General features: G+C 38.4%; 7 protein-coding genes across 8 annotated transcripts; 3 read left to right on the top strand and 4 right to left on the bottom strand.

Annotated features, from left to right (window-relative positions):
• Nucleotides 1-8973: 8973 nt before the first annotated feature.
• On the bottom strand, nucleotides 8974-9961 carry LOC131298955 (uncharacterized). The gene is made up of 3 exons (XM_058324462.1): nucleotides 9849-9961; nucleotides 9256-9746; nucleotides 8974-9152 (listed from the first exon to the last, which is right to left on the bottom strand). The coding sequence occupies exons 2-3, from the start codon at nucleotides 9737-9739 to the stop codon at nucleotides 8992-8994; spliced, it is 645 nt and encodes a 214-aa protein (XP_058180445.1). The 5' UTR covers nucleotides 9740-9746; nucleotides 9849-9961; the 3' UTR covers nucleotides 8974-8991.
• A 2498-nt stretch (nucleotides 9962-12459) lies between these two features.
• On the bottom strand, nucleotides 12460-16025 carry LOC131297985 (probable inactive receptor kinase At2g26730). The gene is made up of 2 exons (XM_058323228.1): nucleotides 14443-16025; nucleotides 12460-13257 (listed from the first exon to the last, which is right to left on the bottom strand). Exons 1-2 carry the CDS (start codon nucleotides 15794-15796, stop codon nucleotides 12671-12673), a joined length of 1941 nt encoding a protein of 646 aa, XP_058179211.1. The 5' UTR covers nucleotides 15797-16025; the 3' UTR covers nucleotides 12460-12670.
• Nucleotides 16026-30571: 14546 nt separating this feature from the next.
• On the top strand, nucleotides 30572-47724 carry LOC131298118 (WAT1-related protein At3g28050-like). The gene is made up of 7 exons (XM_058323425.1): nucleotides 30572-30784; nucleotides 30852-30914; nucleotides 31193-31309; nucleotides 31529-31796; nucleotides 45953-46114; nucleotides 46206-46357; nucleotides 47507-47724. Exons 1-7 carry the CDS (start codon nucleotides 30594-30596, stop codon nucleotides 47652-47654), a joined length of 1101 nt encoding a protein of 366 aa, XP_058179408.1. The 5' UTR covers nucleotides 30572-30593; the 3' UTR covers nucleotides 47655-47724.
• A 9620-nt stretch (nucleotides 47725-57344) lies between these two features.
• On the top strand, nucleotides 57345-60790 carry LOC131298119 (WAT1-related protein At3g28050-like). The gene is made up of 7 exons (XM_058323426.1): nucleotides 57345-57580; nucleotides 57658-57726; nucleotides 57839-57955; nucleotides 58492-58759; nucleotides 59345-59506; nucleotides 59595-59746; nucleotides 60419-60790. The coding sequence occupies exons 1-7, from the start codon at nucleotides 57396-57398 to the stop codon at nucleotides 60564-60566; spliced, it is 1101 nt and encodes a 366-aa protein (XP_058179409.1). The 5' UTR covers nucleotides 57345-57395; the 3' UTR covers nucleotides 60567-60790.
• Nucleotides 60791-60970: 180 nt separating this feature from the next.
• Nucleotides 60971-71135, bottom strand: LOC131298117 (protease Do-like 9). Its single transcript, XM_058323424.1, has 9 exons — nucleotides 70475-71135; nucleotides 67803-68002; nucleotides 67534-67714; nucleotides 65707-65898; nucleotides 63780-64012; nucleotides 62278-62379; nucleotides 62128-62178; nucleotides 61939-62043; nucleotides 60971-61519 (listed from the first exon to the last, which is right to left on the bottom strand). Exons 1-9 carry the CDS (start codon nucleotides 71022-71024, stop codon nucleotides 61421-61423), a joined length of 1713 nt encoding a protein of 570 aa, XP_058179407.1. The 5' UTR covers nucleotides 71025-71135; the 3' UTR covers nucleotides 60971-61420.
• Nucleotides 71136-84560: 13425 nt separating this feature from the next.
• LOC131298116 (rac-like GTP-binding protein ARAC8) lies at nucleotides 84561-90277 on the top strand. Of its 2 annotated transcripts, XM_058323423.1 has the most exons (9): nucleotides 84563-84815; nucleotides 85309-85396; nucleotides 85541-85650; nucleotides 85732-85795; nucleotides 87577-87641; nucleotides 87725-87790; nucleotides 89109-89206; nucleotides 89935-90012; nucleotides 90045-90277. In XM_058323423.1, the coding sequence occupies exons 1-8, from the start codon at nucleotides 84711-84713 to the stop codon at nucleotides 89972-89974; spliced, it is 636 nt and encodes a 211-aa protein (XP_058179406.1). In that variant the 5' UTR covers nucleotides 84563-84710; the 3' UTR covers nucleotides 89975-90012; nucleotides 90045-90277. The 2 variants fall into 2 exon arrangements, with proteins under 2 accessions (XP_058179405.1, XP_058179406.1); XM_058323422.1 differs by having other exon boundaries at nucleotides 84561-84815; nucleotides 89935-90277.
• Nucleotides 90278-93548: 3271 nt separating this feature from the next.
• On the bottom strand, nucleotides 93549-107557 carry LOC131298115 (uncharacterized). The gene is made up of 5 exons (XM_058323421.1): nucleotides 107076-107557; nucleotides 100041-100412; nucleotides 98788-99895; nucleotides 95319-98660; nucleotides 93549-94007 (listed from the first exon to the last, which is right to left on the bottom strand). The coding sequence occupies exons 1-4, from the start codon at nucleotides 107178-107180 to the stop codon at nucleotides 95368-95370; spliced, it is 4878 nt and encodes a 1625-aa protein (XP_058179404.1). The 5' UTR covers nucleotides 107181-107557; the 3' UTR covers nucleotides 93549-94007; nucleotides 95319-95367.
• Nucleotides 107558-110867: the final 3310 nt, after the last annotated feature.

Genomic DNA, 110867 nt, shown 5'->3' with positions numbered 1-110867 from the left:
CCTGAGTTCCAGTCCTCATATAAGAGGTGCTTGACTTCTGTTGTAACCATTAACTCGTAGCCCTCATAATATCTTATGGTTTGGCAAAAAAAAAAAAAAAAAATCAAAAACATATTACCAAACATATCAATTAAAATTCGACAAACATGATTTTTAACGTGGTCAATGATCTTGACGAATTTTGAAAAGCCAACAATCTTGCTCATTGTATTGGGCCCGAGAAAGGTCCACAATTGGCATGAATGATAGGCGTAAAATTGATTTCAATTTTTATTAGTTGTTTGGTCGGGGGGGGGGGGGGGGGGGCATGAATGAGAAATATAAAGAAGGGAGAATTTTTCATAAGTCCACTATAGCAGTTTCATAACCCACTAAGTCCACTAGCCTACATAAATACTAATATAACTCTGTAGCCCTAATCACTATATATACCCCACTATAGCAGTTTCTTTTTCGTTTCCTTCAAACGGAGGGGGGAGAGAAAGAGAGATCAAAGAGAGAGAGAGGAGGGAGCCGCCGGGACAAGCATCTCGACTCAACCTCCTATCGTCGCCGCCCACCTCCAGTCGCCGTCATATCCCATCCCAGCCTCCCGTTCCCGTCGCCATCATCACCCACCTCTTGTCGCCGTCACATCCCGTCCCAGCCTCGCCGTCGCCATTGCATCTCACCTCCGTGTCACCTTCGTGTTCGACAAAAGTATAGGTCGCTAGCGCGTCACCAAACGAGATCTGCACAAATCTCTACGAGATCGCCGTCCTTTTCCACCATCGGCTTTATTCCCACCACTGCCGTTGTTTCAACACAAAAAGGTAAGTCAAGTTTAATTTAGGGTTGAACATAAAAGGTTATTTGTTACTATTTGTTCAGATTTGGTTTGGTTAGGGTTTTGGATGAACTTATGGGATCATATAATGTTATATATGAGCTTCTGAAATCATTTTCATTACAGTGGAAGAACATATGATGCTATCTGTTTACATTTGAGTCTTTAACATATAATCCTAATTACATACCGACTGCAATATAATTAGGTCAGGTTCTATGGCCAAAATTACACCACAAGGTTTTGAAAATATCGTTTTCGCTACCATTCGGGGTGCTCCTAAAGTCGCACCCCGAACTACGGCACTTTGTGTCGTGGGGGCTCCGCCCCCACACCCCCGGTTGTAAACATATAACATTAGGTTATAATATTGTAATGTTATATGTTATTGCGTAACATTTTATGACGTTATATATTCTCTTGTTGGTTGTTTATAAATATCATTTTGTTCAGTTGTCATTTTGTTGTGTGAATATATATGGTTATATATTCAGGTTTATAAGCCGCTGCGCAGACCTATTCAATATTATAAATTTAGTAGTAATTTATTAATTTTTGTGTATAAATATATGTTATTTTTATTTGTACATATAACCATATTATAAAAAGATATGGTATGATCTCCGTATATGAGACACATATACGGAACATATACCATTAACCCAAATGATGGTTATTTGTGTATCTAACGTTATTGTTTGGTCAGTATTCACGGGGTTTCGTGGAAATATGTGTAAATATAAGGTTATATGGCAATACACTATTGTGTGGTTATATGTGGACTTTTTATTTGTTAATCTGTTTCGATTCTTTATGTCGTCAATTGGTTATTTGGGACAGATTTAGACATATAAGATTAAATGTCAATACACTATTGTGTGATTATATGTGGATTGTTTATGTGTCAATCTCTATGAGTATATATTGTCATATGCCAATTTTTCTGAACATATAATGTTATATGTCTGAATTTGTTTATGGTTATTAGAAGCAAGTCATTGATGCCGCTGCGTGGACCAATTCAATAAAGTTAACCATATAACGTTATATGTGTTTCTGATAATCATATATGTCTATAACAGAGTTCAGTTCTTAAGAGATAACCATAATGACACTATGCTGATGGAGTTAATGATGAATTCCAACCTCAGAAGAGCCTTCCACATCAAATCCTTCTACCAAAGATACATGATGAAATTGAAAAGCCACATCAGGATCGTTGAGCCTGAAAAGACAGCCAATGCCATTAGATTTAGAATTTTAATTTATTTAAAGTCTTTTGGTGTAATTTATTTATCTTGCTTTCATATTACTATTCAGAAGACTTTGAATCCATTTTGTAGATTTGTCGATCAAATTTATAACTATGTAAACCTCATAAATCAATGAAATTAATTTGTTATTCATGTTCTAAATAATACCCATATATAACATATAACATTATATATTTTACTTTATATATTTTACTTTATTGAACTATTCCGCGCAACGGCTTCACTGACTCACTTTTGATAACGTTATATATTCAACCGAACCACTAATCAAATGTCGATTTCACATTTAATATTGTTACATGAGGCCAAGTCAAAATTTCATTTTTTCTCGTGAATCAATTCCTAACGTTAAATGTATGTTTTTGTCATGTGTATCCCTTGAAAAAATGAACATATGACATTATATAAGGTTAAACCTAAACAACCAAAATCATTTTAGGTTTGCATCCTTAATATCGTTATATGTGATCTTCTGTCATGTGTGAATGAGTATATAACGTTAAATGTGAGCTGATGAATTATTATATAACGTAAAATATAAGTATATAACGTTAAATGTGAGCTAATGAATGAGTATATAAACGTTAGATGTGAGCTGAAGAATGAGTATATAACGTAAAATGTAAGTATCTAACGTTAAATGTGAACTGTTGAACGAGTATATAACGTTATATGTGATCTTCTCTCTTTCTCTCTATCTCAAAACTCCCTCTTTCTCTCTGTCGCAAAATTCCAACGTCATTGCCGTGATTGGCGTGATTTCAAAAGTAGAAGGGATAATGGAGGATAATGGACTAAATGGATGAGATTTGAATGGAAAGGTAATTCTGTCAAGCATTATTTTCCTTTTTAAATGTAGTGGACTTTATGCCTTACCAAATACATATTAGTGGACTTAGTGAGTTAGAAACTTGATCAATGGACCTAGTGGGTTAGAAACATGCTATAGTGGACCCTAGACCAATTTTTAATATAAAGAAAAGATAAATTCTTCGTTTTCTAATTCAATTTCTTTTTCCGAAGAGGAAGGGGAAAAAAAAGAAATTTATTCCCTTTTTTTTCCTTCTCTTTTCTTCATTCGTTTCCCTTATTTGGCCAAGTCATTTTCTTCTTTTTTCTTAAGATGAAAACAATCTTAAATATAACCGAAGGCAACTTTTTACTCTCTTTTTTCCTTGATTTTTACTACAGGAATTATCGACAATAATGGGGTATTTTTCAACAACCATTGAGGGATCTATTCTATCGGTCTCAGTCATGACCGTTAGATGCTTAGGGTGTTTCCACCAATAATTAATAAATAAATTGTGGACCATAATTTTTTTATTCTTCTTCATTCAATTTTTTTTTTCGCGTTTGTTAGTTTTACGCCAAATTTTTATGTGATAATATTGATTCGTCTCGACGAGAGGAATCGGAAAATCCTATGACTTGGGTGTATTTTGGGCTTAAATGCTATATTTATCCCTTGTACTTGGGCTTTTTGGCCTTTTTAGGTATTTGGGCGGCATCTCATGTGCGTCGTATTGTTTTTTTATTTGGGCATTAAAGCATTTTAGGTTTGTCCCTTGGGGTTTCTCTTTAGTTGACATCTTGCCAATCAAGTGATTGAGTCTCAGGTGAACACTTGTTACCCTTCTCCCTTCTCTTGTGGTCTCTGTATTCACATTCAAATATTAATAAATTAAAAAACAAGGGAAAATGACGGCTCTGGACGTGCTTTGATAATTAATACCCACCAAGGATATGCTGAGAACATTTGTTAATGCTGAAAATGTCCTTAACGAATATTAATTATCAAAACATATCATTGGCCGTCATTTTCCAAAAAAACAAAAGATCTACATGAGAAGTTGGAATTATTGATATGTAACCATATATCCTTTCTTCCCAACTACTACTTCATGTCCCTTAATATTATTGTTCCACTGCTTCACTTGTTTCCACTAAATGATGGAACAGAAGCAGAACCGGGGAGACCCTTGGTCCGACTCCGCCTCGCTTCTACCGGCTGCTGCCATCTCTCCACTAGCACTACCACTGCCCTTCATCTGGGCCTCCGCTTCTTCAAGGGCTCTCTCTTCCAACCTATTCATGTACTTCTTGTCAGCATCACTCATCCGCTCATAGCGTGCCTCCACCTGCTCATAACACCCCCGAAACCATCAATTTCTACGGCATATATATATACTTCAAAAGGAAATTAATCATCAAAAAAGATGGAGTGTAACGAGCGAAAAAGGAATTAACAAGATGAATCTCTTTGCTCACCGCTGCATCCAGTCTTATCTGGTCCTCCGTTTGCCTGCTAGTTGTTTCTGCGCTCGTATATCCATTTGCTTGCTAATTGCGTTAGAGAAATGAACGTTTGCGCAAGAAATTAAGTGGGGAATTCGAAAAACAGTAAGGAAAAAAAAAAGAGCGAGGGAAAGACGAAGAGACAACCTGTGCAATGGCAAGGCCGTGAGAAGATCGATGAACAGGAAGCTAGGTCGACAACTCTAGCTCTGATATGTACCACTGTAGAATAGAACAAAGAAAGGAGAATTGTGTATTGGATTCAATGGCAAAACTATACGATGAGACAGACCTCTATATATACAAGGGAAGGGAGCACGCCTAAGAATGAAAAAAAAAGGGCCCTAATTAAAACCAAATCGTAATCAATTACAATCAAAACGAAATCAAGCGAATTATATAATATCATAATCATACCAGGATATGATTACGATATTACATGATTACGATGTTCTAACAATAAAAACAAAATTTTCCCCTCGTACCTCCAGACTTTAATTACGTGAGAAACGAATTGCGTTGAAAATCAACCAATGATGCAGGTAAGCGTATTGGAAAAACAAGAACAATCTCACAGCTCACAATCTATTCTAATATCTATCTATTCTAATGTATATAAAAGAAGAGCACCATTTAGATATCTCTCAATTTGTGTCATTGTGTCAACTTTTATAGTTCTTAAACTATCCTATCCTATCAAAAAGAGTAACCGCAAATAACTGTGAGGACAGACTTGGAAAAATACATTTCTTCCAGTATGTATAGCTGCCAACTCCCACCACTATTACATCTTTCAAACCTCTCAGCTGCCAGTTCCAAATGGTCTGGAATTCCAATTTTCCGAAAGAAGCAACAAGACAATCGATTCTCCCTCAATTCTCATTTCCATTGCTTGATTCTTAGTAGGGAAAAATAAATGCAGAGAAGGTGAGTTTTATCGAAGCCACCAAAAGCAGCAAAACCCGTCATTTCCACCACAAATTTCCGTAGAAAGAGAATGAAAATGAACGTTTTTTGGTGCCAAATCTTCCTTCGTCATCGTGCGTTGTTAGAAGCAATCCTCATGGCAAAGTGCGCGTATGGGGTTTCTAAGGGAAACAATGTAAGGTTTGCTTGAGCTTTGGTTCTTTCTCTTGTTTTCGCTCACTGCCTCGATCTTTTAAATTAATTCAATTTCATGTTAATGGATGATCGATCCCCCCGTTTGAATAGCATTCATGTTGATGATGCTGCTAGAGTTATTGAATTTTAGTGGAATACAATTTGTGTTTGTTCTTTTAGTTGCAACCCACGTTCCTCTACGAAATATTCTTGCTTCGAATTGCTTACATTTTAGTTAGAGGTCAAGTCACACACGATGCGTGTACAGGCTTAATTTAGAAATAAGATGCCCAAAACCTTCCTACTTATTGTTTGATCAAAATTTTGGTCACATTTTAAATTTGGTAAAATTTGACTCGCGATGCGTGTTCCCCAACTTGCTCGGTGTGTTCTTCTCCTCTCCTATCATTCACTCCACCATGTGTCACCGTAGAAGCTCCACCCAAAGAAAGTCTCCTATTGTTTTCATCTCCTCTCTTATAAATTTCAATTGTCAAAATTTGAAATTCCTTTTTATTTGTTCATGCATATACAAATCCCTTTGTTGTTCTTAGAGTTCTAAGAAACCAGGTTGTTTCATTTCTCATGATGATTGATGCAGCTCAGCCTCCTTTTACGAAATTATTTGCAAGAAGAGATCACAAACTTACTTATGTTAAAAATTCTCTTTTTGAAACATAAACATAAATGGATATGAATTAGAGGTACTCCCTCTTTGAACACAAGATAATAAGAAAACTCTCAATTTTTCTTTAATTCAATAACAACTCTGTTAGCACGAAAGCTTACAACTTATTATATAGGAAAAAACTCTAACCCTAATTGATTCATTCGAAAAGGAAGCAGAATCAATTAATTAACAAAAATTACCAAAAACAAAAAATTCTATTTTGACTAGGAAATCGAATACTAGAAAGAAATATAAGGTTGCCAAAACAAGAGGCAACTAAAATGGAATTTCCTAACAAAATAATAAACTAAAAATAATGCGTAATTAATTTATATTCTTCATATTTTTGTTCTACATCAATGATTGTACTTGATTGAGAAAATGTGGAGTCCAATGAATTTTATTATTGATAAAATATTGCTAGTTTTGATTATCTAAGAGTATCCACAATGGCATAACCAAAAGTGCTAGATTTTTAAAGTTAACAATGTTTGTGCAAAATATGGCTCACATTGCTATAATCAAACTTAGCAATCTCCTTATAAATAATCAAATTTTGGACTTTGGATAACCAAAATTAACAACTTTTTGCCAATAACTAAATTTAATGAACCTCACATTCTCAATTAAATACACACATCATTACAACAACAAAAAATTGTTCTATCGCTTCCCTTTTCCCCTCTTTTTCTTTTTTAACAATGTTTTCAAAAAAAATATTTTACTTAATTTTTTTTAAAAACTGTTTTCCCCTAAAAATTATTTTTTAACTGTTTTTTAAAAAAAAATTATACAAAAAAATTGTTTTGTATAAGAAAATGATTTTTTCAAAACCTTTTCTTATATAAAAATTATTTTTGAAAAAAAAACCGTAATTACACAAGCTGTTTTTCTTCAACCTGTTTTTGTTTTTTTTTAAATTTTGAAAAAGTTCAAAAATTATTAACTATTTCTAATAAATAGTTTTTATTAGTCTATTATTTTTGGAAAAAACTATTTCTATATATGTTCACAGTTATTAATTTTTTTTGTAATTTAAAAAGGCGATGTGACAACTTTTGGTTATTCAATTTTGATTATGTCATTGTAAACCTCTATATTGCTAACCTTAGCTAACGCTCTTAAATAGATAATCAAAAGCTGATATGACAATTTTTGGTTATCTATTTTTTATTATAGCATTATGGATACCCTGGTCAAAATTTGATGAGTTGCTAATAGATTGCTAAGTTTGGTTATTTCAATGTGAGATCTTTTTTGAGCAAATGTTGTCAAACTTAGCAACCTTTTGATTTTGATTATTTCACTACAAATGCTCTGAGACGGAAACCAAAGTCAATGAGGACAAAGGTGGAATTTGCTTGATATTCAAGCATCTGATGCTTCCAATGAAATGTGTACCCCTTTCCTCTTCATGTAAAATTTTGATCGGCAAAGAACTAATCAAGGGAAATATAATTTCGAAATGCCGAATATCAGTACTGTCACTTGCATGGCTGATTGAATTTTAGCTTGAGCTTTGTTTTGAGTGGGTCCCACATGTTCGTGCGGTCAGATCCAGATACCGTTGTGTTCGTCTTCATTTAGAGATTATCGAAATTCGATATTGTTATTAAGTGTATATATAACATATTTTATGATTTTAAAAACTTTATGTAATACTACAAATTATCGAAATGTATATCAGGAAAAGATTTGCGTGGAAAAAGAATTATAGACGGAGTTTTGATGCAAATTTTTCTTATCCAAAAAAATATTCGATGGGAGTTTTAGTTTATAGTAAAATATGTAATTAAAGATAATTATTAAATATTGTTCTTTTAACATAAATATATTATTGAACACCACGGCTAGTGTGGTTGGATCGTTACTCTCCCTTTTAAGGAAGACCTCCCGAATTTGAGTCCTAATATAAGAAGTGTTTGACTTTTGTTGTAATCATTAACCCCTAACCCTCCTAACATCATATTGTGCCAAGAAAAAATTACGTAAATATTACCAGACATATCAATCAAAATTCGACAAACAATGATCTTGGCCAATTTTGAAAAGCCAACAATCATGCTCATTAAAGTGGGTCCGAGAAAGGTCCACAATATTCATTTTAATTTTTACATAGGGCATGAATGAGAAATATAAAGAAAACATAAATTTTGGGTCCGAGAAAGGTCCACAATTGGCATGAATGATAGGCGTAAAACTCATTTTAATTTTTATTAGTTGTTTGGTACATAGTGCATGAATCAGAAATATAAAGAAAACATAAATTCTTCGTTTTCTAATTCAATTTCTTTTTCGGAAGAGGAAGGGAAAAAAAAGAAGAAATTTATTCTCTCTTTTTTTTTTCCTTATCTTTTCTTCCGTCATTTCCTTTATTTGGTCACGTCATTTTCTTCTTCTTTTTTCTTAAGATGAAAACAATAAAAAGTTTCACCAATTTTTTTTGGGAAATAATATTGGCATTCCAAAAATTGATGCAGGCACTCCAAAATCAGTGTAATTTCAAAGTCATTTTCCTTTATTTTTTGGAGTGCTTGCATCAATTTTTGGAGTGCCAATATCATTTTATTTTTTTCCCCTTTTGGGAAATAAACATTAGAACTATCTTTTTTGTCAAACTTTAAAAACTAGCTGTTCACTTCATGTCAAAGAAAGGAACTGGAAAGAGTAATAAATTAATGAATTAAAACTGAAAAAAAAATTCCACTATCTATAAACCAAAGGCAACTTTTTTTTTTTTCTTGATTTTAATAAAATGATTTTATTAAGAAAACTTGATTGTTCCCAGAGTACTTATTGTCCCTTAAAAAGATTGTTCCACTTCACTTCTTTCCACTGCCGCCTGCTGCCGTCTTTCCAGAACGGGGGAGACCTTTGTCCACCTTCGCCTTGCTTCCACTGCCGCCTGCTGCCGTCTTTCCACTACCAGTACTACCCTTCTTCACCTGCTCCGCCACTGCTTTACGGGCGCTCTCGCCTCCACCTGCATGCTCATAACACCCCCGAAAACATCAATTAGTTTCTACGGCATACATACAATTCGATCAAATGGAAATTATTATTAACCGTAGCTAGCGTGCCTCCACCTTGCGTGCCTTCTCCACTGGCCTGTGCAGCGATTCTTTTATTGAATCGAACAAAGTAGCGATCAATCCCGTCCGAAGTCTGATGGGGCGCATCTTCGAAAAACAGGATCTCATCCTGAGCTTTCAAACCGTTTTCCGTATAAAACTCTCCCAAGCTGCTGCTCCAAATCCTATAATATTTTACAAACTTCCAGAGTACCGTCTTCCAAGTCTTGTCTCGAGGGTCGCGAATGTTAAGAACCTTCTCCTCGTAAGGTTTCTTGGGGGATCCACCAAGGAAATGTTGTTCCGCGACTTTGCCAGGAATTATGATATATCCATCCCTAACATCAGAATCAGTCAAGTACTTGCGAAAGAAAGCTGAGTTTTCTGGATTGGGGTTTTCGACTCGGGAGCTCGGTTTTGCCACGTCTGACGTTATTAAGAGCCTCTTTCCTCTACCACTGCCACTACCGCTAGACGTCGTTTTTTTGCCCGGATCCATTTGCTTGCTAAATGGCATTATGTAGGGAAATGAACGTTTGCGCAAGAAATTAAGTCAGGAATTCGAAAAACGGAAAGGGAAAAAAAAAAAACAAAGGACAAAGAGGCACCTGTACAATGATCGACGAGATCGTGAGAAGATGAACAGGAAGCTAGCTAGGTCGAGAACTCTAGCTCTGATACCACGGTGGAATAAATAAAACAAAGGATGAAGAATTGTGTATCGTTGTATTAATGGATTCAATGACGATACTATACAACGACACCTCTATTTATACGGGGGGGGGGGGGGGGGGGGGGGGGGGCTAACAATGACGAAGAAAACATCCTAATTAAAATCAAATCGTAATCAATTACAAGCAAAACATGCATATAAACATGCAAATAATAATATCGGCAAATAATCGCGATATTCTAACAATAAAAACGAATTTTAATTTCTCTCATACCTCAAGACTTTTAATTACTCGAATCAATGAGGAAGTGTTTGCTATAATCGGGGCGGGAAGGTATGTAGAAGCTAAATATTAAGTCCAAGTTTTTTTTCTGAATTGTGAGCAGCTAGCGAAAACTCTTTCTGTCGGCCAGTTATAACCAACTGGGTACTAGAATCTTGAGTGATTAGGAGTTTCATATATATGCCAATCGGTGTTGCAAAACTGTCTGTATCCCATTAGTGTATCTATCACGCGACACACATCAAAGATTCAGCTAGTTTGTTGAAGTAACTAGATTAATACTTTGTGAAGAAGAACAAGCTAGCAGTACTCATACGGTACCCCTTTTGTGACTCTGGATTGAGACATCACTAGGAGCTAGGCTGAATCCTTCGCTTCTTCGGCGGTGGCTCATCAGCCTCGATCTTCATCAGAAGAATAAGAAAAACAAGAAGACAGCAAATCACTAATTAACGGTTGCTCTACAGTTATAGCTCCAGCAGTTAAAATGGTTCGTTAAGTACTTGGCGGTTTGGTCATGTTTCCCAATGAATCCTAAATATACTAATTCCGAAAATTGTGGCGCTTTATTTACTTATCTACTAGTACTAGTAATTTCTTAAAAAAACCACAAAATCATTGCACTTGACTAGATTAACTTTAAGTTTTTAAAGGTAAAAAGCCTGTTTCACACCTAGTAATGACCAATTAATCCATTGTATGATTAAGGAAATTACTATTACGTACTGATTTAAAAATTTGTTCCAACTCCGTTGCTTAGACGGAATACCCAAGAACAGTGCTAATGCATGCTCAAAGACACCTTTCATCTTTTCTGTATGAAGTTCTTGTTCATTTAAAAGGGGAAGAAAAACTGATAAAATTGGTTAGGAATCACTTACCTATTTGGTCCTGTTTTGTGTAAATTGAAAACACCGATCATGTTTAGAACTTTTCCGTTTCTGTAACTCAGGTGCCCGGCCAACTTACGCACAGCTTGATTAATCCTTGAAGACCAATCAAACCATCCATTACAGGAGGGCTGAATTAAAGCCGGGGCAAAGCTCTGTATGAACTTGTCGCATAAGAGTTGATAACATTGAGATGTTTTGAACCAGAAACCTTAGAAGAGAGCAAACTTGGTAACTAACCGCCTGTTATCCCGGAATGTATAATCGCCGGCCAACGAGTGGCAACGCTAAGTATGGCAAGCTAACTGCTGGGAGAATGGTTAGTGTACCAACCACTGAGGAAGGCGGTCTAGGGGACATAAAAGATGGGCAAGAGAGAGTCTGGGCTTTAGGGCTTCCCTCCATCCCCCGCCGCCCCCTCTCTTCCTTCCTTCCCCCCTCCTCTCTGTCCGCCCTACGATTTTAGACTCTCTCTCTCGCTTGGGAGTTGGGTTGAGATCATCTCTGCCAATGTCCATTGAGTGAGAGAATCTCCAATAGGTCTCCATATCTCCATTTTGGAGACTAATAAATCTTTATATTGAAGGGAGATTTTATAAATTGGTTTTTCTTTTCTTCATCTTTTTGTAGAAAGAATTTTAGAGGGGCCCATTCTTTTTAGAGATTTGGAGCTTTTGGGTCTCCAAATATGAAGATTTGGTCTCTAAAATGGAGATGCTCTGAGAGCTTAATCTCCCCTCTTCCCTCTATTTTTAGGTTGACCAAAACCAATTTGTGGTGAATCTGGAGCTCTGGCATCCAACGGCTTCCTCGAGGCGGAACTCGCCGGTAACGGTGGCACAGCAACAGTAGATAACAGCGGCGGCAAAGGGGTTGGTGCTCTCGCTTGATGCAAATCTGGTTCTTCGAAAACCCCATCTTGGGTGGACCATGGGAGTTTTTACGCCTCTTTTTTATATTTTGTCGCTTTTCTGTTTCTGGCCTACGGGCTGTTTTTATTTCATTTTCTTGTGTTTCTAGGACTGGACCTGTGAATCCTCGTACTAGTTGGTTATATATTCCTAACAACAAATCTGGGAGACCAAGAGAATTAACATTTTATAACACACACAATCGACCCAATGCAACATTGTCGCACAAAGGTACAACATGTATTCATACCTGGAGGAAAAATTCCTCAGGTGGCAAGAACACACCTTATGGCAATTCTACCTCTGTATAGTCACCAAGCGCGACACGTGCATGAAAATACTCGAAAAAGTCAATATAAAACATGAAACAAGGCTATTGACGGCCACGTAAATGTGAGTATGTGTACAAGTGTATATGTGCTCAGACTGGTTGAAACGACGACCCAAGCCAACACATATAAATGGATTTATTTCAAAATTCAAAGAAAACCATGTGTAGGTATCAAGATCCATCATATCCTTGACTAGCAGAACTAACTGTTCCACATAAGTGATTCAGTGAAAGAATTTGTAACGTAACAGACCTGCAAAAATAGAGTTTATAGACATAAAAAAATGAATTCCCATGAACCAATTTTATCTTCTTTCCACATGTTTTGTGGTAAAATTTGTATCATAGTTCAGAGCCCAACGATCTTTCTTCTGCGTCTTTGATAGAGTTGAGGAATGTAGCTATTTGACCAATACTTGGCCTAGCCTCTGGAGATGGATTTATACACTTCAACGCCACCTGCAACAGATTCACCATTCGCTCCTCACTAGCGCCTTCCGAGAGGAGGGCCTTGTCGAAGACCTCAATTGTCCATTCTTCACAAACGACCGAGTGAACCCACTTCCCCAAGTCGAACCCACCGTTCTGGACTATCTTTCCCGTGAGCAACTCAAGCAGAATCACCCCAAAGGCATAAACGTCTACCTTGAAAGCACTGTATCCCCGGGTTGTAGTAGGTGTTTTGTTGCTTCTGATGCTGTCAGCTGAGAACTCGACTGACAGGTCCTCATCATTTTCGACCACCATAAGACCATACTCGCTAATGCAGGGTTCCATGTCCTTATTGAGCAATATGTTGCTTGATTTTAGGTTCCCGTGAGCGATCCCATCGTCGCGAAGCTCCTCGTGCATGAAAGCCAGAGCTTGCGCAACGCTGGCTGCAACGCCTAGTCTGCTTGCCCAGTCGAATAGTTGCCCATTTTGAGATTCTGTAATTAACAAAGACGCGTGGAATTTAGGATTCTTGAGCTCTATTGTCAAAATATGTTTTATAGTCACTGGCTTTGATTTGGGGGCATGGTTCCGCAGCAATACAGGTATAATGGGGTCACTGTTTCAGTAGTATTCTGAGAGCAGTCACTTTGTGCGTATTGTCAAAGGTTAGGTCTGTCTCTAATCCCCCGCCCATACCCCCAATAATTGGGGATTACATGGGTTATGTTGCCATTGTGTATTGTTCTTAATTGCTACAAGGCCTAGGCAAATAAATCAAATATTGCACGGATATACATATTCAAGAGGTCCATAAGGAGGTGCTAATTCCAAGCCTTCTTTCAAATTGACTTTTGTTTCCAGTTTTCTTCTGCCAATCTGGAAACAATTGTGCAGAGTTTTCCAATCCACTTCAAATTAGGGTATGCGAGTTTCCACTAATACTTAAGTTCCTTGCTGTTAGGGATGGAGCCAGGATTTTAACTTAGGGGCGATAGGACTGTCCGAGCAGCTTGTGCCTCAACTCGTTTGGTAATCGAGCTGAACTCGAGATCGAGTTTTAGACTCGTGTTAATGAGCCGAGCTCAACACTCTAAAGCTCGTCTCGATTCATAAAAACTCGGCTCGTTTTATAGGCTCGACTCGTATAATGAGGCTCATTAAGTAAATTAGTCAGGCTCGTTTAACAAAGGAGCGATAGGGCTGGGTGAGCAGCTTGTGGCTCGGCTCGTTTAGTAATTGAGCTGAACTCGAGTTTTAGGCTCGTCTAAACGAACCGAGCTCAACACTCCAAAGTTCGTCTCGACTCGTAAAAGCTCGGCTCGTTTTATAGGCTCAACTCATTTAAAGATACTCGTTAAATAAATTATCTAGGCTCGGCTATTTAAGGGCCTCGAGTTTTAGGCTCGTTTAGGAAATGAGCCGAGCTCGAACATTATAAAACTCGGCTCGGCTTGTTTGCCCTAAGAGGCTATGAACATAGATACTGATTAATAAAGTAAGATGCATATATGGATTACAAAGCCTGGGCATGATCTCCCAAAAAATTTCTCAATCAGGTGTACAAGATGTACACATATTCAAAAGCTCAATTCTCCACCTGTGTGTGTATATAGTTTCTGGTAACCTAGGAAGCAGTTTCTTTGTTTTCCGGTTACGAGAAAGAAGAGTGAAGCTTATACCATGAAGATGCTTGAAGAGGCTGCCATTGTGCTGGAACTCATAAACCAACAGCTTCTCATTCTGGGAACAATAATACGCTATAACCGGCAACACATTCGGATGCTTAACTCCGTCGATCCTCCTCATCTGCCTCTTGAAATCCTCGCGTGGTATCCCGACATTCTTGATCCTTTTCACGGCCATAGTCACCCCGCCGTCGAGCATAACCTTGAAGAGGCTCCCATACTTCCCCCTCCCAACCAACTCGGCCGGGGCTTTGAGCAAGTCGTCAAACTTCAGCTCGTCCACTGATGGAGTGGAGAAGACCACAAGAGACGAATAGTTTTTCGCACTTTCACGGGATGTCATGGAATACTCCGATGTATACCTTCCTACGGCCTTGGTCTTGAACTCGCTCGAATTACCAATAGTCTTGTTGATTGTTGTGCCGCCGCTGTTCTCTTCTTCGGGAGCTTTTTTCCTCTTGAACAACATGTAAGCGATGAGGATGATCACCAAGGCGAGGCCAAGGACACCGTAGCCAGAGTAGATAAGGTAGTCACTTTTGGACGGCCTTTTCGACTTTTTATCAACAGGAAGTGGAGGAGGAGGTGGAGGTGGAGGTGGAGGTGGAGGAGGAGGAGGTGGTGGTGGTGGTGGCGGTGGGGGACATAGATTGGGCAACGGTTCTCCACATAATAGCTTATTGCTCGAAAAGCTGTCTGAACCGAAATGGCTATCGACATCGCCAGGAATCGGACCGCTGAAATTGTTGTTGGAGACGTTGAACTGGACTAGGTTGGAGAAGTCAAAATTCGGTATCCCTCCAGTCAGCTGATTGTTTTGAGCAAGAAAAGTAATCAAACCCGATATCCTCGACAGATTCGGAAGTGGACCGGATAAATCGTTATTCGATATATCAAGCCTTTTCAGATTACCCAGTTGCGGTACACTCGACGGAAGGCCACCAGAGAAACGATTCCCAGCCAGATACAAATGCGTCAAAGCCCGGCAATTCGATATCTCCGATTGTATCCCACCACTCAAGTTGTTGTTGCTCAAGCTCAAGACCCAAATGGAAGTAACGTTACACAAAGAAGCAGCATCAAGAACTCCATTTAGGTTGAGTTTTTCAAGAACAACTTTCCTCACGACAAGTAACGCAGCATCACAGGTGACACCCCTCCAGTTGTCTTTACAAGGGTCCGAAGTCGTGTTCCAACCGAAATCCGGGTCTCTTGTCAAGTTTCCCGGAAAGAGTTCCGCCATGAACTGGATGAGTGCCCGCCGCACTCCTGCGTCCTGCGAACTCGCCATTAGGAAGGCAAGAAACACAGTGACAGAGAATATGCAGGTGGAAACTCGCCGACCCATCGTTCGCAAAAACTTTCCCTCTGAGTCTTGGTTTTCCTTTTTATGAAGCTGGAAAGGGTATAACAAGTAACAACAACATTGAAATCGGCACACAAATCATTTTTCAGATCGATTGCTGGGCTGCCGAATTAACAATGCTGATTTCTTTCATGTGATTGCGATGGCCAAAGAAACGAAAAAGGCCCGGAGGAAAATTTAAATATCAGAGGCCGGCAGGCAGGTGGACATGGTCAAGTTTTTAGATGCAGTTTAGTTCCCAGTTGGATTTTTCTCATATACAGTTGTCATTTTCTTTCATTTTCGAAAATCCAATAACAGAACACGTAGCCTCGTGAAGGTAACGCTGTGATCCTTGCTCAAAAAACAGATTATATTCTGTAACGTTTTATGAAATGAATTTAATAAAAAAAGATTCCAACGAGAAAAGTACGTGGATTTGAGGACCAAACTCAATTTTACTTTAAAAAAACATACTACAAAATTCGAGGGGTACGTACCAGGACCCGCCGGCCCCAAAGCAGCTCTGCCCCTGTATCAATCTTTGTATTTGGCAAGCAGTGGAGGAATGGTCACGACTTGTTGAAACTAAATATTCAAGCAATAGTTGAATATCCAGCACAAAAAATAATCTATTGCATTCTGCCGGAAACCAACGTTTATCCTTAAAAATACATTAGCAGGCCAACAAAAAAAGGAAAAAAAAATAGTACCTAGTACACAAGACTCTCACGTACGGCAATGCCAGCAAGATATGGTGTATATATTCAGCCGAACAATACGAATTTTAACAGATTGGTGCCAGAACCGCGAAGAATTAAGTAATCGTAATCCACTAGTGAAACCATCACTTTCAGAGAACTTTAAGGTAGAGAGCACACGAATTTCTTCAGATATTGGTTTCGACTTTTCCCCGGAACGCGTTCTTTTACTCCTGCTATTTTCTTTATTTCTGCTGAGATTTTTCCAACCTCAGCATAATTCCACATGTTGAAAAACCAGGATGGTATTCAGCAGTTTGGAATCAAACGTTGTCTTCCAAGGACATATTGTCATTTGCACGAAGAAAAGGAAAATATTTGAAGCGTCATAGTCACGGATTGCATAGAGCTTGCTAGGCTGTAACAAGCGCGGCATATGGATAAGTGATTCATTTTTTTAAAAAAATCAAAATTATTTACTCGTACTGTTTAATACTTTTTTTTAATTAGATTGACTAAATTCTTTTTTTTAAATGGTGACTTGATATAATGATATTTAAACTTTACGGTTGAGTTATTTTTTAGGCTCTATTCTAATCTTTCATATTGGACAGAGATTCTCAGCAATTCTACTGAGAACTGTAGGGGCTGAAGTTTGTCGTTTTCCGGCCCTTTGCATAAGTATAGTTTAAAATCACGTTAATTGGATATCAATTCACATGTGATTAGAAATGCAAAAATAACTCAAAACCAACAGTAGTTTCAAGTTATTTTTGTGTTCTTATCACATATCGGTTGATATTCAATAAACATGATTTTGATCCATACTTATGGGTTGCAATAACATTATTACGGAATCAACTATCAAATTAGATCTAGAAAAGAGAAAACTGTAGCCCCTATAATTCTTGGCAAAACTGCCGAGAAGCCATGTTCTTTCATATTAATGTTCATAACCTTTTCTTTGTCAAGATGGCAAAAGTTCTATTAAAAAAAACTGAATCAACCAGTACATCAAAGAGGATTGTTATCTTTCCCAAGACTCAAGAGGAGACAAAGCCAAACAAGAGGTCTAACTTCTCATGTTCGAATACAAGAATCTCACAACCCAGAATTGGCCAACATTCATCTACCTTTAAACAAACCGAAAATTGCAGCCCGCAATCCTAATGGTGCCCCTCGAATATCTTCAACAACTACCCTTTTCCCAGCTGAATTGATCTAGAAGCCACAAAAATGCCATATGAATTCCTTATCCATTTCATGGCATCTTAGAAAGACGGGCATTGAACAAATTTCCACGTACAATCTGCCTACTTAGCAAAGAGAAAAAAGACAAACCAAAGCATTTAAATTCATCGGTTCAAACAATAGATGGTATTAGGTTGCCTCGCGTACATGGGCATCTCGAAAATTCTGTTTTACCAAGCTCACTATTTCCTCATACTACCCTTTTCAAACTAATTAAGGTACCAGACATTTGACTGTGTAAGGTTCCATGTCTCTATGTAACTGAACCATTTCCCAAGAACTCAATTCTATGAATCATTCATCTTTCTTTAGATAACTTCACGAGGTCCACAAGACATTTAGGCACATATTCGAGCTTGACTTGCCCTATGAGGTAGAATGCCATAAGCCCCAAGAAAAAAGTACCCATGGGAAAGAATCATAGAGCTCTAACCATGACTATAGTAATTGCATTACCCAACATGTTGTGACAAATTGCATTTATGCAGAATTCATGGTTAAGTGTTTTTTTTTTTTTTAGGGAGGGCAAGAGGGTAATTTTACCTACCAAAGTCACCTAGGCAATTGCTGACTAGAAAGAGGTAGAGTGAACCCTTTAAACACACACACAAAAACCCAAACTCCCGATGTGGGAGCCAGCCCATCTGACGCAAGCCCAAGAGAAAGTTAGCTAGCCCAAGAGAAAGTTAGCTAGCAAGTTTACTTGTTAAATCATTTGTCATCAAATGAGGACAATTGATTCTGCTATGACCACCAATCAAACCAAACACACACAACTCAAATTGAGAGGAAATATTCCAACTTGTATTTATCATGAAACAAACGCATGGAAAATACCGCCTCTCTATCTCTCTCACTCTGGCACTCTCACTAGGATCTCTCTCATTTTCGTCACAACTTGCCACAGCCTCTTGTCACGACTCAAACATTTTGAAAAATACTTGACATGCTTCCCACCAAGACAATGAGGTTTTTTTTAGAACAGTCTAGAGTTTCCTAGAGCAATGTATAAATCCTAGAGGATTCTAGAGAACTTCTAAAACCATCTCTTCAGAATAATCTAGAAGGTTGTACACAAATCTAGACTTGTGTACATAATTGTAGAGAATTCTAGACTAGAGTAGTTGAGAAGCTTTTAGAGTATGTTCTAGACTTTTCGCTTGATGTATAAATAGATGAGGGCCTCATTTGCCCAAACCACTTGAAAGCTTTGTACTCAAGTTCACAGTGAAAGCTCTTTTTCTCGCTACAAACTTTTCACTTCCTTACTCTTTCATCTTTTGGCTTACTTAGGTGCAAGTCAAGGCGGGCATAACATCTAAGGCTGCACTTGGCTTAGGAAATTTGTGGGGTTGTCAATCAAGATCTGGTCCCCTCTCTTGAGCCATTGGTTCGGTTGCTGGGTTCGCCTAGCCTTCGTTTGACCTGCACAGGGAAAACACAACTAAAGGTCAATCTGACTGACCACCGGAATGACCCTCTAACAAGCAACTCATCAGAAAATGTAGGAGGAGAAGGAAAGTACAAGGATTTGAGTGGAGAAGAGTGTGTAAGATTTTCTTATGGTGTTAGATAATTAACAACCCACCATTATGCCAGGGTCTAGAACACTATCATGATCATTACAATACAAACATTAAACGGAATTCAAAATTCAAGAACGGCGTACTCGGATCCAATAATGCGGAACTTGAGCGATCCAGTGATTAATTGAAGCCACCATAATTTACTAGAGCATTAAGCTCTAGGTGGAAGACGGGTTTCTCTCCCTTGCCTTTCTTTCTAGCCTCTTAGTATATCACGTTAAATTGATGGAATCCTATATGCTCTTTTATAGGCAAAAAGAGGACCGGTTTCCTTATTAAACATTGATACTAACTTCCCATCAAAGTATAGCGTATTTAGGAAACAACTTCTCTATTTGACCAATAGAATAAAATAAGATATGGAGAATCCTATTAAACTCATAATCAATATGTGCCATATAAAATATGTGGGTCACCACAACGACTAAATTAAAATTTAGTACGTGTGTACCTTTTTTTGCTTGGCAAGTGTATGTGTGTACCTCATTATGGTTTTATCCTTCACCAATGTCGGCTTCCCGTTCATGATAAACTGCAATAAATCAATCACAGTGTGTTGTCAACAAAGAGAATCTCGCATCGTTAGGGTCAAAAGTTGCCCCGATGCCAGAATAGCCTTGGCATCATCGTATTTTTTTAGCTTGAGAAGGGCAATCCCCTTACGGAGGAAAGCTCTCGTCAAATGGGGATTTTACTCGAGGTCGAGGGAAGCTTGGGGATTCAACTCGAGGGAAGCATCACAATCAACTATAGAGTCGGAGAATTCCCAATCTAATCTTCGTTAGTGCTATGTCTGCATAAATTTTGCTCAATTCGTAAAGTACCAGTGCCCGGGTGAAGACAAAACCCCATTGGTTCATTTTCTTTGGCATGATGATCTGAGGCCCCGTTTGATAACAGTGATAGATGGATGGGATTCGTAAGGAGATGAGATTAGAAATGAGAAGAGATTGTTAATGAGAAGGGAATGATAATGAGTATGTTTGTTTGGGATGGGATTAGATGATGGGATTATTAATATCATGTTTGTTTGAGATAGGATTAGATGATGGGATTGGATTGATAGAAGGGATTGATAATGAGAAGGAGTTAGGATTTGACTACAAATACCAAGTCCCAAGGGGTATTGCTGGATTGGACATCCCAATGGACTAATAGTCCGGACCCTTTTTTGTTACCAAACAGAGTATTAATACTCCCATGAGATTAGTATTCCAATCCGAAGCCTCAAACCCGTTATCAAATGGGGCCAAAGGCCTAACTATAGCAAAAGGTGAATCCAATTCTCCTTAAGCAACTTTCTCCGCGACCTACTTGAGAAAGCATCTATTTAGGGTCTTTTTGAACTCAAAAATATAATAATAACTAGGAGCGATTAATCACAAAATAAATATGCTAAGGAAAGCAATAAGTTGTATAAAATTAGAAAAATGTGTTTTAGTAAAATACATTATCCCTACTTCATATTGAATGTCAGCATACTTACCAAATCCCTCAACGTTGTGCTTTTTATTGATTCATCTTTACCTCATGTTCCTAATCCTTGTTTTGCAGGTTCTTCGGCATTGAGGGAATGCTTGTACTTATTTTGGTTTTGTGAGGGTGTTTCGTTCGGTCTTGTTAGTTTGTTGGGTCTTTGTTTTGATTGTCGGGTTGTTTTTAGCTAGGGTTGTTATGCGTATGGTCTTGTTTGTATGATCTAGTATGTGTCAAGGACTGAGGTTAGAGCAGCCCATGCTCTGCCTAAATCTGTAATCTGTCAAGTTTAGTAATATTAATATTATGTTTGTGTTTTGGTAAAAATAAAAATAAAGCCACATATTTCGTTGGTAGTTTTGGACTATAGTAATTCCACAACCCTTCATATATAATACCACAAAATGTTATTTACCAAGCCATATTTGTTGATAATCATAGTTAATTCGTTAAGCTTCAAAAACTCATAAACAATAACTAAGCTCAAAAACTCATAAACAATAGCTAAGCCACAAATAGTAATGGAAGATTAGGAATTTCGTGGAATAAGAGAAGTCCTCCTTAAATACCAAAAATATATTCAAGTTTAATTTTTAAATGTTTAAATGATTAATTTGTGGGTTTTTTTTAATATGAATAATTTGAATACAATATATTATAGTTTATTAACTTAAATTAGTAAACACATTATATTAATTGCGTGAGAAATAGAATGTATTTAATTATAATTTTGTAACTTAATCGAATCTTGGCAACTAGAGGTGTCAAATGGGCCGTGCCGGCACGGGCACGGGGTAGCACGGCACGTCACAGGCACGGTATTGGCCTGGCACGGCACGACACAGCACGAAAGTTGGCCTGGCACGACACGGTTGTAGACGGGAACGACACAGGCACGGGCACAAAAAGTGGACAGGAACGGCACGGCACAGCACGGCACGGTTCTAGCAAGGCACGGGCACGGGCATGGGCACGACCCGACACGACATGGGCACGAAAGGGCACGGCACAAGGCACGGGAAAAAAAATTAAATAAGCCAAATGGCTTTTTTTTTTAAATTTTAAAAAAATTAAACAATTTCTATTCGGTAAAAAATATTTGTTTACTTTTTTTTAAAGGTAAACAACTAAGATATTTAATTTTTAAAAAAAACAATTTATTTAAAAATCATGTTTTTAAAAAATTATTTTTTCACTTTTAAAAAACTATCAAATTTTATTCGGTAAAAATATTTGTTTTGTTTTTGTTAGTAAAATTAAATAGGCTTTGGACCTTTGGTTTGCAATACAAGATAACAAGTAAAATTTAAAAAAAACTTATCAAAATATTTATGGTGCAAGAGTAATTTAATATGAAAGGAAACGTACAAACGTCATATATTATTTACCCCAAATCTAACAAGAAATAAAAAAAAAGTGTCAAACAAAAAAGAAAAAAAATACATAGTAGAAATAAGGGAAAAAAACATATAAATAAGGGTTAGCTGAACAGCCTGAACTAGGATAATAGGACTATTTGTAATATGTTATTTTTTTACAAAAAAGCTATGAGTACCGACCATGGGGGAGGGAAAACGTACCGACGGTCATCGGCGGGCCGTCTCCGGCCACCGGACGGCCGATCCGAGCCGTCCAAAAATTTTATAAAAAAAAATCGATGGGCCCTGCATGGGAATCAATGGCATCCGAGGTGTATAGGGTGTTTGATCCGAGCACCCATTTTTCGTGTATATACACGTATATACATATATACACGAAAAATGGGTGATCGGATCAAGCACCCTACACACTTCGGATGCCGTTGATTCTTGCGTGGGCCCCATCGGTTGTTTTTAAAAAAAATTTTGGACGGCTCGGATCGGCTGTTCGGTGGCCGGAGACGGCCCGCCGGCGGCCGGCGGTACATTTTCCCTCCCCCATGGTCGGTACATATAGCAACTCTCATTTTTTTAATTGTTAAATTTTACTTCATTAAGACCAAGAATTTCTTTTTAATTAGGGATTGTAATATGTTATTTTTTTAATTGTTAAATTTTTTTGGCGTGCCATGGTATATGAAAATGCAAAGTTCATTGTTATTTTTCTCCTTTCATTGTGAATTGTCCTCTCCTTTTTCTCTTCTGCAAGTTACAGAGTGATTATGATATTCTAAGACCGAGTGTAGACCTTTTGCCTAACATAATTATCGTGCACTAGTAGGAGCGTAAAACGGTAAAAGCTTTTTTAAGAAAACACCTCAAACTATTCAAATGTGCGACAATAAGAATTGAAAGCGCAACTGCAGATTGATTGAGCCATTTACCAAACTCGCTTGTATACTAACCAAAAAGTAGTCTAAGATTTATTAAGTAGGAAGCTAGAAAAGCGATGAAAAAGAGAGGACATTCAAAGAAAAAAAAGGAAAAAGAAGGAGCAACCGAAGCTGAATAGCAACTTCGCTCTCTCTCTCTCTCTCTCTCTCTCTCTCTCTCTCTCTCTCTCAAACACATACACACTCATCCCTTGTTTTTTATGAGGATGCAGTGAATGCAAGGATCTCTCTATCCTTGCCCAATGTCGCTGAGTTTTCAATATGTCAAAAAATCAAATGCATACAATGGTTACATGTCTGATGCAAGATTAGTTATGCCTTAAGTCAACCCACACATGTTAGGGCAGACTAAAACGACACGACTTAAAACGGCATGGCCCGGCCCAATCCGACACGACACGATTAAGTAAATGTCCGGCACATCTTGACACGATTGAAAACGGCACGGCACGACATGATTTAAGAACACGGGCTGGCACGACACGACGTGATTTAAGAAAACGGACCGGCACGATTGAAAACGGCACGACACGACACGATTTAAAAAAATGGGCCGGCACGACACAACACGATTTCAGAAACGGGCCACGACACAATTGGCAAATGGCACGGCATAGCATGACACGATTTAAGTAAACGGGCCGGCATGGCACGGCACAATTGACAAACGGCACGGCACGACACGACACGATTTAAGTAAATAAAGTAAACGGGTCGGCACGGCACGGCACGAAGCACGGTTAGCACGAAGTTAAACGGGCCGTGCCGGGCCGGCACGTTTGACACCTCTACTGGCAACCACATGATCGAAACACGTATATTCGGTGCTTCCAGAGACATTAAAGTCCTATAGCACAAGACTTTGGTTTAGAATCAAGTAAGTTCTTTTTCCCTTCTGGTTTCTAGCATGCACCTCGTGCTTTGGATCCTTTTAATCTTTGAAATTTGTTTTCAAAGGTTAATAAAAAAAATTTTGCCGTTCAAAAAAAAAGTAAATTCAATGCATGTATAGATTTTAAAGTTAGTCGTCGACTCATTTTTTTTGAATGCTTGATCGATCTAAACCGTTATTAATTCTATCATTCTCGCCCAAGTCGGGTGATATATGGACAAAATATGCTATGGCTATAGCCATACTAGGTTGAATCTACATTTTTTTCTGGATGCTTTTTTGCATTCGAATTCTGGGTATAGGACCTGTGGATCATCTTCTTCTCTCCTCTATTGCTCCACTTTTTAACTTTAATCTGATTAGTCAGTAGAGCTGTTGAACCACAAAAACACCCATCAATACCCAAAAAAAAATTCACGATAAAATCCTCCAAAAAAAAAAAATTCACGATAAAATTCAATAACCATGCAATTCGACACTCAAGCTAATTTGACTCTAGGTTTGAAATAAAACCCTAATATTTGTATTAGAGTTTTTTTTTTCAGGAGTTTTTTTTTTCAGCAACTCAATTTAGGTTTTTTTTTCAACGACTCAGCAACTAGGAGAGAGAGAGAGCTTATCGGAAAAAATTTCAGTGCCGCGTAGGTACCATGTGGTACCCACTCGCTCGGTACATCCGAGCTGTCCATTGTCTTTTTGGACAACTCAGATTTGGAGAGAAAAAAAGGAGAGAGAAAGTGTTGGAGTGAGAAGAGTCCAAAATTGTATTGGACAGCCCGAATATGCCGAGCGGGTACTACATGGGATATACACACTCGACACCGAAAAATTTCTCAAGCTTATCAGATCTCATCACTTATACCGAAGGCAAATTCCTCATCTAGTATCAGAGCAATACGTTGTGTGTATATGCAAACAAGTATCTACAAGTTTTCACAAGTTGCTAACTTTACAAATAGGCGAGGAGATTATTGAAAGAGATCAACAGAGAGAAACTTTCGTGGTTGGGGTAACAGCGTCAGAGTGGTTGGGATAACAGTGTCAGAGTTTCAAAAAGCGGGTGTGTTGGGAATGCCTTGTTTATGCCTTGTATTCTTTAGTCCCACATTGGTTAACTATGTTGCTCCTATTTATGTAGCCTATTATAAATAGGGCTTTTGGGGAACTTCTATTGTATCCTTTTGGGGCTGTCATATTGGTGGCCTTTCTAGACGAGTTACGGATCATAGCCGGCTCTTTGTATCTCTTCTTCACGTTGGTTAGTGAATCCTCTCTCTCCTCGCCCGTGGACGTACCCAATTTGGGGAACCACGTATATCTTGTGTCTTTGTGATTTCTTGTTTAGTTTTCAATTTCTCGTTCTTAGCTTGCATTCATAGCGTTCGTTACAACAAACTGGTATCAGAGCCTTAGGTTGCAAAAAAAAACTAGGGTTTCGTTTCCGATTGTGGCTATGGCGGCTAAATTTGAGATTGCGAAGTTTGATGGGCAGAGCAGCAGTTTCAGTCTTTGGAGAGTAAAGATGAAGGCTCTGCTAACCCAACAAGGATTGCACAAGGTTTTGTTAGGCAAGACTAGTTCTGGAATCAAAGAGGAAGATTGGGATGATACGGATGCCAAAGCTCTGAGTTCTATTCAGTTGAGTCTGGCAGATGACGTTCTTCGCGAGGTGGAAGAAGAAACTTCAGCAGCAGGAATTTGGCTGAAGTTGGAAGGCATATATATGACGAAGTCGCTCACCAACAGGTTATATCTCAAACAACGTCTTTATACGTTTCGTATGCGAGAAGGTATACCTGTTAAAGATCATTTAGACGAGTTCAACCGTATTATTATGGATCTGAAAAATATTGATAGTAAAATTGAGGATGAGGACCAAGCCCTAATTTTGCTATGTTCTTTACCACTTTCGTATGAGCACTTTGTTACAACCCTATTGTATGGCAAAGACACGATATCCATGGAGGATGTTAAGGCCAGCCTATATTCGAAAGAATTGAGGAAAAAAGTGTCAGGTGAGGGTGATGCCCATGCGGAGGGTTTATTTGTTAGGGGAAGAACAACAGAAAGGGTGGAGTCGAGTAATAGGGGAAGATCCAAGTCATCAGGTAAGAAGAAGGGAAAGTGTAATTATTGCAAGAAACCCGGGCACTGGAAAAGTGACTGTTTAAAACTCAAAGAGAAGGAAAAAGAAGACCAGAAAGGGGGTAAAGTAATTGCTGGAATTGCTGAAAGTTCAGATGAGTCAGATAATGTGTTATCAGTTACAGAGGGCGATTCTCGCTCTAATACCGAGTGGATTCTAGATTCTGGATGTTCATACCATATGTGTCCGCATAGAGAGTGGTTTTCTACTTATGAGGCGGTCAATGGTGGTACAGTTTTGATGGGCAACAACATGGCCTGTAAGACTGTTGGTTCAGGAACGATTCAGCTTAGGATGCATGACGGTATTGTTAGGACTTTATCTGAGGTTCGACATGTTCCGGATTTGAAGAAAAATCTTATATCCCTGGGTGCTCTTGATTCTCATGGTTGCAAATTCCTCGGTGAAGGTGGAGTTTTGAAAGTCTCAAGGGGTGCATTAGTACTGATGAAGGGTCAAAAGCGTGGTAACCTTTATACACTCCAGGGCAGTACAGTTTTAGGTGCTGCAGCAACGGTTGCTTCATCCAAGGTTTCAGATTCAGACTTGACTCGTTTGTGGCATATGCGCCTTGGGCATATGAGCGAGAGGGGGATGACGGTTTTGAGCAAACAGGGTTTGCTATGTGGCCAGAAAATTGAGAAGCTGGATTTCTGTGAGCATTGTGTTTACGGCAAGCAGTGCAGGGTAAAATTCAGTACAGCTGTTCATCGCACCAAAGGCACGGTGGATTATTTTCACTCGGATCTTTGGGGTCCCGCAGAGGTAACTTCTAAAGGTGGTTTTCGATATTTTATGAGTATTATAGATGATTTCTCTCGTAAAGTTTGGGTGTATATGTTGAAACATAAGAGTGACGCCTTTAATACATTCAAACAGTTTAAAACTTTGATTGAGAATCAGACTGGTAAGAAAATAAAACGTTTGAGAACTGACAATGGTATGGAGTTTTGTCTTGGTGAGTTTGATAGGTTCTGCAGTGATGAGGGCATTGTGAGGCATCACACAGTGAGAAAAACCCCTCAGCAGAATGGTGTGGCTGAACGAATGAACAGGACTCTTTTGGAGAAGGCACGTTGTATGTTGTCCAATTCCGGATTGGGCAAAGAATTTTGGGCTGAAGCCGTTTCCACAACATGCTATTTGGTGAACAGGTCTCCGTCGACTGCTATTGAGTGTAAGACTCCGTTTGAGGTATGGTCAGGTCATCCAGCTGATTATTCTGTGTTGCGTGTTTTTGGGTGTCCAGCTTACGCTCATGTCAATGAGGGTAAATTGGAGCCACGGGCCAAGAAGTGTATTTTCTTGGGTTATGCAGCAGGTGTCAAAGGGTACAGGTTATGGTGCTCTGATGATTTGAAGTTTTTGATCAGTAGGGATGTGACTTTTGATGAAAATTATCTGATTAAGGGGTCTAAGCAGGTTGATGATACAGTTCAGGAACATAGTGTTCCAAAGCAGGTGGAGTTTATGGGTGAATCTTTCGACTCAGGGAAGAAGCATATTGAGAAGCCAATTGAAGAGGAGTTCAAGAGTTCAGACACAGAGGTTGATGCGTTAGTTGAGCAACCACGCACTATTGCTAAAGATAGGCCAAGGAGGGAGATTCGGCCTCCTGAAAGGTATTCGGCTTATTCTGAGATGGTGGCCTATGCTTTATCAGTTGCTGAGACAGTTGAGTATGAAGAGCCTTCCAGCTATACGGAAGCTATTTCGAGCACTGAGTCTGCACAGTGGTTTGTTGCTATGAATGAGGAGATTGAGTCTCTTCAGAAGAATCAGACATGGGAGTTAGTAGAACCGCTGAAAGGGAAGAGGATTGTTGGATGCAAGTGGATCTTCAAGCGCAAACCAGGTATTCCAGGGGTAGAAGACGCTCGGTTTAAAGCTCGGCTAGTGGCGAAAGGATACAGCCAGAAGGAGGGTGTTGATTACAATGAGGTATTTTCACCAGTTGTAAAACATAGTTCCATTCGCACTATACTTGCTATTGTTGCATGTTATGATCTTGAGTTAGAGCAACTTGATGTCAAAACTGCGTTTTTGCACGGCGAGCTTGAAGAACAGATTTATATGCGTCAGCCTGAGGGATTTGTTGTTTCTGGTAAGGAGGATCACGTTTGTTTACTTCGTAAGTCTTTGTATGGCCTCAAACAATCCCCTAGGCAGTGGTATAAGCGGTTTGATACTTTTATGATAAGCCAGTCATATTCTAGGAGTGAGTATGACAGTTGTGTGTATTTTCGAAAACTTTCAGATGGTTCATTTGTTTATCTACTGTTGTATGTTGATGATATGCTTATTGCTGCCAAGAGTGTATCAGAAATCAACAGGTTGAAACAACAGTTAGGTGGTGAATTTGAGATGAAAGATTTGGGTGCAGCAAAACGTATTTTGGGTATGGAGATTTGCAGAGATCGAGTAGCTGGCAAACTATTTTTGAATCAGAAGTCTTATGTTCTTAAAGTGCTTGAGCGCTTTGCCATGCAGAACTCGAAGCCAGTCAGTACCCCTTTGGCAGCACACTTTCGACTTTCAGCTGAGTTGTCACCACAGTCGGAGGATGAGGAGAAGTATATGTCTCAGGTTCCATATTCGTGCGCAGTTGGGAGCCTTATGTACGCCATGGTATGTACTCGTCCTGATATTTCACATGCAGTTAGTGTCGTTAGTCGTTATATGGGGCGTCCAGGAAAGGCACATTGGGAGGCTGTGAAATGGATACTACGGTATTTGTGCGGAACTGCAGGTGTTGGTCTATTGTTTGGGATTGTCAATTCTGGTGATCATGCTGTTGGTTATGTTGATTCGGATTTTGCCGGTGACCACGATAAGAGGAGGTCTCTGACAGGTTATGTCTTTACTCTGTCCGGAAGTGCCATTAGTTGGAAAGCTACTTTACAGGCTACAGTTGCGCTGTCTACAACAGAAGCGGAGTATATGGCCATTGCTGAAGCTGTGAAGGAGGCATTGTGGATGAGAGGTTTGCTTTGTGAGCTTGGTCTTACACAGGGTGTGAGTTCAGTATTTTGTGATTCGCAGAGTGCTATACATTTGACTAAAAATCTGATGTATCATGAGAGGACCAAGCATATCGATGTCAGGTATCACTTCGTTCGGGATATCATCTCACAGAAGCAAGTTGAGGTGAAGAAAGTGGGTACGGCAGATAACCCAGCAGATATGTTGACTAAACCGGTTCCAGTTGCCAAGTTCAAGCATTGCTTGGGCTTGCTTGGTATTTGCAGTTGATCGCCCCTCGGGGGCGTTTGGCGAGTGAGAGGTTAGAAGGGGATAGCTATATTTGGTGATTTGGTTCGGTGGAATTCAAGTCAAGGTGGAGAATTGTTGGGAATGCCTTGTTTATGCCTTGTATTCTTTAGTCCCACATTGGTTAACTATGTTGCTCCTATTTATGTAGCCTATTATAAATAGGGCTTTTGGGGAACTTCTATTGTATCCTTTTGGGGCTGTCATATTGGTGGCCTTTCTAGACGAGTTACGGATCATAGCCGGCTCTTTGTATCTCTTCTTCACGTTGGTTAGTGAATCCTCTCTCTCCTCGCCCGTGGACGTACCCAATTTGGGGAACCACGTATATCTTGTGTCTTTGTGATTTCTTGTTTAGTTTTCAATTTCTCGTTCTTAGCTTGCATTCATAGCGTTCGTTACAACAGGGTGGTGGCGGCGGTCGCCGGTGAGCGGGGTGGTGGGAGCCCTCCTCTCTCTCGCAAGGGAATTTTTTTAAAAAAAATTAAGCAAAACGACGTCGCCCAAATTACTGACGTCATGATTGGTATATCAAGGGGCCATTTTACCAACATTTCTGTTTTGGCATTTTTGTTCTTACTTCTTAAATTCTTTAAGATTCACTTTAAAGAATAATACTAGAGTATCTCATCTTGTCCGAGGGATACCGTATCTCCTATAATATAATCACTCAAAAGCATAATATTAAAGCAATCGAAGGCATAACGCTTTTTTTAAAAAATGGCATAATAATATTATTATTATTATTATATTAGACTTACTTTTCAAAATGACATAATATAACCACTCGAAGGCATAACAATAAACCATTCGAAGGCATAATTGGAGGACATCCTTAAAGAAATTACGCAGAAAAGTTTTATAAAAAGACAAAAAAATTGAGTGTATTCATTGAAAAGAGAGTGTGAAAATCACTACTCAAAAAGAAAAGGTCGCTTCGGTTTGTTTGTATTTCTCGCTTTTTCTTATGCTTTAAGAGTGAATAAAAAAAATGTTCATGTCAAATAAAATTAAAATATTCAAAAAATGTCAGTTGCCTGTTACTTCCCGCTAGAGTGAATCGAACAATGTCAATGGCCTGTTACTTCCCGCAAGAGTGAATCAAAAAATGTCAATGGCCTGTTAAGGCCCATTACACCAGAGAGAGAGAGAGAGAGAGAGAGAGAGATGGCGTGGAAGGCAAATTTGGTGGGACTGGTCCCATTCGCAGCCATGGTGATGGTAGAATCCTTTGATGCGGGCCTAAGCACTGTGAGCAAAGCAGCTTTCTTGGAAGGAATGAGCCACTTTGTCTTTGTTGTCTACTCAAATGCCATTGCCACTCTCATCCTCCTCCCTTCTTCTTTCCTCTTCCACAGGTGTCTACCCTCCTCCCCTGTTCACCAATTACGCTTCTATCTCATTCGATTTCCTTGTTGCTTGCAGAACAACAAGACCTCCTCTGACTTTCTCTCTCCTCTGCAAATTCTTCCTGCTAAGCCTTATTGGGTATGTATTTGCATCTTCTTCTTCTTTTGGTAATGCGGGGTGTCGGGAGCCATCTTGCACGCTTCTCAAACTATTCCCTACAGCCCTTCCCATAATCGTTTCATACGTTTATGCGTAGAAGTGGGGTGGTCCTGAGGGTTGTGGGCAGAAAGAATCAAACCTGAAACGTCGGGAGGGAGAGAGCTGACTCCAAAGTCAAATTTTGGTTTTGTTCATTTGTAGTGGAAATTAATCATTAATGGTTCTACGTTTGTGGGTATTTTGTGTTTTTTTTACAGGATTACGGTGATGCAAAACTGTGTATTCACAGGGATAAACTATAGCTCACCCACCCTTGGATCTGCCATGAGCAATTTGGTCCCAGCTTTCACTTTCTTGCTTGCTGTTCTCTTCAGGTTTTATTACTCTTTTCCCATTTTCCATTGACAGACAGTAAATCAGAGGATGATGGAGCACACTACAATTGGGTCAGCTAAACTATATGAATCCATTTTTCTCCATTGCGATTTGTCACGTTGCATACACGCTTGCAATTGCTAAACAAAAAGGGGACAAAATCAACTAATATTCAAAGTTCATTTTTTTTTTTCTCCATCAATCTTTTCTCCTCTCAGGATGGAAAAGGTAGATTTTAGAAGCTCAAGAAGTCAGGTAAAGATCATGGGGACCTTGGTTTCAATTTCAGGAGCATTGATAGTAACCCTCTACAAGGGTCCAACAATTGGCTCCTCGCCAGTTCAATCCCCACCAATTTCCTCTGAAGACTCGTTTCCATCACAATCATCTCTCTTCAACATGTTGGCAACTGAAAGTAATTGGATTCTTGGAGGCCTTTTCCTTGCGATTGCTTCTTTATCTCTCGCAATATCTAACGTTTCTCAGGTAAATATTCAAACAACAACGCTGCGTACCCAGAATACACAAAAGATGAATTGGTATCATATACACTTATGGACCTGTTTACATCCATTTTTGGCACCCAGTCCTGTGAAAGCGTTGGAAGGCCATTTAATTATCTTTTAATTAAATTGGGCCAAAAAGTAGAGATATTGGATTAAAATTAATGGGCCAAGACAGTTTTGATTGGGCCCGGTTAATTTTATTTTGTTCCAATTGAAATTCTAAAGTTTTGGGCTTCGGATTGCATTATTTAAACGGGAGCCCAACAAGTATTAAAGATTAGCCTTAAAAAGTGGAGGCCCATAATGGAATTATATGAGCAAAAATAGGAAGCTGTTAGTAGGGGATTCTGCCACATGGCTATTTGACCCAGTCAAATAGCCCATGTTCTTTCAGTTCCACGAAAACAAGAAATGAAGATGACCCATTAAGTGTTCAACTGCCCATGATCAGGAGTAATTTGTGGGTAATTATTTTTTCACTCCCAATAACCTCCCACGATGGAAAAAACACATGATGGGCAATATACTTATAACTCCTCCCAACTGCCCATGATCTCAAGGAGGGGAAATTACATGAGAGAAATGGCATCATGAGATGAAGCCAACAAAGCCTCTTACATGCAAAAAACCGAAGATCCTTGGCTTATAAATACTAGTTCTCAAGGAGAAAAAAAGGTTCACAAACCAATCAAATTCAACGCTTAAAACCAAAGCCTTTCCAGCGAATTAATTATCTCATTTCTATCTCTCTTGTACCCCCAACTTTATTATTACGATATAGTAAAGTTATTCCGTCTTTCTTATATCCCCAACTTTATGATTACGACATAATAAAGTTATTCTACATTGTTACTTCTTTTTCTACACGGTTAGAAAATTATTAAGTCATCGCTCTTAGAGGCAAAACCACGAACCAACACTGCAATCCAGCCCTTAGGTTTGCAGCACTTTCGCCCTCATGGTTAAGAAGTCAGAAAAGGGGCACTCAGTCCTTTACGTTGGACGCGACAAATCCTAGCATGCCCGCTCAGTCCTTGAGCCATCTCGGAGTCGAAACAGTTTTTGGCACGGCCGGTGGGACCCTAATCGTCTAAGGGTTTTATTATGGTAAGGAAGCAACAGCAGCAGCAATGATCGGATCCACCCATCCCGGATCCACCACAGAGTCCTAAGGGAGTGGCAGTCGACGTGCCATTACTAGAAGAGGCTGGTCCTCAGATCAGCGCTCAAGATCTTAGCAACGCTACCGACAGCGTCAAAAATTATATGTTTTTGTCAGGACGTGAGATCTCCCGCAACGTGACACGCTCAATTTCACAATCGTTCTCTCAGTCCTTGGAACCTCTGACCATAGTAGTCCATAAAATGGTCGCTACGCTTACAGAGAGGCTACCGCTCGCTCCTCAGCAGCAGGGCATTCCACAGTTTGGTGTTTATGGCAACGGTCAAGACCAAGCTGGCTTATTGGGGATACCTCCCCCTCCTCAAACATTTTACCATGCTACCTCATCCAATAGCCCTGCACTCAGGGGTCAAAAAGAGAAGGGAGTTGTGATTGGAGGAGCTCAATCGCCTCCAGCAAATAACGATCAAAGGTTTGTTTTGGTTGAAGACTTGAACAAACCTGATAAGACGGACAAAAGGCCTTTGCAAGGAGGTCAGGGCTCTGGAAAGGACAAATGAGTTGCCCATACTCCTCAAAGCTCTGATACTTGGGGGGCAAGTCCAGCCCCGAACCAACAAGCACAAGAGGCACACCCACAGCCGCCTCTTGTGCCAGACTTAGTTATGGGAAGGGATCAAGTCTTGAACTTGCTCCAAGAGCAGTTAGGGCCTGGTTTCAGACCTTTGGGAAGGCCAATGTATGGGAAGCCTCATACCGAGGAGGTGGACAATACACCTTTCCCGAAGGGCTATAGAGTTCTAGAATTTCAGACTTTCAATGGTGAAAGTGCACAGTCAACAGTGGAGCACATTGCCAGGTTTCAAGTTCAATGTGGAGAGGTTGGCACCATTGATGCTCTAAAGTTGAGTCTCTTTCCCAACTCTCTTACTAGGACAGCCTTCACTTGGTACCATAGTTCTGAATACCGTTTCGGACAGGGTACCGGTTTTCCTACCGGTACGGTACGTACCGGTACCGGTCAGGTACCGGGTACCGTTTCAGATTTACCGCAATTACAATATATATAATAATTATATATAATTATAATTCAAAAAAATCCCCCATATCATAGAATTCATCATAAATTATCTCTAGTAGAGATTCTCTAGTCCCACATTGCTTAGTTACAAAACTCTTTTCCACTTTAAATGACTTTGCACACTAGTGAACTTGTGAATGAGAACCCAATAAGAGGTCTCGCGCGCTCAGGAAAATGAGTCGTGGCCAAAGGCAATTTGGAAAAATTGATTCGGAAACCAATTAACAGGGTGCGCGTCACGGGTTATTCGCGCGCAGGGAGGGTGCAAATCCGGAATTTGAGCCTTGCGCACGTACTATGGTTAAGCCCACATTTTGCTAAAATTCTGAAACCGGCAGCTTTTTTTATTATTATAAACGTTCCCAAAAAAAAAATATTAGCAACTTTTTTCTATAAACGTTCCAGAAAAAAACAATATTATAAAATATAAGAAAAAAACGCTCTGCAAAAAAAAAATCTTAAGCGTTCCAGAGAACCAAGAAAAAAAAAAACCAAAAACATTTTTTTAAGCGTTCCAGAAAAAAAAAAAAAAACTGCTGCAAAATTCCAAACGGAATTTCCAATAACTGTTTTCCGGCCGGTATTTCCCGAAACGGCCGGTACCGACCCGTACCGACCGGTATTTGATCCGGAACGGTATTGGGGTGTTAGGGTACCGGTTTTCTTCAAATCCAGTACGTACCGGCCGGTACGGTACGAGATTGACAACTATGCTTGGTACATCAACTTGCCACCTAACTCGGTGTAGACCTGGGCACAGTTGGAGGAGATGTTCCACCAGCAGTTCTACAGGGTAGAACCAGAAGTGACGTTGGCAGACCTGTCATGCTATCGTCAAACCCATTTAAAATATGTGGAGTTCTACCTCTTACGTTTCAAGACGGCTCAATTCAAATGCAAGATAGTCCTTCCAGAGGCCGAATACGTGCGTATAGCATTAAATGGTCTGGGCTTTGAAATGAAGAAGAAGTTCTATGGGACAGAATTCAGAGACTTGTTTGAATTATCCTCTAAGGCTTCTCATTATGAAAAGTTCTTGGCAGAGGAGTACGACAGGAAAACAGCATCCAAAGGAACATATTACTGTGACCCTAATTGTGAGGTTGTTGCAGTGGAAATAGAGGCAGATCTAGACGTGGCAGTGGCTGAAATCATCAACAAAAAGCCATACGCTTGTAAGGCCTTTGTCAAGATGAAGCCCACAAAGTAGCCAGTCCAAAACACTTTTAATAGGCCAACCAGGGCCTATACTTTTGACGTTGGTAGAGCTGAAGCTATTTTTGATCAACTCCTAGCCGACAAGTTGCTCAAACTGCCCTTTGGTCACAAGATTCCAACTCTGAAAGAACTGAATGACAAAGAGTATTGTAAGTACCACAACTCTTGGAGTCATACAACTAATAACTGCATAGTATTTAGAAATGATATCCAGGACAAAATCGACCGGGGGGAATTCAAATTCCTCGAGAAGGACAAGCAGCTCATGGGGGTCGATGGCAATCCTTTTCCCTCAGGGCTGAGTACAAATATAGTCTATGTTGACATGAGAGGCATGCCTAGGAATATTCCTAGGTAGAAGATAAGTTTGGGAGCTCCTTCCAGGGCAGCTTACAAGTCCAACCCAGGTAGGTACTGGGATCCTTATTATGGTGAGGGGGATTTCAGGACTTAAAGGGTCAGAAGGTTTGAAAAGCAAAATTCATGGTGGTCTAGACCTACAGGGGTGAAGAAACCAGAAAGGCCAACATGTTCCATGATATGCACGGAGTGCGGTCATCATGTTAGTCCTAGCAAACCAGCCCTGAAGAGCATTATCGTGGGAAGGACTGAACCAAGGTTTGAGGAGTCACACAGGTCTAAAGGAAGAATGGTTGTAAGTGAATCTGTGTTCAACCGAATCCAGCCAGGGTTGGTTGAAGTTGGTTGGTTGAAGTTGAAGAAGAGCTGGGCAATTTGAGGATTTTTGTTCCTTCCAAGGGCAAGCCAAGGGTTATGAGACCTCCAGTCACTCTTTCAGATGAGTGGCATAGGGTCGAACATCCAAAGTTTCCCTCTGAACCTCCGCCTTTGTCCAAATCTTAGAAGAGACGCCGCCTACGATTCAGACGGGCGGCTAGAAGGGCTGAGGAAGAGACAGACCTACTGGACGACCCCATGAATGAAGATGATCCCAAGTGGAAGACGAAGATGGAAGTCTCAGTTGAAGAACTTATAGTCAAAAAACCTAAGGCTAAAAGAGTATACAAGCCCTTGGAAAGGACTGTGGAAGAGGCTATCGGTGAGCCTTCTCCAAGGCCTTTATCTAAGAAACAAGTCCCTTCGGGGAAGACATACAAGGAAGCTGTTACCCAACTACCTACAAAGCAAACTGCTTTACCCAAGAAGCAACCTCTCTTGGAAGAAACTCTTAAGGAGGCTAGAATTCAGCCTCCACCGAAGCAAGTCACTTTGCTCCAGAGAACAGCTCTTGAATCAAGGAAGCCAGACTCGGGGGTCAAGCCAAAGCTGAATCCACAGGCCAAAGAGTTCAGGCCTGGATAAGGTTCCACTATGCAATGCAACGTGGTTGTGATCCTACCAGTAGATCTGCAAGCCAAAAACAGCACTCCAACAGCCATGGAAGGAGATGTTATGGAGATGGGGCAGACAGATGAAACTCTAAACGAGTCCTTCTCTATAGGACAAAATGGGCCTTCAGTGATTGTGCTGAAGGATGAGACTAAGGGAAAGATTGAGGATCGGGTAGCCAGCGTGATCTTTGAGAGGCCAAGTCCCGCAATGACCAAACACATTAAGCCCCTGTACATCACGGGTTGTCTTGATGGAGTGCCGGTCAATCGTCTTTTGGTTGACAACGGATCAACAACCAATCTCATTCCTAGATTTATGATGCAAAAGCTTGGGAAGACTAATCAAAACCTAGTCTTATGCACTTCAACCTTAACTGATTTCACTGGAAAGAAGACAGCTTGTCAAGGTATTCTGATCATGAACCTAACAGTAGGATCCAAAACCTTAACAACACTTTTGTTTGTTGTTAATTCACACTCTTCTTTCAACGTTCTGTTGGAGAGAGATTGGATTCACTCATGTTTAGCAGTTCCCTCAACCCTTCACCAATATCTTATCTTCTGGAATCAAAACGATGTAGAGGTAATATGGGCTGACCGCAGACCTTTTCAGGCCTTTACAAATCATGCTGAGGCCCATTTATATGATGAAGGGGTTGGTCCAATGAAAGTGGCAGGCCTTGATAAGTATGGTCGCCACAAAATAGCCCATATTCATAATAACAAGTTAGCAGAAGAAGTGAAGGCACTTTTTCAAGAGTTAATCGGTCCAATGATCACAGAGTCAAGTAGGCCGATTACAGCTTCATTCAAATGCCTTTCTCAATGTCACTAAACCCTTTAAAAGAAGAGAAGAGTGTGGCCCTTCACGCCACACTATCAAAGTTTGAAGCCTACTTGCTTGAAAGGAGGTTGATGGGTATTCAAGAATCAGAGGAAGATCATTCGGCCTGTGCAGCCGAAGTAATCATTGAGGATGAAAACCTGATTGAAGATCTGGATGAAATCCGATTGGAAGACCTTGAAGCAGCTCCAACCAAGTTGGATGATCTAAAGGCTGACGTGCAAGATCCCTTGGAAGAAGTTACTCTAGGAGATTCAGAGAATCTCAGACCTGTATATATTAGCCAACTTCTCCCAAAAGATGTCAAGAAAAGGTTCATCCAGCTCTTAAAGGAGTTCAAGTCCTGCTTCGCCTGGACTTACGAGGAGCTTCCATGTCTGTCCAGAGACCTAGTGGAGCACAAGTTGCCTATTCAACCAGAATTCAGACCTTTCAAGCAACCGCCAAGGAGGATGTCCAATGAGGTCTATTTATAGGTCAAAGATGAGATCGAACAACTCTTCAACGCTGGGTTCATACGCACAGTCAGGTATGTTATTTGGCTCTCTAATATTGTGTCAATCCTTAAGAAGAATGGCAAGGTCAGAGTATGTGTGGACTTCAGAAACTTGAATTTGGCATCTCCAAAGGACAAGTACCCACTGCCAGTTGTAAATCAATTAGTGGATGGAGCTTCTGGTTACTAGATTTTGTCCTTCATGGATGGACATTCTGGCTGCAATCAGATCTTCATCGATGAGGCCGAAACGGCTAAAACTGCTTTTAGGTGTCCTAGAGCCCTAGGGACCTTTGAGTAGGTCGTGATGCCCTTCGGACTGAAAAATGCAAGTGCTTTGTTTCAACGAGCAATGAATGTCATATTTCATGATTTCATTGGTCGTTTTATGGAGATCTACATCGATGATATCGTAGTCAAGTCTCAGTCCTATGATGAACATTTGGAACACTTGAGGAAGTCATTCTTGAGAATGCAACAGTTTGATTTGAAAGTAAACCCCTTGAAGTGTGCCTTCGGAGTTTCTGCAAGCAAGTTTCTTGGATTTTTGATCCACAACAGAGGGATTGAGGTTGATAAGAACAAAGCCAAGGCAATCATGGAAGCGAAGCCTCCTACCACCAAGAAGGAGTTGCAAAAGCTCTTGGGTTCATTCAACTTCTTGAGAAGGTTCATCTCAAACCTAGCTGGAAGGGTTCAGGTATTTTCTCAACTCTTGAAGCTGAAGGACCATGATATTTCTATTTGGGAGGCAAGCCATCAAAAGGCCTTTGATGAGATCAAAAGCTACTTAGCAACGGCTCCACTCCTTATGTCCCCCCATTAAGAACAAGCCATTGAAACTCTATATCTTAGCAACTGAAGGCTCTATTGGAGGCCTTTTAGCTCAAGACAACGCTCAAGAAAAGGAACAGGCGGTTTATTATTTAAGTAGGTTGTTGACTCCTTGTGAAAGGAGATACACTCATATTGAAAAGATCTGTCTTGTCTTGTATTTTTCAGCAATAAAGTTGAGGTACTATATGCTCCATGTTTTAGTTTGCATTATGAGTAAAACAGACCTAGTTAAGTACTTGCGCTCTCAGCCAATCATGAGAGGCCGAATTGGCAAATGTTCTTTAGCTCTAATGGAATGCAGTTTTCAATACATCCCCCAAAAGGCTGTGAAGAGCCAGGCCTTAGCAGATTTTCTTGCTGATCATCCATGCGTGGATGTCGACGATGAATCTGAACAACAACTAAGTGCTCTTAAAATTTCACTCACTCCTTGGATGCTCCTTTTTGATGGATCAAGGACTCAAGAGGTCTCAGGCTGTGCAGTAATTATCATCTCTCCTCAAGGCCTGAGGATTGAATTATCTTTCCAATTTGATTTCTCATGTACGAATAATCAAGCCGAATATGAAGCAGTTGTTATAGGTCTTGAGATTCTTAGGGATCTAGAGGGCCAGAGAAGTGCAAGTTATTGGGGATTCAAACCTTATTATCAATCACTTGGCAGGGACGTTCAAATGCTATAGTGAGGACTTAGCTCCTTATTATATGGCAGCCATGAAATTAATTCAAGATTTTGATAATGTCACTGTCAAACACGTCTCAAGGAGTATGAACACTAAAGCCAACAACTTGGCTCAGGCCTCAACAGGCCTGAAGTTAGCTCCAGAAACTATTCATAAGATTATCACAGTCCAAAAGAGATTGTTGCATTCTGTAAGGAGAAGAGGTCTAGGACTGGAGGTGTTCACTTCTAACTTCACGGTGGAAGAATCAGATGATGAGCCTGAGAACGATTGGCATACACCTATCATCTCTTTCCTAAAAAGGCCTTACCATAGGGCCTCTAGGAAGGTGAGGAGAAGAGCTATGAGCTATATCCTCATAGGTGATGAATTATACAAGAAAAGCTCTGAGGACGACTTACTTTTAAGGTGTTTAGGGCACCCTAAGGCCATGAGGGTCATGAGTGAGGTCCATGAAGGAGAGTGGAGCCCATTAGTCTGGGATAAAGATGAGATGGTTAATCAGAAGGTATGGATACTATTAGCCAATCATTTTAGAGGATTGTATTTGTTTTTCCAAAGGATGTCAGCCCTGTCAAGTCCATGGCCCAATTCAGCGTGTTCCTGCAGATGATTATCACGTTGTGGTCAAACCTTGGCCATTTAGAGGTTGGGCCCTTGACGTAATTGGAAAAATTTATCCTCTTTCTTCTGAAAATCAAACTTGCATCTTGGTAGCCACGAATTATTTTACTAAATGGGCAGAAGCAGTACCATTAAAATTTGTGGATCAACAAGAAGTAATCAAAGTGATTAAGGAAAAAATCATCCATAGGTTTGGGCTGCCTGAACACTTGGTTGCTGATAAGGGTACAATATTCATGGGAGAACAAGTGGTCAATTTTGCTGCCCAGCAAAACATCATTATGTCCAACTCTACTCCTTACTATGCACAAGGGAACGGCCAGGCCGAGTCCACCAATAGGACTTTGGTCAATATTATAGAGAAAATGGTGGAAAACAATCCAAGGGCTTGGCACGAGTTGCTTTCTGAGGCCTTATGGGCCTACAGAACTTCAAAGAAGGAAGCTACCAATATAACCCCTTATATGTTGGTATATGGACACAATCCAGTCCTACCAATGGAGGTAGCAGTGAAGGTAGCAGTGAAGTCAGCAATGATAGCATATCAACATGGCCTCACTCCTACAGATTACACTCAAGCCATGCTAATAGAGCTTGAGGATTTGGATGAAGTTAGGCTCACAGCCCTTGACCATATGTTGGTCCAGAAAAGAGTGGCTAGATCTTATGACAAGCGTGTAAGAAGAAAGAGTTTTTCTGAGGGGGATCTGATTTAGAGAGCTGTCTTTCCCTTAGGGGAAAAGAATTCAAGGTATGGCAAGTGGTCTCCGACCTGGGAAGGACCCTACCAGATTGCCAGAGTCCTTAGAGGTAATGTTTATCTTCTTATGGACTTAGATGGTGGTTTACATAAGAATTTAACAAATGGAAAGTACCTAAAGCATCATTATCCTACGATGTGAGAAATGAGAGATTATGGGGAAAATTAACCTAATAAACCATAGAGTCGTGTGTCATCAGAGGCCTGAAACGAGGCCAAGTTGCCTATTACGCAAAAATCATAAAGGCCTCAGGTTTAGGCCACAAGTTACTTAAACCAAACCAGTGCGTCTGGCCATTTGAAGGGAAAGTTCCAGGCCAGGCACAAATAGGGTTGAAAATTAAAACTTATTACGGACCAGTGATCAAAAGATGAAGTTTTAAAGGCCCGGACCTACAGAAGGCCTTTGAGACTACTTTTGAGATTCTCCCAGGAGATGTCGAGGCTAGCAAGCTGGGCTTCAAGTGTTTCCCGCTGCCCTCGAAGATTTGGAACTTCTTCAACCAGGAGATTCAGCTTCATCTTCTAACTTTTTGATCCAGGCTTCAGCTCATCATGATGTTTGGCTAGCTTCTTGGATCCCATCCAAAGTCCTTCCATACGACCTTCAGCCTGCGCCAGTTTAGCCTTGAGGTCCTGGATTTCATCGGAAGTTGCAATGATGTTGGCCTTATTAGTCTTGATGTCCTCCTTCAGCTGGTTCCATTCAGTACTGAACCTGTTTATCTCCATATCATTTACATCCAATTCGGCCAGCTTAGCATTTATCTTATTGAGCTCATGGGTAGAAGAGTCATAGGACTTGATCATGTTGGGGAATTCCTTTTGAAAATACTGGAGGGAGGTCTCCTCTGTTTCCAAGGCCTGAGCCTTCACCAGCACGTCCATGGCCTTCTTGATGTTTGAGGCTCTGGCGGGATGCACGACTGCAGTAAAGCTCTGAAGGAGGGCCATCCTGAGGACTATCTTGGCCTCATTAACTTCTTTTGGAGCAAACTCAGTCTGAGAGGTTGAGCTAAGACCACTACCTGAGGTACCGGAGGTAGCTGCCTTCAACAAATCCTGAGCAGATTTGAACAAAGAATCCAGGTCTTCGTTTTCCTCTCCTTGCACATTGACAAATTCAGGCTCAATGAGGGGATCAATTGGCGGAATGGATTGGATGATTGGAGATCCAGGCTTCTTTGGAGTCCTCGAGGATGCTTCATGTTTGGGCTCTTAATCGGGCAAGTCTACTCCTTTCTCTTCTGTTTCTATCTCTTCTTCAAAGTAATCGTCAAGTTCCTGGGGATCGAAAACAAGGGAAAGTTGATAATGATATGGAGCCATAAATGCTATGAATTGTGTGTCACAATACATCCTTACGATAGGATTATGTTCGGTGGCAGACACGGTGTTTTCAGAATCAGCAGGTGCGGAGGTTTTCTTCCTCAACCTCTTCTTTTTAGATGGAGCATATTCAACTTGCCCTTCTTTGGCCTTGGAGTCGACCTGTAAGAAGGAAGATTAGTAAAGCATTCAAATAGAGCATAAGGGGCAAAGCCAAGAAAAGCAACCACTTTCTCAGAGGCCTACAGAGGAGATAAAGGCATTATTACCTTATTTTGAAGGATTGAGCAAAATACTAAAGAGTTTATACCTTTGGCCATTGCCTTTTGGCAATTGACTTCAACCTCTTTGATCTTTGAGGAGCCGAAGGGGCTGCAGGATTGTCTTTTGGCACATCTTCCAAACCTGCCGTTACAGAGAAAATTTTAGTCCAAGCTTAAGAGTTTTAAAAGGAGAATAAAGCAATAAAGAGCCTTCGAGTCACCTTTTCTTTTTGTACTCAAGATTGGGCAAAAGTATGGTCAAAACCTCCAGGTATGGATTGAAGAAATGCATTCTTGTATAGCCTCTCCACTAGCTATCAAACTTGGCGCCCTTATCGGTACGCTCAACGTAGGAGTGAAGGTTGAAGCTCTTTCTGAGCTCTGTTTGTGGGACTAAAAGCCATGCCATACATGAGATCACGAGAAATCGAGAAACTTGTCCAAATTGCGAAGTGATCATCAAAGTCATCACCTGGATCTGATGCCCCATGCTTCAACCACCAAGGTACTGTATCTCTAGCAAATGGCATCCAGTTCTTTCCCATTCCCGTGAGTTCATGATAGAAAAACTTGAAGTAAATCCCAAATGCATATCTTGGACCACGAGCATCAACGTAATGAAGACCATAGCAGATGTGTTCTAGATTTTTGTTCATAGGGGGAGCAAACTTAGGGAAGTAGGACCAGAGCCATAGGATAATGATCCACAGTGGACCAGGGGCAAATATAAACTTGTTGTTTACCAACTCTTTCATACCTCGGTAAAGGTGTGCCAAGACCAGGGGGCCTAGTGCCAGCTTCTGCCCAGAGGCTAAGGCACAGGCCAAATCAATAAAATCTTTGGTAACCCTATTTGCAGAAACGCAGAAGATGAATTTGTTCAACCAATATAGGAGGAAGGCTACGTGTTCATCCTCCTCGACAAGACCTTTCTTGGTGTAATGGGTTATGAAAGGGTTGAAGGACAAGGGCTCTTTGTATTCAAAATAGGGAGTTTTTTGGGATAAAAAATAATTGGCCTCTATCCCATGGGGACGGAGGCCCGTCAGAAAAGCAAGATCTTGCAGAGTGGGGCTCATGAGGCCTACCTTGAAATGGAATGAATTCGTGGTGACAGACCAGAATTGAGAAGCGGCAAGGAAGAGATGCTTATCCATATCGATCAAGGATCTGCTGAGTAGGATAGCATCCCTGATGCCGATCTGCCTCCACAAATCTCCTTTGGCTTCCATCATTCGATCGAGCCATTCAACGTATTTGGCGTCAGGCCTGTGCCAAAGTATGTTGGGTATGTCTATGGTGAAGTGACTCCAGTCGAGGCTTGGAGATTCAAAGGGAAGGACTTCTTCAGCCAGTGGATACATAGGGGTGAGTTGAGATGGGAACCCTAATTGGAAGGCAGGGCTGAGCCCGACCCTGTCAGCGTTGGCTACCACCAAGATGTCATTTGTAATCGTTATTTTCTCCTCAGCCAGAATCTTTCGAATCTGTACTGCATCACTGTTAGGGTTTAAGGGAGGAGCATTGGCTTTGTGGGTAGCCATCTTTGTTGCAGACCAAAGGCCCGGACAGAGACAATGGTGAGTTAGGGTTTCGGCTGGGTTTGCTTCGTGCAAGAAAAGAAGAAGCGGAGAGGATGTAAAGAGAGAATGAAATGGGATTTTTATGAAGGACGGTACAAGATTCAAAAGGTGTCGTTGTTTCCTTATCTCTCCTTAATCAGAATCGAAGAGTTAACCTAGAAGTTGGATTTTTGATTGACTCAAAAGAAGTCCTGACGGCTAAAAAGACTACATGCAAGCCAATGCAGGGCTTGGGGTGTTGACACGTGTCCCCTAGGCCTAGGGAGGTGATAATTATTGTTGTTGATAGGACTCTTCAGTGGGGTTTTTATCTTGGATATTGTTTGTTCAGAATGTGGGGGTGTCCAAATCTAATTAGGGGGAGTTTTTGGAGATTTGAAAAGTTGTTAGGCTTCATTAAAGCCTGATCATCTTTCAAAATTTGAACGTTCGAAAGGATTTTTAGGCTAAGTTAGGCCTAATGATCTTTATATTTTTCAAACCCGGTGATAAGGACTCGTTTGGTTTTGCCAAAAACTGTACTTTGTCCTAATTTACATGCCTAGATCTTGAACAAGATCAAGGCATGGGGGCATTGTTTACACCCATTTTTGGCACCCAGTCCTGAGGAAGCGTTGGAAGACCATTTAATTTTTTTTTTTAATTAAATTGGGCCAAAAAGTAGAGATGTATTGGACTAAAATTAATGGGCCAAGACAGTTTGATTGGGCCCGGTTAATTTTATTTTGTTCCAATTGAAATTCTAAAGTTTTGGGCTTCGGGTTGCGTTATTTAAACGGGAGCACAGCAAGTATTAAAGATTGGTCTTAAAAAATGGAGGCCCACGATGGAATTATATGAGCAAAAATAGGAAGCTGTTAGTAGGGGATTTTGCCACATGGCTATTTGACCCAGTCAAATAGCCCATGTTCTTTCAATTCCACGAAAACAAGAAATGGAGATGACCCACTAAATGTTCAACTGCCCATGATCAGGAGTAATTTGTGGGTAATTATTTTTTCACTCTCAGTAACCTCCCACGATGGAAAAAACACATGGGCAATATACTTACAACTCCTCCCAACTGCCCATGATCTCAAGGAGGGGAAATTACATGGGACACATGGCGCCATGAGATGAAGCCAACAAAGCCTCTTACATGCAAAAAACCGAAGACCCTTGGCCTATAAATACTAGTTCTCAAAGAGAAAAAAAAGTTCACACACCAATCAAGCTCAACGCTTAAAACCAAAGTCTTCCCAGCGAATCAATTATCTCATTTCTATCTCTCTTGTACCCCCAACTTTATTATTATAATATAGTAAAGTTATTCCGTCTCTCTTATATCCCCTACTTTATTATTACGACATAATAAAGTTATTCTACATTGTTACTTCTTTTCCTACACGGTTAAAAAATTATTAAGTCATCGCTCTTAGAGGCAAAATCACGAACCAACACTGCAATCCAGCCCTTAGGTTTGCAGCACTTTCACCCTCACGGTTAAGAAGTCAAAAAAGGGGCATTCAGTCCTTTACGTTGGACGCGACAAGTCTTGGCACGCCCGCTTAGTCCTTGAGTCATCTCGGAGCCGAAACAGGACCAGATTCATTCTGGGTGTGAGCCACACTTCATTAATGACGAGTCAATAGATTTCGCACCACACACTTTGAATTACGGTTAGCTTTCGGGGAAACTTTTTGGGTAAATTGCATTTCTATTATTCAAAAGGCCAGGGTCCTCTGTTCCCAAAACGTTTTTTTGGCGGTAGTCCGAATGCCCCATACATCGCGGTCAAATCTCATATAAGAGAATTTGGACATGATCGGGCAACTTATAGTGCGTTAAGATAGGGAGATTGAGAATCCTGTGCATGCATATTCAGACACAAACATACATTCGAAGATAAACATTATGCTTCTTAGTTAGGAGAGGATTGATCTATCTCGAGATTTATTTAACAGGCAGCAATACTCAAAGGGTACCCATCAGAATTGACAATAGTGGCATTCTTTAACTTGTTTGGGACAATTCAGTGCACGGCTCTTTCATTATTTGCAGAAAGAAACAACGCAGATGCCTGGAAATTAAGCCCTGATATCGAGCTCATCTCAGTTATCTACTCAGTAAGTCAGTTGTCCACTTGTAAATTCTGATCTGCCAAGGATTGTGGCACCTAATCAGTATCGATTTCACGTTTTCCACCTTCGTGCGTAGGCTGTGTTTGGCGGTGTCGTAAGTTATTCCGTCCAGATATGGTGCATACGCAAGAAAGGTCCTGTGTTTGTGGCCATGTTCAAGCCAATAAGTATTGTTATTGCTGCATTATTCAGTGTCATTTTCCTTGGGGACACACTTCATGTTGGAAGGTAAGAAATTCCTCTCTCAAACTACTAGTCTAATACCCTTTTCTGTGCCGGGGGGGGGAGGGGGGAGACTGATCCAGAAAATTAATCAAGGGTAAATTTCACGAATGATTATTCAATAGTTCTGGACTACCATGTGGCATGTCCACGTGGTGCTCCCAACCAATCACGTAACCGGAAATTTTACGGTTGACACATAGTCATCTTCTTTTGTTGGGTGGTTGAAGAACAAGGGTTGACCCACTTAGTGTAGGTAGCGATAAATTATTTGCCGGGAGCACCATGTAGGACATGCCACATAGTACTCCGGGAGTATTAAATAATTTTTCAAATTTCACTATGAGGTTTCTAACAAATACAGCTACATCCCTTGTGGTTTTTGAAAATGCACTGACATCCCTTACTTTACAAAATGATTCCTAGATTCCCCCTTCATCAGAATGATGAAGATGCCGTCACTTTTGATGGCTAAAAGACTAAAATGCCCTCATTATATAATGATAGTAAAATACTTCTTCCCACATAAAAAAAAATTCCATACTCCCTCCGTCCCGCAAAGTTTGGCACTTTTGTGCTTTTACTTGTCCCATAATATTTGGCTAGTTTGAAAAGTCAATAGAAAAATTAGGTAAACTTCCCACTTTACCCTTTTCTTTTGCACACTAGACAACAATCAGTTCAAACAAACAAATCAATTTTGAATTTGGCAGCAACAAATCAGCGCCAAAACTTTTGGCATCTGACACCCAATTTGGAAAATAGTTGTGAAAGTATTTTTTTTATGACAAAAGTTGTGAAAGTACAGATGGGTAACATTGGAAAGTTTGCTCAATAATTGTACATCAAATTTTTTCTCTTAAAAGTTGGATTTTCCAAAAGTGCCAAACATTGCGGGACGGAGGGAGTAAAATTTAGCGGAACAAAGCCTAATTGAACACACTTTTTTATCTTTTTTCTACAAACAAATGCCTATTCTTTATAAATAAAAAAGAAAGGTTACTTATTAAGTATTGAAGAAAGAAATTTACTATTGTACAATTAAAATGAACTCACGTCATTTTTCCTGAAAATACGTTTCTCATGCAATATTCCTGGCAACTAAATCGCACCTAACTAACAAATTAATGTTTTTCGGTTTATATTTTTTTGCAGTGTGATCGGAGCAATTGTAATTGTGGTGGGTTTCTACGGAGTGATTTGGGCACAATCAACAGAAGAGGAAAACGAAAGCCATGGAGTTGATCGGCTGCCTTCATCCTCAGACACGACTCCCCTGTTGCAGACTCACATGGTTGCATAAAAGAAAGAACTTTTTAGTCACATAATCAATCAGTTGCACCATCCATTGCCGCTTCCGATTCTCGCGTTGTGCTCACGCTATGAATTCTCGCTCTCGAGACTTTTTTGATATTTTTAAAAATGCTTTCACACTGACGCATCTGCACTCACACATGCACATTATGTGACATAAAGAAAGAATTGTATCATTGTATGTTGTGGCAAAATATATTCCGAAGCACTGATAAAGGTATAATCTATGCAATTGATTAATAAAATCTTTTTTTTCGCCATTTAAAATAAAGACAAATGTTATTTTAGTGTTGACCAAGCACCCAAAAATTGGCTCAATGATTCTTTTTTTTTTTTTTTGCAAGATAAAAAAATTTATTAATCTCTATAAAAGATTACAAAGATTAAAAGGCACAATGATTCTTCAAACACTATATCCTGGAAAGCACCATATTCTTCATAAGAAAACATTAGAAGACATTTTAATTACTCGAAAAATGATGAAGCTTATGTTTTTCAGATGCAGTTAATGAAACAACTATAAACTTCAAGACAATTTTTTTTTTATCTCAGGTTTGCCCCTGCCTTCCTATTTTCCTTTCACACTTTTGGATGAACACAATGGCGACTCTAGAATTTTGAAACTATAGGATCATTTATAAGCATAAATTCTCTTGCCAAATCTAATTTTGTGATACAGATTATGGATCTTGAAATTGAATTTTACTGTGCAGAAATTATACTCTTACCGAATTAAATTCAAAATGGCTCAAATTAAGGCACGTTAAATGAAAAACAAATATTATAGGAAAGTTTAGGGGATGGCAAATGCTAACCAATGCCCCGACCACAAGTTAAGGTGCAATAAATATTGAATATTCTCTAATATTTAATACCATTTTTTAAAAGAAGGCCTCAGATCTTCTGTCTCCCTTTGTCGTTTCTAATTCTGAAACTTTCCAAAAACTCAACGGTAAATATTCCTAATGTATACCGCCTTTTATGATGTTCTAGGACATGACATTCTCATAGATTTTTTAGGGGGGAAAAAAGTAGAAGATGAAGGAACGATTCCCGCCCTGATGAATTCGTAACTATGTAGAAGAGTGCTTTACACATACAAAAGGCACGTTTGCAGTCATTCCAGTTGAACCAATTGAGATCAACATTTATGCTTTATGTAAGTCACCACGACCACCGCGAAAAGATAGGACAAAAATGAAACTGAAAACCAATTACTAGTTTCATAATAATCTCAAAAGCAGTCTGGTAAATCAAAGAACTTGTGCTTTCAATTCCAAAAGCAAGAAACTTGAACTCAAAAAAAGCTGCAAATAAATGCTGTCAAAGATCCTAAAAGTTGAATTCAACTACTGTTTTTTTGAGAGGCAAATCTTCATTAAGAAATCCAAACGGAAGAGAGATACATGGAAAAAAAAAAACAGGATTACGAGGAAACGACATGAAAGCCCTCCTAAGTCTACTACAACGGGATATCTTTGGAAAGTTAAGGAACAAATTAAAGAAATTTTAACTGTGTCCAATCAATATAGAAGTAAAAACGAAAGCTTAAAGAAGTAATAATTAATGATACCATAAACACGGGGAAAAGAAAATAGACATTAGACAAACAAAGAACGAAAGAAAGACTTTCCATAGCGATCACCCATTTTTATTAGATGTTAGGAGAATATTTCATATTCATTGCACCTTAACTTGTGTCCCAGGGTACTTGTTAGCGAAATCGTTAATAGGCTTTAGCCACTAAAAATCTTTGGGCCGGCCCTGTATGTGGGATTCATTTCGGATCCCACAAAAATCCAGAAAAATACTTATAAATTTTAAAATATTGTTTTATGGGGTCCTGTAAAAAAATTAGCTCCAACGAATATCGGTAAGTATTACTTGTGGATTCGTAGGAGTGAAACTACTCAACTGCACAGTTTTATCCCTATAAATCAAGAAATAATACAGAATTTCTTAATTTTATGATTACTTTCTATTTGAAGTATATGCCGTAAAAATTAATGGTTTCGGGGGTGTTATGGACAGGCGAGGAGATGCGATGAGGAGCGTATAACGCCCCGATATTTTAAACAAATATCGGCAGCATAAATTATTATTCTTCAAAAAAAAAATTTCTTTAACATAGGGATTTCTTTATTTCAACTCAAATTAAAAAAATACTGAGCTTCTATTCAAAGGCAGACCTTGGTTTGATAAGCATTGAGCCGACTTCTCTTGGAAGATACTGACTTGATAAAAAAAAAATACTTATTTAGCCTTTATAAAATCTAGCATTTTATTGAAATAACTTCAGAGCGACTCTAGTCTTGATATAGATCCCAAGCATACTCGGTTTTTGCCCTTAGTATTCCTCTAGCATTGAGCCGACTTCTCTTGGAAGATACTGACTTGATAAAAAAAAATACTTATTTAGCCTTAATAAAATCTAGCATTTTATTGAAATAACTTCAGAGCGACTCTAGTCTTGATACAGATCCCAAGCATACTCGGTCTTTGCCCTTAGTATTCCTCCTGTGTCAAACTGCTCCACCATTGAATCCTGCACATTCTGGCAAATTGATCGCCGAAACAACTGATTTACCAGGATACAAACGTATCCGTGAGTGATAATTCACTCAGTAAAATAAGCCTAACCTTACCAACCCCTTACTTTACAACTAAGCAGCTATATCACAATTCATATGAAAATTTCATAATAGAACGACAAGCATTAAATAAATAAATCCATTAGCAAGCCTTTAAATTAATTTCTTTTGAATCTCACATTTCATAATCATACCTGCACCATAGTATCCATCCCTTTTTCAAACTCAAAAATCCATTGAACATATTTCAAACGTTCTGCTACCTTCAATATCACGGGGTATAAGTAGACTATCCACACAATTCTTGGTCCATCAGGCTGCCCTCAAGGTCCTGCTAGGCTACCCTCAATACCTGAGGTCCTGTCAGGCTACCCTTGAGGTCCTGCTTGGCCACCCTCACAATTCTAGGTCCATCAGGCTACCCTCAATACTTGAGGTCCTGCCAAGCTACTTGGCCACCCTAGCTACACCGGTTCTTTCATGCTACCCTCAAGGTCCTGCCAAGCTACCCTCAATATCTGAGGTCCTGCTAAGCCCACAACTTTCATCTATTTTTCCTTTTTCATTAACCATAACAACGTCGACATAATTTCTCATTGAAATCACCAAACGAATCTGAGTCCGACCCAACAATACAACAATCATGAATCCATAATAACATAATCAGTAAACATGATATATTTTAATGGGAAAGCAAACATAGCAATTGGTACTATGCGAGTAAGTAAAGCACGTAGAGTTTCATAATTGGGCCAATGCCCTTAATTTATTAAATAAATGAGAAATTTTATCAAACAAATAATTTAACTAGTAATCCTTCATCATTCTATTTATTTATTATAAGAATCATATTCAATTAACACTAAACCAAGGCAACTCAATTATTTTCATTATCGTTCATATATAACATGTAAGTTAAAACCACCCAAACGCATCTCTTGGGGCAAAAATTATAAATTCAAGAAGTCCAAGGGGATAACTGTAATTGTTGTGCCATTTGTTTTAAAACTTCCAACTGGTGAACAGTTCCAAAAACGTGATTAGCAATCACGGTTAATAACAGAGCAGTGTCTTCTCGGAAAAATCTGGGTTTCGTTCGTTCAATTTCAATTTCGAATCTTTTCGATTCTAATAATAAAAACTAACCTCTTAGTACATTAATATACTTAGGGAAAGGTAGGAGAAGGATTATAATACCTTTAATCCGGAAAAAACGATTTGGTGGAGTCCGGTGGGTTTCGTTTGACGGCAAAAGATCGGTATTCTAGCAGCAACTTTGGACTTGAATAACTTGACCAAACCTCTGCCGTTTTGGACGATTCTTGTATCTAACGCGAAGATCTTGAAACGTTCTACAACTTTTGTGAAGAAGTCAAAGCCCGAAAACCATTCGAACTACGAGAAAAGTGGGGGTTTTCATAAGTCTTGTTTGCTGTCTGGAAACAGAAATCCGAAAATTTCACTGATCTTTGGACAGCGATAACTCTATCAATCTTTGACCATTTTGGGTGATTCTTAGGTCGAAATCGAAGCTCTCGACGCCCTCTACAACATTCGTGAAAAAACTTAGGCCTAAAAACGACAGCAACTAGGAAGAAACAGGCCGTGAACAGAGAGACGTGATATGGACGAAAATTGAAAGGGTGTGATCCCTCTTTTTTTGTTTCTGTTTTTGCAATGGACTAGGAGTAATATAGAGGGAGTAGTGGAGGAAAGTAAGAGAGTGTGATGTTATAGAGATTAGAGAGATGTACTCCCTCCGTCCTATAATGTTTGGCACTTTCACTATTTCAGCCTTATGAAAAAATTAACTATATCTTTTAGTCCATAATTTTTTTTATAAGCAATATGAATCTTGTTTGATAGAGTTTAATTTGTTTTATTAAACAAAGTTCAAAAAATCGCCTAAAATATTATGGATTGAAAGATATATGCAATTTAAAAATAGCATGCATTCCTGAAAATGCCAAACATTATGGGACGGAGGGAGTATAATTTAGGAAGAATTTGAAGGGAAGTGGATAAGTGAAAAGATAGAGATAGAGGGAGAGATAGGTGGGGGATGGGTATCCAAATCCCATAAATTGTGGGATGATTACTAATATCTATTTTATAGATATATAGACACACTTATACATAGTTACAAGCTAATTAATAATGTATATGCTAAACTAATTTTAAATATCAAAAATTAATCTAGATTCTAGTTTAATCAAATTACACTTTTAAATAATTAATCGATTACTATAGACTATTTGATTAAAAATAATTTCTTTATTCGAAAAAAAAAATAAAGCAAAAATCCGGGTCGTTACAGTATCGGAGCTCAAAACAATTACTTGGCTACGATGATAGATAGTACTACTGGAAAGAGCCTAGAGGTGAGCAAATTAAAGAGATTAATCTTGTTTATTTCTTTTTGCTCAGTTATTTCTTTTATGATTAATTTCCATTTGAAGTATACGCCGTAGAAATTAATGGTTCGGGCCGGGGTGTTATGGTCAGAAGGAGCGGATTGAAGCTCTTAATAAAAGGAGGAAGAAAGGAAAGGCTGTTGCAGTTGCTGGATCAGTTACTCAAACAAAGTGAAGTACAATCCTTTTAGCGACAATAAGTTCTTCGGAACGGTGACGACTCTAGGAATGTAACGGAGTCGTTTATTTATTTACGCATTGTGGGCTTCCCGACCGGCGCGCGCTCGAGAGAGTCGTCATTCGGATTTTTGAGATGGATGATCCGAGAAACCGAGGACTCGTTTGAAAAAGGCTTTTTGGTCTAGCGAAAAACGTCGAGACTTTGGTTCCAGGAGCCATGTTACAAATGGAAAAGGTTTTGTCGAAAAGCATCTCACTCGCTCGGTGAAACCGGTCTCTACTAAACATTTTCAAAAGGGAAAATTTTTATGAATCTTTTGAAAAATAAAGCTCTTTAATAAGCAAATAAGAGGGAAAGTGACATGAGAAGTATATCACGTTGACGTGTACGTGGTGCTATCTGTACAGATGTGATAAAGATAATGCAGTGCATAAAAGAAAAGGGAAGCTTCTGGACAAACTGTCTGGACCACTGTCATCTCCTTCGCGGTATATTGTAATGTCACGCACGGCTTTACAATATGCCATGCAGGGTATCTGTTCTGTTATCAGACTATCATCAGCTCTCAGAATATTACTTTCAACATTTTTGACAGACATCCGAAGATGCTCAGTCGTTGGATCACTTTAAGACAGTACCATTTCATCAAGCCATGAACATAAAACAACTTTTAGTATGTTTAATCACTTGAGATGATCAAGAAAACCTTGTTTATAAACAGAACATGGCTTGTAGATATGGTCTCATTCTGAGAACACTAATAACTAGTTTCTTAACAACAGAAACAGGCCTTATGAAAAGATAATTTTGATGCAAGCAGTTTAAACAAGAAAACAGTAGCTGATGAAAGGCCGTGCATCTGAACACACTACGCCGTGCAACGTTTTGAAATGCCACATGGCGTGGTGCCTTCAGGACCTTAGCTGTTATATCTTCTGAAAATAATTTTTAGGTCAAAACTTAACCAAAGGGAGTTAAGCCTGACAGTAGAAAAGCTCCCTCAGGGTCAAGACTAAGCCTAACCCAAGGAAACTTGGTTTTTACCTTCGATCTCGAGCTTGGATGAGGACGGATGACGGTAGATAAGCATTGGTAAGATCAGTTAAGAAAAGAGAGGTGTGGATGTGTGTAATAAATGGGTATATTGAGTAATTGGGATCTTAAAGTGTGTAAAAGGACTCACTTTAATGGTGAGGAGAAAAAATGGAGGACTTTTAAAAAGAAAAAGCCCAGAGAATATTTTTAAAACAAACTTTCTCAAGACTTGGAAGTGAGGAGTGGGTGTGAAAGCATGATGAGAGAGAAAGAGGGTTCAAGACCCATTTCCCTTGAGTGGAGGGGTGTCTTTATAGGCAAGAGCTAAGGATTTTAAATTCAAATGGTGGAGGTATTTTCTGAGCCGGCCAGAAGTGTCTTTTCAACTTAGCCAATTTGTAGCTGTGGCTCAAGTGGGCGTGGCCGACAGCTAGCTAAGCCAGTCAGAACTTTACCCGAAATGTCGTGCGGTTAACCTCATAACCTCATGCGGCATAATGAATTCTTTTATGCCGTGCGGTGTAAAAGTGTTCCGCGCGGTATTATAGATCCAGTCCAGGACTTTTAGTTTGGGCTATGGGGTTTGGGCTGAAGAAGTCATTTATCCAAGCTCTCGAAGGTATTGTTTCCTTTATTTCATTATCAGGATATTCAAAGACCCTCTGAGATTCGGATTGAGGTGTCTACACATATGAATTGTTATTTAAGAGAATAATATTCACTCTATTTACTAATTTCAGTCTTTTATTTTCAACACATGCGTAGAGATCAACTAAACTTGTCAACTAATATCAAAGAAAACTCTCTATGCTCAGTTTTCACGTAAAATATTTAAATAATCTCAACTTCGATAATAGTAACAATAACCTGCATATATGTACTGTATTTGTATCGAATTCCAATTCTGATGACATTTGTCCTAATTTTTTAGAAATTATGGTTGTTTCCACCAGTGGCGGATCTAGAAATTTAATGCAGATGGGTTACCTTTCGAGCATAAAGTTGATAAAAATTCTCACAATCTAATATAACAGGAACATGAATTCAAAAATATATATATATATATAACGAGAACAGAAAATGTTCAAATGTTCAAGCATTCTTTATAGAGAACAAAACTTTGATTTTTTTTTTTTTGTGAAAGAGCAAGAAATCCATTAAAAATGATATGAAAAGTACAACTGTGCTGTCGCCATTACATAATAAAGACACGCTAGTGACAGACGAAGACTAAACATATAGTAAACTTTTTAAAAAATGAGTGAATTAGTGTTTCATATTTTAATATTTTTATTTGATGGGTATGTCAAATTGTCTCTAATGGCATTGTGGTAGTGCTTCAGCCTAAGCATTTGTTAGGTGGGGTTCGACTCTCATTGGTCACACGCTTTGAATAATTTTTTAATTTCAATTTCAACGTTTCAGCATCAAAATGAAAGAAAAAACAATTAAGACCATGCGGGGTTTTGAACTCGCGACCGCGTGTGTAGTAGGGCCAGCCTTTACACCTGGAACAAGGTGCCCAACCTAATATGTTCTCAGTAATTTTATATACATTACTTAACTTCTTCGGTTCACAAAAAAATTTCTGATAAAATCAGGTGGGTCACGTGACCCGCCTGTGCCTTAATTGAATCCGCCCCTGGTTTCCACTAAACTTTAAGCTGTGGACTACAACTTTTTTTGTGTTTCGTCATTGTTCAAAAAAATTAAAATTTGTGTTTTTTAGTTTTGCACCAAAATTTTTGAATTATTAGTTCGTCTCGACAAGAGTAATTGGAAAAGTAATGATTATGACATTTACACAATTTATTTTGGAAATATGACTTTTTCTTTGATATTTTTCGATTTTTATCTTCAATATGAACCAATAATCCATAAAAGCTAGTGTAAAATTATATATAACAAACACGAATTTTTATTTGAATAAAGACAAAACAAAAAAATTTGGGTTTAGCTTACTGAGAAAAAAAAAATTCAGCAACGGGAATTCCATCAACTTTCACTCTTTCAGACGAGGGCACTATCAAATTTATTAAGCATGGGTGACTAATGAAAAGTAAGCCCAAAAATCAGAGAAATTTTTGGGTGTCAGGTGGGCACCACGTGGTGCTCGAGCAACCCATCCGCGCTATCTAACAGTGTATTGGACGACCCAGATTGAAACCCTCTCTCTCCTCTCACCCCACCACTCTCTTTCCAAATCCGAGCCTTCCAAAATCGAAATAAACTGCCCAAATATACTGCTCGGCACCCAAAAATTTCTCCAAAAATCAGCTCTCATCCAAGGAACCAAAACAAAGACTGCATGGGAAAAAAATCAGAAAGCAAAAAGTACGAGGATAAAACAAGACAAGCCAATAAAGACCAAGAATCAAAATTCTGTTTAATTAGGAGGTATTTTTGTTTTAGACTGCTGAGAACAGTTTATGTGATTTTCGTCCTTTGAAAGTATTTTTAACAAATTAAATTTGTTAGGAAAAATGACGGTCAATGACGTATTTTGATAATTAATACCCGCCAAGGACATGTTTTGTTTATTAAAAAACACTTATCGGTAAGAGTCCAATTTGAATAGCGGATCTCGGGCCGAGATGCAATTCTTTCCTGCAGCCCAGCCCGATCAACAAACATATCACCCACTGGTTAGGGGCTTGGGGCCCATTTTAGCAGAGATTATTTAGTGTGGAAGTCCTCGAACTCCTTTACCACCACACATTATTACGGGACACATGAAACTTGTGAAAATTTAAGAAAAAAATGAAGGTAAGTTTAAAAAAATTTATCTTCATTGTTTGGTTTGGTGAGAAAATTAAAAAAAAAAATCTAAAATTACGCACAATATAATTTTGATATTATTTTTCTCCAATTTTTATTTCTCCTCAAGTTACACACGCACCGTTAGTCTAGGCGCCAACAACAATGATAGGAGAGTGAAACACTCATGTATAAGGAAAGCCAATCAAAAGAAGAGGAAAAGGAAAGCCATGGAGTTGATTGGCTGCCTTCACATAATAATCTGTCAATCTTAATTCTCGTTCTGCTGGCGCTCACAATTCTCACTTTAACGAATTCTAGTAATTTGTGATATTTTAAAAAAATACTTTCATACAAACGTTCTCGCTCACACCCACATATTATGTTACTCAGATAAAGAATTGTATATTGTGGCAAAATATATTGAGAAGCATCCGAAAAAAGCGTAGTATGGGAAAATCAACCATGGTGATGGTGAGAATAACTTTTACAGATATTTCCGTAAACGAATGCCCAATCTCGCTGGTCTAAAAGTATTTTGGACAGTTCAAATTAAAAATTAATTTATATTTTTTACCAATCATAATTAAAAACACATCTCAATTATGAATTATCGAAATAAACGATTAAGATTATGCAGAGCCGTGAATCCTCCGTGAATAAGTTTCTCGGTCATGGTAATTTTCTATTTCAACCATGTGAAACTCGGAGAGAGTGGACACTCGAGAAAAGGAAGAGAGAGAGAGAGAGAGATGAAGCCCCATTTGGTGGAACTGTTGCCATTCGCAGCCATGGTGATGGTAGAGTGCTTGGATGTGGGCCTAACCACCCTGAGCAAAGCAGCCATGTCCAAAGGAATGAGCCACTTTGTCTTTGTTGTTTACTCAAACGCCATCGCCACTCTCATCCTCCTCCCTTCTGCTTTCCTCTTCCACAGGTGGTATCTACCCTCTTTCCCCTTAATTATTTTACTTCCAAAATCTCACTTCTAATTTAGTTCCTTGTCACTTGCAGAACAAAGAGGGACTCACCTCCTCTGACGTTCTCTCTCCTCTGCAAATTCTTCCTCCTCGGCCTTGTTGGGTATGTAGTTTTGTCCTTTACACCTTCAATTCAATGAGTCCAAAAGTGGGTTCTGTCCCTTTGTGAACGAAATTAATGAGTCTAGGTTTTTGGGGTTTTTTTTTTTTTACAGGATTACAGTGATGCAAAACTGTGTATTCACAGGGATAAACTATAGCTCACCCACCCTTGGATCGGCCATGAGCAATTTGGTCCCAGCTTTCACTTTCTTGCTTGCTGTTCTCTTCAGGTTTTATTACTCTTTTCCAATTTTCCATTGACAGACAGTAAATCAGAGGATGATGGGAGCTCAATTACCCAATTGATCAGACTAAGGACTAATAATTAGAAGCTATGCTGCTTGGATGCTTCAAACGTATACAGTATCCCATGTTTTGTGGGATTAATTCTCCAAGTTATACCTCAACAAATCGTTGCATTGAAAGGACAGAAATCGTGTCTCATGGATTTGCCATTCTATCTCACGTCTAATATCGCGAATCAAACAGGCCCTCGGGATATGACCATGTGGTTTCTAAAAGGATAAAATCATCCAAAAATGAAGGTTTTCTACACACAAAAAAAAACATTTGCTATTATCAAACAAAACCAAACCGAGCCTTAAGTCTCACTCAGTTGGGTCAGCTACTCTACATGAATCCATTTTTCTCCATTGCGATTTGTCATGTTGCATACTCGCTTGAAATTGATTGACAAAAAGTGTACAAAATCAACTAATATGCAGAGTTTTTTTTTTTTTTGTCTATCAATCTTTTCCCCTCTCAGGATGGAAAAGGTAGATTTTAGAAGCTCAAGAAGTCGGGTGAAGATCATGGGGACCTTGGTTTCAATATCAGGCGCATTGGTAGTAACCCTCTACAAGGGTCCTCCAATTGGCTCCTTGCCAGTTCAATCCTCATCAGTTTCCTCTGAAGACTCGTTTCCATCACAATCATCTCTCTTCAACATGTTGGCAACTGAAAGTAACTGGATTCTTGGAGGCCTTTTCCTTGCGATTGCTTGTTTATCTCTGGCTATATGTAACATTTCTCAGGTAATACTCAAACAATAGTGCTACATACCCAGAAAAGTACCCAATTTCAAATTAGTGGACTGGATCAATATTTGTTGTGAGCCACATTATAGGAATGATGAATCTATACCATATCGGATCAAAAAAATATATATCTGTACCATACACTTTGTGCTCTAGATTCATTATGAGTGTGATCCACATTGCATTATTGTTGCACCCCAAGTTGATTTTTGTCAAGTTTTTAGTAGTTAATTACATTTCTTACATTCGAAAGCTCGGATCCTTTGTCCCCAAAACTTTGTGCTGTGGTTGTCCCAAACTCCCAGTGCACCACGCATTGTGGTGAAGTCTCAAATTAAAGAATATTGAGTACAATCGTGCAAAACTTATGGTGCGTTAAGACAAGGAAGACTGAGAATCGTGTGCACAAGGCACACACAGACACAGTCCAACATAAAAATCCTTGTTCTCGAAGCAGAATTGGATTGATCATATATAGTGCTTTAGGACGAGGGGACTGAGAATCCTACACAAGACACACAGTCGAACATCGACATTATTCTTCTCAAGTGGATTGATAACATCTGAATAGTAATCTTACAGGCTGCAATACTTAAAGGGTACCCATCAGAATTGACAACAGTGGCATTCTACTGCTTGTTTGGGACAATCCAATGTGCGGCACTCTCATTATTTGCAGAAAGAAACAACCCAAATGCTTGGAAACTAAGCCCTGATATCGAGCTCATCTCAGTCATCTACTCAGTAAGTAAATTTTTCCACTGGTAGTTCTGATCTGCCAGGCATTGTCGCACCTAATCTGTAATGATTTCTCGTTTTCTACTTTTTTTAGGCCGTGCTTGGAAGTGCCGTAACTTTTTCCGTCCAAACATGGTGTATACACAAGAAAGGTCCTGTGTTTGTCTCCATGTTCAAGCCAATGGGCATTGCTATTGCTGCATTATTGGGTGCCATTTTCCTTGGTGACGCACTTCATGTTGGAAGGTAAAAAATTCATCCCTCCCTCAACTACTACCCTTTTCTGAGGAAAAAAGGAAAGTGATCAAGTTAAATAATCAATAAATGAATAACACGTTTTCCATTCAGGAATACTGACAGGTTACCATGTGATGAAGTTTATCTTTTCCCTTTGTTGAGAATTTTGGAAATATTTGGCTGCGATTTGTTGTAGAAAAAGAAGGGACAATGATTTGGGTTTGGATTGTCTCCGTACTGGACTGTTCAGTTTAAGCACTGTGTCGGCCAATTTCTGGATCTATTTCGATAACCGGAACCATTTGCTTTTTAAAGGTCATTGAGAACACCAACAATGTCAAAAACCAGATCGATGAAATGTCCAGAAACATGATTTCGAAGCAGAATTATCTTAAACTAAAATAGGTTAGCACACTTGATTGGAACTTTTTTTTTGGTGAAAAAGCAATACAGATCAGAATTCATTTAACTCGATAAAAATGTGTTGTTCAACGTGATTGGTTTTGATTATTCATCTTGGCTTTCGAGACGACTGTCCAAACCCTACTTTTACTTGGAGACGGGCGTGTTTGCACGTGGAGTCCATTAATTTTTTTTTTTTCCACCAGGCAGTGCAAATTTCAATGGAAAAGTGCCATAGAACTGATTTTATGTTACTATTTTGTTTAAATGTTTTTGCAGCATAATTGGAGCAATTGTAATTGTGGTGGGTTTCTACGGAGTGATATGGGCACAATCAAAAGAAGAGGAAAAGGGAAACCATGGAGTTGATCAGCTGCCTTCATCCTCATGCAATACCCCACTATTGCAGACTCACGCGGTCGCATAGAAACTTGTATATTGTAGAAAATCAGCCATTTTCCCGTTTAGCTTTTCTTTGAATTATATCCCACTCGAAACAATGAATTCGAGAGTCGAATGTTGTTGCACGAGTACACGGTATATAACTATTGACCAAGTACCCAAAAATAAGGTCGATGGTTCTTCAAAGTATTTTCTGGAAAGAGCAATTCTTCTAAGAAAACTTTATAAGATGTTCTAATTTCTTGAAAACCCTGCCCTCTCGAAAAGTTTGAAAATAAGTCTTTAGAGTCCATGGAAAATGATGCAGGTTTTGTTTGCAAAATTAGTTTATGAAGAACACTTTGAATTGCAAGACAATTTTCTTACCTCTGGTTTGCCCCTGCCTTCCTCTTTTCCATTTCGCACTTTCAGATAAACATGACATGCGACTTGGCAATGGAAATTCCATAGATTCCTAGAATATTGCAGTTTAAGAATTATTAAGCATTGGTAAGCTACCGAGACACAAGTCCAAAAATCTCGCCTCCAAAGAGCCAAAAAAAAAAAAAAGCGAGCAAAGAAAATCAGAAAGCAAATGCCCCAAGTTGAAGAATACAATAGCTATATATCCTCCACCCTTTCCGATGCTCCTCTCAATAATAATTGTAGAGGTACTTCCCACTCCCAACACCTCGTTGCTAGACAATATCTCCATAAATCTACCAACAAAATTGTTAGCTGACGTGCACTCCTCAGCCCTAACCTGTCTTGAAATTTTATAGAATTTGGAATGACTAGTATACCCTCTATATGAGCTTCAATATATAATAAAATCAAAACCGGTGCAGTTGGGAGGCTGAGGTAGAAGGTTATAACGTACGCCCACATGACCACCTGGTCTCACGATTTGAGATCATCTGATGTGGCAGAAGGTATACAATGTGTGGTGAGGATGTCTAGTGTTGCTGCTTTGGCTGCCTTTGTTCGAAGGACCACTATCTGCAAACAAATACGTACAAGGATAAAGCAAGGCAAGGCAATCAAGAACAAGAATCAAAATTTTGTATAGGTAAATTGTTTTGATCAACTAAAAACCAAACAAGTTTCGAAAACATTTCCGATACGTATTTGAGAATGCGAGAAATGGCAAGTGGATTAGAAACTCTACAGAATAGTCAATATTGAATTATGATAATATGTGTTGAAACAGCTCAATCATTCATACGGGTTCCTGGTGCTTCGGTGCATTGCGATTGAAACATTGGATATTGGGATTTTCATGAATGAAGTTTCATTTCAGTTTTATAGGAAACAGAAAACATTTGCCTGCTTTGATTTGATGGAACAGAATTGGAATATGGTTCCTTGATCAAGACACGATCTAATGCACGTGTGAACAAAAAGTGAGGTTGAGGTACCTGTTGGTATTCCAAATCAAATTTCAAAAACTCATCGTCACAGCTCTCCACCATGCTAGCCAAACTCTTCAGATTCTTCACAGGCTTACCATTAAAAGCAAGAACCTACAACATATGCATAATAAAAATAGATTTAGAATCATTCCTAGCATCATGTAAATATTTTCTGCATCCATTAGAAATTCCAACCTGGGTGTTGACAATCTCCTCATATCCAATATTGATGTCCGCAACAAGAACCTTTTTAAATTGGACAAGAACAAATGTCAATACTAATGTGTACACCCCCTTGGGTAATAACATCAGAGATACATAAGCGTAAGAAGCAAGATGAAAAACCTGAGATATCACAACAAGCTGTTCATCTGGTGATTGGGGCATTTCATGCAAGAGTTTGTCCAACAGCTTGACTGGAGCTTCATATTCATATTCTTTACCATACTGACAACAAGATGCAAACCAAGTGGAGACAATACTTTACATTAATAAAACTTCAAAACTAAACAGGAAAAAAAAAAGCTGTTTGTATTTCCTGTGCAACGGAAGGGTAATCAGATAGATTTCTCCCAATGCTCAAGCAAGTTTATATTACTTTTTAAAATAAGATTAAAAAATTTGAATGCAGCGGGAACCAAACATTGGCACAAATACGCAGCGTAGTATCAAAGCTTTAATGCATTTTATGGCATGTTAGTATGTTACTACTTTGATGACCTCTGATATTTTGATATATCGAACATCATCTCAGAAACTTCTTTGCTCCCCTAATGTTTTTAGGTTGACATCCACAATACCCAAAGGCACATCCCAGCTACTTTATATATTTATTTATATATAATAATAATGTATATGGAAATACATCATCAGTGAAAATATAAAATAATTTCCAACACAAAAGGAAATCTAATGACTCCGGTATTTGGTAGTGAATAGATTAGGAGAGAACTAAAGTTCTAGCAGATTCCTAACATTCACATTTGGAAAGTTTACCACTAGGAGGTCTAAAGTTGTTTGTTGCCGATCAATTAAAAAAGAACACCAATGGGTACTAAAGTCCGTCATTGTGCAACAGCAAAGGCAATCCTAAACACTGTTAGGAGAAAAATTCGATCTGCAATGAAGTTTTAGAGTTGAACTTGGATTCCTAACTCAAAAGGTTTTGAAATTTTAATAAAGAAAGTAAATGTGTGCACATCGTGTTGCAAAAAATTTAAGCGGTAAGCCCATCACCAAATTACATCCTCTATTTTGTGAAATGATAAACCAGCCCATCATACCATGTGGTCTCGGTCATATCAACGCGACAACTGAAGTGGCTATTAGTTCCGTATTCCTAGACCTCTCCAGGGGAAATCTTATGCACATTAGACAAAGCTATATCCTCTTTTGGGAATCATAAATACTGAAAAGTACAAAACGCTCATCGTTTTCAAATTTTTTCCTTTGAAAAAAATTCCTATTTTTTGAAAACATCCTAGTGTTCCATAAAAAGTTGGTTGTTCCTATAATATTTTCCAAAAACAGTTCTCGGAAATAGTTCACTGAACATGAAAACATGAGTAGAAAGGAAATAACACCAAAGAGACCATTGTTTTAACTTGTCCTGCATTCGTTAGATCTCACCAAGATACAGCATAAGCTCAAAAAAAAAAACGTAAATGCAGATAATAAATGTGAATCTTGTGGCTGAAAAAATAAGATACATGGAATTTAACAGGAATTAATCCTTGCCACCATGTCATGCCCATACGTCAGATAAGCCCAGCTAAGCTTTGCTCAGGCTTGGCTTCTTTACTAAATAAGCTTATTGTCTAAACACAATTTAAAAGTCCAATGGTTACCTCAGAACGCAGATATGGAACAGATACAGTCGTAAAAACAAGTCCAGCAACAATGTAATAAGAGGGAGGTCTGCCCTTGTTGTGCGCTGGAATGAGCCTTTTGTGACTCTTTAATTTGACTTTAAATCTGAGAGTTTCAGAACTGCGAAGAACTTTAATCGCCGCAACATCTCCGGTATACTTTTGTGATACAAGATAACTAAACCCTATGCGCTCACCATGTCTAAAAGGAACTGAAAAAACAAAAGAAAGAAAGTTAATCCCAGAGCTCAGAATACACAACGATGGGGCAGAGAATTGTGGTGAATCTGACTATCTCCATTTTCAAGGTTACATATGAGAGAAAAAAGCCAACATAATGGGGCAACGAGAAACTTTTCCTTGTCAAGTAACACAATTGTGAAACACACCAACACACAGTAGATATCAATTCCAAAATTAAGTATAACTCAGCCAACAATTCCAGTCAAAAGGTATACTTTCATTACAACCACTGACACAGCAAAATAACTCCAAAAAAAAAGTGTTGCATCTCATAGAGAAAGCTATAACAATTATGTTACAGTCAACTCAACTCGTTTGAACAAGCCCTTGTCCCACTTAATTTGGCTCGACTAGAACAATTGATTCTAATTGAACTATTGAAGCCATATTCTCGACTAAGTTTGAGGAAATCATGTCATTTCCTGTCATCTCTGTCCATAACATCTAAACACTTTTCACTCATTTTCTTCATTGGTGCCACTTTTTCCTAATGAATTCATTTCCCATTTTATATACTCATGCAACACCCCTTTTCAATCCCAACATTCTCCTATAGCTATACTTATTTTCTCAACTGTTTTTTCTTGATTGCCCAACATTCAGTAACATGTTACCCAGAAATGGAAAGATGGTTTTACATACCATATGCTAGATGCATAATAAGCTTACAGCTTACTCCTAAAGCACAACCTTGAATTGCACTACAATTTTATCTGAAAGGAAGATTATACTAAAGAACGCAGCGAACAACCATGCAATTTTATCTGAACAAACTGCCAAAAACCAATGTTGACAAATTATACAAAAAAAAACTGGTGAAAGACTAGCGTAAAGTTTTACAAAAATTCTACTAAGTGGTTCGTCAATGGACATCTCTAAGTTTTCTTAATTGTCTGTTACAAGGAGTTCATAACAGTGATAACATAATTGCGTATAGAAAATTAGCAATGAAGTCCGCAACCAAATATAATTGTACGAAAGCCAATCTTAGTTGGGAGAACATCAAAATATAGTATGTGTTATCGAGTTACTATAACCCATTTTAGATCCCAAAGTATGATACGAAAATCAAATGTGATATTGGTTTCTTTCCAGGATATAATGAATATGAGATGGTTTTGTAAGAGAAGCACATACTACAATACAATGTTAAACTGTCACCACAAATTAAGAACACCGGTCAATACCTTAGGTGCTAGAAAAGTTACAACAGCTACGAAGTGGAAAATAGAAGATTCAAGTATTAAACAACACGAAATTACCACCAAAGGAATACTAGATTAGGCAGCACCCACCCAACCTAGTTTTATAATCCAAGGCCAATGGAGGAGTAGACTTATAGAAGCAGTTTTAACTTTTAAGTACTGAGCTACGCAATAATGTACAGCAATACGTATCAATTGGAGATTGCAACTCTTGTAAGGCAACACAAAACCTAACCAAGGTTCAAATCACAATCAAGAAGACAATCGCAGTCATGGTAATAGTGACACGCATTTAACAGTAAATGAGAATAGGAAAAGACAAATGAGATTTTCCCCAAGGGCCATCCCAGCGGCATTCGTTACCACAATAGAGAGGCTCACATTTGAGCCTCCTATCCATCCAAAAAATACGACAGTTGAGATCAAGAAGAAAGAATAATCTGTTCATCCACAATTACCTGTTCCATCATTTGCAATATCGACCCCATCAAAGCTGAGTATAATATCTGATGGCTTCAGAACCTCAGATTCCGGAGCAGTGGGATCGATTCTTCTAATACGGACGCCCTTTTGATCAGGTTTCATTCCCATCGCCATACGCATATCAGGATTTTCCATCTTCTGCCACTCAACTCCAAGTATTGGAAATCCTAACACATGAGACTAATTCTTATTTTGGCAAAGGAAAGAGAAGAGAGGGAAGAAGTGTAGGGCAGGGTGGGGTGGGGGAGAGAGATAAGAGCTACTTAAAAAAAATATACTGTGATCACCTCAAATATATAGGTGAAATACACGAAACAGAAACCATATGCCCCTCTACAAACTACAAAATTCAGAAGCAACTGTGAAGCATGCAGAGTGGAAAAAAAAAAATTGGCCAATATCAAGGTATTCTGCTACAGTGCTACTAAACGTGGCTATATTTTGTTCTCAACTACCAGGTATAAAGTTTACCTATAAGATGACAAAAGAAGTTTATTAACCATTATTTCAATTCTGCTCCGTGTTCATAGCTATTCCATCAAAACCCTACTACCAAAATACATCTTCTCGACGAGTTAAACAAACTTAATCAGAAACCTGCATTATGGGAATCCCGCTCCATATAAAAAAGATAAAACAAATGAAAAATCAAGTTCTCCGCGCTTGATAATCTCGACAGTAAACGTAATTAAAAACCAGAAAATAAAAAGAATCAAATTAAGCGCTTCCTTTGCCTGCTCAAAAGTACTAACTGTATTCAAATTTTATGTATAGTCACCAAATTTAATGGTTTCTCCATACACCATTTATCTATCCCAATGAACTTAGAAGATGAAAAAAAAACCCTATTATTACTCTTATAACACATGATTTACGATATGCTGATTGTATACTTACTTTACACATCACAAGCCCTATGGAGAAGCTGAACTCTATAGAACTAGCATTGCTGCTGTCCTGCTCTTACACTTTCTCCCACTTTGTAACTTAACGATCACTTGCTTATGGGATTCAGTTCCACCAATATTCCAAGTTAATACTTATCTTTGATAAATGGATCCTTCGAGAGCTATGCATCAGGTCTCGCAAAGAAAATGCATGCATTCACCCACAAGGAAAGAACAAAGTAGAAAGGAATGTTTTTTCCACTATTAGAAAAGGTGTCAACTACAGGGAGTTTAAAAGAAGAGTTCTCTGTATGCCAATTAGGCTGGTTGAGGTGAGCTACTGATTGCTCCCTGATGTGGATGTGTTGTATAATTGTGATAAAGAATATGCAAATATCATGTGTCTAGGGGGCTTACAAAGCCTATGCCACTATTCAAACATGAGCATACAAGCATATAGGTTGATCCAAAAAAAGAGAGTATAAAAGAGATACAGGTAAGCTGTAAATGTCAGTTACGACTCAATCATATCAGATTTCAACTTGATGATTCTTGACTCAAATCATGATAACTTTAGCATGAAATCATTTGTCTGGGATCATAGGCAAGATAGCAATCCTTCTGTGACCAAGAAAAGCATGAGGATGAAAGTTTGGTCCAATTTTCAGTCAATGAAAATTATGCAAAGTTGTATAATCCACTTAACCTAATATGATCATCGGCATAAGGATTCACACCCATTCTCTTTTGCTGATTTTGCTTTTCGCTATTTATCTCTACAAATTTTTTAAACTACATTTAAACCCTTAAAATCCATGCATAAAAGGTCATCAAGAAGTGACCCATAAACCATTGTATGAATCTAAACAAATCTGACCCTTTCGCAAATAAGTCAAAGTATGGAAATAAACATACCTGTATACGCTCCATTCTTCTCATAATCCTGAATGAAGTGCATGATAACTGGTGTCGGTATGACATAACCAATATTCTCCGCATCTTCATGTTTAAGGGACTGAAAGGCAATACCAACACAATTTCCCTTGTCATTGAAGGCAGGTCCACCAGAATTTCCAGAGTTTATGGCAGCATCTATCTGCACATGAACGGTGTCAAGAGACATAAACATTGGATGGCGGGATATCCATAAATACAATTTTACTGGGAGGAGAAAAGGTCCAAACCTGCAAACCTAGAAGCTCAGTGGACCCATGAACATAAGAAAGAATCTCTATGCGAGAAACAACACCACTTGTCACAGAAATGGTGTCTCCTCCGATTGGGTACCCCACAACTGTCACAGCATCTTGAAGTGCAGGCAACTCCCCAAACTGTACAGGTGACACCCCTTCCCAAAACTCATCACTCTCTACTGTAAGCAAGGCTGCAAATGGCATTCACCACAATTTTATTGAACGAAGTGCCTCATTATTTGCATGGTTAGAAATGATTATCAAGAACATAACTGCAATTGAAGTGAAAGAATTAGACCACCTGACCCTAGTCCTACATTCCAAAATCAATCATCCTTTTGGTTTAGTAACTGAGAGTTTCATTGAAAGAGCAAACAAAAACAAAGAAACAAGGTTCTACAACCAAGATTGGTATAGTTCATGATTAAAGGGGAAGTTCTTCACATGGTTGAGTTGCCAACCGTTGACTCTAACATCAGAGCTGATCTTTGAAAGACTGCAGAGGGAGGTATTTGGATTCCTTGAAAGATCCTGTGATTCCTTTCCTGCCAAATGTAGTAAATAATGGCAGCCCATGCAATTTTCCGTACTACGACAACTAAAATAACAATACCCTTGAAATTCCTAATCAATGGGCGAATAGACAGGGGATGACTAGAGACAGGACTAACCTTTGGGCTTTGGCAAAATATAAACAAGTGGCTGCTCTTAGAAGAGGAAAATATGTGCAAGAGTTTCATCTTCTTGGAGCATAGAGACCCAATAGGAGAAGAGAAAATGCCCCAATTCATAAGCTTTTCCTTAGTTCACAACCCCCCTTTGATGGCCATCCTAATAAGAATGAGATGTCTTGGGATGCAGTTGGGAAACCAGAGAAGGTGGTGCCAATGAACAATGGAAGAGTGACCTCTAATAGAGTCTCGGGTAGCGGCAGCATCATGGCAGTAGGGGAACAAGTCTATTGAAGCTTGTCATTTTTGGAGCAATCAAGCTGGAAAGAGGGGGTTAAGCAAAGGGGAAAAGGCCAGACCCATTGGCCATTATATAAAAAGGAAGAAACTTTTGCATCAATAGAAATCCCAGGGGAATCCACAATTCTTGATCCGAAGTAATCAAATCAAAGAGAATCTTTGTTCTAATTTGGGATTCCACTCCCTGTTAATTTTTTGGGAGTGCCTCTCATTTCCACAAATCTGTCACTGGAGATCGCATGGCCTCATTAACAAGATTGTTGCTAAAAACAATAGATGGGCCAATATATCCCTCTCATAAGAAGGCATGCTCCAACTCCTTAAGTCTATCTTATTTACTTCCTCCGTCCCAATTTTGTAGTCCCTCGTTCCATCCTAAAGGGATAATAAATTGGTTATTTTTCAATTGTTAATATTTTTTTATATGCAATATGGATATTGTTTAATAGATCTCGATTAGTAATATTGAATAAAGTTTTCAAAATCACCTAAAACCTTATAGATTACAAGATATGATCAATTGAAAAGTGGCACGAACTCCTGAAAAGGACTAAAAAATTGGAACAAAGGGAGTATTATTCAAGTCTACTGGACCTTGCACTTCATTTTGCCAAATTATGTTTGCCTTCACATAGAAAAGCTCCTTAAAAAATTTCTACAGATAGGAACAGAAACCTAAAGCGAGTCTAAAGTTGCTTGGAAATGTATCTTTTGCCTAAGAAGGAGGGGGTCTTCAAGTAAGAAGGATCAAAGACAGGAACATAGCTTCTTTTCTTAAATACACATTGTGACGTTGTGTATCTATTTGTTCTAGACATCAATCCCTCTGGGTCAAGTGATGCTACAAATATACCAGTAAAGAAAAATGTTTCAGAACCCTCAAAATACCTACTGATTGCTCTTGGCCTTGGATATAACTTCCGCAGCTTAGAACTACTGCCAGGCATTTTCTGAAGCACCTCAAGGTAATCTTAATGCAGTATCCTATCACCAATGTATACACACATTACATGGTCTCTTCCACATGTACCAAGCCACCATATTAAATACTCGACACCTTGGTAAGGATATATGATATGTATCCAACATTAATAACAGGGCATGCATCCAACAACATGTCTTAATTCAAGTTTATCCGGCAACTACACACAAACTTCAAGTATTCTGAATGGCAACGCCATCTTCAATATCACATTGAAAGTAGATGAAAATTACAAAAACAAAATCAAATCTTTTGTCGTTTGTCTACATGTCCTATATATGAATCTGACATTTCTACTTATACCCCGACACCATCACCAGAGTTAATGAAACAAATATATACATACATACATACGTATAAAGATACATACACAAATATATTCGGTTGCAATTAAGAAAGTTACAATTCACACGAACAGTTTGTATCGCAACAACAAAATGTATAACATCACAAACAAATAAAAACATATGCTTCTAGACATAAATATCCTTCAGTTGGACTCCCGCTTCCAATTCTTGCTCTACGCTGGTGCTCTCAGACTCTCTGTCCTCTTTCTTGTGTGAATGTTTGTAGTTTGGAATGTTTTTGAAGGACGCTGGCGCAAGCGCATTATGTGACTTTAGTTCTAGACACACATTCAGTACAATGATAATGCTAAGTGAACACAAATTTGAAAAACCTAGAAACTAAACAGTACTAATAAATCTCACCTATATCGCATTCCGTCCCAATCGCAAGTACAGTGGCCACGTACTTAGTATCAGACCCACGCTTCTTCAACTTCACCTGCGTATAATGCTCCACCGAGTGCGCATTAGTCAACACCCTCCTCCCACCGATCACAAACCCACTGCTACTCGAGCTATACTGCCTCTTCCTCTGCCACGGCAGCGAGAAATTGGGCTCCGTGTGCGTGCAGAAGACTTTCACCACGGCGTCCATCGACGGCACCGCCCTCGCCATCGCCACCACCGCCCCGTCGGCCGACACCGAATTGTGGGCCCCCCCGGCGGCGGTGCCGTTGTTTAGGGCTTTTTCGGGGTGGTGGTCGGGGAGTTTGCGGGGGCGGCCGCGGCGGCGATTGGCGGCGGGGTTGTTGTTGTTGTCGATGAGCTCGACGTTGGCGACGGAGAAGACGATGGCGTCGTCGTCGATGGCGGGGGAGGAGGAGGAGGTGGTGGGGGTGGTTGTTGGGAAATCTAGGGTTTCGGGGCCTTGGGGTTTGGGCTTTCGGCCTCGTTTGCGCTTGTTGTCTCCCATTATGCTTGAACACTAGAGGGAAGTGTGTAGTGAGAGAAAGCTTTGCGACTTGTGGAGAGAGAGAGAGAGAGGAGTGAAATCTGTGCAGAGAAGTAAAAGCTTGGCAAAAGCAGGGGCAGGGGATGGGAAGATTACGCAGGGAGATGGGGGAAACTCAACGGGAAACGGTGTCGTTTGGAAAATGCTTTCGCCATCACACATCAGCTTTTTAGGGGAACAATAAATCAATTTTAATACAATCACACACAAATATATACAAAAACACTCACCCCGTCACATATATAGGCTTCACACACACTATGAGATGAGTACGGCTGCGTTCTTTGAAACTTGTAAGTTTGAAATTTATTTCAGTATTTTTATTTTTTATAATTTTTTGTTTAGCTTTTTGACATAATTTTAACAATTAATCACTTAATCGTTCATTTCGACGAAACGAATCAAAAAGTATAAAAATATAGACACTTAAGCTCTAAAAAGAAAGTTGTTTGATACTTTTTTTCGTCTTTACTAAACTTTTTTTTTGTCATAAACACCGAAATCGGTCTTGCTATTGTCAGTCCACTGGGCTGATGATAAACACATTAAAAGACAATAAAAACATATATTTTTGCGTACCTTTTACACCTTTTAATATACATTCATGTATTTAGGGAAAATGACGGCCCAAGACATATTTTGATAATTAATACCTGTCAAGGACATGCTAAGAATATTTGTTAATGCTGAAAATGTCATTTGGCGAGTATTAAACGTCATTAGCCGTCATTTTCCCATGTATTTAATATTGTCAGCCCATTAAACTGATTTTAAAATTTTTCTTTTGGCAATTTGCGAGTGGTTGTAGAACTATTAATAATCAGTTGGAAAATTCTAAAAGGGGATGATAAAGTGACGACTATTTAGTTTAACGCAACTGACATTTGTTAGGCCGTATTTTCTTGTAAATTTATAAGTCTCACGCTTATTTTGGTATTTTTTGTTTTTCGTAACTTTTTGTTTAATTTTTCGTCGTAATTTTTGAAGTTAATCGTTCATTTCGACAAGACGAATCAAAAAAGTATAAAAATATAGACAGATGTTGAAAAAATTCAAATAAAACAGCACTTTAAAATTTAAATATATAAGACAGTTGTTTAATATTTTTACGTTTCTATCGAACTTTTTTTTTTTTCTAGGATTTCCGAAACTTCGTTAGCTAGCTGCCAAAAAATTTATGTTTTCCTTAAAGGATGTTTAGGAAAGATTCATTTCAGAATTACTTTCTTGGTCCCTATGTTACTTGTCCTGCATATATATATTTTTTTGATCCGTTACTTGTCCTGCATTGGAATTCAATATTTTAAGGGACATGCAATTAATGCATATCTATAATGTACCCGTATGATCGATCATGTGATACATATAGGGCTGTAAATGAGCAGAGCAGCTCGTCGATTCGGCTCGGTAAGAGCTCGGCTCGGTTCGAAGGATAAATGAGTAAACTCGAGCTTAATTTTGCGGCTCGTTTGATAAACGAGCCGAGCTCGAACCTAGCAGGGCTCGGCTCAAACATGCCAATATATAGGTTCACGAATAGATTCGTCTCGGCTCAAAATATATAGGTTTGGCTCAGCTCGAACATGCCAATATTCCGTTCGACTCGACTCGTTTAGCCAATTTTTCAATATTAAGGCTAAAAAGTTGACGAATTTGAGCTCGAATTCGAGCCGAGCCGGCTTGTTTATTCTAGACTGAATATTAACGAGCTGAGCTCGAGCTTTGTACATGTAACGCCCCGAATTTTGAGTACGTTAAATAAAACATTTTATTGAAATAAAAGTTGAGTCCGGCTCTTTTATTACAACAAAAACATAAAAAGGAGTACTTCTATTACAAACGGAAGGAAACTAAGGCTCCTAACTACAGCTCCGCTTGTTCTTCCATCACAGCTAGCTCCTCGGCTCCGAAGGCTTCCAAGGTGTAAAGTTCACCCTGTTCGTCTATGAAGTCTGACATATTATACCAGTGTCGCCACCAATATAATAGGCCAGGGTCACAAAAAAGGCAACACCGTGAGCCATAAAGCTCAATAGAACTATCCAATCCCTGTAACCCTTAACTTATGAACGTAAGAACATAATAACAACAATTCCACTTAGATCATGCATATAGTCCAAACAAGTATTCAAATCCACAATCCTTACTTGACTAACGTTGTGTTCATTACTTAGACTCATCGTAGACCATGTTTTTACTTCACTCTCCTTTTTACCTAAAAACTCCTTTTTAACTCACCCAACCTCGGTTCCGCCGCGCCGGGTTCCCGAGTATCCTCACAATGGTTCCGCCGCGCCGGGTTCCCATTGGCACACAACCGCATTGGCTCCGTACTGCGGATAACCAAGCACACACCCAATCTCGGTTCCGCCGCGCCGGGTTCCCGAGTATCCTCACAATGGTTCCGCCGCGTCGGGTTCCCATTGGCATACACACACACAACTCACATAATGCACCCAAAACCAGTCATTATGTAGTTTCAAAATATTTCCTCCCTCGGATACACATTTTTATCTTTGTTAACACACCCTAGGTGCCATGTCTCTATTCTCTTGGTTTTCGTGTCACGTTACATGCATAGACTCCGTGGTGTAGGACTTTCCACATAAACGAGCATTTATAAATTTTCAAAAGGAATACAACAATATTATCCAACTCTTGACCACATAACATGCTTGAATCACAATAACAACATCATGCATCTCATACATTCTCATCCAAAGATAACATTATCTACTTTAAACATAATGATCAAAATTACTTTATATTTGGGATGGTAGGTAAAGATAACTACTTTATACTTAGGGTGGACGATAAGAATATTCTACCGGGATGGAAGATAAGGAAATCCTACCGTACTTCTTGGCGGTAGTAGTCGGCTAAGAAGATTTGGTCGACGGTTTTGAATTTCGGCGGCGTAACGGCGTCGGTTTGCTTCGAAAGGAAAAGAGTTGTACTTTCTTTTCCTAGAAACAACTTTCTAACTTAACTAAGCTACTTTAAAAAATCTAACGGTGGTTTTGGGAGGTGGTTTGGTGGTTTCTCTCAAGAACACAAGAAAACTAGAACTTTGAAAGCAAGAACTTTTGAAATTTCTAGAGAGAAGTTGGAGCAATGTTTGAAGGTGTGAGTTTAAGCTTGGAATGAGCTTCTATTTATAGGCAAGGGCTTCCCTCTCTCTCTCTCTAGCCGAATTCCCCTCTCTCTCTTTCTCCCTCACCTTTCTTTCACATGTCAAGGTTTGATTGAAAGGTTGGAAGCTAATTTGGTAGGCTTGCATGGCTACTTTGGTCCTTGGATTTGATCTTTGGAAGATATGTTGCAATGGAGGAGACATTGGTACAAGATTCATGGCTTAAACAATTGAAAGTTGTACAAAGAAGGACAATGGGGTTAAGATTTGGCTAGGAGAAGAAATCACCAAAGATTTTGAAGTACTTTTGGAAGACCAATGTCAAGTACACATCACATCCTTCTTCTTCTTCCTTCTTCTTTCCCTCTCTCTCTCTCCCTCTCCTTCTCTCTCTCTCTCGACCTCTCTCCTCTCTCTCCCTCACGGCTCTCTCTCTCTCCTCTCTCCTCTCTCTCTCTCATGTACTAGCTATATATGTATATATATGTATGTACTAACATGTAAGAACACAAGTAAATAAAAGGGTACTTTGGTACTTTTAAATCTAAAAGGATTTAAGGTCAAGATTTCCCCTTTAAACTAATATAAAGGTACGAGTACTTTAATTAATATAATAATGTACTTTTGTACTCCCGGGAATCTTAACAAAACATTAGTTTAATGGGTTAAGTACTTTGTTTGAAAGATGAGCCTATTACCCAATGGATAATAAAATCCCTAACGGTTATTATCCAAAGGATAATAAGGTACGGGTACTTTAAATACTAAACTAAGTTTTTTTGAAAATGACTATATGTCCTTTTTATTACACATGTGATATATATATATATATGTACTTACCAAATAAAATAAAGAAAAGACTTTTGTCCAATGGGTAAAGATTACCCTAACGATTATTGTCCAAAGGTCCATAGTTACTTGGGTACTTTTATTAAAAAAAATAATCAAAAGTAATTTCAAATATTTATAAATGTCATTTCTTTAAAAGATCAAAGTACTTGTTCAAATATTTCAAAAATCCTTTTAATATAAAGAAATAGATTTCTATTATCCAATGGATAATAGTTCTCCTAACATTTATCGTCCAAAGGTTAAAGAATAAAACTAAAATAAATAAAGAAAATAATTAAACCATTTCTAGTCTAGGGTTCAAAAGGTTCAAGATGGGCAAAACGGTCCATCTACGGTTAGGGATAAGTAACTAGGTGACTTCCTAGTTTGGTTACTCCATCAAGCCAGTTAGAAGCTAACTAGGCTTGCTAAGTAGGGTTTAAAAGTCAAAAAACGATCCTTAAGGGCTAAAGTGAAATTAGGGTTACTAGACGATAATAAGGCGTTCGATTGCTTAAATACAAACCACAAGGAAATCAAATAAGAAAATCAACGAGCAATTAAGAGAAATTAAGAAATTTCAAATAACAACGAGATTTTTGTTGAACGAAAAATCGGAGTTGTTACAGTACATGCTTGTCGAGCCGAGCTTTTCCGGCTCGATTCGAACTCGAGCCAAGCTCGAGCCAGACAAATTCTGATCGAGCCGAGCTTGAACATGCTAATATTCGATTCGACTCAGCTCGTTTACACCCCTAAGTACATATAGGTAACGATTTTGAGACTTCCATACTTGATGCCTAGATTATCCTTGTAAAATCATGATTTACATTAAGAAAAAGGCATTCAGTCCCTGTTCCAAAATGGGATTTAAGTTCTTATTTTTTGAGAAGGCAATTTCGATCTCAAAAATAATGGGTTTACGGAAATCTAAAAATATGCAATAGAAATTTTGTTTGAAAGATCTCGATGAGATCTTTTATATAGTGTAATAAAAATCAAAAAATCATTTTTTATTTATATTATTTTTAAGTTTAAAAATATAAAATAAATATTTATTTTGTAAGAAAGTGTTCTGACCGTAAAAAAATATGCAAAATCCATGTGCTACCAAATCTACATTAAGAAAAAGACATTCAAACCATCAATATTCATGGCCGAAAAAATATGTAAAATCCATGAGCTACCAAATGGTCATTGGATAAGCTTCTTTTTAGTTAAGAAAAAAAAAGAAAGAGATAAGAGGTCAAGGGCACGTACAGTGTTCTATCATGTCAAGTGTCAAGATCAGTTCGATTCTTGAGGGATCATCTCTCGGCTGCTGGCTTAAGCTAATATACATGTACGGAAATTTATGATATCACTCTCCAAATTTATAGTGTCACTTCCAAAGGGAAGTGTGAGCATCGATTTGGAGAGTGACATTATAAATTTGGAGAGTGACATTATTAATGACCATATAAAAATTACTATAAATTTTTTTGATGGCAGGCAACTTAAATCTATGATAATAAAAAAAAGTATAAAATTAAATTTGCGGAAATTTGTTGGACTTAAGTGACAAGTGTGGATGTGCCTGAAGAATTAAATTGATTCTTAACATTTACTTAAGGCCCCGTTCCGTTAAGGAAAATAACTACTTATTTTTTGAATTAAAAATGATGTACTGTAAGAGAATGACATGTATCGTAAAACAAAAAATAAGTACTTAAAAAATAAAAATCTTAGCGGAACGAGGCCGACTTCATATACTAATTAACCACTAACTTGAGTGGTTATTTGTTTATTTAAGTTTGGGTTAATTACTAGTTGCCCCCTTTATCTATACACATTTTTCACTTTACCCCCTCCTACTATAGAACGCTACAATCTACCCCCTTTATCTTCTAATTCCTAACACATAAGGCCTGCCGTTAGTTTTTTTTTTTTGATCCGCTCCTGCCGTTAGTCTGGGATCCAAAAAATTATCAAAGGGGCATGTGCATGTTACATGATTTGTAAAAAATAAAAAAAAATTAAGTGCTTTAATTTTCAATCTGTTTGAATCGGTGCTAAAATCTTACGTCTCTGATTATTTTATCCTAAAGAATCATAATTAATTTTTGGCTCTAGGGTTCTTGTTAGTTAGTATACTCCGTATCATAATATTTGTACCGGTTCAAACAGATTAAAAATTGGAGCACTTAAATTTTTAACCATATTTTTTAATATACTCCGTATAAAGTACTTATGAAAAATTAAGTGCTCCAATTTTCAATCCGTTTGAATCGGTACAAAGATCTTATTTTCATGATCATTTTATTCTAAAGAGTCATAGTTAATTTTTGACTCTAGAGCTCTCGTTAATTAGTCCTAAAAAAGTAGTAGAACCAAATATCTTTTAAAGCTAACTAACGAGAGCTCTAGAGCCAAAAATTAATTATGATCCTTTGGAATAAAATGATCAGAGAAATAAGATCTTTACACCGATTCAAACGGATTGAAAATTAGAGCACTTAATTTTTTTCTTTTTACAGATCATGTGACATGCACATGCCCCTTTGACGATTTTTTGGATTCCAGACTAACGGCAAGAGCGGATTAAAAAAAAAACTAATGGCAGGCCTTATGTGTTAGGAATTGAAAGATAAAGGGGGTAGGTTGCAGCGTTCTATAGTTGGAGGGGGTAAAGTGAAAAATATGTATAGATAAAGGGGCAACAAGTAATTAACCCTTTAAGTTTTTGTGTGGGTCATGGGGGGGGGGGGGGGGGGGTGTGGGGAACCATGTTGGCAAAAGCCTCTAACAACTAATGCCACAGCGTGGAGGCCGGGCGGCTTGCCCATCAACTTATAGTTTGCCCAGAAGCCAACAACCAAGCCCAAACCTACTTAGGTGAAGCAGGAAGGCGTATGAATCGAGCAGGATCGAAGGCGTATGAATCGAGCAGTGGCAACCCTTCTTCTTTGGAGAAGCGATCAAACAACCCTAGCCCTACTTACCTAAACAACCACTGGTATTGGAGGATATACGTAGATGCTCTTGGTAAACTATTGCATGTAGTTGCTACCAATTCTATTCTACTAGAAATAGATTTAAACCATGATTGCCATATGCTGCAAAAGCAATTGGAACTAATGTTGCCTGAGGAGAGGTGCAATTGTAATCCTAAACAATGGTACTCAACCCCCCATTAAGCAATTTTGGCAACAATTTTAATCTTGAATCTACCATGCAATAACTCTCCTCTTTTTTCTCTTCACTTTTTGCCCTTTTTTCTCCACTGGTTTTATCTTTTGGCTTCATCAGGCTACAACATGCTAATAATATCCCAAATCAAGTAGTCGTTACACGGAAATTGACTTGCGTGAACATACTATATCAATGTCAAAATGCAAAATTAATTCTCAATAGGTCTTTGGCCCAACGGCATCACGTGTGCTTAGGTGTCAGGAGAAAGGAGTTCAAAAGTTCAATTCCTCTTTCAAGGTGCTAACCAACTATTCTAACAATAATGACTTTCGCCGATCAAAAAAAATTGCAAAATTGATTAACGATCGAGGTGGCCAAATGGGTTCCTGTTTCGCTTTCTTTTTAAACCTTCTTTTTTAAAAAGAAGGTAATTTCAAGCTCAAATATAATGAAAATGGAAAATAATTTTTTAATTTTTTTTGCACCATTTAAAATATCTCAATGAGATATATCGAATAAGATTCATATTGGTAAAAAAATTATTTGCTTAAATATATAATTTTTGAATTTGAAATTATTTTCCTTTTTTAAAAGTTCCTTTTTTTCCGAAACCAGAACGGGGCCTAGTCTGTTAAATTCTCATTGGATTCTGTTGAGAACTCTCCTAATATATTAAATTATCTCGTTGAGAAAGTGGTACAGACGAGTAGACATATATACAGTATATAATTTTCTTAAGGCAAGTCTGGTGAGTAGATGGTTTAATACAAACAAATATCACCAAAGTAAGGAATTATTGCAAATTTCCCCCCTCTTTTTGTACTATTTTTTTTGAAAGGCCCCTCTTTTTGTACTATTCACAGACAATGAACCTTTCTTTATAATGTTCCTTAATCTTTACTTATGCCATTGGCCTACCCCATTTACAGGCTTCAATCATGCTGCCTACCTAGCCATTTCCTTAGCTTTAGAGCTACCTTTTGATATTAGCCTTGCATTCTGCAGTAATTAGCAAACTCGGCCCCGTCCGCTAAGAGAAATAAGTACTTATTTTTCAAATAAGCAATTATTTTTTGAATTAAAGACAATATATTGTGAGAGAATGACCAGCCTAGTAAAGCGAAAAATAAATATTTAAGAAATAAGAACCTTAGCGGAACGGGGCCTAAAATCATATTGAGCTTTTTATTTCTTACTTAATTTGTCATTGTGTAGGCTATATGTGTGGATTGAATTGGAGACATTGCTTTGTTTAGGTAGCAGATCACAGGAACATAGAAGGTAATCAAACAGATTCTTTATATTTTACCTCTACCATTTTCTCCACAAATTTAATATCCAAAGAGAATACAAATTTAAAAATTATCGGCCCTACTATAATGTAATTACCCTCTCAGAATCTAAAATCCAAGCATAGGCCTAACTTCAAGTTCTCATCCTTGATTGCAAGTACCTGATCTAGCTCCAAGGATAGATCTCAGATTGAATCCGGTCCATTGACAAGCCTACGCAGAATTATTACCGTGAAGCAAATAAGTTTGCCCCTATTTAATGGAGGTCTTAGTGTATATTGTAATCTAATTCTTGTTGAGGCAATCCTGATGGCTCGCCCCTAGTGCATTTGTCTATTGTTTCTAGATCCTTTTCTTTTGCTTAAAGAAAGAAAAAAGACTTAAAAGCATTTCTTTGCCTGTTTGGGTTATGAAAAAGTATCAAATTTCAACCGAAAGTTCCTTCTTTTATCCTCTTGGTGGTCCATAATTCATGTACTAACAAATTTGGGCTGCCATTTTTTCCCCAGATCCATTTTCAAAGCAACAAGATGAAACAATTCCAAAAGCTTTGCAAATGACCAAAACAAGGAGAGAAAGAAGATAGAATGCTTTGCATTCAAGAGTCAACGGGAACTCGCATGCCGTTGCATGCACTCAAGAATCAATGGCTATCCGATTCAAGGAAGGAGGCCAGGCCACCTCCTGGCGGTTTTGCTGCGGGGCTAATTCCCATCCGGCTCTAGAAAGAAACTAGAAAAATCGCAAGTTGAAATAGCATATAGGTGACGACTAAAGAATCTTGTAACTCAAAAGGACCCTATAGCTAGAGAATTATCAGTTCTTTTTGGTCCCCCAATTTTTTGAAAAACAAAACACCACATTGTATTTTGATCTTGTATATATGTTAGCCCTCTAAATATTCTATCAATTAATGTGTAACAAAACATAACCACATTAGTTAGTTCTACTCAGGATCCCTCAATTTGCAATCTCTCTGATACTCTTATTTAAACGACACAGTATTCATGGGTTACTTTTAATTAAAGCACAGCATGGACCCTTCATGTTGTACCCAAAGAGAACTAAGATTTAATACTTAAAATTCAATCTACACCTATATCCATTTCAGAACAAAAGAAATCTAGTAATTAGATACATAAATCATCCATTAAGATTTATCGTGCGCATCATTATCAATTTATGATCCAAAATTAAATATTTTATTTTATTTTGGCTGGCGTATTCCATGATTTTTGGGATTGCATGGCTTCTGAAGGAGGCAATCAAAATTTAAATGGATCTGGACGTAAAAAGTTCCTTTTTAGAACAAAGGAAATTCAATTACCTGAAGAAATCATTAGTGAAGATTTGCCATGGTTATCATTTGAATTTATGAAGAAAAAAAAACCCATCTATTTTAGATAAGTATTTATTTTGGCTTACGAGCGTGTCCCATATTTTTGTCATCTATACGAAGTTTCAGAATAGAATATTGGGATATATGTTTTTTTATCTGTGTTTGTGAAACAAATAATTTGAGGTACACCAAATTAAAAAAAATTCAAGAGTTTATTTGGTGTACCTCAAATTTTTTAACCTAAATAGCAGAGCATCTTGGTTAATTGACTTCCAAAACAATATTTCACCTAATGCGTCTTTCTGATAAATGCATACAATCTAATGGTAATCTTGATTTATTGCTTCATTGAGCTACATCCATGTCTCATTTACACTCCTGGAACTCGTTATAAGTTCCAATTTTGTAGGTATAGGTCGGTGTCAGTGTCCACTACAGGTCACGTTTGGCATTTGTAACTTGCTCAGGGAGAGTATGGTTGAGGCCTGCAGGAGTCTTGTAATGTTCGAATAGTTTAGTTTGGACAATAGTTGGATATGTATAGTTTATTTCTTTTCAGATTTTCGCTATAGATGGTATACAACAGTTGATTTGATATATGTGTGTGTGTGTTTATCGCACCCCGACACGGGCCCCCTTCATTTTTCCCCTTTTACCTCCCCCTCCATATGCTCTCTCTCTCTCTCTCTCTCTCTCTCTCTCTCTCTCTCTCATTTTATTTTTTGTTATAAAATTTTAAATGCTAATAACTTTTTTTTCACTTATTTTTTTAATAGTGCGGAAGCATAATTGGCATAAAAATACTGTCAGAGTCTTAAAATTTTAAAAAGCTTTACAATATAAAGTGACCATAACCCAAACAGGGAGTAATCAATTTTTTATTTTTTTTATTTTCTCTTACCAACATATATATGTATTAGATATTTTTAGAGGTGAAATACCTCTTAGTCATTCTTACCTTATGGATGTGGACACATGTGGCAGCTAAAAACTTCCTACCTTTGATACGTGTAACACTAAGGAAATTGGGATACAAAATCTCAATTTTGCTTTCTAGACAATGTATATTAAAAAGGAAAATTCCAAAATCAGCCCACTGGGCTGACAATATTAATTGTGTGAATGTGTATTAAAGGATGTAAAAAGTGCACAAGAATACGTGTTTTTCTTACCTTTTAGTGTGTTTATCGTCAGCCCATTGGGCTGACAATAACAAGACCGTATTAAAAAATATGGTTACAAAATTAAGTGTTCCAAATTTCAATTCGTTTGAACCGGTGGAAAGATTTTAGTTTTCTGATCATTTTATCCTAAATGGTCATAATTAAATTTTGACTCTAGGGCTCTCGATGATTAACCCTAAGAGATATTTGATTCTACGACTTTCTTAGAGTTAATCAACGAAATCTCTAGAGTCAAAATTTAATTATGACCATTTAGGATAAAATGATCAGACAACTAAAATTTTTTCCAGTTCAAACGGATTGAAATTTGGAACGCTTAATTTTTTAACCTCTTTAGACAGTTTAAACTACGGAAAAAATATAATTTTTCCGTTTTACATTATTTCACTATCAATATTAGGCTCGTTTGATAAGTTTCGTTGAGTAGATTTCAAAATATAAAATTTATTTTTAAAAAATATGTGAAAAAAAAGTTATTAGCATTTAAAAATTTATAACAAAAAAATAAAATAAGAGAGAGAGAGACAGCGGGGATAGAGAGAGAGAGAGAGCACGTGGGGTGGGGTAAAAGGGCGAAGGAGGGGTCGTGTCGGGGGGCCTGACAGGGGAGTTGTGGGCGATTAGTAAAACGCGTGGCTATTTAACCTTGTTTTGGGTTATCGTTAGGAGACGTTGTACGGTTTCGGTCACTTGTCAAGTTGGGATAGGCTGATATTTTGAAAGATGCGACTAAAGTATTTGTTTACGATTGCCATCAACGAAATCAAAGAATTTGCAAGCCTAGAAGTATTGAGTAAAAAGTGATTTCTATTTTCTAACGATTTTAAGAAATTATAGCAAGATAAGAGATAATTGAACACGTACATAATTGCATGTAAAATATGCTTTCATTCTGTGCATCACACAGCTCCAGTAATTATGAGATGATTATAGAGCTAATATTGGTTTTTCCAATGAGATTGACTATTCAAATTTCACGGAGACCAAATATTCTAAATCTTGAGGTTAGTAGGAGATTTGTCTGGTCATTAATTTTAAGGCCCCGTAACTAGTCGAAATGCGTGCAAGCTGACCCGCATACCGTATTATCAAATAAATAAAAATATTGGTTTCTCCATATGAAAACAACAATAGAGGTAAAAACCAAATTAAACTATAGCACACCAACGGTCATAAATGCCACGCGCCGTCACGGGTTCGCAGGTTCTTTTATTTATTTATTTAAGAAATAGGAGCAGTAAATAAATAAATACTAACTCTCTTACCAATCGCTATTAATTAAACATTGACACTTCATCCTCTTATTCTGGGACTATTCAATGAAAACTGTCTGTCTCCCTATCTGTCAAAACATAAAATAAATACTCTGGGCCATCACCCTTTAATAGTCTTTTTTTAATAATGAGGATTGATTTTGACACTTTTTTTTTTTTTTGTTAATGTCACTTTCATTTCTCTTAAAAAATCATTTAATAAAGACTCAAATGAGAGTGATATAAACAAAAAAAAAAGTGGCAAAATCACTTTTCTTAAGTAATTATATTTTATAATTTATAGGAGTAATATTTTATATAATTTTAAAACCATTATCTTACAAAACTAATCGAGATCTATCATACAAGATTAAGATATAAAATTCATTTTTGATTTAAAAATATAATTAATTTTTTATCAAGTTAGAATAGAACGATGAACTATTAAATAAAGACAAAGAGAGTAGTATACAAAATACGAGTAATTATTCAAGAGACCGGGAGTACCGCTACGTGATACTCCAAACCATTTTATAACCATACGGTCCTGTAAAGTCCATACTCGTGGTAAACCACATAGAAACATGTGGTTGTGAAATAGCCCGAAGCATCACGTGATGGTACTCCCAAACTATTATAAAATTTCACACAAAATACGTCCAGGTAAATTCATAAGTTACAACAAATCAATAACAACCTCCGCTTTTTTATTGTTTAGTCCATTACGAAAACTCGTGTACGCTTCGAATTAGGAGATAAAAAATAGATTCATTCAAAAAAAATTAAAATTTTGCATCAGCTCTAATAATTAATTTAAATCTTTCAATTTAGTGTAAAATATTTAAAATATTACTTTATGCAACGTACTACTTTATTTAATTTTTCAAAAATTACCCAGTATTTCCATATTCGGCTATCGATTTAGAACAAATAAAGTGCTACGATATATTGAATCTTGCTCTACAAATCAAATTGTGAATATAAATGAGCGTTGACATTGTTAGAAAGTGTGTAAGCTCTTGCAGAATATTTGACGAGTATGTGACGCTAAAGATGCCGTTAAGAACCATACTACTTTTTTTTATTATGTGTGACACTAAATAGTCTATTTATGTAATCAAGGCGCGAGGAAACTAACTCGAATATTCTTATGCTGTGTTTATTTTTGTAAAAAAAATATAGCTATCCATATATTCTTGAAGCACCGAAAAAGAACATTAATGTTGTAGTAAAAAAGAGCAACTGCAAACAAAGTGGCAAAGTATTATAGGACGGAGGTGAATGAGTAAGAATCATGTGATGATAGTATTTGCCCCCACCTCCCCCACCATATACTACTCTCTCTCTCTCCATTCAGAAGCCCCAAAACAAACCCACAACTTTCTATTCTTTTGTATTCTCTCTCTCTCTCTCTCTTTCTCTCTTTCTGTGAGCCCTATGTCCAATGGCTTCAAGTGCTTCAAGATTCATCAAATGTGTAACGGTGGGTGATGGGGCTGTTGGGAAGACTTGTATGCTAATTTGCTACACCAGTAATAAATTCCCCACTGTAAGCGTAGAGCAGTCTTTTAGAAGATCCATGTTGATTTCTTATTCTGAGATTCGTGCACACACATCTATGTTCTTTACTGGAGTAGTAAAATCTGTGCATTTATCTGGGTTTAGTGTGTCATTGTTATGCCTTTATGCAACTGGGTTTTCCAGATCAAAAATAAAAGTGTAAAAATTTGCACCTGGGTTTTGCAGCTTTTGGTAATTTTTCATGATTTGATATCTCAAAAAGTCCTTTCTTTCCCACCCTCTGTAATCATCTTGGTTAGAGGGTTTTGCTTTATCTCTTCTTTTGATTATGTGGCTCCTGCATTTCCCTTCCTTAATATTCATTGCATTTCGTTTCATCTCTCTCTCTCTCTCTCTCTCTCTCTAGGGTTCTCCACTCCTTTTTTAGTTCTCCTACACCTTTTTATTTCATTTGTGGCTTTGTGGGGCATTTTTTATTTATTTCCAAAATTCGGATTCTTAAAAAGTTTGGTGTTAATTAGGACTACATACCAACCGTGTTTGACAACTTCAGTGCAAATGTGGTAGTTGAAGGCACCACTGTCAACTTAGGGCTCTGGGACACAGCTGGTACGTATTTGCTTATGGTCATTTTTGCCATGATGTTGATTCAATTTCTTGCATTCAAGTGACAATTGAGTCTAAGCCAAAAGAATTTTTCGCTACCATGGGAAATTTTAATGTTCTCTTCTTGTTTCAATTTCTTCAACATAGGGCAAGAGGATTACAATAGATTGAGGCCCTTGAGCTATCGAGGGGCGGATGTATTTGTCTTAGCTTTCTCGCTAGTTAGTCGCGCGAGCTACGAGAACATTCTCAAAAAGGTGCATTTTGGTTGAAACTTTGTGGTTTTAGTATAAGGGTATTTGAGGGATGTAAATTCTGATGCACGATTTCTTGAGCAGTGGATCCCTGAACTCCAGCATTTCGCCCCTGGAGTTCCAGTAGTACTGGCTGGCACCAAATTGGGTAAGTGAAGTAATCCAGAAGCACTTATTTTGTTGCTTTCATTTGCTATTGGCAACTATGTTTCTTGGTCTTGCCTTGTTCCAATCTCTATCCAATGCTAACCCTTCGTTCCATAAAATTGCTCTCTGTGGTTGGGTCCTTGGAATTTAGAGGACCCAAAACTAGGGTCAACACCGAAGGACTTGATGGATACATCATTTCCAATGTTGTGGGTGTTTTTCCAGTCCAATACTAAATAGTAATGTTCTTCTGTAAGAGATGTCTAAACTGAAAATCGATAAGGCATATTTTGCGTACTTATCCCAGATTTCTAATTGAAACATGTTAGTAGATAGCAACCTATTAGAAAGTAGAAACATTGAAAAGGAGATTTTAGGTACATTTTGTTTGTAGATGACATGGCTATTGTTGACGAAACCAGAGAAGAGCAAAGTCTAAGCTAGAATCATGTAGACCAGAGAGATACTTTGAACCCAAAGGATTTACTTGAAGCAAGATGAAAGTACATTGAATCAACTTTTTAGCATAAACAGAAACTTGAATGACGAGAAAATAAAACAGGTTTATGAAATGTTATGATGCACCGCAATAAGACCTGCTATGATATAAGGTGATTAGTGCAGATTGTTAGTCGGTTAAGATAATTATGTTTAGGAAATGAGTGTAACTGATATGACAATGTTTACAGGGAAAGTGGTTTTCTGAAAAGATTAATAAGGGTTTATTCATTAGAAAGAATTCAGCAGGGCTGCCAATTAGAGATACAATGACGGAAAATCTTTTGGGATGGTAAGATCATGTTTTGTGTGAATAGTGGACCGATTAAGAAATGATGGGTTAATTTGTGTGGAAGATGGTAATCAATAATAGGAAAGGCCTAAAAGGACATGCATTGAAACTTGAAACATTGGGAAGGGCATGATATATAACATAGTGTTGAAGATCTGGGATGGGTGCTTGAAAATGGATGAAATAGGGGCCGAGATTAAAGATTCCTTAGCATTATTTGTACTCTTATTGAATGGGCACAAATGTACATAAACTAAAACATGCATAGCAGTATTCTTCTTCAATGCAAGTTCTACATCGTCGAACATATTGGATATCGCCATCTGCAAAATTCAATTGAAAAGACATGTTCGATCAAATAACTCGTAATCGAGTTGTCAATTGAGTATCGGTTGTGACAGTCTAGGACTGATGAATAGGGAAATTTCCATGCTACCATTTTATGTCTAGAAATACAAAGATTTGAGGCTTAGTGGTTTCATGGTTGCCAGAAAACACTAGCATCCTTATATATTTGCATTTTGGGCTGACATATATGTTCCACTTTCATTTCAGAATAACCAGATTGATCCATCGATGTTAATATCATATGTTCTTTTTTTCTTTTTGGTTTTGTGGGGTGTGCATACAATTGGGTTTTCATCCATTCCAGATCACGAAATTTTTGTTTAGTTTGATGTATGATTATTGATGTAAAACTGGATTCTACTTATGCGACGTGTTTTCCCAGGTCATTGCAAAGTTTGTGAACCTTTAGTTTTGATTAATTGGTGGCATACGAGAAAGTGTCCCTTATGTTTAGCATATTTGTATTGAGTAGGATGATTTTAGACCACCTTTGTTCCACATTTAATAGCCATGTTGTTTCTGCGGTACAATTTTATTCGCTCCCAACTTGATGATCAAAGTTCCAGTACACTTGTACGTATAAGATCTTAGTTTTATTCTCCTCATGTGGTGATTTTTCATGGAATTTTCATTTCTTAAAACAGATCTTCGTGAGGATAAGCACTATTTATCTGATCATCCTGGCTTGGTGCCTGTGACCACTGCACAGGTGATTCTATTTACTACATGATCTGTTCTCTCGTTTTCTAATATGATGGTGGAAGTTGATGGTGATGCTTTCTTCACAATCAGGGAGAGGAGCTCCGGAAACAGATTGGTGCAGCATATTACATTGAATGCAGCTCTAAAACTCAACAGGTAAACGATCATTTGGCTTTTGCAACCAGATATAGTTCCTCAAGAGGACCCATGTCAAATGTTCCTTAAATGGGTCCACACGGCTATCTTCTTCTTCTCCTCTCATCCTGAGATCTTTGCGGGTGACCATCTGACTTTACATAGCCACACAAAAAGGAGGAAAAAAGCTCCCGAGCACAAACTTTGATGGTCTGGTACCTGCATTCTTTGTGTGGCAGGGAATGAGGGAGTTCTATTGGAAATGGAAAGAAATTACCATCAATGTAAGGATGAAGAAGATTTGGAAGTCAAAAGAGCCAATTGGATTAAAGTTACTCAAGAAAATTCAGATCTCATGCAGATGAGGCAGCAGCCGTTGAAAATCCCTTTTTCGCTATCTAAATACTTAAACAAGCAAAATAATAGGAATTTAAAAGCGATAAACGATGAATTATATCGAACACAAGGATATACGTGGAAAACCCCTTCAACGGGTAAAACCACAAGAAGGAAATCATGCGCTATAACTCATTGTACGGTTACAAACTTGCTTGAGCACTGTATATAACCTATCTTTGCGTTGCTCAAGCACTGTGGCAGAAAAACACTTCCATATTGCCACACACTTGATTTCTTCATTTCCTTTTCCTTTTAAGCACATGCACGAAATCCTCTTGAAAGTTGATTTCCTTCCATGCAAATTACCTTTATAATCTCACCCTTGAATCTTTAATTCCCTTTCCTTATTCAGCTGCCATGTGCACAAAATCCTTCTTCCACTCCAATTTCCTTAACAATCTCTACCTCTCAATTACACAATAATTGATTTCCTCCACCTCCTAAACAGACACTCTATAAATAAATAAATAAATTACAACTCGATAAAATGAGAATACAATATATGTTTGTTTTGTTGTGAAATTTGCCAACACAAAAAGACCGACGTGGCCTATGGTCCTAACAGCCGTCATAATTTCAAATGGTTATGTTGTAGTTATAGACTTGTAGTGGCAGCCTTGTTGACTAGATTCCAACAGCTAGTTGGATTGCTTCTAGGATTCTTGGTCGGGTCAATCAGATTTCTTGTAGAGATTGATTCACTTGTACGCTTCTTTTAAAGTGCGGGAAGCTAAAAGTTGAAGTTTAGTTGACATGTTAATCCTGCTATGTGAAACAGGGCCATGCCTTGCCATTTTGTTTTTATGCACCTATTACCCATATGGTTAATGTTTTGAGAAATGATCACTTTTGTTTTTTTTCTGTGGTGATGGAACTTTCTATGCTGGTGCAATTATATTGTTAAACTCCTAAAGTGCATTATCTTACTGTGCAACTACAGAACGTGAAAGCAGTTTTTGATGCAGCGATCAAGGTAGTTATCAAGCCACCACAAAAACAAAAGGAGAAGAAGAAAAAGCAACGTCGAGGATGTCTAGTGTCAGTACCACTATGTTCTATCTTAAGTCTTGCTTAATTTATTCAGAATATCGATCCTAGCTTAGTTGCTTTGGTATTATAGTTGCCTTAATTGTCTCATAACATGCTGATTTTGACATTTACCGGAGCACCATTTTATTTGCATCATTATTGTCGTTTTTCTTTGTATATTTCAATTGTCTTCTTGTCTAAGGTAGATATGCATTTTCTCCTTCCTGTTGTCCTTTTTCTTTAGGCTCTCCCAACACATAAGACAAATAACCAGAGCTACCAATTTGGGTAGCGCCTGTCGGGTTGATTTTCGGATTCAGGACTCCAATTTCCTTGCATGCACATGTACAGAAATTGAATGTAGAGTTTGTCACGCACTAGAAATATCCCAATGCCCTACATTGGATGGTTGAACACCATTTGGTTTGAGGCCGGGGGGGGGGGGGGGGGGGGGGGGGGGGGAGGATCATCTGGCCCGGCTAATTTCATGCTTGGTACATTCTGCTCAAAATTTGTTTAGCTAAGATCTGAACCAATCACTTTGTTTTATTTTGTTTATAATGGATTCCTAATTATGCTTTTGTGTTCTGCCTTTTTTAGAGTTCTAAGTAATGATTTGTGAAAGAATAATCATTAGTATTTCCCTTTTCTTTGTGTACGAGTCCTTTACTTCTTGTTTTCTCATTGGACAAACTTTTCAACCATGGATACTAACTCATGTCTTGCTGTAATTGCAGCAATGTTCTCTGTGGGAGGAGCCTTCCCTGTGTAAAATGAAATACAATCTCTTAAATCAAGTTCAAACTTCGTCGTCTTGGGTAGTTCAAACTTCGTCGTCTTGGGTTCCGCATGTGAAGATATTGTTAGATCCTCTCCATGACAAAATATCAAGTTATTGTGATTGATTACTTCCATTTGCTTGTCCATGAGAGAGACCAACAGCTACGCTATCCCTTCCATTGTGGTTGTTTATCTTCTTGTTATTGTAACTAATACTTTCTTGTACAAGCAGTATGACCATTTTCCGCTTTGAATTGTACGTTACCGAGTTGAGCAGTACAAGCAGCGACTTTCTCAACACCTCCGTTGCGTTTAATGGGGCTAAATGTTTTTACCATTGTTCAGGGGCCTTCTGATGAGGGCGATACCAAAGCATAAACTTCACTTCATTTGATAATACTTCTTTGGTCTGAATTTTGCCTCTAAAGCTGGAAAGTACCCAGACCCAATAATACGAAAGTATATCTCCCTGACTGATTCATTTTTAACTGCTTTTGAATAATCGATTTCCAATGCTTCTCCCATTGGTTTGGCAGAGGGCTGTTAGCCGAGTCCGGAAAATTGATCGAAACTGGAAAACCGGAACGGACCGAATTTTTCAAACCGGTTGAATAATTTCGATCCGGTTCCGGTTTATAAAATTTTGTAAACCGGAAAAATAATTTCGATCCGGTTTATGTGTTTTAAAGACCGGTTAAAACCGGACTGGTTATACATATGCATAATAGACACACACACACACATATAGATATATATACACACATGGGGCGGTTCAATGGACAACTATTTAGACAACTAAAAAAAATACCTCATAGTTTCCGATCACATTTTCATGATCTGAGCCGTTCAATGTGATCAAAAAGTGATTTTAAGGGTACCCGCGAGAAATCAGCAAAAAAAAAGACTGAAAAGGGCTTGATCTGAGCAGTTTTTAACTTAGATTAATGAACGGTTCAATTAAAAACTGCTTAAAACAAGCACTATATATATATATATTATACAATATTAGTATAAGATTTTTTTGAATTATTCGATTCAAATTATCTTCTAAACCTTACTATGAACGACAAAGTATAGCACTAACAGAAACCTTATTGCCTTACTCGCTACACACGACGACGGTTTGAAGAAGATAATTAAATGCTGTTATCGAAGACAAACCGGAAATCTCTACATCAATCATTTTGATTTGCTTGTTCCTGAAATTTTTTTATCGTCTAGATGTTGTAGAGATTTGAGAATTCGAAATTGTTTCTATTTAAAAATTGGGCTGCGTATAGTGTGGAATCGGATTGAAGCTCTAGTGTCATTGTTCGCTGGAATCGGAAAATCTACAAGATCATGGTCACAGTTTGTATCGATTAAACAAATTGTTGGAATTCCCAAAATAATACATTCTCGATATATATTTTGATGATATTAAATTTAATCTCATAGTTCCTGATCAAAACTTAATCTCATAGTTTCCGATCGAATTTTGATGATCCGAGCCGCTCAATGTGTTCAGAACGTGATTTTAATGGTGCCCGTGAGAAACTGGCAAAAAAATTAACAGGGAAAGGCTTGATTTGAGCAGTTTTTTATTGAACCATTCAATAAAGTTCAATAAAAAACTGTTCGGATGAAGCCCTTCCGGTCTTTTTTTTTTTTTTGCTGATTTCTTAAAAGGCACCTTTAAAATCACGTTTTAATTACATTGAGCGGCTCGGATCATCAAAATTCAATCGGGAACTTGGGGCTTTATATATATATATACACACACACACACACAGTCATTTTCAAATAAGGACTCCATTCCTCCCATTTTCTGTTCGAATTTCGATGATCCGAACCGCTCAATGTGTTCAGAACGTGATTTTAAAAGTGCCCGCGAGGAATCAGCAAAAAAAATGACCGGGAAGGGCTTCATCCAAGCAGTTTTTATTTGAACCGTTCGATAAAAAATAAACAAAAACTGCTCGGATGAAGCCTTTTCGGTCATTTTTTTTGCTGATTTCTCATGGGTACCCTTAAAATTACGTTCTGAACACATTGAGCGGCTTGGATCATCGAAATTCTATCGGGAAAGGGAGGTCCTTATTTTATTAAGTTAATGTGGTACTTAGAAGAATGAGACTATATATATATATATCGGAACGGTTCAAGGAACACCCTAAAAAAAACACTTAAAAAAACACCCATAATCTCAATCTCATAGTTCCCGATCAAATGTTTATGATCCGAACTGTTCAATGTGTGCAGAATGTGATTTTAAGGGTGCACGTGAGAAATTAGCAAAAAAAATGACCGGGAAAGGTTTGATTTGAGCAATTTTTATTTGAACCGTTCAATAAAAAACTATTCGAAACTGTTTGGATCAAGTTCTTCCCGGTCATTTTTTTTTGCTGATTTCTCACGGGTACCTTTAAAATCACATTCTGATCACATTGAGCGGTTCAGATCATCAAAATTTGATCGGGAACTATGATGTATTTTTTTAGGTGTCCCCAGAACCGCCCCATATATATATATATATATATATATATATATATATATATCCATCTAAACAAAGGGGAGGGGAATCGAACCCTGGAAGGCTAAAAGGATCTCCCTTCTTTACCACTAGGCTATCCACCCTTTTGGTGTATATTGGTCTAAAAATATATTTATTGGAGTATATAAAATCAATCAGATATATATACATAAACTGTTTTTATGGTTTTTTTTTTTTATGTATTAGGCTCAAAATTGATCCTTTTTTGTTGGGCCCAAAAAAAATGGTTGAATTATGGATTTTTGGCTGATATTTTGTGGGTTGAATTGTGGATTTTTTAATATGTTAGGCCCCAAATATGACCCATGAATGAAAACCAGATAAACTGGACTGAAACCGGATGAGCCGGTCAAACCGGACCGTATTATCTCAACCGATTCCGGTTTCTAAAAATCTCAAACCAGATAACCGGTTTCAACTGAAAAATATGCCAAAATCGGTCGAAACCGGACCAGTATCACCCCAGTTTGGCACTTTGGCTATCATTCATGCCTTTTTCTGCAAGAAAATGGTACAAACCCCTTGAGCTACCTTCAAAGTTGGCCCTCAAAGGTTCAACCCGAATAACAACAAATCCAAACCACAATGAACATAACTTGAAACGAATAAAAAAAAAAACCGGCATGCTCTAAACATTCACATGGGCAATCCTTTGACCTGCCAATTGAAGCATTGTGCAAATTATTTACACCATAGCCCATAACGCACATTGGAATTGGGCTCTAAGTTGCTTTCACGAGTAACAATTGTGTTGGAACATCATCCTTTATTGACCGAAAAAAAAAATCACCCCCTTTTTACCCCATTGCGAGGTTAAGTAGAAGGAGTATTTCTCTCACCACTTGAATTTCCAAAACAAACATTTAAATTCCCATCCAAAGTAGATCCAGCTTTAAGTCATTTTGACGAGTTAGAATTGTTAAGGTTTTCTCAATGTGGACGTTGATTGCACATTCGCAAGAAGTGAGAATAACTGACTGCAGTTATAGGGCTAAGTCAAATTTAAGATGCAACACGCCACAATACAAGAGCTCAAAGTACCAAAATTCAGCTTCCAACCTGCTTATATATCATATGTACTGGAGAAAGGAAAAGGAAAAGGAAAAGAACAGAAAACGAAGGCACAGAAAGATTTAATTACTAATGTCAATGCACAAAAGGGCATTTGCCTGATCTGGTGAAGAAATCCAACCTCCGCTACAAGAAGATTTGGTGTTGGAACTCAAAAGTGTTTGGCTGACACCGGGTGCATGCTGTCCGACAGTTAAGAACATATCTACAAAGGGGAAACGGTCTGCATCCGCCCAGAAAAGATACCAAGGAACAAAGAGCTCGAAGAAACCATGACAGATGCTTTTACACCACAAATGGTACAGCGAAAAAGGCGTGGGGTCGGAGACTATGAACAGAGGTAATGAATGACGCTTACCACCCATCCTGTTAGAGGACATCAGTTAGACAAATTCCAGGAGGTAGCCATTGCACACCCTCAAACATCTGGGAAAAACAAAACAAACAGAGAAAAGTCAATTGAATTAATTAATAGACTGGTAAAATCTTACCACTAGTCTTTTCATTAACAGATATATAAATACCCTAAAGACACACAGATAATACAATGGCAGAAGCATATTACCAAAGAAATGAGGTCAGACAAGAACTTGAGGGACAAAAGACAAGCTTAATGAAAACACTAAGGCTGCCTTCAGATCAACATGTTTGAGGGGAATTGAAAAGATGAAATCAAAATTAAATTTATATGTTAGTTTCCCATCATTTTACATTTCGTGAATCATGAGAGATCCCTTCACCAATCCATAATTTTACGTTTCGTGAAAAGATGACGCTAAAAATAAATTTATATGTTAGTTTCCCATCATTTTACGTTTTGTGAATCGTGAGAGATCCCTTCACCAATCCATGATCAAAACAGAAATCCACAATCAAACAGAACTAAATGCTCAAGGGGAGAAATGGAAGGTATCTAAAACCACTCTTCAACATTTACCATCAACAAATGAAACTAGGTATGGATCTAAAAGTTTCCCAGTCTCTCATGAAGATATGGAACAAGGAAATATAAAAATAGATCTCCTGATTTGGAAATTCTCTCCAAGAGCAGAGCAAACTGAGAGAGAAACCAATACAGCATATTCCTCATACTGTGCGAGGTTATAATTTTCAATACTTGTTCACTCATCTTCAAAATCCAAAGTATGAACATAATGCACAAAAAATAATACATTTGCTAGTTCTCTTTAGGGACAGCTTTGCAGAAGAATGAGAAGACACATTTATTAAACAATGTCATGGAAGTTATCGCATTACTATGCTAGTTTTCAATGAAGGGTGAATCTCTTGTAGATTCCCGAAAGACCCATTTTTTAGGGATGAAAACCAACTAAAATGGCTTGCATCCCAGAACTTAATCTCTAAGCTATTGCCCTGTCCCACCATCCTTGAGAATATGAGAAAGAAAAACTGCAAACAAAATAATACGGCTTCTCTCCAGTCCTATTATGACCTCATCTACTCATCCTAGCACGGAGATCTATAGAAGATTAAGCTGAGCTAATCAAAACTTCCTTAGACCGTCTTCAATGCTACATTTCTAACATAGCAAATCATAACAAGGTTCTTGGCTGTGTCAATCCCTCCAGGTCCTGGTAATTGTTAATCATTAAAAGCGTCCAATGACTTGTCATTAAAGCTGTCAGAATGCATAAACATGATCGCAAATGAACCAATACCATCCGAGGCAGCTAAACATCAGCACATAATCAGATTATACATGGAAGTAAAACTCACCAGGCTTCAAAGCTTTAAACAAGCCGGAAGACTCGGGATAATGCCGTCTTTACTGCCACGAGGATTGCTTGTACCTAACATTCTCAGTATCCCACCCCTCTGGCTCTTTCCTCTTGAGAACACCACCCGCTACCTGCTGGTACATCCTTGCTTGCTCCTCTGCTAGGGCCTGCGACCTGGCAACAGAAAGTTGCCTCGATGCAAGAGCCATTGTTTCGTCCCTACCTTCCGCGTCTACATTTCCAGGTCCAGCATTAAGGTCTAGACCCTGCCTCATCCATTTTCTACTGTTGTCAATACCAACATCACTGCTACCATCTGGAAGGCTAACAACATATGGCCTTGGATACTGGGATGAAACTGCAGAGACGGGGCCCAATGACTGTGAATTGACAGTGGGGAAGGAAAGCCTACCACTAGATGACGAATCCATGTAGGTTGTAGATCCACCTGAGAAAGTGGCGGAGGGAAGAGGGAAACTATTCCCAAAAGGGAAGACAGGATACGGGAAGGACACTGCTGGAGAAGATGACAGCACGGAGGCACCCCGATAAACATCAGAAGTAAATGGGGTCCCACCAGTAGGAGGTCCCAACATCCGTGGCGGACCACCAGTTGCAACAATTGGAAAGGGATGCTCCCCTCTATCAGACAAGGTAGATGGAAATCTGAAACCAGGGTAAGTGTTCCCACTTGGATACCATGGCGAGAAAGTTCCCATTTCTGCATTGTTCATTCTAAGGCCAGCAACAGGAGGCTGGGATTGCATAATGTTTCTTCCGTGCTGGCTAAATAAAATTGGTTCAACACTTGCATCATCCACAGAAGGCCCATTGTTTAGATCAAAGTCCCTCCTCACCTCACTTTTGGGAAATCCACCTGTCGATGACGGCTTAAGTGGCAAAAGAGGGGCTTCCACCGTACGAATGCCTCTTGCTGAGTAGTGACCCATATCACTAGCCTCATCAACAAGGTTCAAATCAAGAACCAGGCCTCCAGAACTGCGAACAGGTGCAGCACCCATTGCACGATTTTGTAACAAGTCGCGATTATTTCCTTGGTCAGACGTAGAAGCCGTTTCCTGATCAGAGTTTCGAAAAGTCATGTCCTCAAGAATTCTTTCATCTGGAACATTCAGATCAATATCCAACACTGGGCGACCATGTCTTCCAGCAGTAGTATCAGCAGGAGGGGTTTTAATTGTACCCAGTGGCATCTCCAGAGCTTTCCTGGGTTCGGCAGGCCGAAATGCACTTGTGGCAGCAGATCCCTTCCATCCAACTTCCCCTTTACTTCTCAATAGTTCCTCACGTGGAACAAAGGGCCCTTTTGCAGCAGCAGCGACTGTAATGGAAGCAGGAAGGCTGCTAGATACTGAAGGAACAGGAAAAGGGAACATGTTCAAATGAACAGAAGCTGAAGATCCAGGGCCGCCCAGGTTGATGGGCTCCCCACATTTTCCTTCATCTGCAACGAATCCTTCATTTAAATCAAACTTCAGCATTGTACCCGTATTTGATGCCTCAGCAGCAGTGAAAGAAGAAGAATCTCCCGCAGTAGATGCACTTTCCTCTGTTTCATCTGCCCCAACACCAGACATCTTGGATCCCCTTGACATCATATGCTTTTCCAGTTCCATGGTAGGTAATGCAGGTGACCCCTTGTGAGGAGCTGCTCCACCAGAGCAGTGCTCAAGAACAGCTTTATTTTCAACATTTGCTTCCGTGCCCTCACTCTTCTGATCACTTACAGCTGAACCCAGATAAGATAAAAATTTATTGTCATTAGATAGAGCACTGTTGGTACCATAATCAGATTTCTGCTTCCCAGCCTGTCTAACATGACTTCTTGGGTCCACTTCATCAGCTTTTCCACCATTGAGTTCGTCAACATTTTCTGAAGGAAGACCTTTACTCGAAAAAGAATCCTGCAGCCGGTCCTCATCACTTCTTTCTAAATGCTCAGAATGCACCTTTCCAGGAGATGGTATCTGCTCTGTATGGTCACCACCATTAAGCTTCTCATTGTTTTTGTTCTCAGTACCCATATCTGACGATGCATTTGATGATAAACCTTCAACAGCTTTCTTCTCAACTTCGACACAAGGTGGTACATCACTGACCTTATCATCACTTGACAAATAACAGCTTCCTTTTGCCTTGGTATCTTGAATGTCATCAACGCTTGCTTCATCGCGAAGTTGTTTTCTTTCTTCACCAGCAAATACCATCTCTCCTGCACCGGCAAGGGAAACAGCTATAGAAGCAGCACCCCTAAGTTCATTCGATCTTTCATTCATCTCCAGATGTGGTTCTGCAGCAGTTTGCAAATCATTGGAGGAATGATGTTCATTGCTCTCTCCTGTTGGTGCAAGTTCACGTATGGAAGAACTAGTTTTCCCATCTCTAGAGATGCTGCCAGAGGTCTGCTTAGATAGATGTTGAGCACCATCAGCAGACTGACTTTGCTCTTGATCAGCATTAATTCCATGAGATATTTGTGATTTGGCATCATCCCCCATGGAGGATTCCTCTACCATAGGCGTATTTCTGCATGGAGAATCAGTTTGTGAAATCAAATCAGACCTGCACATTTCTCCAGCTGCAACACTGGCTAGCAGATTCATTCTGACGTCATCTCCAACTGACACAGACGCATTCGCTTCAGAATACTTGACACATCTTTCGACTAAAGCATTAACAGAGCTGAAAGAAGCCCCATGCGATTTTCCCGACTTCAGCTCATACCCTGATGATGATGAGGCAGCTCTCGAGACTTCAGCTAATTTCAAAAGGGAATCGAAATCGAACTTTGATTTGACAGCTTCTTCACCAATATTCCGGCGCTCTTCTTCAAGAATAGCTGCAGGTGACCCATCACCTTCATCAGATCCAGTCAACAAATCTTTCACATCATTACTTTGCCATGACTCTGCATTCACATCATAGGTAGCATTAGCGCGATCAGCATCCATCTTTTCTCTGGAACTCCGATCAGATTGATCGTGCTTCTCTGAAAGCATAGGAGAAGAATCTCTACTGTTCATGTTGGAAGCGTGGTCAACAGATCCACCACCTGCACCTTGTCCAGGGCTGCGGCCTCTGTTTGGTATCTTAACAATCAACTTGTGACCATTTCCCTCCGCATTGGGTACATCAAGTGCCTTTTCAGAACCTGAATTCCTGTGCACTGACGAATTTCTGGTTGATCCAGAATCCCTTTGACCCCCAGAAACAGCAGGCCCAGAGAATCCATTGACTGATCTCCGCTGTCGAGAAGAACCACCAGACACCTTGTTCACAGTCATTGACCCTGCAGTAGAACTCTTTGGATCTTCTTTTCCTGATACAATTGTAGTTTTGTCATGGCCACTTGAATACAACATAGAATGAAAAATTCATGAAGATTATATCGAGTTTTTGAATATTGTGAGAAATGAACAGCCAACAGTGGTCAGGCAGTAGCTTACCAAGGCATGGACTATTGTTGTGAGACTGACTTGAACTGCTGCTCCTGTCCTCCCTTGCAGTAGCTGAAGGAACGTCAGAGGTGGTGCCCCCAACTACTACTCTGGGATGACTCTCTTTCCCTGAAGCAGGTGAAACTGCTGATTTAGTTGTTCCTGGAGATGAGGAATTGGATTTGGCAGTGAATTCACTCTCTGCAGGCTTAACTGAAGCAGTTTTAGAAGCAGAAAGCTGTGTAACTGAGCTCCTCACAACAACGTCAGTGGACCCTCCAGGAGTTCGGTTCCCGTCATGAGAAACTTCAGGAAGACGTGATCTGGAAGGCCATGAAACAGCATGAGCGGACCCTGGCTTTGTATCAATAACATTCATTTCAGCTTCAACACGTTTCTTCCATGTGTCAACTAAACCTCTCGCTTTCCTCTGGATTTCCAAGTTCTTGTGCGAACGTAAATGATTCACCGATTTGCCAATGTTGCACGTCTGCAGGGCATGAAGATTCACAGGCAGCCTATCGAGACCACGAAGCAAAACCAAGAGAAATTCCTCAACAGATTTATCACCATCCTTTGGGCTACCATCACCAATCTTCCCTTTATGAGCGTCTTGAAGCCATTCGTCTAACACAGACAAACCTTTGAGCTGCACAAACCGATTAAGGCAGTCAAACTTCTCTGTAGATGCTATTACACTTGCAAGCATTGACCGGCTAATCAATTCCATTTTTCTTTCAGCTCTATCAGGCTGCATGAGTTGAACCAGTTTCTCAGCCCCTTCCGGATCTACAAGCCCACCACCACCCTCTGTAATCTTTGAAATCTCAGATTTCAAAATATTTTCTGGTTTAAACTGAGTAGAGTCACCATCTTCGGTCATTGAGGAACGTTCTCGTTTCACAGGCAAGGTGCCCTGATCTGACCGCTCCCGTTTTTTCCCCTTCGCTTGAGAAGAGAAGGGATTGGCATTCTGCATATTATCGGAACCAGATTTTAACTGCGATGTTGATGTCGGACCATGTATTGGTTTTGGAGAACGGCCACCAGGCTGCACTGTCGGATGCATCTCTATTCGTGTTTTATGGAGCAGCTTATCTACTTCTTCCTGTCGGTCCTGTAAAATAGAAACGACCAATCAGAATGAGTAAGGGAACAACAAAGGAAAACTATTAATATCAGATAAAAACACCCAAAGGAAAAAAATGCAAAGTAAGAAACCTGAACAAAAGAGCAACCAAGAACACAATGAAAAAACTCACATCAATGAAATCTTGATCGGTCAACCACCATAAACACTTGTTTGCAATGTCATAAACTCGACGGCAGACAAATGAGGATACGCCTACAGGAATTTCAACACCTTTTGGGAGGAATGCTACTTTACACGGATGGAGCACTGATGCAGCAGGAATCTCATCCTTATGAAACGAATAGAAGACTTCGTTTGGTGGGGCGTCAAGCAGGATGCCCCGACAAAGTTTAACTTCAGCAGGCCGATAAAGCCAATTAACACCTAAATGTAGATTGTTTTCTTTCTTCAATGCCAACCAGCGGATAATTCCAATGAAAGGTGGGGAATCCTGGGGTGGTTTAAAAAGAGCACAGTCACCAACGCTAATCTTGCGTCCGTCCTACAAGAGAAGGTCCACCTCAGTTAACAACGATATAGCAAAACAGAGGGAAACAACAAAAACATTAAACCTCAACAGTTGTACTAACAATCATTGCTGGTAAATATAACTGCATAAGATTGATATGCCAATAAACTGGGGTAACATAATTCGTGATCATACTTTGAGTCCTTTAAGTTCAGTCTAAAATCACTTAATTTTTGGCCGATGCATATCGGTTTCATCTGCTTGTTTTATTACACATGCTACAAAACAAAGTTAAACAATGACCATCTCAAATGATGTAAACACTTGGAACTCCCACCATCTTGGATGAATTCTGCAAACTAAAGAATCTAGTGACTACAATGAATTGACAAGCTCTCTCTTTTTGGTAATCAAGCCACCAGGTGATTGCTTAAAATAAAAAACAAATAACATGATTTCAGTCTGAACTGAACCATGCCACAGCTACGTAACATTACCACAATTCCATAAGGACTGGCACCAATGCCACGTCGCCCCAAATTCTCCTCAGAGGGGGAACCATTGTAACTGAAATACCTAAGAAAGCTAATGCAGTGTTAAGTACACATGTATGCACACATGGTTTTTAGACGGTGTTCCTGTTCATGCTGAACATGTAACTCCTGCGACAACCAAAAATGTGTTGATGCCTATACAGCATCAAAATTGATTACATAATCAAATAAAGCATGCAACAAACAGTTAACACTAATATAGCATGCCATAAATTATGAATACAAATAAGAAATAGACTAGTAGGGGATTAGAAGCACAGAACACAATAGAAACATATAAGAACCTGATTATGTTGACTCATTAGCAAGACATGTCTTCATCTCAAGAGATATAAGCCCGCGCGCGCGCACACACAGAGTACAACAATAAAGAAAGCAGAGTTTAAACATACACTGATTAATGCCAAATTCATCATAATACCTCTAGATAATTCACGGTACAATTTTCATTTAGCCTTGAGTGTCCTTAGAATATAAATATTTCTACACAAATTAAGAAAATCTGTTACACCCCTGTAGAGTCTGACTAAATCGTAGTTAATACTTTACTCACGAAGTGATCAATAGATTTTATTTCGGCATTGGTTATTCACACGTTAAACACTCCCAAGAAATTGTACTTGGTTCCATAAGAAAAAAAGGATGTGAAAAGGGTTTGAATTCAATTCAACAAAAATCACAATTGCCAATAATCGGACAGTGAATCGCAATGTGTCATTTCTCTGCTGTGGTATGGAAGCAAGTGCTGGCTAGGAATGGAATTTTTAGGGCTATTCCGCCTCTGGATCAGGAGCTGAGTTGGGCAATCCAGCATAGGAAGGGCAAAGAGTTCAGGAATGCAATTTATAAGCTTTCTTTGGCAGCTGCCCTTTACTTTCTCTGGGGGGAAGTAATTTGAGGATTTTTCAGTGCAAATCTAGAGAGTTGCTGCAGTGTGTTCTGCAGTCCTTGAAGCTATCAGGGCTAAGCTTAGCATCTGGTCCACTGAGAAGTTCACAGCCCAGAATAGAAGGCTTTTGTGATGCCTGGCTCCTTGATACAAGAATCCTTAGGTCGAACAATTATTGACAGCCTTTTTTTTCTTTTTCTTCTGGTTGTTTTTGGTCGGGTTGTCCACTAGGCTTCTTGTTGTATAGTCTGTTCAGGGAGATGCCCAGTAGTTTTTGTAGCTCCTTGTGTTTTTTGGTGAAATGAATTTATTTACTTACAAAAAAGGAGTATTGTATCCACTTATGCATGCATTGTTAGTTAACTTTAAGTCCCATCGTGAACCTTACGTTATTCTAACCTATGAAGCATCGACTCTCCTAACTGCTTGCTGTATCCGTGTCGAACACTCTGGGAACACACAACAAACTGGGGACATGTATGGGGTCCAATAAATTTAATTACTCTTAAGCTAGGGACACACAGGGACACATCGAGAACCCCCGCGTCTCAATTTGGACACAGATGGAAAAAATATAGGGATCAATTTCCAATACTGAAAGCTTAATTTTGGGGGGTATGATATTCCAAACACTTCCGTTCAACTTGTAGTGTTTAAAAGGAAACAACAAGAATTCTGAAGATACTATTAGTTAGGGTTATTTCCGGATGGGATGTCCATATGAATAATCACTAAATATCTATCCAAATATACATACATAATTTTACCCGTGTCCCCCGCCTCGTCCCATTTCTTTAGAGTTGTTGTGTCCCATGTACGTTCAGTGCTTCTTAGATAGTAACTATGCCATTTACACAGAGCCTCTCACGCATATCCTACTAGCAATTAGAGTGAAAGAGTATATAAAAAAAATAAATGGGGACAGTACATACAAAACATAGGGTTGGACGATGGTAAGAAATAAAAAAACTTAGGTTCTTAATTTTTTAACCCAAATCATGTATATCTCACATTGGTGACGTTGTTAACCCTTTGCCGCCTCTATTACCTCTTATAACGGAAGTTTTTCTCTTTGTTTTTTTCGCAAACCCCAAAAGTGACTGCGGTGCCCATAGTGAGTATGACTTATACACATACACTACTGACTACACTATTACAATTGTTCATATTACAATAAGTGAGTCAAGTGACACACAATGTAAAACCTATAAATCCTAAACTTAAATGTAAGTCAAATTTCTATCTTCGTGACTCTTAAATTTAAGAGACTCCATCTGTAAGCATTTCTTTGCAAAGTGCAAGTACAGAAGAATGCCGCATCTCCTTCAAAAACTGCCATCTACCATGCTATCTTGCACCCCACCAATATGCACATTGGCTGTAGGAACAAAGTGCAGTAGTTTACGATAAAAAAAAAAAAAAAAAAAAGTGCAGTATTTTCAGCTGGTATCTACAGGAGAGTACATACTTATATAAGCATACATGGATGGAGAGAATAGCCCCAACAACAATAAAGACTGGGAAAATGTTGCAAGTAAAGGAAAAATGCACACATAAACAAAAGCTACTTTGACGGCTCTGAAGCAAATGACATCGGCAACAAACAAAATTCAGGAAGCACTTGCTTGTAGAAGATCAAAAGTCTAAAGTGGTCAACATACTCTCTCTCTCTCTCTCACTGAGAGAGAGAGAGAGAGAGAGAGAGAGAGAGAGAGAAATGGATAATATTTGGAGGGACCCACCAAGCAGAAATCCAAAAGGAAAGAAGTGGGGACTGGAAAACCGCTACACATTAAGAAGAATCACAAAGATAAGTTTCCATTTACGGATTTACCAAACCTATCCATTATGCTAGAAGATAGTGTAGCACATTATGCACAATCTGAAAGCAAAAATTCCCCAACAATTTAAAAATATCATATTGTTTTAATTCTAAATATCACATCAAATACAAAAAAAATTCAAATCTTTCAATACTTATTTCATTGATTTTGTTGCTTCCAATTAGTCCGGGACTGTCAATGATGAATCAATATTTTTATTTCAAATGTGCATTTGTTCAACATCAATTTGCTAATTCTCAATACATCTCTCACTACAACGCCTTTTCTGTTACTCTCATAATTCGGAATCCGATTCCTCATGTATAGTCATAGAACGGGATTGTCAGATGCAAAACAAGATTCTTTATTTCAGTTGTGCATCGGCCGAAATTAGTTCTCTAATTATAATTGGAAGCTTTTGTTCAATACCTTTTACGATCCTCAAATAACTTATAAACCGATTCTTCACCTCAAAACCTATTCTCAGGTCGTTCCTTAGTCGACCTAAACATAGATATTACCATAAAGATACAGAATGTGTCACATCAGTGGAATAGCAACAAAGGCATAAATAATAGAGGTTAGTCTAAAGCCCAAAATAGATTGATTCTGGAGCAAAGACAGTCCCCAGACCAAAGTCACTTGCGCTGCAAGCTTGCAGGGAAATTACCTATAGAGTTCTTTAGTTCTCTTATTTGGTGCAACTAGGCTGATGCCCAGGTCAGATTTACATTTTCTTTTGGTGGCAATAATTGGACCCAACCCAAGGGAAAGAGCTCCTATTACAGAATGTGAAAGAATACTACAGAAACTATAGAGCCTCTAACATTAACGAAATTTATCTATGGTTCCATGGTGTAATTATCGCCGGACAGGATACAGAGATGTTGAGACATGAATATTCCTAGACTCCAAAAGACGTCTCTTCTCTCTCTCATAACTTTGCACAACTTCATAGTAACTCTCCCCTTAGACCACCACCTAGTTACACTCTAAACTTTAGAGGCCTCCTCACTTCAGCAACTGAGTTCTCAAGATCCACCACCCCCAGAGTGTGATAATAGCCTGTCCCCAACTTGAAGACCAATGGTGTGCCTACCATACATAATAAGAAACAAAAACGAGAAACTGAAAGCTACTTGTCCGACCAATTTATGAGACAATGACATCTGTCAAACCTTCCGTATCACAGTCCTCTTTCAAAAAAAAAAAAATATTGTATCACACTGTCAATTGTTAAACCTTCATTTGTTCAACATAAGAAAAGGTTCATATAGAACCTTCTTACATGACCATATAGAGATATGTAGGGTGACAGCCAACGGGTTTTGTCATTGTGGCCACATTTTGCGGCTACATTCACATTGGAAAGCCTGAAGCATTTCATATGGCTCACTTAAATCAATTATACCCCGTTTCGGTTTGGAATTTAGGGGAAATTGAAAAACACAATTGAGAACCGAGTAATCTTATGAAGTTCAAGAAATATAAACCTCATGATAAAGCAAAACAAGATAAACCGAACCAACCAAAAAAAGGAACATGAATAAGATAGAAAGGTCCGCAGAAACGTAAGCATTCATTCAGAAGCATATTCTTATTTGGTAACAAGGTTCATGACTAACCCAGCATCTAAATTTAGCAAAAGAATCCAAGTGATGAATGATTGCCAAAAGTGACTTTTACACCAAGAGAGAAGAGAAGAAAATATATAGCAAAATACAGTTAGTTGGCTACTCATAGCAAATAGAACAAGACGGTTTACTGGACAAAAAAGGTAATTATTTTTATGGATACTATGAAATTACCTTCATTTAAGAGGTTTATATAATAACAAATTACTGTAACCCATTTAGTTGTTCAGCAAAGCATAATGACAAATGAGTTCCAAGTTCCAACCATAGGAGTGAAAAATATGTGCCCTTTAAGTTCCAAGTCAAATATCCTTTATAGTTTTGCCAAAGCATCCAACTCAAAACCAGATAGCAATGAGTGAAGAGAAACCCATGCCCATAAACTAGTTTTCGAGGTAATAATTAATCAATGCAGGACAAGTTCTAACAGATTCCAACGTCTCCGAACCGAGCCACAGAATACTAATCCTAGTGACATAACATAAAAAGAAAATCGACCATGAAAGAGTATCATTTCCACAGGACCACAGCATTGTGCAACATCTTCCAAGACAAGGTACAATATATTGATGAAGTGGATAAACTGTGGATCTAGAAATACAGATGAAGAAACATAGTATGTAACACCTTTTTCCTTCCCTTCTTTTTGTACTATATACACAACTACCAAATATTACCGGAAACCAATATTCTTCGTGGAAAGTACATTGGGCACACCTCTTCCGGTTAATACCGAAAATTTCAAATGACATTTTTAAACATAAAATTCGTATTCAAAGTTCAAAGACACTACAATGATCGGAGAAAGCTGAAGTTAGTAATAGCGAAGAATATAGTTCCACTGACTACAAGTACATAAGACTCAAACCAATAAAACCATTGGAAACAACAACTCACTCCATTCACTCCGTACCAAAATTTTGGTCCATCTTTCCTTTTTCAGATGTCCCATATTACTTGTCCATTTCAACTAGTCAAGGAGAAAAAAATGGAACATTTCATTTGCACGTCCCATTGGATGTTATCACACAAGATAACATGCTAAATTAAATTTACCAAAAAACAGTTGCTGTGACATGCTATACTGAAAATCAGATAAAAATCTGCGTCAACCTACCGAATGGAGAGCAACTTATAAAAAATCAACAAAAAGCTCATTTGCATCCTCAAAAGTACCTCAAACGTCAAACCCTCTACAGAAAACAACAACGTGATCAAAATTCAACCACATAGGGTCAAACAGCCTGAGCTAGAAAGGAGCCTAGATTGGAATAAAGGTCAATTATAACTCACTTTACGAGCCAAATTCAATACAAAACACCTGCGCCCCCTTTTCCTTAAACAACATATTTCATCCATGGCACTAAAGAAGCAGAGACTAAAATAGCACTATAACCGAAGAAATGTCAGTGGTTCGAGTCCGCTTATCTCCAGCTCATGAACTCAGGCGGCCCTATTTTTTTTCTACTCCAAGGGGGAATTCAATAGAATAGCACCCCTACCGATGAAATATCAGCGGTTTGTGTTTGCTTATCTCCAACTCATGACTCAGTGGCGCTATTTTTTTCTACTTTAAGGGGGGAATTCAATAGAATAGCATTCCTCCTGATGAAATGTCAGTAGTTCGAATCCGCTTATCTATGACCCGTGAACTAATCGGAGCTATTTTTTTCCCCCACTTTAAGGGTGAATTCAATAGAATTGCCTTAACCACAACAAATAAACCAGGCACGACACATCAACAAGAAGTGAAATTGAAACAATTGGAAGAGACCCACCACGTCAATAATATATACCTTGCAAAACGAATCAGCTGTAACCCTCGTCACCGGCGTGCCACGGGTGGGGACAGACCACATGAAACGACACCGTTTCCCGTTTTCACCTCCCCGCCCATGCATAATACCCTTGCATCTTCCCCGATTTCAGCTCCGACGAGAAACATCAATCCGAAAAAACCCTAATTCACCAATTCCGGCGGCGCAAAACCCTAGATCGCCTCGAGACGCCGCTCTCCCTCATCGTACCGGCGAAGAAACCCTAATTCGACTGGGATTTGATAAGGGGGGCGGAAATCGTCGATCTAATCCGAGCTTGGAGCCTCCGATTTCAGATCCAAGGGAGTGAGAGTGACAGCGAGCAAACGAAGAGAGAGAGAGAGAGAGAGAGAGAGAGAGAGAGTCGAAGAGGGGGAGGATTTTCACGATCGAGATTGAGAGAGAGAAGTAGCGGCATGTAGAGAGAGAAAATAAAATAGTGACATATCGAGAGAGGGATTTGTATATATATGCGGAGAGAGAGAGAGAGAAGGGGGGGTGGGGAAGTGATGTCGTGAGGGGGGCGCCAGACGGCAAAAGGGAAAGGTGTACTTGGTACTAGGGGGACGGGCAGGGGGGCAGGACGGGCAGTTATGGGCAGGGGGGGGATTGATAGAGTCACCTGCAGTGAAAAGGACGGTCCTGTCCTGACTGGATACTGCCGTGCTTTGACTTTTGATTTTTCTATATGTGTGGGGGGTTCTGAGATTTTCACAGGCATTGATTTCATCACCCACGAATGAGGAACCCAATTCACCTTTACCAATGGAGTATACATTATGAGCCATGTCGAAATGTTATGCTCTAACAAGGTGTCGCAATTTAATTAATTTGAAAAAAATAAATATTTATATCGATGTATTTAATTTATTTTCGTTATAAGATTGATAGCCTACTACTGGGCTGTTAACAAGGTTACAAGATTATAAAGAAATTTACACAAACAGCCTACTTGGAAGTTAGGCCCCGTTCCGAAACTTGAAATAAGTACTTATTTTTTAAGAAGACAATTTCAAGCTAAAAAATGATGGATTTATTAAAATATAAAAATATGCAATATAGATCTAATTTGAAAGATCTCAATGAGATCTTTAATACGGTGCAAAAAAATCAAAAAATTATTTTTTATTTACATTATTTTTTAGTTTGAAAATGTGAAATAAGTACTTACCCCCTCCGTCCCAATTTACTCGTCCTAGTTTTATTCTAACTGAATAAAAAAAGGGAGACTTAAAAATTCGTCCTTATTGCCCTATTCACTTATGAATTCATCCTGTCATTTTTAGCAACTTATGATTTCATCCTTCTCATACTTTTAATACCGATATTGCCCTTTGAGCATTGTTAATTGTATATATTTATATATTTTAAACCATATATGTAATACAAGCTTTTCGATTTCATGGTAAATTATTTGTAGCATTTACCATGAAATATGTCTGTATGTTTCTATCATTTCATGGTTAATTATTTGGACCATTTACCATGAAACCATTTCATGGTTAATTATTTGGACCGTTTACTATGAAATTAGTCCGGCGAAATCTGTTAGGCCGCTGCACGGACCAATTCATATAAGGATAGTTTGAGATGTACAAATAATTATGTTTACATCCCAAAATTCTTGTCTATATAGGCTAAAATTTTTAGGATGAAATCATAAGTAATTTACATCCCAAAATTCTTGTCTATAAAGGACGAGAATTTTAGGATGTAATCAGAAGTAATTTACATCCCAAATTTTTTGTCTATATAGGCCGAGAATTTTAGGATGAAATCATAAGTAATTTACATCCCAAAATTCTTGTCTATATTGGCCAAGAATTTTAGGATGAAATCATAAGTATATTTTAGGATGAAATCATAAGTATTTTACATCCCAAAATTCTTGTCTATATAAGCTTAGAATTTTAGGATGAAATCATAAATATATTTTTGGATGAAAGGGTGAAATCATAAGTATTTTACGTCCCAAAATTCTTGTCTATGTAGATTGAGATATTTAGGATGAAATCATAAGTATTTTACATCCCAAAATTCTTGTCTATGTAGGTCGAGATATTTAGGATGTAATCATAAGTAATTTATATCCCAAAATTCTTGTCTATATAGGCCAAGAATTTTAGGATGAAATCATAAATAATTTACGTCCCAAAATTTTTGTCTATATAGGCCAAGAATTTTAGGATGTAATCATAAGTAATTAACCATGTAATGTCATGGTAATTTAACCATGGAACGGTTTAAGGATGTCATGTTATATATTTTTTTATGGTAATTTAGCCATGTTCCGTTGGCCAACTTGAAAAATGAAGAAAAAATAAAAAGATGTGGTCAACTTATTATGTTATATTCCTAAAAATATCAATTCCTCAAATACGTTCAATGATAGAAAAAAAGTAATCAATCATATTGAAATTTACCAAATCCCATTGAATTTTGAAAACAATCCAATCTAATCCCACTAAATTGGGAAAACAATATAATATAATATATGTATATCATAGTGAAAAGGGTAAAAAAGGTAATTCACACACTTAAAGGATGAAATCATAAGTATGAAAAAATGGCAGAATGAATTCTTACATAGCATGGATAAAAACTAGTTATTTCTTTAAATTGCTAATGAATTTTATATTCAATATGGATCTTGTTTGATAGATCTCGATTTGTTCTATAATATAATATTTTCAAAATCACCTAAAACATTATAAATTACAAGATATAATCAATTGAAAAGTGGCATGAATCCCCAAAAGTGACAATTAAATTGGGATGGAGGGAATATTTTTTAAGAAGGTATTCTGGAACGGGCTCTTAATAAGGCAACAAGAATACGCCCAAAAAAAAATCACAATTCTAGATGCACTTTTACATTTTAAGACACTTTAACACATAGAAAATTGAGTTTTTTTTTGTTGTTGTCTTTTTCCTGTCAATAAGACAACAAGAATACAAAGAAAACACGGTTAATTTGGAAAGTCAATAGTAGGATTGCAGAAATTTTGACCGATAAACGTTATATTGTGTAATCTTACGATCGCTATCGCAGAAAAATAGAAATACAAAAAGGCAAATAAATTCAAGTGACATGTTATTTGCATGGGATGATGCACCCTTCAATTTGTGAAATTAAACTCTCATCCAATCACTTGTTCTTTAATTTCTTTGATTTATGTGACCCGTAAGCATATCTTAGAGTCAAAAGGACATTCAAATCGTTTATCTTGTAAACCTCTTATAAAGTAATTTCCATTAAAAATTGGTGTTATGGGACCTAAGATTTTACATTAATGATTCACAATGATTTAAACATAAACCTGTTTTTGTTGTTTGGATGTACAAGGCAAGAAATCTAATCTATTCCATCCTAAGATATTTGGGATGAGATGGGTGGGGTTTGACAACACTACTCATACAACAATTCAAACACAACAAATCACACAATCTCTCACATACATGTGAGGCCCACACATAGTTGTGTGTGGAGCCCACATATATGTGAGAAGTTGTATTTGATATTGTGTTTGGATTGTTGTGTAAGTAGCATTTTTGCCATCATTAAGCTACCCATCCGCTTGCCATAAACGCCCTATAATTTTTGTCGTAAAAGTGTGTCATTAAACAACTATCAATATCCAATCTAATTAAAAAAATAAAAAATGAAGGGTTTTGTTTTTTTTTGCAATATTGCCAAATGTAGTGTTAGGATCGTGTTTGTGAGATCACAAAGTCTCCAAACATTGGAGACTTCAGTGATGGGATGGGAGT

Source organism: Rhododendron vialii, chromosome 8a, assembly GCF_030253575.1.
Source record: "Rhododendron vialii isolate Sample 1 chromosome 8a, ASM3025357v1".
In the NCBI taxonomy this organism is placed as follows: Eukaryota; Viridiplantae; Streptophyta; class Magnoliopsida; order Ericales; family Ericaceae; genus Rhododendron; species Rhododendron vialii.
The sequence above is the reverse complement of the archived record's forward strand: the minus strand, read 5'-3'. Positions and strand labels throughout refer to the sequence as shown.

Bases quoted from the DNA above. Each gene is read 5' to 3' on its own strand.
- LOC131298118 (XM_058323425.1), top strand. From the start codon at position 30,594: ATGGCGTGGAAGGCAAATTTGGTGGGACTGGTCCCATTCGCAGCCATG. The intron at 30,785-30,851 runs GTGTCTACCCTC...TGTTGCTTGCAG, and splicing joins TCTTCTTTCCTCTTCCACAG to AACAACAAGACCTCCTCTGA. The intron at 46,115-46,205 runs GTAAGTCAGTTG...CTTCGTGCGTAG, and splicing joins TCATCTCAGTTATCTACTCA to GCTGTGTTTGGCGGTGTCGT.
- LOC131298117 (XM_058323424.1), bottom strand. From the start codon at position 71,024: ATGGGAGACAACAAGCGCAAACGAGGCCGAAAGCCCAAACCCCAAGGC. The intron at 62,380-63,779 runs GTAACCATTGGA...TCTTGTTGTCAG, and splicing joins TTCCATATCTGCGTTCTGAG to TATGGTAAAGAATATGAATA. The intron at 62,044-62,127 runs GTTGGAATTTCT...CATATGTTGTAG, and splicing joins AGGAGATTGTCAACACCCAG to GTTCTTGCTTTTAATGGTAA.
- LOC131298119 (XM_058323426.1), top strand. From the start codon at position 57,396: ATGAAGCCCCATTTGGTGGAACTGTTGCCATTCGCAGCCATGGTGATG. The intron at 57,581-57,657 runs GTGGTATCTACC...TGTCACTTGCAG, and splicing joins TCTGCTTTCCTCTTCCACAG to AACAAAGAGGGACTCACCTC. The intron at 59,747-60,418 runs GTAAAAAATTCA...ATGTTTTTGCAG, and splicing joins GACGCACTTCATGTTGGAAG to CATAATTGGAGCAATTGTAA.
- LOC131297985 (XM_058323228.1), bottom strand. From the start codon at position 15,796: ATGGGTCGGCGAGTTTCCACCTGCATATTCTCTGTCACTGTGTTTCTT. The intron at 13,258-14,442 runs GTATAAGCTTCA...TGTTAATTACAG, and splicing joins CCTCTTCAAGCATCTTCATG to AATCTCAAAATGGGCAACTA.
- LOC131298955 (XM_058324462.1), bottom strand. From the start codon at position 9,739: ATGGATCCGGGCAAAAAAACGACGTCTAGCGGTAGTGGCAGTGGTAGA. The intron at 9,153-9,255 runs GTGGAGGCACGC...ATGAGCATGCAG, and splicing joins CAGTGGAGAAGGCACGCAAG to GTGGAGGCGAGAGCGCCCGT.
- LOC131298116 (XM_058323422.1), top strand. From the start codon at position 84,711: ATGGCTTCAAGTGCTTCAAGATTCATCAAATGTGTAACGGTGGGTGAT. The intron at 84,816-85,308 runs GTAAGCGTAGAG...GGTGTTAATTAG, and splicing joins CCAGTAATAAATTCCCCACT to GACTACATACCAACCGTGTT. The intron at 85,397-85,540 runs GTACGTATTTGC...TCTTCAACATAG, and splicing joins AGGGCTCTGGGACACAGCTG to GGCAAGAGGATTACAATAGA.
- LOC131298115 (XM_058323421.1), bottom strand. From the start codon at position 107,180: ATGCATGGGCGGGGAGGTGAAAACGGGAAACGGTGTCGTTTCATGTGG. The intron at 100,413-107,075 runs GTATATATTATT...CTTCTCTTGTAG, and splicing joins CAGCTGATTCGTTTTGCAAG to GACGGACGCAAGATTAGCGT. The intron at 99,896-100,040 runs GTGAGTTTTTTC...TCTATTTTACAG, and splicing joins CCGATCAAGATTTCATTGAT to GACCGACAGGAAGAAGTAGA.